This window comes from Hypanus sabinus, chromosome 21, assembly GCF_030144855.1.
Source record: "Hypanus sabinus isolate sHypSab1 chromosome 21, sHypSab1.hap1, whole genome shotgun sequence".
NCBI classification, from domain to species: Eukaryota; Metazoa; Chordata; class Chondrichthyes; order Myliobatiformes; family Dasyatidae; genus Hypanus; species Hypanus sabinus.
In genome coordinates, this window is record NC_082726.1 from 50,623,967 (window position 1) to 50,761,402 (window position 137,436).

The 137,436-nt window shown below is 41.5% G+C and overlaps 1 protein-coding gene across 5 annotated transcripts; it reads left to right on the forward strand.

Annotated features, from left to right (window-relative positions):
* The first annotated feature begins 21,337 nt into the window (after positions 1-21,337).
* Positions 21,338-92,914, forward strand: csgalnact2 (chondroitin sulfate N-acetylgalactosaminyltransferase 2). 5 transcript variants are annotated; one of them, XM_059946511.1, is made up of 10 exons: positions 21,360-21,455; positions 35,024-35,064; positions 51,623-51,791; positions 52,191-53,586; positions 74,042-74,258; positions 75,173-75,274; positions 77,317-77,495; positions 80,398-80,492; positions 81,692-81,773; positions 83,642-92,914. In XM_059946511.1, the coding sequence occupies exons 4-10, from the start codon at positions 52,917-52,919 to the stop codon at positions 83,932-83,934; spliced, it is 1,638 nt and encodes a 545-aa protein (XP_059802494.1). In that variant the 5' UTR covers positions 21,360-21,455; positions 35,024-35,064; positions 51,623-51,791; positions 52,191-52,916; the 3' UTR covers positions 83,935-92,914. The 5 variants fall into 5 exon arrangements, with proteins under 5 accessions (XP_059802493.1, XP_059802497.1, XP_059802495.1 ...); XM_059946510.1 differs by lacking the exon at positions 35,024-35,064 and having other exon boundaries at positions 21,338-21,455; XM_059946514.1 differs by lacking the exons at positions 35,024-35,064; positions 83,642-92,914 and adding an exon at positions 81,944-83,622 and having other exon boundaries at positions 21,338-21,455.
* Positions 92,915-137,436: the final 44,522 nt, after the last annotated feature.

Below are 137,436 nucleotides of genomic sequence, written 5' to 3' on the forward strand. Positions count from 1 at the left end.
TGATAATAAATGTAGTTTGAACTTTGAATTTTTGAAACATACAGAATGATCTACCTAAAGATAGTGATCATGGAATTATTATTCCATGTTAGGAAATAGCTGGCAGCTTTCAACATGTTCCAAAACACTTCAAGTTCAGGTTTGAGTTTATTGTCATTCAACCGTACAAGTGAATATAGCTAAATGAAACATCGTTCCTCTGGCGCCAAGGTGCAAAACATAGTACATATAGTCACAGACAACACATAGTTATGATCCAGCACATACCATCACAAAATATTATTAGCACAAGTCCCTGAGTAGCATGGCCTGAAGTTTGTTATGGTGGGAGATGCATGTTTATTTAAGACGGTATAATGTTTCTGGCACAGTTATAATAAAACAAACAGTTGTATAAATATGTAAAGCAGCAGCAATAAAAGATGAAGAGTGAGCAGAAGAGGATGATAGAGTGTCTGTGAGTTAGGAAGTGGTGGTGTGAGGGGCATTCAGTCAGGGTGTATGTGTGTGCTGCGTGGCTAACAGCTTGGGGTAAAAAAAAAGTCTGATGCTCTACCGACTGAACTATCTGGGCTCAGTATTCTCAATGTTCCTGGATTTCAGTGCTTTAAAAGGGATAGAAGGGGGGGGGGAAGGGGAGGAGGGGTGGCATTACTGGTCAGGGTTACTATTACAGCTACAGAAAGGGTGGGTAATGTAGCAGGATCCTCTTTTGAGTCAGGAACAGGAAGGGAGCAGTTACTCTATTGGGAGTATTCTATAGGCCCCCTGGTAGCAGCAGGGATACCAAGGAGCAGATTGGGAGGCAAATTTTGCAAAGATAACAGGGTTGTTATCATGGGTGACTTTAACTTCCCTAATATTGATTGGCACCCGATTAGTTCCAATGCTTCAGGTGGGGCAGAGTTTGTCAAGTGCATTCAGGACAGATTCCTGTCACAGTATGTTGACAGGCCAACTAGGGGAAATGCCATACTAGATCGAGTATTAGGTAACGAACCAGGTCAGGCCACAGATTCGTCAGTGGTTGAGCATCTGGGGGACAATGACCACCGCTCCCTGGCTTTAAAATTATCATGGAAAAAGATAGAATCTGAGAGGACAGGAACATTTTTAATTGGGGAAAGACAAATTATGAGGCTATAAGGCTAGAATTTGCGGGTGTGAATTGGGATGATGTTTTTGCAGGGAAATGTACTATGGACATGTGGTTGTTGTTTAGGGATCTCTTGCAGGATGTTAGGGACAAATTTGTCCCAGTGAGGACGATAAAGAGTGGTAGGGTGAAGGAACCATGGGTGACAAATGAGGTGGAGAATCTAATCAGATGGAAGAAGGCAGCATATGTAGGGTTTAGGAAGCAAGGATCAGATGAGTTTATTGAGGAATATAGAGTAGCAAGAAAGGAGCTTAAGAAGAGGCTGAGGAGAGCAAGAAGGGGGCATGAGAAGGCCTTGGCGAGTAGGGTAAAGGAAAACCCAGACATTTTTCAATTATGTGAAGAACAAAAGGTTGACAAGAGTGAAGATAGGACCAATTAGAGATAAGGGCGGGAAGATGTGCCTGGAGGCTGTGGAAGTAAGCGAGGTCCTCAATGAATACTTCTCTTCTGTATTCACTAATGAGAGGGAACTTGATGACGATGAGGACAATATGAGTGAGTTGATGTTCTGGAGCATGTTGATATTAAGGGAGAAGAGATTAAAATACATTTGGACATGTAGGTCCCTGGGGCCTGACGGAATATTCCCCAGGCTGCTCCACAAGGTGAGGGAAGAGATTGCTGAGCCTCTGGCTAGGATCTTTATGTCCTCATTGTCCACGGGAATGGTACCGGAGGATTGGAGGGAGGCGAATGTTGTCAAAAACCTTGTTCAAAAAAGGTAGTAGGGATAGTCCAGGTAATTATAGACCTGTGAAACGTATGTCTGTGGTGGGAAAGCTGTTGGAAAAGATTCTTAGAGATAGAATCTATGGGCATTTAGAGAATCATGGTCTGGTCAGGGACAGTCAGCATGGCTTTGTGAAGGGCAGTTCGTGGCTAACAAGCCTGATAGAGTTCTTTGAGGAAGTGACCAAGCATGTAGATGAGGGTAGTGCAGTGGATGTGATCTACATGGATTTTAGTAAGGCATTTGACAAGGTTCCACACGGTGGGCTTATTCAGAAAGTCAGAAGGCATGGGATCCAGGGAAGTTTGGCCAGATGGATTCAGAATTAGCTTGCCTGCAGAAAGCAGAGGGTCATGGTGGAGGGAGTACATTCAGATTGGAGGGTTGTGACTAGTGGTCCCACAAGGATCAGTTCTGGGACCTCTACTTTTTGTGATTTTTATTAACGACCTGGATGTGGGGGTAGAAGGGTGGGTTGGCAAGTTTGCAGATGACACAAAGGTTGGTGGTGCTGTGGATAGTGTTGAGGATTGTCAAAGAGACATTGATAGGATGAAGAAGTGGGCTGAGAAGCGGCAGATGGAGTTCAACCCGGAGAAGTGTGAGGTGGTACACTTTGGAAGGACAAACTCCAATGCAGAGTAAAAAGCAAATGGCAGGATACTTGGCAGTGTGGAGGAGCAGAGGGATCTGGGGGTACATGTCCACAGAGCCCTAAAAGTTGCCTCACAGGTAGATAGAATAGTTAAGAAAACTTAAGGAGTGTCCGCTTTCATAAGTCAAGGGACAGTGTTTAAGAGTCGTGGGGTAATGATGCAGCTCTATAAAACTCTGGTTAGGCCCCACTTGGAGTACTGTGTCCAGTTCTGGTTGCCTCACTGTAGGAAGGATATGGAAGCATTGGAAAGGGTACAGAGGAGATTTACCAGGATGCTGCCTGGTTTTGAGAGTATGCATTATGATCAGAGATTAAGGGAGGTAGGGCTTTACTCTCTGGAGAGAAGGAGGATGAGAGGAGACATAATAGAGGTACACAAGATATTAAGAGGAATAGACAGAGTGGACAGCCAGTGCCTCTTCCCCAGGGCACCACTGCTCAGTACAAGAGGACATGGCTTTAAGGTAAGGGGAGGAAAGTTCAAGGGGGATATTAGCAGAAGGTTTTTCACTCAGAGAGTGGTTGGTGCATGGAATGCACTGCCTGAGTCAGTGGTGGAGGCAGATACAGTAGTGAAATTTAAGGGACTACTAGACAGGTATATAGAGGAATTTAAGGTGGAGGGTTATATGGGGGGGGGCAGGGTTTAAGGATCAGCACAACATTGTGGGCCAAATGGCCTGTACTGTGCTGTATTGTTCGTTATTCTTTTGGGATAAGAAGCTGTTACCCAGCCTGGCAGTTCCAGTTCTTGTTCTGCAATACCTTCTGCCTAATGGCAGGAGGTCTAAGAGAATGTCAAAAGAGTGGGAGGGGTCTTTGACAATGATGGAGCCACTGCATATGCAGTGCCTCTGATGTATGTCTTGAATGCTGGTGCAGAGAGAAGAGAGACCCTGATGATTTTTCAGTGGTCTTTACTATCTGTTGCCGAGTCCCAGTGAAATGTGGTGAGGATGGGACAGGGGGTGGGGGGTGCAGAGCCTTGCTTACCTCCGTTTCCTCAGGAAGTGGAGGCACTGCTGTGATTTCTTAGCTATAGATGTGATGTTGAGAGACTAGGTGAGATCGTCCTTAATATGCATGCCAATAAACTTGGTATTCCTGACTCTGTCCATGGAGAAGCGATTGTTTTTCAGCCTGCACCTTCCTGAAGTTCTCAACCATCTCTTTAGTCTTGTCCATGTTGAGACTCAGTTTGTTGCGTTTACACCAGTCCTCATTGTGTTTCACCTTTTCCCTGAGTGCCGTTTCATCACTGTTGTTGATAAGGCCAACTGCTGTTGTGTCTTCAGCAAACTTAATGATGTGGTTAGAACTGAATCTGGCAGTCCAGTTGTGTATTAGCAGTGTGGACAGCAGCAGGTTGAACCTGTAGCCCTGGAAGGCAAAGCAGTGCATGTTGTTGATGTGAACTTCAGCAAGGAATTTGACAAGGTCCCTCATGGGAGTTTGGTCAAGCAGCTTCAATCGCTTGGCATTCAAGATGAAGTAGTAAATTAGATTAGACATTGGCTTTGTGGGAGAAGCAAGAGAGTGGTAGTAGATGGTTGCCTCTCTGACTGGAGACCTGTGACTTGTAGGGTGCCCTGGGGATCAGTGCTGGGTCCATTGTTATTTGTCATCTGTGTCAATGATCTGGATGATAAAATGGTTAACTGGATTGGCAAATTTGTGGGTGGCACCAAGATTGGGGGTGTAGTGGACAGTAAGGAAGGCTATGTTGCCTTGCAGAAGGATCTGCATTAGCCGGAAAAATGGGCTGAAAAATGGCAGATAAATTTAATGCAGACAAGTGCAATGTGTTGCAGTTTGGTAGGACCAACCAGGGTAGGTCTTACATAGTGAATGGTATGGCACTCCAGAGTCATGTAGGACAACGGGACCTGGGAATACAGGTCCATAATTCATTGAAAGTGGCATCACAGGTAGATAGGGTCATAAAGAAAGCTTTTAGCACATTGGCCTTCATAAATCAAAGTATTAAGTACAAAAGATAGTATGTTATGTTGAAGTTGTATAAGATATTTGGAGCATTGAGTGCAGTTTTGTTTACATATCAACAGGAAAGATGTAAATAAGATTGAAAGAGTACAGATAAAATTTACAAGGACGTTGCCAGGTCTGGAGCTCCTGATTTATTGGGTAAGACTGAATTGATTAGGACTTTATTCCTTGGAATGTAGAAAATTGAGAGGAGATTTGATAGAGGTATACAAAATTATGAGAGGTGTAGGTATTTGCATTTGCAGTTTGTTGACTTCTGCGTTCTGGTTGATCTTTCATTGACCCTCTTGTAGTTACTGTTCTATAGATTTACTGAGTGTGCCCACAAGAAAATGAATCTCAGGGTTGTATATGGTGACATATATGTAATTTGCTAATAAAATTTACTTTGAACTTTATATAGGAAATTGTTATACATCTTAGTGGTGTCTTACACATCGTGAAATTTGTTTTGTGAAATTTGTTGTTTTGAGAAATTTATTTCATGAAATTTGTTGTTTCATCATATTTATCATATTTGATAACATAGGAGTGGAATTAGGCCATTTCAGTTTGTTCCACCATTGGATCATGCTGAATTATCTTCCCTCTCAATCTTTCTTGTCAAAAAGGAATATCTCATTAAATGATGGCAGTGTACTGAAAACACGTGTTATTAAAAGGATTTAAAAAGGTCTATTCACCTGATGAAGCTTACACTTTCAGATATCTTGAGTGCAAAATCTCAATTTAGAGGAAAGGTGGTGTGAGTTTATGTCTGAGTGATGTCAACTCTACAAGATTCCACTGAAATTAAAAGTTGATGTCTTTTAGCAGATCCAGAGAAACTTGAGATTCACACACATTGTGAAAATTCAAGAAAAAGTGCAGAAAATGATCACAAGGTTGACTGACTGTGCATCTATATTACTGAAGCACAAGTTACACTACAGTATAGAAAACCCTGGCTTGACTGCACCTTGACCACTGTGAGCAGTTCTGGGGACCACAATTTTACATCTGCCTTGGATGCATTGCAGCAGGGATTTGCCAATATAATACCTTGATTAAATTATGACGGGAGAGGTGTGCAGATTATTTCCTGGAATTTTGCAAAATTAGGTGATTTTTTAAGATATTAAAAGGAGCCTTTTGTGATTACACGAGAAAAATTAAGTTTATTGTCGTTTAACTATATACATGTATACTGTACTGTCAAATGAGACATTTTTCTAAACACAGTAGTACACATAACACACAATAATTTAGGAAGGTAAGGGGAAAATCTACCTATGAATTACACATAAATAAATAAAGTGCATAACTTAAATATTGTAACATACAGAACAGATTAACTGTTGACATTCAGAATGCAATGCACAGGGAGTTCAGAAGCCTAATGGCCTGAGGGAAAAAACTGTTTTCCATCCTAACTGTTCTTGTTTTTGTGCATTGGAGTCTCCTGCCTGATGGTAGAATGTCAAAGAGGATGCTGGCTGGATGGGTGGGATCCGTGGTAATACTAAGGGCCCTGCGTATGCAGCGCTCCTGATAAATGTCCCTGACGGATGGTAGGGATTCTCACAGTCCTTTGTAGGGTCCGAGCTTGGCTGCTCCCATACCTGACGGAGATGCAGCTTGTCAGGACACTTCAATGGTGCTCCTATAAAATTCAGATAAGATGCGGGTTGGGGGAGTCTCACTTGCTTCAATCTACTTAGGAAATGGAGGCGCTGCTGAGCTTTCTTTTCCTGGGGTGGGGGTGATATTCTGGCCATCTGTGATGTTAACTCCCAGGAACTTGGTGCACAATGATTTTCCTTGGTCTTTAGCACGTTCAGATTTAGCCTCTTCTTTTCTCAGCTGCTTCACTTCCTCCCTGTATTCTGACTCATCATCGCTGTTGATGAGGCTAGCCACTGTTGCGTCATCCACAAACTTGATGGCACGGTTTGAGCTGGATCCTGTGACACAGTCATGAGTCAGCAGTGTGAACAGCAGCAGGCTGAGCACACAGCCTTGGGGAGGGTGAGGGACATCAGCGCTCAACATAATGGGACCAGAGACTGACAGCGGTCTTTCTGTTAGAAAGTCCAGGATCCATTTGCAGAGGGAGGAATTGAGACCCAGCAAGGACAGTTTCCCCACTAGTTTCTGGGTGTTAAAAGCTGAACTGAAGTCTATAAACAGCAGCCTGGCATATGAGAACCCATTTTCCAGGTGGGACTGGATAGAATGGAGGGCAGAGGCTATTGCACCACCAATGGATTGATTCAAGTGATAAGTGAACTGAAAAGGGTTGAATGTAGTGGGAGTAAGGCCTTAATGTGCTCCATGAGCAGCTGGTCAAAGCATTTCATAATGGTTGATGTTAATGCCAGCTGACGACAGTCATTTAGACAGGTTACTGTCACCTACTTTGGCACTGGAATGATGGTTGCAGCCTTGAAAACTGAGAGGGCAATGGACCACACAGTAGATCCATCAGCACCTCAGTTAGCTGGGCTACACAGTCTTTTAGAACCAGACCTGGTGTATTAACGGGCCCCGCAGCTTTGCATGGGTTGACCCTGGCCAGGGTCTTCCTCATCTCGTTCCAGCCAGTTGGAGTATCTCTTCCCATATGGAGAGGGGGGCCTTCCTCGCCAGGACTTTGTTCTGTGCATCAAACTGGTCGCAGAAGACATTCAGCCTCACGGAGAGTGAGGCATCCTGGTCACTGACAAACAGGGTAGACTTGTAGTCTGTGAATTTCCTGCCACATTTGCCCCGTGTCTCTGGTATCACAGAAGTGGCTGTATATTCTCTGAGAACGCTCCCATTTTGCCTTCCTGTTGGAGCCAGAAAACATAGTTTTTGCTTCCCTGAGAGCTGTCATGTCCCCTGATCTAAAGGCAGCATCACGAACCCTCAGCCATGCGTGGACCTCTGCAGCAAACCATGGCTTCAGATTTGCCCTCACCCGGATGTGTTTCATGATGGTAACATCCTTGGTACACATCTCTGTGTTGCTGGTAACAGAATCCACATATTCCTCAAGCCTGGGAGTTTTGGAGTTTAGTGCACAACTAAAAAAAGTAGAATTATGTTTTCCAGGAATAAAATTACATGTAGAGAGTAAGATAAATTTGAAAGACAATTAATGCTGCACCAGTTTTAATTTTATAAATGAAGTTTTAAACATGTTAAATGACAGGTTATAGGGAAAAGGCATTCATATAGAGTTACTGATCAATCATGATTTCACTGTGAACAGACTAAAGTGCTGAAAGGTTTTTGTCTGTTTTTATTGTCTTCCATTCTAATAACTGGACTAAAACCTGAATGTTTTTATATGTGATATTGGTTGTAAATAATAATAATTTTCTATTGTAAGGATTGTGACATGTGACCAACTACTCAGTTTGTAAAGAGCCGTTCAATTAACTTGATGCATTTTGTTTGAGCTCCTAATGCTTTGCATTATACACTTATTGGCCATTTTATTAGATACACCTACTTGTTAATGCAAAAATCTAAGCAGCCAATCATGCAGCAGCAAGTCAATACATAAAAGCATGCAGACATGGTCAAGAGGTTCAGTTGTTGTCCAAACCAAACATCAAAATGGGTAAGTATTGTGATCTAAGTGACTTTGACCATGGAATGATTGTTGGTGCCAGATGGGGTGGTTTGAGTATCACAGAAACTGTTGATCTCCTGGGATTTTCACAGATAACGGTTCCTAGAGATTACAGAGAATAGTGTGAAATACACACAAAAAGAATCAGTCAGTGGCAGTTCTGTGGGTGAAGAAATCTCATTAATGAAAGAGGTCAGAGGGGAATGGTCAGACAGGTTCAAGCTGAGAACAAGGTGACAGTAACTCAAATAATCACACACTACATCCGTGGTGAGCAGAAGAGCTTCTCTGAACACACATGTCAAGCCTTGAAATGGATGGGCTACAGCAGTAGAAGACCATGAGCATACTCTCAGTAGGCACTTTATTAGGTGCAGGATGTGCCAGTGAGGGTAGGAATATGATGCTCTGGAGGATGAACACGTGGCTGAGGAACTGGTGTAGGGGGCAGGGTTTCAGATTTCAGGATCACTGGGACCTTTTCTGGGGCAGGTGGGACCTGTACAAGCGAGACCGGCAGTACCTGAACTACAAGGGGACCAATTTCCTTGCAGGGAGGTTTGTTAGTGCTTTTAGATTTGCAGGGGGATGGGAACCAGAGTGCCAGAGCAGATAGTGGAGTGGGGGTGAAAATAAATGAAGTCACAAATGGAAGGGTTGAGTGTGGTTGTAATAATCTTCTGAGGTGTGTCTATTTCAACGCGAGAAGTATTGTGGGGAGGGCTGACGAGCTGAGGGCATGGATTGACACGTGGAACTATGACATTGTAGCCATTAGTGAAACTTGGCTACAGGAGGGGCAGGACTGGCAGCTCAATGTTCCAGGGTTCTGATGTTTCAGATGTGATAGAGGCAGAGGGATGAAAGGAGGGGGGTGGCATTGCTAGTCAGGGAGAATGTTACAGCAGTGCTCAGGCAGGACTGATTAAAGAGCTTGTCTACCGAGGCCATATGGGTGGAGCTGAGAAACAGGAAAGATATGACCACATTAATGAGGTTGTATTATAGACCACCCAACAGTCAGTGAGAATTGGAGCAAATCTGCAGAGAGATCGCAGATAACTGCAGGAAACATAAAGTTGTGATAGCAGGGGATTTTAATTTTCTACATATTGATTGGGACTCACATACTGTTAAAGGTCTCGTCAGGTTAGAGTTTGTAAAATGTGTTCAGGAAAGATTTCTAAATCAATATATAGAGAGGATGCAATATTAGATCTCCTATTAGGAAACATTAGGATAGGTAACGGAAGTGTGTGTAAGGGAACACTTTGGTTCCAGTGATCATAACACCATTAGTTTCAACTTGACCATGGATAAAGATAGATCTGGTCCTCTGGTTGAGGTTCTAAACTGGAAAAAGGCCAAGTTTGAAGAAATGAAAATGGATCTAAAAAGTATGGTTTGGGACAGGTTGTTCTCTGGCAAGGATGTGATTGGTAAGTGGGAGGCTTTCAAAGAAAAAAAATTGAGAGTGCAGAGTTTGTATGTTCCTGTCAGGATTAAAGGCAAAGTGAATAAGAATAAGGAACCTTGGTTTTCTAGCGATATTGGAACTCTGATAAAGAAGAAGAGAGAGATGTATGGCATGTATAGGAAACGGAGCAAATAAGGTGCTTGAGGAGTATAAAAAGTGCAAAAAATACTTAAGAAAGAAATTAGGAGGATGAAAAGAAGACATGAGGTTGCTTTGGCAGTCAAGGTGAAGGATAACCCAAAGAGCTTCTACAGGTATATTAAGAGCAAAAGGATAGTAAGGGATAAAATAAATCCTCTTGAAGATCAGTGTGGTCGGCAATGTATGGAACCAAAAGAAATGGAGGAGATCTTAAATGGGCTTTTTATGTTTGTATTTACTAAGGACACTGGCATGGAGTCAATGGAAATAAGGCAAACATGTAGTGAGGTAATGGAACCTATACAGTTTGAAGAGGAGGAGGTGCTTGCTATCTTGAGGCAAATCAGAGAAGATATATCCCCAGGACCTGACAGGTTAGTCCCTTGGACCTTGAAGGAGACTAATGTTGAAATTGCAGGGGCCCTGGCAGATATATGTAAAATGTTGGTATCTACAGGTGAGGTGCCAGAGGATTGGAGGATAGCTCATGTAGTTCCGATGTTTAAAAAAGGCTCTAAAAGTAATCCAGGAAATTATTGGCCGGTAAGTTTGATGTTGGTAGTAGGTAAATTATTGGAAAGAGTACTAAGATATAAGATCTACAAGTATTTGGATAGACAGGGACTTATTAGAGAGAGTCGACATGGCTTTGTGCATGGTAGGTCATGTTTAACAAATCTATTAGAGATTTTCGAGGAGGTTACCAGGAAACTGGATGAAGGGAAGGCAGTGGATGTTGTCTACATGGACTTCAGTAAGGCCTTTGACAAGGTCCCACATGGGAGGTTAGTCAGGAAGATTCAGTCGCTAGGTATACATGGTGAGGTAGTAAATTGGATTAGACATTGGCTCAATGGGAGAAGTCAGAGAGTGGTAGTGGAGGATGGCTTCTCTGAGTGGAGGCCTGTGATTAGTGATGTGCCACAGGGATCAGTGCTGGGTCCATTGTTACTTGTCATCTATATCAATGATCTGGATGATAATGTGGTAAATTGGATCAGCAAATTTACTGATGATACAAAGATTGGAGGTGTAGTGGACTGTGAGGAAGGTTTACAAAGCTTGCAGAGGGATCTGGACCAGCTGGAAAAATGGGCTAAAAAATGGCAGATGAAGTTTAATACAGACATGTGTGAGGTATTGCACTTTGGAAGGTCAAACCAAGGTAGAACATACAATGTAAATGGTCGGGCACTGAGGAGTGCAATAGAACAAAAGGATCTGGGAATACAAATACAAAATTCCCTAGAAGTGGCGTCACAGGTAGATAGGGTAGTAAAGAGAGCTTTTATAAATCAAAGTATTGAGTATGAGAGTTGGAATGTTATGGTGAGGTTGTATATGGCATTGGTGAGGCCGAATTTTGAGTATTGTGTACAGTTTTGGTCACTGAATTACAGGAAGGATATTAATAAGATTGAAAGAGTGCAGATAAAGGTTTACAAGGATGTTGCCGGGACTTGAGAAACTGAGTTACAGAGAAAGGTTGAAAAGGTTAGGACTTTATTCCCTGGAACATAGAAGAATGAGGGGAGACTTGATAGAGGTATATAAAATTATGATGGGTATAGATAGAGTGAATGCAAGCAGGTTTTTTCCACTGAGGCTCGGGGAGAAAAAAACCAGAGGACATGGGTTAAGGTGAAGGGGGAAAACTTTAAGGGGAACATTAGGGAAGGCTTCTTCACGCAGAGGGTGGTGGGAGTGTGGAATGAGCTGCCAGATGAAGTAGTAAATGTGGGCTCACTTTTAACATTACAGAAAAATTTGGACAGGTACATGGATGAGAGGGGTATGGAGGGATATATTCCAGGTGCAGGTCAGTGGGACTAGGCAGCAAAATGGTTCAACACAGCCAAGAAGGGCCAAAAGGCCTGTTTCTGTGCTGTAATGTTCTCTGGTTCTATGATAAAGTGGCCACTGAGTGTACAAGTGCATACTCAGCAATGAGTTTCATTAGGATTAAGGATTTACAAAGTACACACACATTACACTTCAGAATTAAATGAGTAAATAAATCCTTAAAGCATCTGGGTAATTTCTTCTGCACAATTCTTGAGCAGAGCCAAAAGCTTGTTTATTTTAAGTAAGTTAACAAAAGCATCTGTTAACATTGAGACCAATTTCTTTTCAATTTACAAACAATAATAAAATGACTGACCTGAAAGTTAACCTTTAACAAATACACAATTTCATTTGCTTTAATAACAGAATATTTAATCACTTTGTAAACTGTTTGAGTTTGTCTTTAAGCACTTTATTTTTTTTTGTATTTTGGTATTAATTACTATAACAACAAAATGCAATGCTTACATGGGAGTAATTGGTTAAAATCTGATTGATTGTGTACACTAAAAATTCTGACATCAGTCTGCACAGAGCCAGGAGGAATAAGTCTATAACCCTGAGAATATAACAATTTTAAAAATACGACTTTCTGACATTTTTTGATTTTTAACCCACTGCAGTTATTAAAGTCCAGGAGCAAATTCTGCAGTTCATGGAAATCTGAAGCAGAACAGAAAGTGCTGGAAAAACTCACCAGGCCAGAAAGCATTTAAGAACATAAGAAACAGGAGCAGGCATCAGCCATCTGGCCCATTGAGCCTGCTCCTCCATTCAATAAGATCATAGCAGATCTGGCCTTGGACTCATCTCCACCTACCTGTCTTTTGTCCATAACCCGTTATTCCCCTAATCTATCCAACCTTATCTTAAATATATTTACTGAGGTAGCCTCCATTGCTTTATTGGGCAGAGAATTCCACAGATTCATCACTCTCTGGGAAAGGCAGTTCCTCCTCATCTTCATCCTAAATCTACTCCCCCAAATCTTGAAGCTATGTCCCTTAGTTCTAGTCTCATCTACAAGTAGAAAAAATTTTCCTGCCTCCATCAGATCTATCCCTTTCATAATTTTATATGTTTCTATAAGATCTCTCATTCTTCTGAATTTCAGTGAGTACAGTCCCAGGCGACTCAATCTCTCCCCTTAGTCCAACACCCTCATCTCTGTAATCAACTTGGTGAAAGTCCTCTGCACTGGCTCCAACGCCAGTATATCCTTCCTCAAGTAAGGAGACCAGTACCCTGTACAGTTGCAGCATAACCTTTCTACTCATAAATTCAATCCCTCTAGCATTGAAGGCTAATATTCCATTTGCCTTCTTGACAGCCTGCTGGACCTGCAAACTTTTGTGATTCATGCGCAAGCACTCCCAAGTTCTTCTGCACAGCAGCATGCTGCAATTTTTTACCATTTAAATAATAATCTGATCTTCCATTTTTCTTTCCAAAGTGGATGACCTCGCATTTACCATCATTGTACTCCATCTGCCAGACCCTTGCCCACTCACTTAACCTTTCTTTACTCTCTGCAGACTCTCTGTATCTTCTGCACAATTTGCTTTTCCACTCAATTTAGTATCAGCAAACTTAGATACACTACACTTGGTCCCCTCTTCCAGATCGTTAATGTATATCGTGAACAGTTGCAGGCCCAGCACTGACCCCTGAGGCACATCGCTCACCACTGATTGCCAACCGGAGTAATACCCATATATCCCAACTCTTTGCTTTCTATTAGTTAACCAATCCTCTATACATGCTAATTCATCACCCCCAACTCTATGCATCCTTATAGATAAGTCTTTTATGCAGCACCTTATCGAACACCTTCTGGAAATCCGCAATTAACGTCCATCTGTTCCCCTCTATCCACTTTGCTCACTATATCCTCAAAGAACTCCAGTAAGTTTGTCAAGCAGGACTTGCCTTTGCTGAATTCATGCTGCATCTGACTGAAGGATCCATTTCGTTCCACATGTCTCACTATTTCTTCTTTAATGATAGCTTCAAACATTTTCCAAACTACAGATGTTAAGCTAACTAGCTTATAGTTACCTGCCTTTTGCCTACATCCTTTTTTGAACAGTGGTGTGAGATTCACTGTCTTCCAATCCACTGGGACCTGGCCAGTGTCCAGATGATTTTGGTAAATATCACCAAAGCCTCTACTATAACCTCTGCCGCTTCTTGCAGTACACTGGGATGCATGCCATCAGGACCAGGGGCTTGTCTATCTTCAGGCCCACAAGTTTGCTCAGCCTAATTCTTTAATGATAGCTATTGTATCATGGTCCTCACCTCCCATCGCATCCATAACATCACTCTTTGGCATCTTAGACGTGTCGTGTCCTTCACCATGAAGATTGACACAAAATAGTCATCCAAAGTCTTGGCCATTTCCTCATTACCCAATATCTATTTCCTTTTCTTGTCCTCCAAGGGACCTACATTCACTTTAGCCATCCTCTTCTGCTTTATATAATTTTAAAAACTTTTACTATCCATTTTTATATTTTGTGTTAGTTTATTTTCATTGTCTATCTTCCCTTTCTTGATTGTTTGCTTAGTGGTTCTTAGATGCTTTTTGAAGTTTTCCCAATCTTCCAGTATCCCACTACTCTTGGCAATTTTGTACACACGAGTTTTTAGTCTGATGCCTTCTTTTATTTCCTTATTCATCCAAAGCTGGCCCTCCTCACTCTTACTGTCCTTGCTTTTAACTGGGATATACTTTTGTTGTTCACCGTGAAAAATCTCTTTGAAAGTCCCACCATATAGCCTGTGTTCGCAGTCTACACTAGCCAAATCCTCCCTCATCCCATTGTAGTCTTCATTGTTTAGGTACAATACACCGGCTTTAGATTGAACTTTTGCACTCTCCATTTGTATGAAAAACTCAATCGTACTGTGATTACTCTTTCCAAGAGGATCCCTAACTACAAGATCACTTTTTTGTTCCCTTGTAGGTTCAGTAACATGCTGTTCAAAAAAGCTATCATGGATGCACTCCATGAAGTCCTCCTCAAGATTGCCTTGACCAAGTTGATTCACTCAATCTATGTGCAAGTTAAAGTCCCCCACAATACTGCTGTTCCATTCTTACATGTCTCAGATATTTCTCCATTTATTGCCTGTGCCACTATTATGTTATTTGTTGTTGGCCAATAGACAACTCCCACCAGTGATTGTTCCCCTTTACTATTCCTAATCTCTACCCAGTGTTACGTACCCTGTAACTGGGTCACTTACCAGCAAAGATAGAGAGGTCCGTTGAAGTCTGATGGTACTATTTTTAACAGTACTTATTGATAAAAATACACAAAAATAATATCAATGCAAACATACAGATAATATTCGTTGTCAATACTAAATCTAAAAGCGCGGGTATAATAATAATCAATAAGAAATAGCTCTACCATTGTCTAGGGGATACTGTATTGTCCGATGGAAATATAAAAGTCACTTTAGTTCATTCAAGCTGCAGCTTTTGGTTGGAGAGAGAGACAATGTTTTTAGCACTTGCCTGTTTCCATTTTATGATGTCGATCCTTCGAAATGGCGTCGGTGGTGATCTTTTCCTTAGCTAAGCTGCTTTCCATGGTAAGGCCTCAATCCCGGGCAACGGGAAAGGACACACGTGGGCCCTCCACCGGCTGTCGCTATTACGCTGTCATGGGACTTCTAGCGTTTCTCCTCGTGCGTGTGTTCAGGGGCCATTCCCCAGGCCCTCTTTTATCCCCACTCACGGGGTCTCAGATGTCAATCAGGGTGGGTTGATGCCATCCCCCAACCAGCCCACGTTGCCTGAGGGCTTCCACGAAGCACAGTACTCAATACACAATTCTGTCTCCAAGAGACAATGACCTGCTCCGTGGCTTTGTATCGCCGAGGGCCAGGACATTCCAAACGTCTCTCTCTCATTTCCTGGGTCTCCTGACCTCACTTAATAGTGATCTTGCGATTCTCAAAAAGGATGGGGGCACAGGTGTACCACCAGAAAGATTTAACATTCCGCTCCTTAGATTGTATATTGTCCCTCACTATCATGGAGGGCTATGGGTAACCCTAGTTAATTTCTAAGGTAAGGACATGTTCAACATGTTCAGCTCTGTGGGCCAAAGGGCCTGTATTGTGCTGTAGGTTTTTTATGCTCTATGTTCTATGTTCTATCACTCTGATCTCATCTTTAATTAAGAGCACTACCCGACCTACCTTAACTTCCTGCCTATCCTTCCATATTACCTGATATCCTTGGATATTTAATTCCTATCCTTTCCACTCTGTAACCACATTTCTGCAATGGCTACTAAATCATATCCCTTTGAACTGATTTGTGCCACAAGTTTACTGACCTTGTTTCAAATACTACAGGCATTCAGATAAAGTGCCCTTACGCTCACTGTGCTTTTAAAATCAAGCAATCTTTTCTGATTTACACTTGACTTTACTTCACTCTTACTTTTCTCTTTTTTATCTTTTGTTTTAACTTTAACCATACTTCTCCAATCTGTTGAACTGCCCCCCCCCCAAACTATTTAGTTTAAAGCCTGATCCACAGTCCTAGTTATGCAATCTGCTAGGATCCAGGACCCCTCGTGGTTCAGGTGGAGCCTGTTCATGTTGCATGTTTGTGGAGGGAGGAACAGGCAAAGTTAGGGAAAATAAGTATTATCATCTAGACAAAGGAGACATGCATAGGAGAGAACAAAGTAGAAGGTGTGTGATAAGTGAATGGCAGGAAAAATTAAATGCTAAGAGCAGTGATGGAGCCCAGTAAAGGTCAATTAATTAAAGTCGATCTGCAGGTCAAATAAATGAATCAGTTACAAAACAAACTAACTAATAGAAAAGATGAATAATGAGGTCAGGTTCATGGGTTCATGGACTATTCAGAAATCCGATGGCAGAGAGGAGGCAGCTATTCATCTTGTCATCCGCCCTGACAATAGTAATATGAAGTGGGCAGGTGTGAAAGTAAAGGAGAAAGAGAAATACAAACTCCATTGGAGTTCCTGTTGGGTAATGCCTGACAATGAGTCAATACTTGACTCCAAGTTGGAAATTCTGTTCATCAGTGAATGGAAGTTCCTGCCAGAACCATTTGGAAAAACTATGTTTAATTTAACCTCCAAATGCTCTGGAATTCTTTGCTGTTTTCTTGGTAGTTTCTTGGGGTGACAGTATAAAATAAAACAAAATTGGATTAGACTGAAGGTGTTCTTACAAACTCGATTGCCAAAACAAATGCATTGCATCATGGCTTCTGAAACAGCAGGTAACCAGGCAGCGGTAGCAATGGGAACTCCAGCAAAAGAAATATATCCCTTTACCCAATAAACATAGAAGTCACATAATGACAACTTCAAAGTTCTTAAAGATTAAAAAAAAAACTGTTTTCTTCATTCCTTCAGCTTTCCCCGATTCTTTTCCCTCACATCAGTGCCAGTTTTAGAATTGGCAATGGGTGAGCTTTTCCCAGAGGAATCAATTTCTCATGGTTCAGAGTTTGTGTGTGCTAAAGTGGAACAGCAAATTTTTTCTCATATATAATATATGATTCTATTTTTTCTCATCTCTCAAAGAGCTCCTGTCAATTTCAGAGTTTTTTTTATATACAAGAGGAATTATACATCGAGTCACGCACATAAAATCAGACAAGGGTGTGTCCCTTTGTATGAAAACTTGTTTGAATGGCTTCACAAAGAAGGGTTGACTATGACTAGAAAAATACTTCACCTTCTGGGCTTGGCAGCATAGCAGTTAATTAACATAATGTTTTACTGCATGAGCAGTTGGGGTTCAATTCCTAGCACTGTCTTGAAGGCGGTTGTATTGTGTCCCTGTGACTGTGTGGAGTGTGGGTTTTCTCCAGGTGCTGCAAGGGTGTATGGATTAGTAAGTTGTGAGCATGCTATGTTGGCACCAGAAGCTCGGAGACACTTGCTGGCTGTCCACCAGCATATCCGCAGACAGTGCAGGTTGTTGATTCGATGAACGCCTCTTACTGTGAGTTTTGATGTACATATAACAAATAAAGCTAAGCTCTAACCTCTTTTAATGGACTCTTGGGTTATGAGTGTAACTGTAAAGCCTGTTCTCTTCCTTAAGGTGAGATTGCAATGGTGGGAGGCAACTCTAAAGTCACGCAGCTAATGTCAATACTGTGATAGTGGGTGCAGGAAAAGGTTACAGGGAAGGACTGAAGAACAAGCAGAAGAGAAATTGTACATTGGAACATTGGTGAACTGGTGATACCAGCATTGTTCTCCTGACGCCAGGATGAAAACAGTCACTTGCTGAAACCTATTGCATCCAGCTGGAAATGGAATGGCAATTTAGTTTTCGGTGATGATGTGATTGTGTAACATGTGTTTGGTGAGATATAAATTTCAGAAAGAAGGCAATCATTTAAAAGCAGCAAGCAGCTACATGCAACACCAAGGATTTCTTAATAGATATTAAATAGAATGAAATCTGCACCATGTCAAACCCTACTTTTGTAGGTCTTTTACAAAAATATAGGTGGCGGGATGGAGATATATCTCTACCAAAGGAGGTGTAAGGCGCCCCTTCCCTCCGCTATAGCCTGCAGGTCACCACTGACCAAGGTGTAGCACCTACTTGCCCCTCACCCAACAGGGTCACGTGAAACCATGGGAGCAGGTGATGGATAGTCATAAGGGCAGCTTCTGCATATCACAAGCTCTAGTTATGTGACCACAAATGCTAAGCAGACAATCTCTGAATTGTATTGATAATGGCTGGGGTCATTTGTCTTGTAAAGACACTGCCCAGAAGGGCACTTCTGTAGAAAAATTTGCCAAGAATAATCATGGTCAAAGACCATGATATCCTAGGTAATATCACACAGCAAATAATAATGGTGATGCGAGGAGATACTTGCTTTAATGATGTCAGTTTTGGTTACATTAAAGACCATGAAGGATACATGAGGTTCGAGTGTGAAAAGGTTTGAGTGCACCTGTCTGAAAGCAACATACTGTATGTCCATATAGTGAAATGTCAGTGCAGAAGAGAGGGAGTGTTCAAGTAATATGAGCTATTGACTGAAACATAACTGACACCATTTTCCATTAATGTGCACCTGAACCATACCATGCACACATTCTCACAGGCAAAAGCAAAACTTGGAATTCTATTCTATCAAAACTTTCTACTGTCAAGATGAAGCCACACTCAGGTTGGAGAAACAACACCTTATATACTGGCTGGGTAGCCTCCAACCTGATGGCATGAACATTGACTTCTTTAACTTCCGTTAATGCCCCTCCTCCCCTTCTTACCTCATCCCTGACATATTCAGTTGTTTGTTTTTTTTTCTCTCTCTGCCCATCACTCTTCCTGTTATTCATCTCCCTCTGGTGCTCCCCCCTCCCCCTTTCTTTCTCCCGAGGCCTCCCGTCCCATGATCCTTTCCCTTCTCCAGCTCTGTATCACTTTCGCCAATCACCTTTCCAGCTCTTAGCTTTATCCCAACCCCTCCGGTCTTCTCATATCATTTCGCATTTCCCCCTCCTCCCACTACTTTCAAGTCTCTTAGTATCTTTCCTTTCAGTTAGTCCTGACGAAGGGTCTCGGCCCGAAACATTGACAGTGCTTCTTCCCATAGACGCTGCCTGGCCTGCTGTGTTCCACCAGCATTTTGTGTGTGTTCTTGGAATTCTATAATTCCTTTCATAGTCAATTAATACCTTTGTCTGAAACACAAGTCACTTCTATAATGTAGGAAATATGGCAGACAAATTACACAGCAAGCTCTTACAAACAGTATTAAGCAAAGGGTTGATTGCTTTACTGATGAGTCTAGATTATTGAAAGGTACAGCTGGCAATGGACATGCTTCCATTTACAAATTCCATATGAAGTCACATGCTGCTAAGGCTTGGAAATAAATCACCATTCTTTTAACACTAGTGGATTGTCATCATCACTGTGAGAGTGCTGTCAAAGGCAACTGCTTAAATTGATGACATATTAGCACCTTCTCAGGAATGGATAATGATAACTGGATTCTGTCAGTCTCATGGGTATTCCATGATAGAATAAAAGGATAAATAACAATCTGCTGGAAGAACTCAGTGGGTTAAGCAGCATCAATGGGAGGAAAACCCATATAACCATCACAGGAAAAGCCCTTCCCACCACTGAGCACTCTGCAAGGATCGCTGTCACAAGAAAGCAGCATCCATTATCAAAGACTCCCACCATCCAGGCCATGGTCTCTTCTCAATGCTGCCATCAGGAAAAAGGTGTAGGAGCCTTAGGTCCTGTACCACCAGGTTCAAGAACATTCATTACCCTTCTACCATCAGGTTTCTGAACCTATGTGGATAAGTTCACTCAACTCTGAACCGATTCCACAACTTATGTACACACTTTCAAGGACCCTACAACTCATGTTTTCACTATTATTTATTTATTTTTATTTGGGGTTTTTTTGTATTTGTACAAGTTTCTCTTATTTTGCACATTGGTTGTTTCAGTTTTTATTGATTCCATCATATTTCTTTCTTCTATTGTGAATGCCTGCAAGAAAATGAATCTTAAGAGTAGTGTATGGTGACATACAGTATACGTACTTCGATAAAGAATTTATGAGGGGTGATAAATTTGTAGCCTAAGGTAGAAGGAGTCAATTTTAGAAATCCTAGCACATTTGTTTTTCAACATAGTCCCCTCCTACATTTAAGAGATAAGTTATACAGCTCTTGTTACATGTACATGCACATGCAGGTCAACTCTTTGAGTGATTATGCATAAAGTTTGAAGTAAATAACTAATCTCCTTTTACCTTAGGCCACAAACTTATCAATCACCCCTTCTGCGGACACTTTCTGGAGGTCCAAGATCCGGATGCTCCACGACCGCTGGACTAAGTGTGTAAATGTAGGAGGGATTATGTTGAAAAATAAATGTGCTAGGTTTTCTAAAATTGACTCCTTCTACCTTAGGCCACGAACCTATCAATCACCCCTCGTACTTTGAAAGGAATTGTCCGCTTCTTTTCCTCCCACAGATGCTGCTCAACCCGTGTTCTTGCAGCAGGTTGTTTGATTCTCTGAATTTCAGCATCAACATTCTGTCTCAAAAGGATAAATAGCACTGGACTGGACACTGTGATGTTGCATAGGAGCTCTCTGTCCCAAAGACATCCTCTGGCAGCGTGCAGATACAAGAGAGACTGCACTTGCTGGTAATCTGGAGCAATTCACAAGCATTGCTGGAGGAACTCAGCAGGTCAGTGTGGTAGGGAGCTACTGTCCTGATGACCAGTTGACAAGGGAAGAGGCGGGGGTGAGGGCAGTTCGCAGAGCACAAACATTAGTATGCACTGAGGATCAAGGTTATGGGGCACTGGCTTTGCGATGATGACGTTGGGAGGTAATGGAGTAGAAGAATGAGAAATCGGAGGATCTAACGGGGATATCTCCCTCCTGACTTGCTGAGTTCCTCCAACATTTTGTGTGTGTTGCTCCCCGGGCAGTGAGGCGACTCCTCAGCACGGTTATTGGTGGATGTTGAAGCCACGGCTATTAGGGATGGTGCCCTAAAACAGTCGTCTTGCTGGTCTGGTCCAAACACCCTCCTGCCTGGAACGGAACTCTGGGGGGGGGGGGGGGAGCGGCTGCTGGACCCCGGTTGCTAGGCGACGGCGTGCGCTCAGTCTCTCTCCCCCCTCCTCTTGTTTCCGCATTAACTTCCGGTCTGCCGGACAAAAGCTTCCGCCCCTGTCAGCGCCCCGCGGGCTGTGCTCTGTTGTGCTGCGGCTGCACTTTAGTTCGGCGCTGTCCCGAGGAGGCATCGCGGCGGGTGAGTAAGAGGAGTCCGGGATTGCCTTTCCTCTTAGCAGCTGTTTAGGCAAGTGCGGGTTCTCCTTTTAAATTTTGCTCCCTTACACACAGACCCGCCACCATCTACTCCTCAGCCCCCCTTCCACAGCAGCTTCTGTCGTCCCTCGGTTACCCTCCAGTCACTTGTCCTGCTAGATCCTCTGATTTCTGATCACTTTACTCCACCATCTGCCAGCATCATCACCGCAAAGCTTATGCCTCATAGCAATGATCCTAATTCACCATCAGTCCATGAAAATATTTGCTCTCTGTGCACTGTTTCCCCCTCTCTTGTAAACTGGTCAATGTTTCCCCAGTTGCTTTCTTCCATGTGTTTCCCTGCATAAAGATTATTCCCTTTAAAATTTGCAGAGTTACACATTCTCATCATTCTTTGGGGGAAAAAAATCTTGTGAATTCTTTTCTTGAATTAATAGTGACGAGTAGTCCACACCTGACATGCAGTCAAGCTAGCCTTTTCAGAATGACCTAAAATGTAAATGGTACAAATCTTTTGAGATGTAATATAAGTTGCTCATGCTTCAATAACATCCCAATGGCAGTTGTACCATCTCCATTGACTAAAATTAAATATCGTGCTTGGTAATCTATGGGGGAAAATGGCAAAAATAACTGTGCAGAAGTGCATTTTATAATGGTTTAGAAGTTTATACTTGTTTCCCCATCATATTTTAGCTTTGCAAAACATAGAGTTGTAGATAACAGCAAAGTATACTGCCTCTTGAGGTCCTGTATGCTTTCTGCAATTGTCTTGAATTAACTGCCCTTAATCTGTAGTCCTGTGATTCTTTACTCTTGAACTCCATAAACTAATCTGCCACCACCACCACCTCATCAGACAACCTATTCCACATGGAGCAAACATTCCGCTGGAGGAAGTCAGTGGCCTGAGCAGAAAGGAATTTTGATGTTTTGGGCTGAGCAGGGTTTTGAGCCGAAACATCAGTATCTTCCCTCCTACAGATGCAGCTCAATCTGCTGAGTGCTGATTCTGAATCAGAATCAGAATCAGACTTTAATTGCCAAGTACATGTGCACATACAAGGAATTTACTTCTGGCAGATGTTGTCTCTCTGCTCATAACAATAATAATGATAAATATAAATGAAAATATAGATTATACATACAAGTAGTGCAATCCAAGTAATAGTTAGCCGACAGTTAACCGGCAGTTAACTGTTCAGCAAAGTGACCGCAGTAGGGAAAAAACTTCTCCAGTGCCTATTAGTCTTAGTCTGGAGGGATCTGAAGCGCCTACCAGATGGAAGCAGTTCAAACAGTCCATGCGCAGTATGGAAGGAGTCCTTTATGATGTTCCCCGCCCTCTTCTTCAACCTGGAAGAGTACAGGTCCACAATAGAAGGCAGGGAGGCTCCAATGATGCGCTCGGCAGTCCTCACTGTGCGCTGTAGTCTGGTTCTATCCTGCTTGGTGGCGGCTCCAAACCACACATTGATGGAGGTGCACAGGACAGACTCAATGACTGCAGTATAGAACTGCAGTAGCAATTCCTGAGGCAGACCAGACTTTTCAGTGGATTGTTTGTTGTTCCAGATTCCAACATCTGCAGTCCTTGATGCATTCCATATGCTAACTATGTGCTGTGGAAGAGGAGAGCTTTTGCTTGTGTCACTTTTGATTCTATTGCCAATTGCTTTATGATGTTGAGTTTTGGATCTTGACCATAGTAGGTGGTCTTGAGGTAGATAGTCTCTATCTAGATCGGTTCGATTCTACAGATGGGTCTCAGCCTGAGATGTCAACTGTTTATTCATTTCCATAGATCCTGCGTGACCTGCTGAGTTCTCCCAGCATTTTGTGTGTGGTACTTTTGATTCTTCATTAGTTTCAACACCTCTTTGAAACTTTGCGGCAACAAGGAATGGTGTGCGTATGAGAGAGAATGGGTAACAGATAAATAGGGGTAGTAGTACTGATAGGATTAATCTGAGTGCTGGCATAGTCTTTGAGCTAAATGGCCTCCTTTGCTGTTGTGAAAAAAATATGGAAAAGAAACCTAAAAATAATTCCAGTTTCTCCAGCTTTTTGCTGTACGTCAAAATCGTAAATGTTTCCTACACTTGCATTTAGCCTTTCAGTGACTGTGTACAAAGGTACATTGGTCTCTTTGAACCCATTATCCATTTTCTCATTTCATGCACCAAAACAGAGAGCTGCACAATTTTTCACATTAAGTGGCATGTGTGATATTGTTGCCCAATCTCACACCCGCCTCTTTGAAGACTCCTTACATCTTCCTCCCTCTTTGCAATCCCCACACACTTTGGTATCAAATCAAAAAGGGGATAACTTTACTTACCCGTCACTGAACTGTTCCCACTGAATTTGACTCACTTTCAAGTACTTTTCATCTCATGTTCTGGATAGTTTTTGCTTATTTATTTATTATTTTTATTTTTTCTCTTTTTTTTATTTGTATGGTTTGTTGTTTTTGTTTTGCACATTGTTTGTTGTCCATTCTGCTGGTGCAGTCTTTCATTGATTCTATTGTGTTTCTCGTATTTACTGTGATTGCCCACAAGAAAATGAATCCCAGTGTTGTAAATGGTGATATATAGGTACTTTGATAATAAATTTACATTGAACTTTGAAATCATTGATATGCACTCAGTTGCCACTTTATTAGGTACAGGAAAATAAATTGGCCACTGTGTGTATTTCTGTATGTTTGTGGTCTTCTGCTGCTGTAGGCCATCCACTTCAAGGTTCAATGAGTTGTGTGTTCAGAGATGCTTTTCTGCACACCACCATTGTAACACAAGGTTATTTGTGTTACTGTTCCCTTCCTGTCAGCTTGAATCAGTCTGGCCATTCTCCTGTGACCTCTCTCACTAACAAAGCGTTTTTGCCCACAGATCTGCCACTCACTGTGTTTTATTTTGTTGTTCTCAATATTCTCTGTAAACTTTAGAGACGGTTGTGTATGTGTATCCCAGGAGATCAGTTTCTGAGATACTCAAAGCATCCCATCTTAGAATTAGTCAGGTTTAATTTCACCAGCATATGTCATGAAATTTGTTACTTTTGCAGCAGCAGCAGTACAATGTAATACATAATAATGGAGGAAAAAATGTGAATCACAGTATGTAAATATACAATATAAAATAATTCAATAAGTAGTGCAAAATTTAAAATATGTAGTGAGGTAGTGTTCAATGTCCATTCAGAAATTGGATGGAGGAGGGGAAGAAGTACTGTACCAACAACCGTTCCACCGTCAAAGTCACTTGGGTCCCATTTCTTCCCCATTCTGATGATTGGCTGATTAGATATTTGCATTAATGAGCAGATAACCCTAATAAAGTGGCTACTCAATTTATATTGTGATTAACTCAGTCCCATCAGTTCATTAATCTCAGCCTGACAATCTGAGAAAATCTGCTTATTCCTACTTTTTGCTTTTTCTGCTTGGCAGGTTGTGACATGTATAAAGTTTGAAGGTTAATACTTGACAATGAAAAATATAGGAGAAGAGCACAGATGAATGTGCGGCTGAAGATCTGGTTTATGAGGGAGGTGCATGGATCATTAGGATTGCTTCTAGGGCAGATGGGATCTGTACATGACAAGACAGGTTATATGTGAACAGAATGGGAACTAATTGTCCTTGCAGGGAGTTTGCTCATAGTACCAGGGAGGGTTTAATCTAATTTGGCGGGGGTTGAGTATTTCAGCGGCAGTGTGGCAGGTGGATGTATGGATTTGAATGCAGAGGGTAATCATGCAAATCCAGTATGTAAAGCAAGCCGAGGCAGATTAGGAAGCATGATGTGTGGGAGGGTTGTTGTTAGTGTGCTCAACTGTATTTATCTAATACAAGAAGCCTTGAAAGTTAAATGAGCTTAGAGCATGAATTGACATGTAGAATTACAATATTGCAGTCATGGGAATATGATTGTGTGAAGAGCAGGACTTATCTGCTTATCTGCCAGGATATAGAATTTTAGAATGACAGATATTTAGGAGAGTTGGGGGAATCATATTGCTGGTTAGGGAGAACATCACAGCAAGAAGTAGAGAGGATATCTTGGAGGAACAGACAATCCATTGGGGGAGTTTAGTGGGTTGAACAGCAATGGGGGGGGGCAGGAAGGAATTTTCAATGTTTTGGGTCAAGACACTGCATCAGGATTGGGAGGGAAGTTGGCCAGTATAAAGAGGAGAAGCGGAGTAGTGACACAGGTGATTGATGGCAATGAGGAGTGGTGAAGGATGGTAGGCGGGTTGCACCAAGTAGGGGAAAGGTGAAGTTGGGAGACAGTGACAGGTGGATGTTGTAAGTGATTTTGCAGCTGCTCAAAATCCAGACCAACACACACAAAATGCTGGAGGTACTCAGCAGGTCCGGCAGCATCTGTGGAGTGAAGTGAACAGTTGATGATTTGGGCTGTGACACTTCATTAGAACTGAATGGAAAGAAAGTGGGCAAAAGCCAGAATAAGAAGGTGGGAGGAGGAGTACAGACTGCCAGTGATAGGTGAGTGCAGCTGAGGGGTAAATGAGTGGGGGAGGTGAATGAAAGGGATAGATCTTTTTTCCCATCTTCCCCCCCCCCACTTTGTTTCTCTCATTCTAATGGATCTCTCATTGTTCTCGTCCCTCTCCACCTTTCATTACTTTCCCATCACATCCCTCTGATTCCCTACTTCCTTCCCTCTATTCCATGGTCCACTGTCTTCTTGGAGGAAAGGATGGGAAGGGAGGAAACCTACTGGAGGGGAGATTATCTAAAACTGGAAAGTTCACTGTTCATGCCAATGAGTTGTGAACTATCCAGGTGGAATATGAGGAGTTGTTTGCATTGGGTCTCACCCTTGTGGCAATGGACAGGTCAGCGTGAGAATGGGAATTGCAGATAGAGCATAGGTACTCTGCAAAACAGTTGCTCCATCTGCGCTTGAACTAGCTAATGTGCAAGAGGCCATGTCAACAGCACTAAGTATTGTAGACCAGGTTAGAGGAGGGGCATTTGAATTTTTGCCTCACCTAGAAGGGCTGTTTAGGTCTCTGGATGGTGGTGAGGGAGAGGGTGCAAGGGCAAGTGTTATGTGTTCTGCGATGTAGGGATAAGTGTCAGAGGTCAGGGTGGGTGCTGAGGGATGAGTAGACCAGTGAGTCGCAGAGGGATATGTTTGACACTGGGATCTCATTGTAGCTGGTGGAAATGACAAAGGATGATATATTGGGTGTGATGTTTCATAGGGTGAAAGGAGTGGACTGAGGAAATTGAGGAATATTTTTGAAGGGGGTAGATTTTACAAGATCATAGGGCTAAAGTTTACGAATAAAGAGGTGCAGCCATGTTGCTGGGATTACACTACAGGCCTCCCATTAGTCAGAGGAAGAGAGATGTAAGCAACTTGCATAGAGGTGTAAAAAGAATGCTAGTGGGAAATTGCCTCGCGTAAATGAAGATCAGCTTTATTTGTCAAGTGTACATTGAAAGAATGAAACTACAGTGAAGAGCATTTGATTCAACGACTAACACAGTCCAAATAACTGCTGGGAGCAGCCCACAGATTTTGCCTGTATCCAGTATCAACATAGTATGCCCAAAACTTACTAACCTTAACCCGTACATTGTCTTTTTTTTGGAATGTGGGAGAAAACTGGAGTGCCTGGAAGTAGCCCATGCAGTCACAGGGAGAATGTACAAACTCTTTTCAGACCATGGCAGGAATTGAGCCCTAATTGCTGATGCTGTAATATTATTATGCTAACTGCTATGCACTGTAGGGAGTGAAGGGATGTGGTGAGGTACTATGCTTTTATCTGCGTTCACCAAGGAGAAGCATGTGGAGGATAGTCAGTTCAGGGAGGGATATGTTGGTTGTCTGGAGAAAGTAGGTTTTAAGAAGATTGAGTTGTTAGATGCCGTTAGATCCCTAGGGCTGGATAAGATCTATAACAGAATGCTTTGGAAAACAGAGGATCAAGCTGCTGGGGCACTGGCAGAGGGTTTTGCATCTCTATTAACCATTCCATTTGTAAGGCATAGAAGGATACAGCCTTATTGCAGGCAAGTGGGAGTATTATGAATGGGCAAAGTGGTTGGTGTAGATGTAGTGGGCTGAAGGGCAAGTTTCTGTGCTATAATTCTGTGACTTCTGAATCTGTAGCTAGGCTGGTGCAATAAATGAACAGACAAAATTTAAGTTAGAAAAAGTCTTCCATTTTGACTCAAAGAGCAATATCAATTAGAGTACAGGAATAGCTAAATCTAAAAATGGTTAGGAGCTTATCATTGAAAGTGGTAGGGCAAATTGTGAGAAAAATGTTTAATCTGAGTTTTATAAATGGAGTTAGAATGTATAGGAGCAAGGAAATTACAATGATCTTCTTTTGATAAAACATAATTGCAAGCAAATTGGAATATTGTATTCAGTTCATTAATTCTTGTTAAATTTTATAAAAGGTGCTTAGAAATTATAGTGTATGTAGATAGTTATTTCCCCTCAGAAAGGAAGCGTTCTGGAGGAGATGTGAATGCAGATATTTAACATCCTGAAGGTCATTGGAGTGAAACAGGGTCAAGAACCAGAGAACCTAGAATAATAACTGGCAAAGTAAGTAATGACATGATGCATACCTTGTTGTGCAATGTTTAGGATGTAGATGCTCTGCCAAATGAGTAGTGAAAAGAGATTTAATCAGGGCATTCATAAGGGAATCGGTTAAGTACTTGAAAGGAAAAGAATTGCAGGGCTGTGGTGAAATGGAACTAGCATGATTACTCACACATTGAGCTGGCTACTTGATGGGCTACGTGGCCTCCTTCTGTGGTAACTTTTCTGTGGTTCTTATCCTGAAATCGTCATCATTAATAAGCCTGAATGCTGAAGGTTCCTACCTTGCGTCTGTGTAACAGAACAACTGCACCGGTTCAAGAAGATGGCTCATCACTTGGGTGGGGGTGGGAGTTGGGAGGTTGGAATATATCACAAAGATGATTACATAGCAAAATGAGCGAATGATTATCCAACAAGCCCACAAGCAAGATGCAAACTTACAAACCATTCAACATACTCTCTTGATAATTCTTGAGGAATCTCTGCTAAGCTGTTTGGATGGTTTGAGGTTTCCTTTTCCCACATTTTCAGGGTGAGAATGCCAAGTTTCTTTAGCTTCCTTTGGTCCTTTTGAGAGTAAGGTTCCATTTTTGAGCCAAGCTGGAATGCTTTGTCTCATGGCCAGGACTTGACACAATATTCAAAGTACCATGAGACATGTTGGAGTGCTGCCTTCAAATTAGACTGATAGCAATTTTAACCAGCTTAAGCATTACTGAGTTAAAGTTGTATTGAAAGTTTTGACTCCCTAGTTCACAGAGTGATTGCAAAATGATGTCATCATGTTAAGCAACTCTGGAGGTGAGATGCTACGCCCTAATTATACAGTAAGTGTGGGAACAGCCCCAACTGAATTTCTCTGAGGTATTCCTTTTCTTGAAGTAATTTCCAAGAAGCTCATAAAGACTATAAAGGAAGTTTGCTTCCCGAATTGGTTAGAAACAACTGATCCTCACTTGGAACCCGACATGTCATACAGTTCCACTACATGTCAGTGCACCATTGATGCCAGGTTTGTTTAATTGAATTTGGTTTTTGCCTTTGATGTGGTAAGATAAACTCACTGCCCAGGAGTTTCAGTTGCCTGAAGCTAAGTTGTATAGAGTCAGCAGAAATGAGTAATTTGGTCCAGTCTGTGCCTACTTTATCCTCAGCCTTGCTTAGCTCATCCCTGTTTTAAAATCTTTGCCCCATATGTGTCTATGGAAGGAAAATCTCAGCCACACTCTGTGATAACAAGTGCCTCATTCTAAGCATCCTTTGGGAAAAAGCACTCCCTGCCTCTTTGACCCTGGGAGGCTTGGTAGCGTAGTGGTTAGTGCTAGCGATTGAGGTTCAATGCCCGTTGTTGTTTTTAAGGAGTTTGCATGTTCTCCCCGTGACTCTGTGGGTTTCTTCTGGGTACTCTGTTTTCTCCCACGCTCCAAAGACAGATAGGTTAGGGTTAGTAAGTTGTGGGCATGCTATGTTGGTGCTAGAAGCACAGCGACACTTGCAGGTTGCCTTCGGCTCATGTTCAGACTGTTGGTCATTGACACAAGACCATGCATTTCCCTGTATGTTTCTATGTATATATGACAAATAAAGCTAATCCTTTATTGATGCTCTGGTAGTGCATCTCATCTGGCGATCAGGCTACCTAATTGACAGCCAGACTGATTTGTACATACCTCCCCCTTTAAATCCCAAGACTTGAACAACATTTCTTGTCTTAATTTGAATGAGTTTCATGTTCAAGTACATGGTGCTGAACTTTTTTAAAAACAGAGTTCATGTTTTATCTCAGGAAGATTATTTTATTACATGATATAGCTTTGTTGAGATGAATGATGACAAAAATGTATATTTATTGACCCTTTTGGCAAGAATACTATAAAAATATAGGGTTGAGATCTGGAATGATTGAAAGTGAGATGAGGTGTCACAGGATTCTTTGGGGATATAATTGGTGTGTTGATGGGCGTTTCTCTTCTTCATCACGCCATTGGCTCCTGTGGTGACTTGGGTCTTTGATCTTGAATGGGGAACTTGCTTCAAACTGGAGAAATGATTTTGATAGCTGAAAGATTGTGAAATGTTTAACTGTAGTGACTAGTGCTACAGTTTTCATTGGGAATGCAATGCTTTTTCAGTTCATTTTTTGAACTCAGAGTCATTGAAGTTTTAATGTACTTCTGTGAGCCCCTTACCCACATTTCTGAAGAATTCACCAAGTAAATATTTTATAGATCAGCATGTATATAATAAATGTCTGATGACCAAGAGGTAATTTGCACCTTTCCCTTGTCTAGAACAACCTATTGATTGTTTCCGACATGGGTTGATTTACCCTAACTTGATAATCTGATTGGAACACACACAAAATGGTGGAGGAACTCAGCAGGTCAGTTAGCATCAATGGAAAGGAATAAACAGTCAATGTTTCGGGCTGAGACCCTGCATCAGGCTTCAGAGGAAGGGGACAGAAGCCAGAATAAGAAGGTGGGGGAGGAGAAGGAGTATAAGCTATTAGGTGATAGATGAGACCAGATGAGGTGGAAGGTGGTTGGGCAAAAAAAGCATCTGAATGGCTGAAGAACATATCTGATAAGAGAGACCAAGGGAGAAAGTGAAAGAGGAAGGGCAATAGAGGGAGGAGATGAGGATTTATCTCTTCCACATCACCTCCCAGCTTTTTCCTTCATTCCTTCCTCTCTCACCTACCCATTCCCCCCCCCTTACCTGCTTACACCTATCATCTAACAGTTTGTACTCCTTCCAGTCACTCCTACCCTCTTATTCTGGCTTCTTTCCTCTTCATTTATAGCCCTACTGGAGGGTCTTGGCACAAAATGTTGTTTGTTTATTCCTTTCTATAGATGTTGCCTGATTTGCTGAGTTCCTCCAGCACTTTGTGTGTATTCCTCAAGATTTCCAGGCATCTGCAGAATCTCTTGTGTTCTTGAAAGTCTGAATTGCTGTATTGTATAAGGTAGGGTTGCGCAATTCTGCTGTGTTGTTTGTCTTGGATATGCCATCAGATTCGTCATTTTTTTTAAAGCCACCTATGAATTGCTGGGATTAGTTCAGACTCATAGGTTACCTTTTCCAACTGTGAGCTAAAAATCATAATTTAAGGATTAACACCTCACTAGTTTGGACTGAGAGTTTTTTCTCCACCACAGACTTAAGAGCACTTACTGGAGCATGTTATTTAGCAAGTGAAATGGGATAACAAACATCTCTCAGTCCTGTCCTCTTTCTTGCTCTCATTTGCAACGTACCAATATTTTTCAAACCTTCCCATATTTTTCTGCTTTTGAGGGCTAACTCCAGATGTGTGACTCAATGAGTTCTTGTAGTCTCTGCCTAGAGTAGCAACAATCAGCGATCGGACGTAGCTTACGCAAGTTCACTGACTGAGTACATAACACATCGATTCGCAGCAGTTTGGTGTTTAGAGTGGCGACCAATGAGTGATTGAAATTGACTGGGAAGAGCAATTTAAATAAGACGGGAACAAGTGGAGTGGCCTTTGTTGGAGTGGCCAGTGCTGGAGTGGACAGTGTTAGACTGGAGATTATGAGCATTTAGCTCTTTGAAGCTTCAGCGAGGAGAGGCTTGAGTGTGAGAAGGTGAAAAAACTGTAGGTAAAATTATTTATTGCTGTTCTTTCTTTATATTTGCACAGTTAGAACAGTAGGGAGATCAGGCAGGATAATAGGATGCTTTTCTTGCAGGATGTAGAAAGGTAGGGAGACTTCTAGGGTCCCTGATGATTGCACTTGCAGGAAGTGCATCTAGCTGCAGTTTCAAACACTCCGTGTTAAGGAGTTGGAGGTGGAACGGGATGAACTCTGGATCATTTGCGATGCTGATGGGGCAATAGGACATATAGAGTGGTAGTTACACCTAAGGTGCAGGACACAAGAGACTGAGTAACAGTCAGGAAGTGGAAAGGGATTTAACAACCAGTGCACAGTTCCTCTGTGGCCAACCCCCTCAATAACAGGTATACCACTTTGGATACTGTTAGTGGGGGAGGGTGACGACAGCAGGGGAAAGTCACTGCATTTGAGCCTCTGGCACTGAGTCTGGCTCTGTGACTCAGAAGGGAAGTGGGGGGAGAAGAGGTGAGCTGTGGTGATAGGGGATTCATTAGTTAGGGAGCAGAAAGAAGGTTTTGTAGATGAATACAAATTCGTGGATGATATGTTGCCACCTGGAGGCCAAGGTCCAGGACATCTTGACTCAAGTCTTCAGTATTCTCAAATGGGAGGGTGAGCACCCAAAGGTCTTTGTCCAGGTAACATAGGTAGGAAGAGTGATGAGGTTTTGCAAAATGAGTTCAGGGACTTGGGTGCTAGAGTTGTGATCGAGGATTGCTACTCGTGTCATGTCCTAGTGAGGCCAAAACTAGGAAGATTGTGCAGCTTAACACGTGGCTAAGGGTTTGGTGTAGGAGGGAGGGCATAAGATTTTTGGATCAAAGGCCTCTCTTCCTGGGAAAGTGCATCCTGTACAAAAGAGACTGTTTGCACCTGAACTGGAGAGGGACTAGTATCGTAGCAGGAAGGTTTGCTAGTGCTGTATGGGATGGTGGGGTGGGGGGGAAGCACAGAAGTTAAATGGAGTTGCAGGGGGATGGGAGCCATAGTGTCAGAACAGATAGTAGAGTGGTTGTGGAGACATGTTGTTAAGACCTCATACAAAGTCAAGGGTCAAAATGTTGAGCATGGTGTGACTCCTGTCCTGAGCTGCCAGGAAGTATCGTAGAAAAGGCAGAAGAGCTCAGGGTATGGAATGGCAACTGGAATTATGATATTGTAGCTATTAGTGAGACTTGGTTGTAGGAGGGGTAGGACAGCTCAATATCCTGGAGATCCTTTGTTTTAGACATAACCGAGCGGGAGGGAATAAAGGGGAGGGATGGCATAACTAGTCAAGGAAAATGTCACGGCAGTGCTCAGTCAGGACAGATTGGAGAACTTGACTAGTGAGGCTATATGGGTGGAACAGAGGAATAAGAAATGCATAACCAGGCTGCTTTATAGACCACCCAACAGTTCACAGGAATTAGAGGAACAGATTTGTAGATTGCAAATTGTAGCAAGGAACATAAGGTTGTTAAAGTAGGTGATTTTAGCTTTCCTCATATTAACTAGGTCTCACATACTGTAAAAGAACTAGATGGGATAGAGTTTGTCATATATATTCAGGAAGGTTTCCTTAATCAGAACATGGAAGTCTCAGTGAGAGAATGCTTGATATTTGATCTGCTGTTTGGGAATGAGACAGGACAGGTGACAGAAGTTTTCGTTGGAGAACACTTTGTATCTAGTTGCCACATTGCCATTAGTTTTAAAGTAAATATGCAAATAGATAGGTTTGATACGTGGTCCCTATTATAGTATATGCGGTGTACTATTCTGTGTTCTAAGCCCTTCAAGGAGATTCAGATTTCATTGCAGTATTTTCCAGGTATCAAAGGCAAAGACAAAGAATTAATGCTGTGTTCTGTGTGCCCCCCACCCCATGTGCCCCTCACACATTTGAGCTGCCGGTCATATCACCTGTATTAATATAGCGAGTAAATGTGCTTCAATTATACAGATTTTACCTGTTTTAAATTATTTCATTCATTTGGAAGTATTACATTTGTAAGAACTTTGTTTTTCATTACTTATAGATGACAAGTCTTAGTAATAATCATTGTTGATATAACTTCAACAGTTATATCTTTTTAATATGATAATCTTTTTTGTAGTTTCTATTGATTTTCCTTTGCTCTGTAGTCAGAGTGCTGCCTGCCATAAGCTGGACTAACCTTGTGTCTCTTTAAAAATAAAGATTCCCTTTCAAAACTGAAATGACCAAGTGTAAAAAGCTTCTTTTCATAATTCATTCTTGGACACAACACAAGGGAAATGCTTGTGGGTTTCATCTTCTCGGATGCAATGTGTTTTTTTTCTGTTTGTATTGCTAGACTTAGCCTTTGTCCAGATGACCTGCACACAGTGCACAAGATGAATTGGGAAAGGACATTTGTGCCAAGGGTGGCGGCAGAGGTGTTGGATATCTTTATGGGGGAGTAGTGCCCTCTTTTCTGGTCAGTGCTTGGAACTGCTTTTTGGTTGGGAACCTCAGCAAAGATCTTAGTTAACTCACAGTTATGTTTGTAAAGTTGTCTGTTCTACCTGGGCATCAGTCCCCAACAGAAGTAATGAGTGAATCTGATGTCAGTTTGGAACACTAAACTGGTCATGAATGTGTTCATTCATTACCCTGGCACTGTATGGCTCAGAAGCTTATCCAAGCCACTTCATCCAATTCTGTTGCCAGGACTCAAAAGACTAGTCAAGAACGTTCAGTATACAGAAAGAGAGGGGGGAAGGATATTTTTCTAATTCCAATTCTCTGCATAGACTTGTATTTTTTTTAAAAGATTATTAATATTAATAGTCCTTGTCTGATGGGAGTAATAAGAAGAGAGCATATCTTGGATGACAAGGGCCTTTAATGATGCTGCCTTTTTTGAGGCATTTCCTTTTGAAGAAATTCTTCAAAGAAGTATCTTTTTCTCTCGCTAACTGAGATAATTCAGCAAGAAATTGGAAAGAAACCAGGTGGGATTTAGATAGATGAAAATTGTATTCTCTTAAGCAAAATTTTATTTTGTCAGAGGCTCAGCTGCCAATAAAGGAGTGGTTCTTACTTCCTTTTATGCCCCTCCTCCTATTAACTTCTCCTCCTCCAGATTCCCTGGAAAAAGTCTTCAGCTGTTTTACTGACATTGCTGCAGGTTCCAGCACCGGGACAACACTTACACTAAATACATGAAGCACTGATGGTCGGTGCTGCAGACATTTGCAGTAGGTGGAGGTAATGACAAACACATGGGCTGCTTTACTTTTGAGCAGCTGTAGTTAGACACTGAAGTGCCTTTCTTTCCTTCCAGACGGTATTGAACAAGCCAGGAGAGTGAGAGGATTGATATGGGTAAGTTGTTGCTCACAGAAGTAGATTTAGAGAATGAAAGCAGGCATAACTATTTGGTGAGTGATCTTATTTTAAAAAGTTTTTTAAAAAACTGAAGAAGTTCCATCTATGCTGACTGGCCCAGCCAAAACAATAAGTTTGCCTTTGTTGTTATAAATTATTCTATTAAACACAGATTTAAGATTGTAGTAGCTTTTCTTGTAAGCTTAATTATGACTTGGGGGCAGGGATGTAAAAAAAGTGGAAGCCAGATGTAAAGATTAAAGGAATGAGGCACTTGAAAGGGTTGATATAATCAAAAATTGAAAGATTATTATGGGACAATGGAAACCATTGCTGTTGGAAAGATAATAGAACCTTGTATTTCATTTTCAGGAAATTAACTTCCTGAGTCAAACTACAATAAATTGTGATTTTTAATGTTATGTGGGTTTATTATTGTTACTTACTTACAAAGTGTACTACTTCTGCTTAAATCCATCACTCCTACAGGGGCATAGGCCACCAATAACAGCTTGGTAGAGTCCTGAGAAGGAGCAGTCTTCCAAGTTGTCTCTAGGTGTAGCCCATCTTCAAAAATCCTTCCTGTCCCAGGGATGAGGTCTTTGGAGCTTCTGTTCGTATTTCTGTAGCTCTGCGTTTTTAGCAGGGTGGGGTTGCTAGCGCTGTGCCCAACCCTCCTTTCACGGCTGGGACCCAGTTTGGATAGCGGTCTGCTTTTATGCAATTCTGTTGATGATTGCATCCTCTAAATCTTCATTTTCATTGTAATATTCAAGAAGATTGTCAATACCTTCAAATTATTTGTAGTTTCTAACTTGTTGATGCAGTGAATTTGTTTCATTTTTACTTCTGACAGTTTTTGGCATTTCCAACCCTGAATGCATGAAACCATAGTGAGCAAAACTGTTCTGAGTTGTCTTGCTGCTTATTTTCACAACTATCAGTTACGAAAACCACAGGTTTTTTTTTTACATAAACACACAAAACTGACATTATTCAAAGACTTCACTTTAAGCATGGTGTAGTATCTTATGGCCACATAGGTGTCCATGATTAACACTAGTTAGAATCTATTTGGCAGTTCTGCCCCAATTAGTGTCCCAAATAAACCAAGGGAATCCTAGCAATTTTCTTGATTTGGTTTTGTTCTTTAAGATTTGTATCAAATTAGTGGCTGCCATGATTAAATGATGGCCCAATTAACCAGAATCCGCTGTATATTTAAAAAGTGAATGGGAGACAAGCCATCTTTCTCCTGAATAAGTAAAATTCAAACATTTATAAGTTAACCTTTTATTAATATTTCCCACATGGATAATGCTGAAAGTGCTGTAGTTTCTTTATTTTTTATGTTTGCTGGACTATTCCTCATCAAAGCTAAATGTGGGTTCTATTGCCTGGATGAAGATCATGACTGTGTTTATTTCATGGTCTTGCCTGCTTCCTGAGGGAAATATAAATTACCAGAGGTTATTGAAATGAATGGGCTTAGTGGCACTTTGTATTTGGAATACACCATGTACAGTAATCACTCCTTGGGTAGTTATTTTAAAATATCAAATTAAACCTCAGCTTACTGTGCGATTTTTATTTTATTTTATAACAATGCAAGTGTTTATTTTATTACTTACAATTGCAATAATTCTATTAATAAAAAGAGGTGGCAAATACTTGAGTTAAGTTAGATTGCAGTCTAAAGCAGGTTTATGTCTGATTTTCCGTCATTTCTACATGTAGCTTTCTTGCCTACAGTTCCTCAGCCATTACATGTGTGTGGCTTCATACATTTTTTAAAAACTGAATCCATTATTCTCAGTCTAGTTATGTTTAAATTCTATAGCCCTAATCCACAATCTTCTAATTCTGTATTCTTGGTAGTAGTCCTTCAGTTGCCTGGGTCCAAAACTCTGCAATCCCCTCCATAAATGTGTTAGTTTTTGCCCTCTCTGTAACCATTTTGATTTAATGTTGAATAAGCCTTTGGCCACTTGCTTACTATTTGTGGCAGTATGAAATTTTATTATAATGTGTTCCCAAGAATGTAATGGGACAATTTACTAAAAGGTAAAATTGTCATCTTTAATTGTTATTGTTCAAATCCTTGCTTTGAATTTTGATGAAGAATAAAGAGCTTCACTTCTAGTCCAGCTGTAATGCCTTTTTAAGATTTGGAATTACTTGGACTCGATCCAAAGATAATATCTGTCAGCTACCAAGTACCCTAGTTGTTTTCTTTAATTTAAAAATAAAACTCCATACAATGCTGCATTTTTCAAGGTGTCCTACTGAATTTCCCCTTTATTTGGTACAATTAGTTAATGCATTATTTACTTTAGTTGTAATGAGATCTTGTAGTGTAGAACAAATAAAGCTTACCCCTACCATTAAGTGAAGATTGATTGACACTGGATCTTGGGAGCAATGTAGTGCTAATTCTACTAAATAAACACAAAATGCCAGAAAATACTGAAAGGGTTAGTCAGCATCGATGGAGAGAGTGACACACACAAAATGCTGGAGGAACTCAGCAGGCCAGGCAGCATCTATGGAAAAGTAAACAGTCCTCATGAAGGATTATAAATAAATAAATCTTAGAAACCTGAAATAAAAACACAAAATACTGGAAACACTCAGGCAACATCTGAGGAAAGGGCAGAGTACCTGTACTGTGTTTACAGGAGTGATCCAGATTTTCAGGTTGCCTGTCACTTCAATTCACGTCCTATTTCCACACTGACGTTTCTGCCCTGTTACAGTGAGGCCCAATGCAAGTGTAAGGAGCAACAGTGGCACAACATGGATGTGTTTTTTTTAAACCATGTACAGTTTTGACAGAGCAATGAGCCTAGACATCAAAGGCTACAGGCCAAGGAAGATGGGATTATTATGGATCAGTGCCTCCTGGTTGGTGTAGATGTAGTGGGCTGAATGGCCTGTTTCCATGCTGTATGACTGATCTTGCCTTCCATCTGGGCATTTTGCAGCCTGCAGGATTTAATATTTTACTCAGTCCACACAATGTGCTGGAGGAGCTCAGCTGGTCAAGCATCATCTATGGTTTTGGCTGAGACCCTTCATTGCTCTAGATTTCCAGCACCTGCAGTACCTCTTGTGTCTTAATATTTAGTACTCCAGCTTCAGATAATTCTTTCCTTACGTTTCCTTAATGTATTGGAGCTGGCCATTTCTGCCTGTCATGACTTTGGTTTTGTTTTGTACAATCCATCTGGTTGCAGGTTATATCCCACAGTGGAAATTTAATCTGATTTTGGCAGCCGCATTAAGTCACTCAACTCACCCTGTCAGAGCTGTTTGTTTATTGTTTTACACATAGCCCACCTAAACCGACCCCATTCCCTCCCTTTCCCAGTACTAATTAATGCTCCAGACCTGAAATATATATGTTTTTTTCCTTAAATGCTTTCTGACTTGTGAGTACTTCCAGAATTTTGCCTTTTTATTATAAAATGGAAGGGAGAGAGAATTAAAAGTTGCAGCTTGGAAATGTGTGATACTGGGCGTGAATGGCTGAGTGGAGTCATGCTCTTCACATGGCCCTGTATATTTCTCTACTTCAGATGTTAAATCTCATCTTCTGATAAAGGTGGCTGTGTAGGCAAAGGAGTTAATGAGCCTGTTGCAGATCCATGGCATGGATGTTTTATTTTTGGTTTGCTGCCTCGACTTTTAGAGTAAGCACATTGAAAGCAAACATGTTAGGAAGAACTTCATGAAACAGTGTGTCTTTCTTGAATAATGGAAACTGTGAGCAATAGCTCCTGAGAGACCAGTGTTTGATGACAAGGAGCAGTGAGTTAGGATGATGAGTTCTAGAATAGTGCTACCAGATTAAACTATTTTGTATGTATAAAAAAAATCCAAATTTTAAAATTAGATGTTACATTCATATTTTCACAAACTTGTCATATATTTTATAGACAATAGACAGTAGGTGCAGGAGTAGGCCATTTGGCCCTTCTAGCCAGCACCGCCATTCACTGTGATCATGGCTGCTCATACACAGTCAGTACCCCGTTCCTGCCCTCTCCCCATATCCCTTGACCCCGCTATCTATAAGAGCTCTATCTAACTCTCTCTTGACTGCATTCAGAGACTTGGCCTCCACTGCCTTCTGGGGCAGAGCATTCCACACATCCACCACTCTCTGGGTGAAAACGTTTTTCTGCATCTCTGTTCTTAAACCCCTTATTCTTAAACTGTGGCCTCTAGTTCTGGACTCACCCATCAGCGGGAACATGCTTCATGCCTCCAGTGTGTCCAATCCCTTAATAATCTTATATGTTTCAATCAGATCACCTCTCATCCTCCTAAATTCCAGTGTATACAAGCCCAGTCGCTCCAACCTTTCATATGACAGTCCTGCCATTCCGGGAATTAACCTTGTGAACCTATGCTGCACTCCCTCAATAGCAAAAATGTCCTTCCTCAAATTTGGAGACCAAAACTGCACACAATGCTCCAGGAATCATTTTAAAATGATTTCATGACACTATAAGAATACTCCCTGCAAAAAATGAGTTGTAATTTTGTTGCAAGTCATCACCTTGCAGTATAATCTCAAAGATTGGTAGCCTTCTCTACTGACACAATTCTGAGACCCTCTGCAAAATTCTACCTGGTCCCTGTGACTGTGCTAATTTTATCTTCAGTTTTGAGGGATATGGTACGATTGTTATGGAAAATGTTTCTCTCACAGATCCTCTTAACTCTCCAAATGTTTCCTATCTCTACGAATCTACTCACCTTATTTTGCAGGCTCCAGATTTTAAACCCATAAGATGTGGTATCTTTTTGAGCACTTTCAGATACTCAGCACTTTCCATAAGTTAATGTCTTATCCAAGTGAAAAGCTTCCTTACTGAAGGGAAATTTTTAACCTTGTCTTTAGCCTGTACTGGAATGAGCCAGATCTGTGGATTTTCCAAAGAGCCAAAGGAAGCATATTATTTGGGATTGCTTTTTTTGTATCATTTATTCGTATATAAACCTGTTGATTGGATTGACTGGAGTTGTTCTAACATTAATGTTGCCTTCAGGAAAAAAATGAGGAAAATTTGGCTGGGATGAGGATAGGAAGATAAGTAGCTACAATGAGGCCTCATTTATGCTCTATCTATGCATTTAGATTCTGTCTCTTTCTCATCTCTCTAGCCAGAGGACAGATGAGGAAGAAGTTGGGCACCACTTCACTTTAAATTCCAAGGAATCAAAACTTTGAATAGATGGTGATATGTTTATCTCTTTGTGTGTACACATACACACACAGTAGATTCTGTTTAATCGGGATAGCCATTTATTTGGGACAACTCTTAAACAACGAAAATCTAAATCATTAAAATAGCCAGGATTCGCTTTGTTTATTTGGGACACTATGCCACTTAATTTGGGCAGAAGACTGTTGCCAAACAGTTTCTAAATAGCATCAATCGTGTGCACTTGCATGGCCCTTAGGCACTACACCGTACGTAGAGTGATCAGAATTTTAAGTAGAGTTAGTTGCCTGTGTTTGTGTTCAAAAAGCAGTGATTTTTGTCTCTGATAGTTGGCGAGAAGTTAGAACAATTCAGAACTGTTTTGCTCACTGTGGTTTCAAGCATTCAGACTTGAAGGTGCCAGAAATGGCTGTTAGACATTACAAAGCAAACTGTTTTTAAATAATGTCAGTTGTATACACTTGTGTTATGGGCCGACAGACTGCAGTTCAAAATGCAGTGATTATTGATCATTTTGGTTTTTATTTTGACTATGCAGTAAGGCAAGAAGATAATCCATTATCTGCACCAGGTGTCTGCTGATTTTGTTCATTTTACAGTCAATCAAAAGAACATAGCAGCGATGAATTATTCTGTCAATAACTATTAAAAATTAATGCTCAGTTTTATAATATTATAGTGATATTGGTAATGTTCTAATTTGTTCTGCATTTCATTTAAATGCATAATTTGTTACACAGTTAAATGGTAGTTTGCCTTTGCTATGCTTTTAGCTATTTCTATGAAACTTTGGCTAATTGGAGCAAGCACTTAACTGGGCCACAGTGTACTAGTTCCAATTTGTCCCAATTATCTGGAAAAGAGAGAGAGAGAGAGAGTACACATACACATGGACACTCTGGACACTCACTTGGTGGCCACTTTATTAGGTGTGGGATTCGAACACGGTGAGATCTTCTGCTGCTGTAACTTATCGACATGCTATGCATTCAGAGAGGCTCCGCTGTACACCACTATTGTATTGCATGCTTATGTGAGTTACTGCCACATATCGTTAGCTTGAACCACTTTGGCTATTCTCTGATCTCGCTCATTAACAAGATGTTTTGGGCCACAAAATTGCTGCTCACTGGATTCTTTCTGTTTTTTTGCACCATTCTCCATAAACTTTGGAGACCGTTGTGCATGAAAATCGCAGGAGATCAGCAGTTTCTGAGATTCTCAAACCACGCCGTCTGGCACCAAAAATCATTCCACAATCAAAGTTATTTTGATCAGATTTCTTCCCCATTCTGATGTTTGGTCTTAACAGCAACGTAACCTCTTGACCATGTCTGCATGATTTTATGCATTGAGTTGCTGCTAAATGATTGGCTGATTAGATATTTGCATTAATACCCTGGTATACAGTACCTAATAAAGTAGCCACTGAGTGGAAATGCTGACATCCATTTCCTCAGTGCTGGTCTCACAGTATCAGTTTTGATGTGGAATGGTCACATTCTGATCCACTTCCTTCCCTCCATAAAGATTAGTGATGAGGCCAGCAACTGTGCCATTCATGAGCTTGCTGCAATGTGATACAAATTAAGAAGAAACCTAGACATGCATTGATAATACCATGGCCTCAAGCACTTTGCTGCTATTTCTTTACCAGTCCTGATGCAGGGTCTCGACTTGATACATCAACTTTCCCCTTGCCTCCATAGACACTGACTCCCTCTGCAGGTAGTTTATAGATTCCACCATCCATAATCTCCAATGCCTCCATTATATTGCTTTGAAGTATTTTAAAACTATAGGTTGAGTAGCCTTTATCTGAAATTCCAAAATTTGAAAACCTCTGAAGTCCAAAATATTTTTGAGCGCTGATGTGACGTCACAAATGGAAAATTCCTCTAGGCATGGGAAGGTTCCCCAATGATGAGTACACCAGACAATGCTGAGAAGTGGCTTCACATATGTAATGAACAGAAGTAATAGAGAAGCACTGCATAAAGTGAAAAATGAAGATCTTGATCGTGTATTGAAAAAGTGGATTTACCAGCTTCATAGTGAACATATGCTGCTTAATGGTGTGCTGATCATGAAACGAGCAATGATCTACCACAATGAACTGAAAATTGAAGGTCATTGTGAATATTCAGCAGGCTGTTTGCACAAACTTAAGAAAAGGCACGACATTAATTTTTTTTAAAGATTTGTGGTGATAAAACGTCTACTGATCACAAAGTAGCAGAGAAATTAATTGAGTTTGCTAAGATCGTTGCTGATGAAAACGTAACATGCTGAATGGCTGTGTTAGTACATACTTGTGATGAACAAGTGTAAGACAAAAACTGCTTACCATTAGCACATATAAATTCAGAGCTGGAAATGATGACAATTCCTGACGAAGGGTCTCGGCCCAAAACAACGAAAGTGCTTCTCTCTATAGATGCTGCCTGACCTGCTGTGTTCCACCAGCATTTTGTGTGTGTTGCTACAATTTCAAGCTATATCATTATATACTTCGAAATCTCAAATTTGAAACTCTTCCAGTTCCAAGCATTTCGTATAAGGGGTACTCAACCTCTATTTGTAGTATTTCGTTATATGGGAGTCAGTTTGTGTATAGATAGCAATGGCTTTATTATCTTTTTTTGTTGATACTGGTAGAGGGATGACCACTAAACCGGATGTAGGTAAAGTGCCATCGACTTTTTTAATATCCACTTGATAAATCAGATTAGTTGACTGATTGTAAAAATTAATTTGAAATGTAGTCATTCTTAACCTTCATTGTATGTTCAAGTCTCTGATGTGGAAATTGAATACTATCACCTTATTCTGAAGTAGGTCTACAGGCCCACTGAGCCTTGGCTGACACTGGAAGATATTGGGTGGTGAGAAGTCACTTAGCTTGGGGTCACACCACATTGAGTGATCTTTGTGGGTGAAATGAACAAATGATTATGTTGATGAGGAATTCAAGGGGGAAATGTTGAAAATGCACAGCACGTCCCTCAGCAGCTGGAAAAAGAGCTTGAAAAGAACAGAAATGGTGAAAGAACTCAGCCAATCAACCAGGTTGCACATTGGTTTTTAGACTGTCCTATTAGTTGCAGCCTTTCATTGATCCTATTGTGTTTCTTGTATTGACTGTGAATGCATGCAAGAAAATGGGTTGTACAGTGCCCATAAGAAGTATTCATCCCCCCTTGGGTTTTCATGTTTTATTGTTTTACAACATTGAATCATAGTGGATTTAATTTGGCTTTTTTGACACTGATCAACAGAAAGAGACTCTTTTGTGTCAAAGTGAAAGTAGATCACTATAAAGAGATCTAAATTAATTACGAAGCTAAAACACAAAATAATTGATTGCGTAAGTATTCACCCTTTTCCAGTCAGTATTTAGTAGATGCTCCTTTGGCAGCTATTATAGCCTTGAGTCTCTGTCAGCTTTGCACTTCTGGACACTGCAATTTTTCCCCATTCTTTACAAAACTGCTCAAGCTCTGTCAGATTTCCTGGGGATCATGAATGGACTTCCCTTTTCAAGTCTAGCCACAAATTCTCAATTGGGTTGCGGTCTGGACTCTTGATGGCCACTCCAGGACATTAACCTTCCTTTTTTAAACAAAGGGGCTTCCCTTCTTCCACCATCAACTTTGCTCTCAAACGCATCTCTCCCATTTCTCACACATCTGCACTCACCCCATCCGCTCACCACCCCAGTCGAGATAGGGTTCCACTTGTCCTCATCTACCACCCCACAAGCCTTCCAGGTCCAATGTAAAATTCTCTGTAACTTACGCCACCTCCAATGGGATCCCACTACCAAGCACATTTTTCCCTCCCCTCCCTCTTTCTGCTTTTCATGGGGATCGCTCCCTACGTGACTCCCTTGTCCATTCGTTCCCCCCATCCCTTCCCACCAACCTCCCTCCTGGCACTTACCCTTGCAAGTGGAACAAGTGCTACACCTGCCCTTACACTTCCTCCCTCACCACCATTCAGGGCCCCAAACAGTCCGTCCAGGTGAGGCGACACTTCACCTGTGAGTTGGCTGGTATGGTATGCTGCGTCCGGTGCTCCCTGTGTGGCCTTTTATATATTGGTGAGACCCGACGCAGACTGGGAGACCATTTCACTGAACACCTGCGCTCTGTCCGCCAGAGAAAGCAGGATCTCCCAGTGGCCACACATTTTAATTCCACGTCCCATTCTCATTCTGATATGTCTATCCATGGCCTCCTCTACTGTCAAGATGAATCCACACTCAAGTTGGAGGAACAACACCTTATATACTGCCTGGGTAGCCTCCAACCTGATGGCATGAACATTGACTTCTCTAACTTCTGTTAATGCCCCCCCTTCCCTTCTTACCCCATCCCTAATATATTTAGTTTTCCCCCCACTATTTTTTCTCTCTCTCTTCCCATCACTCTGCCTGTTCTCCATCTCCCTCTGGTGCTCCCCTTCCCCTTTCTTTCTCCCTAAGCCTCTCGTCCCATGATCCTTTCTCTTCTCCAGCTCTGCAGCCAATCACCTTTCCGGCTCTCAACTTCACCCCACCCCCTCCGGTCTTCTCCTATCATTTCACATATCCCCCTCCCCCTCCTACTTCCAAATCTCTTACTATCTTTCAGTTAGTCCTGATGAAGGGTCTTGGCCCAAAATGTCGACAGTGCTTTTCCCTATAGATGCTGCCTGGCCTGCTGCATTCCACCAGCATTTTGTGTGTGTTGCTTGAATTTCCAGCATCTGCAGATTTCCTCGTGTTTAACCTTGTTATTTTTAGACTATTTCTGTATAGCTTTGGCTTTATGGTTGGGGTCATTGTCTGGCTGGAAAACAAATCTTCTGAGTTGCAGTTCTTTTGCAGACTGCATCAGCTTTTCCTCCAGGATTTCCCTGCATTTTGCTGCTTTCATTTTAACCTCTACCTCACAGGCCTTATGCCAAACATAGCATTTAGTGTGATGGCCAAAAAGCTCACTTTTGGTTTAATCAGACAATAGAACCTTTTTCCAGATGACTTCAGAGTCTCCCACATCCCTTCTGGCAAACTCTAGCAGCGATTTCATATGAGTTTTTTTTCAATAGCGGCTTTCTCTTTGCCACTCTTCGTTGTATGCGCAGTCTCTCCCATCTCAGCTTCTGAAGCTTGTAGCTCCTCCAGAGTTGTCATGGGTCTCTTGGTGGCCTCCCTCACTGGGCCCCTTCTTACACAGTCACTCAGGTTTTGAGGATGGCCTGCTCTAGGCAGATTTACAGCTGTGCCATATTCTTTCCATTTCTTGATGATTGACTTAACTGTACTCCAAGGGGTATTCAGTGACTGGGACTTGGAAATCTTCTTGTATCCATCTCCTGACTTCTGATTTTCAATAACTTTCACGGAATTGCTTGGTGTTCTTTTGTCTTCATGGTATAGTTTTTGCAGGATACTGACACACCAGCAGTGGAACCTTCCAGATACAGGTGTATTTTTACTATGATTAGTGAAACACTTTGTACACAGGTCTCCTAAAACAGATCTCCATTTAACTAATAATGTGACTTCCAAAACCAGTTGGGTCCACCAGTGATGATTTGGTGTGTCATATTAAGAGGGGTGGGGTGAATACTACTGCAATTAATTATTTTTTGTTTTATATTTGTAATTAATTTAGAACACTTTGTAGAGATCTGTTTTCACTTTGACAGGAAAATCTTTTTCTGTTGATCAGTGTCAAAAAAGCCAAATTAAATCCAGTGTGATTCAATGTTGTAAAACGATAAATAATAAAAACTTCCAAGGTGTGTGAATACTTTTTATAGGCACTGTATATGGTGACAAAAATGTATTTTGATAATAACTTTACTTTGAACTTGGAATTTTGAGCTTCTGTAGAAAGAGAAACCATTCAATACTTTTTGCCAGGGATTCTTCCTCAGAACAGGGCAAAGAGTGGAGGAGTGGTAATTTTGAAAGTAGAGCTGGATATGGGACTGAATTGTAAAACAAAAGACTATATGGACAACTGAACTGGGTGATAAGGAGCATGGATAGTGAGTGATTATAGAAATGGCTGAGAAAGAGACACAAATAGAAAAATAGTAATTAATGAGGGACAAGTTTTACCCAAAGTTGGAAGTGCAATGTTCCTTGTGGAATGTTATAAAATATCTGCATAAAATGTTGGAGGAGCTCAGCAGGTCAGGCAGCATCTATGGAGGGGAATAGACAGTTGAAGTTTCAGGCTGAAACCTTTTCATTAGGACTGGAAAGAAAAGTGAAGAAACCAAAGTAAAAAAAATGTTGGGGAGAGGGGAGGATGTACAAGCTAGCAGGTGATAGGTGCTAGGTGACTTACTGATTCCTCTAGTATTTGGTGTGTATTGCTCAAGATATACAGCATCTGTAGAATGTGTTTTTATAAGCTATCTGGACAGAAAATGTTATTCCTCTAAGTTTACATTGGACATCCCCAAAGAAGTGGAAGCTGCAGACAAGCTGGAATAGAAATGGAATTAAGAATTAAACTAGCATGCAAACTAACTGCAAGTGCTCCACAAAGTGATCACTCAATCTGCATTTGGTTTCTTCGTGCTAGAGGAGGCTAGACAATGAATGCCGAGTACCATAGACTACAAGTGCAAGTGTATCGCTTCTTCACCTGGATTTTGATTGTTTGGCCCCTGGATAGTGAGAGAGAAAGAGGTGAATGAATAGGTATTGCAACTTTGGTTTCGTGAGGAAGTGCTGTGAACTAAGGAGTAGTGCGTGAGGCATTTCATGGTGGAGAGGCTTGTCAGTTCCTGAGATCCTGGGAGTGCTACCTTCTGGAGATTCACTCCTGGTAGGTCACCCATGGCAGCAAGGTCCAGGGGGAGGTCCAGCCAAAGAGTGATCCATCCAAGATATCATTGGTGGAGCTGGCAGAAGATGAGGTCACATCACAATGGCAGTAATGAAGGGTCCCCAATTATCTTGGATGCCATGCCACTGGACCCTGACCCCGATCTGTCAAAGTTTGTGTGGTGGCTGCCTTTGCATCAGCTTCGCCACATTAAATAAAATCACGCACAGACATTCTCCATTAAGGGAATAACCCCTTTAGAGAACATTATACTCGATTCAAGTGATCACACTTCTTCTGGTGGGTGAGGATGTAAGAATAGCAGAACTGTGAGCACAATAGTTTTCAGATAGAGTATATGGGTATTAATTGTAGAGAGAAGTTAAGGGCCTGACATTGAGCATAGATCTCAGGTTACAGTTAGAGATCTACTGAAGTGATGGTGGGTAGTTTGAATATACCGCTGACTTTCGAGGGAAAAAAACTCAAACCATTTTTGTCTTTGGGTTTTCCTGTTGATGTCATTGATTTTGTTTATTTTTCTGTGCTTTCTTTATGTCCGGAAATATCTTTAATTATTTAATCCCACCAGATGTTATAGCTGCTAATTACCACCTAGAGTATATTTTTTAAAGATCTTGTAGAAAGTACCAGTACCCTGTTTTGTTCATGTATATAAAAAAATAATGAGTTGCAGATTTTCTCATTAAAACTTCATGAAGCAGAATCGTACTAGAAGAAGCAATCTGAAAGAGAAATGATGGACATTATGCAATGTGATATTTTACGGAGCTGCTGAGAAAGAACAAGATTGGCATACCAGATGAACACTAACAACACTCTGCATAGTGCAGTGTTTTTATGGTCATCTGCTTATGATTATTTTAATTCCTTCCCCCTACCCCCCCCCCCCCCCCTTGCTGGCCATGCCTTCAGGCTCTAGTTTGCACTCCCTCTCCCCATCCCAACTCTCCTTCAAACTTCTTTTATCCCATCCTATTATTAAAGTTTGTTGAATAATACTGCTAAGAGTTGCCTTCCAACGTTAAAGATACGACCTAACGTAAGATGTTTTTACAGAGCTTGTAATGCTAGCAGGCCTGGGGGTCACTGGGACTGTTTAATAGGATCAGTATCTCTTCAGGATAGAATCACTTAGAAGTACTCAAAGCAGGGTGGCTTGTAGAGTTATTGCTTAGACCTTTGTTATGCACTCAGTGGCTACTTTATTAGGTACTCCTGCTCATTAATGCAAATATTTAATCAGCCAGTCATGTGGCAGCAACTTAATGCATAAAAGTCTGCAGACCTGGTCAAGAGGTTCAGTTGTTGTTCAGAACAAACATCAGAATAGTGAAGAAATGTGATCTAAGTGACGTTTACAGTGGAATGATTTTTGGTGCCAGATGGGGTGATTTGAGTACCTCATCCTGGCATCTTTACTCACAACAATCTCTTGACTTTACAGAGAATGGTTTGAAAAACATTGTCTGTGGTAGTTCTATGGACGAAAGCACCTTGTTAATGAGATAGGTCAGAGGAGAATGGCCAGACTAGTTCAAGCTGACAGAACAGTGACATTAGCTCAAACATCCACACATTACAACAGTGCTGTGCAGAAGAGCACCTCTGAACTCAGAACACATTAAATCTTAATGTGGATGGGTTACAGGAGCAGATGACCGTGAACATACAGAAATACACTCAGTAAGCACTTTATTAGGTACCTCCTATATCTTTTCTACAGATTTTTTGCACATTCAGCAAGGCACAATGCTATATAAGCTCTTTTTATATAGTATTTTTTATCGCTGTATGTGCTTCTGGAATGAAATATCATGGCTGTTAGGTTGGAAAATATGACAGTTCTTTCTCAGTCACTTCCAAAAATATAAGCAGTAGATTTTATAAGGGAGTGGTGTGTTAGGACATAGCTTTTCTTTTAAATTGAAGATACCACAGGCAGTGGTTTATCTCCTATCTGAAATAAAGGCAGAGCACTCAGAAGAGATTCTCAGATGTTGGAAATCTTGTGCAACACACACTAAATGCTGGAGGAGCTCGGCAGGTAGGCACCACCTATGGAGAGAAATAAACAGTTGATATTTCGGGCTGAGACTCTCACTAAAGTTTTATCAGCATTTTGTGTGTGTTACCCATATTGTACTGTAAAAGTTTTTGTTTTGCTAATATGCTTAAGTCTAGTTAAAGCATAAATTCACAGAATTATTGCCTTATGAAATGTTATTTTGGAGTTTACAGTGGTATGTTTTTTTTAAAAATACGGATATTTAGTTATTGTATTCCACTTCAGTCCTTGCTGTTAATGTATAATGGAAGCCCTTGGATGCCAATCAGCTCTTTTTGTGCAAAAAAAGGAAGTAATTTTTTTTAAATTTCTGATCTTTGACAGGAAGGAAAATTCTTGTCAGTTGAAATAAACAGATTTGAATCACTTTCTATTTGCTACTACAAAGTGAAACTTAACTTCCAGTGATTAATATCCGCAAACTTTTTAAAAGATTGCAGGGAAAAAGTTGAACTATTTGTTGAGTCATTTTTTAAAATCTATATTCTTTATTGCCATAAATTTGCTTTCAGACTAGAATACATTCAGTTAACTCTGGTTCACAGAGTACTCCTTTTGTCTATACTTCATCCTTTTCCTGTGCCTGTTGATTTTCGAGTCTGCTTCTCGTCAATTAGTGATACTCAAAACTTTTGGGACATCTATTTGCACATGTGCCAGATCGAAAAGTTTCTTTGGAGGTCTGTACAACAAAATAGTTTAACCTTTATCATTGAAAGTTCATTTAGAAACTACACCTTCACACAAGGCTAATGGAAATATGAAAGAATGTAGGCCAAAGCTGAGTCTGGGATCAATTTAAAATTTTTGAATTTGATTGATTCTTGTTGGGCAAAAATATTAAAAGGTACAGACAAGTTGTATTGATGAAGTTAAGGTACAAGTCTATCTCCTCTCATCATATGGTGTAATAGGCTTAGAGTCATACTACAGAAAGAAGTCCTTTAGCCTATCTGGTTTGAGCCAAACTATTACTCTGCTGAGTCCAGTTACCCTGCACTTGGACCCATCTCCCATCTGGGTACTTATCCAAACTTACTTTAAATATTGAAATTTAACCCATATTCGCCACTTCCGCTGGTGGCTTGTTTCACTCTCTCACCTCCCTCTGAGTGAAACCGTTCCCCCTCATGTTCCCCATAATTATTTCACCTTTCACCCTGATCAACTCTAGTTCTAGTCTCACCCAACCTCAGTGGAGAAGACTTATCCCATGATTTTGTACAGCTCTATCAAATCTCCTCTCATTTTCATGTGCTTCAGGGAAGTCCTAACCTATTCAACCTTTTGCTATAACTCAGGTCCTCAAGTCCTAGTAACATCCTTTTAAATTTTCTCTGCATTCTTTCAATCTTATTAATATCTTTCCTATAGGTAGGTAAACCATATATGCACACAATCCACCAAATTAGGCCTCACTAGCATCTTGTACGACTTCAACTTAACATCCCAACTTGATGGGGTGAAGTTCTTCACTGTTCCTATCTTGAACTTGTTTCTCCTATTAATATGGGAATACTTTGTCCTGTCAGCCTTGGATTGCAAAACTTAAGGCATTTCTGGGTTAAAAAAAAATGAATGAATAGGCGGGAACATTGTTGTTCAAACTGCAAAATCACGATTGAGACTGAGATGTTGGAGTTCGTAGCTGTATTTCCTAAATGATTGCTGACCTTCACATGACGATAGTAGGAAGATGATATAAGCTTACCCTATGAGTCAGGCGTCAGTATGAAGGATGAGCTCCGGTCTTTTCAGATGTTTGTAGGTTTGGAGATACCTGGTGACTGGAGGAATTTGTTTGCTTAGAAGTAAACTTGAAGGAGAAAATCTAACTTGCCTCAGCAGATAAAGTCTTGTCAAAAATTTTGTTCAATACAGGATAAATGGTTAAAGTTGAAACCTCTTTTGAGTATATGTTTTTGCTTTGGATTCTGGCATTTAAACTTATCTTGTGTACAAACTGCAGTCCAAGAGGATATCCTGTGCAATCGGACAGTCCATTATATATCAGCCTGCTTAGATTTGTTCATAATGCAACAGTATTGTGCAAGTCTCTTACAAATCAGTATTCTACAAACTTTGTGTTTTATTGATGCTATTTCTGTTACTGTAGATATATTATGAAAATGTTTCATTCCAATAATGATTGTTTTTTTCTTGTAAATGATAATGTCTTCCAGAAGTTAGAACATGGATGCCTCAGTTCTTGGTTTTGAACCTGTGCTCAAACTTCTCCATAGCTTTGTCCTTCCTTATCTCTTTATCCTCCTGCATCTCACCAAGATATCTGTGATTCACCAATTCTGATCTATTGTGCATCCCTGATTTCCATTACTACACCATTAGGGTCATGCATTCAGTAGCCTAGCCTCTTAAACCTCTTCCTGTCTCCCCTCCAGGTGACTCCAAATTAGCAGAGGCATGGTAGTGTAGCAGATAATGCAATGCTATTACAGCATCAGCAACCAATCACCATTGCTGCCTGTAAGGAGTTTGTATGTTTTCTCCATGACCGTGTGCATTTCCTCCACCTGCTCCAATTTCTTCCCGTATTCCAAGGAAATGCAGGTTAGTCGGTTAATTGGTCACATGGTGTAATTGGGTGGCACAAGCTCATTGGGCTGGAAGGTCCTGTTACCGTGCGGTATCACTAAAATTTTAAAAATGACCACCAATCCTAATTTTTCTAAATGGCTCTGAGTCAAAATTTGTGTGATTACAATGAAGCGCTTTCTGATACTTTGCATAATAAGGGTATTAGGGTTGTATAAATGCTGATTATTCTTATCTTGCATCTATTTTGTCAAAGATTGCTACTGATCCTTAAATTTCTACCAGTCTCTAAGTGGAATTGTTTGTTAGTTAAGTGTTACTAAATCATTAAAGGTGGTCAAAGTGTGCATGTTATTTTCTCTTTCTCTTCCTAATTTATGCTTAAACTTATTTTTTTCTCTCTGTCCTTTTTAGGAGACAGGCAATGATTCATGTTGAGCCTTGAAACTAAATCCAGGGTAAAGACAGCCAGCAACACCCTACTGTGATACTGAGAATAATTAATGGATGAATCAATGTGGTTTGACAAACACTGTGAATTTTTTTTTAATCTTTTCGTCATAATGGCATCTGGTGAACTGAACCTATTAAGTGTTTTCAACAGGCTTTTGCTGCTTTACAAACCTTAGTTTGCTCGGACTTTTTAAATTGTTGCATTGAACTACTCAGTAGCCTGTTCTTGATCAACAGTTATCCTTTGAGGTTTGCCTTGCCTGCATGAAGCCTGATGGACACCCAGCTTCACTGGAAATTGCTGCCTTCAACTTCAAGCACATAGGCTATAAGTTAATGCCAATAAAACAGAACTGGCGTCAGCTTTTGAAAATTCATCAGCTTCCAAAAGGGACTTCACTGAGAATGGACTGGAACTCCAATTCAGAGCAGAGATAAACCACGACTAAGGTTCATTTGTACTGAAACACTGTCAAATCATCTGAGTTCTATTTGGCTCAAAACCCTTTTATTCATACTACCAGTGAGAACGGGCCTTAAATCTCCATTCGACTCATCTGCTTTTGTTAACTTGGAGGAAACAAAATTGGATCCACTGCATTTTGTACCTTAAATTCCTCCATGGATACCTTGAAACTAGATAGATTGGAATGATCTTTACAATAGTGCGCCATAATTCTTGAAGTAATGCCTCGCCGAGGCCTTCTGATCAAAGTTTGGACAAGGCGTGTGCTGCTTGTCCTCGCTCTATTCTTCAGTCTCATCTCCCTACTGTACCTGTTGGAATGCACCCCTCGGCCAGATAACGATGCCCTCCTCCTCGGTGTTCCGGGCAAACAATATGGTAAAGAGTACTATCAGGCTCTCCTTCAGGAACAGGAGGAACATTACCTGACTCGTGCTGCAAGCCTCAAACGGCAGATCACCCAGCTGAAGAAGGAGCTACAGGAAATGAGTGAGAAGCTGAAAAATGTACAAGAGAAAAAGGGTCCATCTCAAAACGTGGGAGGAGCACAGAGCAGCAAAGAGAACCTGCCCAACGATCTGCTGGAATTCCTGCACTCTCAGATTGACAAGGCTGAGGTTAGCATGGGCGCCCGGGTGCCCAGTGAGTATGCTGTGGTGCCTTTTGAAAGCTTTACTTTGAATAAAGTGTACCAGCTCGAGATGGGCCTGACCCGGCACCCTGAGGAGAAAGTGGTGAGGAAAGATCGCAGGGATGACTTTGCTGAGGCCATTGAAGCTGGCCTGGAGGTGCTAAATAACCCTGAGGAAGAGGAGGCTAATGATGATGATGATGATGAAGAAGATAGTCGAACACAGAAACATACCTACAGCGAGAATGATTTTGTAGAAGGTGTAGTATTCAATATTTTATACAGACTACACATCAGCATCATATATTATATAAAGCTTAATCTGATTTTAATTGCATTGTATCTGCTATTTTAAAGTATTTTCGGAGATAACTCCCCTTTCTTCTGTCCATTGCCCTGCCCACCTTTGTTGATACCTAGAGTAACATGTATCCCTCTTTCTGAGTTTTTATGAAGAGTTCTGGATCCAAAATGTTTGCTTATTTCTGTTTTTGGAGATGCTGCCTGAGCTGCTGAAGTTTTACTGCATTTTCTGTTTTTATTTTGGATTTTCACCATCTGCAATTTTGATTTCTCTTGTGTTTAACATGCAGTTAAGAAAGTCAAGGAGAAACTTGCATTTAAGAAGTTACATTTATGAACTGGATGGATGGTAGCTGTTCTCTGCCCTGAAACATACTTTATAACCATTTTCAGTATTTTGAAATGTGTCACTATTGTAGTGAATGAAAAATGGTTACCAATTTAGACATGCTTGTGATCTCAGTAAGTGCAGTTAAATAATAACCAGATAATCTATTTTCGGTGTTGTGGATTCAGAGGTAAATAATGAAGAACATTGGAGTTATTGAAAAAAATGCATTAGGATCTCTAATATTCACTCAAGAACAGGGATTCAGTTTAACATCACATCTCCACTGGCGCTGCAGCTCTCTATACTGGATAAATGTTCTGTTGAGATATTTGTGTTTGAGTTCCTGAAATGGGTTTTGAACCCACAATTTCCTGTGTAGTTCTCAACTTGCAACATGGCTTATGTTTTATCTAGGGAATTTACAAGGTCTGTTGCCTTCAGCTAAAAGATTAGAAATTGCTGTAAAAATTTTATATAAACAAAAAAAATCGCATACTGCCTTCACTTGACATCACTTTGCCTCCTTCTTAAGCCAAGGTATTACAGTATCCATGTAAAATTCAACCGTGCAAGTATGGGCTTTCTGAAGTAAAACTGAGTAGGCAGGTGGTGTTCTTTAGGTGAATAAACCGAAGTCCCTGTTCTTGTGGTTAGAACGAATGTCAAGAATCAAAGAATTTCAATGTGTTCTATCTGCTTAAAACATTCCTTTTGAAATCACCACAAAGAGATTAATTTCCCAATAAACTTTTTTACCTGGAAGATTTTGACATGTTCAACATACCACAGTTTTATTTTAAAGTATTATAATAGTGAATTGTGTGACTTCCGCATTTACTGCGTGCCTTCCGCATTTACTGCATGCCCTGGACCTTGCTTCTTAACTCATCTCAAACATGTTTGCAATGTGCAAGATCTGATTCTTTTAATTAGCCAGTTATGATGATTTACTTTGCCTATAAACTGCAGTTCGTATTATCTGTTATGGGGGTGAGGAGATATTTAAATAAACTTTAGTCAGATCAGACATTGAGTATTATATGCAGTTCTAGTTACCCTGTTAGAAGAAGTATGTGTGGGTTGTGGAAAGAGTGCAGAAGAGGCTTACGAGGATGCTGCCTGGATTTGAGGGTATAAGTTAAAAGGTTAGACAAACTTGGGGTTGTTCTCCCTAGAGAGTCGGAGGCTGAGGATTTTTAAAATTATGAGAGGCATAGTTAGGTCAGAATTTTCTTTTCCCAGGGAAGAAATGTCAGACACCAAGGGGACAAGCTTTTACAGTTAAGGGGTGGGGATGGATGGTTTAAAAGTGTTGTGAGAGGTAGTATTTTACACAGTGGTAGGTGCTAGGAATGCATTGCTAAGAGTAGCAGCGGAAGCAGGCAGTTTGATAGAATTTAATAAGCTTATTCAAGGATTCAAAGTAAATTTATTACCAGGATACAACTCTGAGATTAGACTTCCCCACAGAAAACCGCAAAACAAAGAAGAACCATGAAATCCGTTCAAAGAAAATAAACATTAAACCACACCCCCCCCCCCACATCCAAAAAAAAAACATGCAAACTGCACCAGGAAAACAAGTAAAACACAGGATGAAAAACGTGAAATCAAAAGGCAGAGTTTAGTTCAGCTCAGTGTTTATTATCTGTAGGACACCCCAATTCAAAATAGTCTAAACTAGCAACAAAAAAGAGCAACCAGAACAAATCATAAACGTGAATTAGAATCCACAAGCCATGTCGATGAAATCTTGCTCCAGCACCATCCTTAAAAATAGACACTCGAATATGAAGGGAATGGAGTGAAATGGATGAAACACAGGAGGAGTCCATTTTATATAAATTGGCATCAAGATTGGCACAACATCATGTGCTGAATAGTCTGTCCAATTTTGTACTGTAGTATGTCCTATAAAGCTACTGAACCCTCATACACTACAAAAATATGGGTTAAATGCTGACTATTCTGACATCTATCAGAACTTTCTCAAGGTTTGTCAAATGCAAATCTCTGTTGCCTTTCATGCATTTGCTGCTTGTTTGCTGACCGTATTTCTGCTGCATTTCTCCATTGGTACCAACTTTAGCTCTCTGTCCTACAACCCTTGTAAGGTTATGGCTTCCAAACCACCTGAAAACTGAGCAAATATTTTAGCACTTTGTCATCTTGATCTTTTTCAGTCTATGCCAGTCTCTTGCATATATTACCAGTACAGGCCTTGCATTGGTAATCTTACCTGCCATTATGTCAAGATTCTAACCAATGATTCCAGATCTCCAGCTTTGTTTTCCTACATGTTTAAGTATTTTAATTTGGATTCTTGTTGGTTCAGTGTGGTTTATTCATTCATGTAATTACACTAGCTAGGGGTGTCATGGTAGCGTAGCAGTTAGCATAATACTATTACAACAGCAGCTGTAAGACTGGGGTTCGATTCCCACTGCTGTCTGTAAGGAACCTGTATGTTCTCCCCGTGACTCTGTGGGTTTCCTCCAGGTGCTCTGATCTCCTCCCACATTCTGAAGATATATTGGTTAGAATTAGTGAGTTTTGGGCATGTTACGTTTGTGTTGGAAGCATGGCAATGCTTGTAAGCAGCCCAGCACAATGCTGATATGATTTGACACAAACAGCGAATTTCAATGTATGTGTGACAAATAAATCTTTATATTTAGGTCATTATTTATTACCCATTCTTGTAAACTATGCGGCTTGCCATTTTAGAAGGTAGAGTCAGCTATGTTGTAAAGTCTGTGTGAGTAGGGCAGATTTCCCTGAAAGGATATTAGTGAACATCACTGAAGTAGTTACATGGTCACTGCTACTGATAGTAATATGTTTTATTTCAGACTTAGTTAAATAGAATGTAAATTTGCTGGCTTGTGTAGTAATGATCAAGCTCTATTTCCCAGATCAGTAATCTGTGCCTTGGATACTAATCCAGTAGTGTAACCTCCAGGTTTCTATATCCCTCTCCTTGCTTTCCACTCTCTTGGTTATTTCTTGCTGGTACCACTCAAAATCTCTCTACCTTTCCACACACCTTTAACTTTCACAAATCTTGCAATTCTATTACAGTCTTCCTCACCCACCTGTCCCCAAACCAGCAATTACCTAAGGTTGCCACTTTCTTTTTGCATGACTATCCCATCCCACAGTCTCTGTTACAGTTTGGAATAAAATTAAAGATTAGCTTTACTTGTCATATGTACATTGAACATCGAAACATCCAATGAAATGTGTTGTTTACATCAATGACCAACACAGTCCAAGGATGTGCTGGGACAGTCTGCAAGTGTCACCATACTTCCATCGTCTACATAGCATGCCCACAGTTTACTAATATGGGAGGAATTTGGAGAAACCCTTGGGGAGAACATACAAAACACCTTACAGACAGTGGTTGAATCGGATCCCAATCTTGCAGCTGGTACTGTAAAGCATTGGGCTAACCCCTATGCTGTATTGCCGTCCATACCTTTCTTCATAAAATTTACTCATGGCTATTTTTAGATAGTTTTTGAAAGTATTTGTCTAAGAAAACATTTTCCTCCTACAGTAAGCATCTGGCTAAATGTTCGTTTCATCTGATCTAGCTAGGTTGGCTAACATGTGCCCTCAGTGACTAAGTTTAGTTTGATGGGTTTTTACTGTAGCTTTAGTCAAAAGTGCCTTCCTTTTCCTGAATCATGAAAACCCATGAGCAGTAATTTTTAATTTACTTTTTGGGGAATGAGGGATGTTGACCTGAGAAATCTTTACCCTTCATCCTAAAGCAGTATCCTAATTGATCATTTTAAAATTGGATATCCTGCTGCTGTTTCTAATGTCAGAGGTGCAGATTTTTATCTGAAGCTGTACTTGTGTCTCTTAATTGCTTGTTTTCTGACCACTATTGAAACTTGCAGAATTGAGCGAGTAGATGAATGTGAAAGAACAAATCCATGTACCTGGTGCATATTCTAGAGCATTATGGAGTGAGTGAAATATTTTACTTTTAAGTCTAGATGTATGGTCCTCCAGTTGTGCACGGTTGGATCCCGCGCAGGAATTATGTTAGTGATCACATCTGTTTTACTGATCTTGATTGAGGGAAATATTGGCCATAGAACTGGCGAATATTTTTTTCTCTGTGTGCTTTAGCTTTGAATGAGAAATGAATATAAGCACATAAAGGAAAAATGCACCCCTGCCCTTTAAAACCCCACTGCTCCCTGATTGTTGTAAATAAAAAGGTATTTCTAAAATACTGCATAGAAATTAATGGACAACCATTTATTCAAATATGTAGTTAAAGATCCTATTTGCTTAGCATTGACTTAATTGCCATCATGTTGAAAAGGAAAAAGAACCCATTAACAAGCGCCATTAGTACTGCTGATTTATGGCTACCTTTTATATCTGTAGGAGGCTGCTGGGATGGCAGTCAGAGCGGCTTGGTGCCTTTTGACATCAACTTGCCTTTTAGCTAACAGCACTCTTGCCTTGCAGCCAAAGCTCATAGCTTTGAGTTTTGATCATGTAATCCATCTCCTGTTCCTGCGCCATATCAAAGCAGGGTCCCATTGTCAGAGGCGCCATCCCTTGATTGATTTGTTAATCTGAGATCCTCTTCCGACCAATATTGATTTCTTTTCTGAGGGTATTTAGGGCAAAATGTTTTATTAGATAAAATGGTTAAAATCAAAAGACAAAATTAGATAAATATTTCATAAAGCTGTTTCTGCTGAGTAATTGAATGGGATCTTTCTGAACTGTAAGCATGTGTTTTTGTTAAACATCTCAGGGTACCTCTGCAATTAAAGAGAGTTTGCTCTATTTAAGTTTGCCTCTCTCTATTTAATTTTTTACTTGTTTTAACATGGCAGTTCCCTTGTTCTTAACTCAGAGGAATGTGCAGGTTATATTATTTGCAATCTTTTGAAAGGGCACACACATTTTCGTAACATTATGGGATAAATATGTGCTCATGCATCCATTAGCTCAAATTTTGATATAATTATTGGCGATTTGTACTTCTGAGGATGGCAATTTCCTTGCTTTAAAATACATTATAATCATGAGTTACTATTTACAGTATAGTAATAATTTGACCTTTGCAGTTCCCATGAATAGCTTTCTGTCTCATGAACTTCATTTCAATTTCTGCACTTCTTGGTCCAAACTCTCACTAAGTCTTCCTTGGCTTGCATAACCACAATGCTTGGGGATGAACAAGGAAGTGAGTTAAACACAGTAAACTGATATGAAGCTAACCACTCAAGTTGTGGATAAGCCTGCTTCTCCCAGATATAATACCAGTGAAAATCCACATTTCAGTGAGGTTCATCAAAGGCATTTAATATTGCTTAATGAAGGAACATGTGTCAACTTACAGCAACAAAGGAGGTAATTATTATACCCCAAAGAGCAAACAGCTATTTAGCCTAACCTAATCCCCAGGTTTTAGCCCATGGCTTAGTCAGTAACAACACATAAAACACTCATAAAAACACTTGTTAGATTCATTATGTGTTTCACCTTGATTTCTCTTTCAGTCAATAGAGTTTTGAATAATCCGTATTATACTGGGAGAAAAATAGCTGGCTGTGCTAAATAATTCTTTAAAATGTCTTGTGCTCTAGCCTTTCCCCCAATAAGGGGAACAGAAAATGTAAAATTGAGAATTTCCAATAGTAACACTGAGATGATTCATCTTCAATCTTCCCATCCCTGATTGATAATCATTGACACATCCAAGAGGCATGAGTACATGCTGTTAGGTTCTCAGTTATAAAAAAAACCATAACAACATAAGATATAGGAGCAGAATTAGGCCATTTGGCACATCGAGTCTGCTCCACCATTTTATCATGACTGATCCATTTTCCCTCTCAACCCCATTCTTCTGCCTTCTCCCCGTATCCCTTCATGCTCTGACTATTCAAGAATCTATTAACCTCTTCTTAAATATACCTAAATACTTGGCCTCCACTGCTGCCTTTAGCAACAAATTCCACTAATATACCTAAAGAATTCCCTCCTCATCTCCATTCTAAAAGAAAGCCCCTCTATTCTATTCTGAAGCTGTGTACTCTGGTCTTAGACTCTCCTGCCATAGGAAACATCCTTTCCACATTCAAAATTCATTATAATTCAAGAATTGGTCACTGCTATGTTGGAAGTTCACTTGGCCCCTTCAAAGGTGCCTGTACTTCATTACATATGATGCTGCTTTGAGGTATCCCAAAGATATAAAGCCAGCTCTATTTTATAGCAGTCTTGATGAAGGTCTTGACCCAAAATCCCGATTGTCCACTTTGCTCCATAGATGCTTCTAAACTTGCAAGTTCTTTTAGCATGTTGTTCCAGATTTCCAGCATCCACAGTCTCAAGCTCTATTTGTTCCTTTCCTGTAAGATTCCATAAAATCTTGACTTAAGATACACAAGATAATTAGGTATTTTGAGTGTGCAAGAATGAGAAACTGGTGCTCTATTCTGGTTAGCTTCTTTGATTTAAATAGTGAAGTGGCCCAAGATGGTGTAAGGTGCTACAATATGCTAAAACAATTAAAGTATGGAATAGAAAATGAAAATGCTAATTTACTCAGCAGATTAGGCAACATCTTAGAGAGAGAGAGAGAAAGAAAACAAAGTTAACATTGCTAATCATTGATTGTTTTCACCAGATTTGAAAAAGGGAGAGGGTAACATGAAGGAAAATGGAGGGAATAACAGAAGAAAAAGATAAAAATTAGCTTTATTTGTCACATGTACATCGAAACGTACCATAAAATTTGTTGTTTGCATCAATACCAACAGTCGGAAAATGTGTTGGGGGCAGCCTGCAAGTGTCACTATGCTTCTAGCGCCAGTGTATCATGCCCACTCTTACTAACTGTAACCCATATGTCTTTAGAATGTGGGAAGAAACTGGAGCTCCCTGAGAAAACCCAAGCATACCCTGGGAGAATGTGCAAACCTCTTTCAGGCAGTTGTAGGAATTGAACACCAATCTTTCGATTGCTGGCGCTGTAAAAGGTTAAGCTAACCACCATGCCCTCGTGTATAATATTAAACTTCGTAAAACGATGAATGTCTGTCAGGTCCAAAGACCACTTAACTTTTTCTGAACTCACAGCATGTGCAGTATACATGTTTGTTAGTGAGTGATGTCTTTCAGTGAATTAACATTGTTAATGCCTGTAGAATGTTTGTTGATCTTAGCTGGATTATTTCTTAGTCATAGGCTTTATTAAAATGTGAATGTCTGTCAAGTGGTTTGATAGTTGGCTTGATGGATTCTTTTTGGATTTGGGCTTCTCACTTATATGTCAACATTAATGCCCTTTTGTGAATCCAAGGGAATGTTGTGTGTCCAGATATGAACAAATGAGGATTAATTTAAGAGAGTTGTGTTAATGCACACAGGATATGTTTGGGAAGAAAACAGGCTGTGTTGAGAAAAAAGATCGAGGAGGTTGTCTGTCTCTTTGTGTCTCGGCACTTGAGAAAGTTGTATTCATTTGGGGGGTGGGGGGGGGCCTTCCCTGTCTTTGTTGGACTTCAGCTGGGACTGGAGATTGTGATCAATGCCTCACGAGCGAGTCGGAATTTGGATCTCATCAACATCAGCAACAATCAAGTGGTGACTAAGAATCATGAGCTCAGAAATCTTCGGGGAAATCTTTATTCTTTAAACTTTAATTTTATCTTTATTCGGGGAAATCTTTATTCTCTACATCGTATTCTGTGTGGTTTATTTATGCTTTCTATTTTATGACAATAAATTAGGCTTGTATGGTATTACCACATCTCCTGGACACTTGAATAATCTGGTTCTGATTAATTCAGCCCATGCCATGATAAAGTGAAAGGCAGGGAAGTAGGATGTGAAGGTCCTAAACTATTGTTCTTACAACCCATTATCCAGTGTGTTTACATTATACAACAGGTTGAAGAACAGCTACCTCATATCTCCTGTGACCTGGGTACAATCTTGGCTTCCAGTGCTGTTCATGCAGAATCTACGCATTCTTTCTGTGACCATGTGGATTTCTTACAGGTCCTCTGGTTTTCTCTCACATTCCAGACACGTGCGTTAGCTGTAATTTGTCTCCAGTATACAAGTTATGGTAGAATCTGGAGAGAATAAAATGGACCAGGGAATGGTTCATGTAATTGGGTATTTGATGGTTAGCATGGACTCACTGAGGAGAAGGACCTGTTTCAAAGCTTTGTAACCTTGTGATAATCCTGTTATGTTCCACACCTAACTATATAATGCGTGAAGAACGTAATACAATGAATTATATACTAATCCTACTGTCTGCCAAATCACAAACTCTACATAGAGGAATTCTTAATTTTAAAATCTAGGTACTGCAGAACGAGGATCAAAAACCCATGAATTAGCTGGGCAATTGTAAGTATTATCCTCTAATCTTCCAACATGTGCTAATGAAGAATCTAACAGGGATTACTAGACATGTGAAATCTCTCCTTTTTTAATCCAGGTACATCAATAATGATTATCTTAAGTCTCAGCTATTTAATTTTTTTACAATTCAAGTGGATTTGGGTGCAAAAATATATTTTCCTGAAAATCATTAAAGCAAAGGGTGTACAGAAATTATACTGTATAGGAGTCTGTTTTCTAACCCAGCAAGCTGACATACTAGCTGTATGCTGTACCTCGGTTAGCACCAGCAAAGGGGCTAGTGTTGAAGCTAGGTCAGTTTACTATGTGATTCTGCCTATACTGTCTGATTGTGATAATCTGAGTTTGTGAAAAATGAGATAAGTTATATATGTGGAGGTTTTGCAGTATGAAATTGCTCTTCATATTTGGGGATACAAATAAGGCAGGGATATATTAAATGGTTCTATGCTTCAGTCACTGTAGTTGTCAGTTTTCAATATTGGCAGCTTTTCATGATGTTTGATGGGAGATACTTGGCAATGTAACAGTTCTTAATTACAATTTTATTATACAGTTTATTTTACTGTATAACACAAAATTGTACTGTACTTTCAAAAGAAATGCCCAGAATTTTGGCTTGCAGTAAAGGAAGTATAACTGCTAATGTGTTTTTCAAGTACGGTATCAAACAAATTTCAGAACCATGTTGAAAACTGGCCAGGTATATCCGGGTCTCAAAATGTAGTGCAAATATAATTCAGCCAGTCACTGCTTAATTAGTCTACATTCAGCCAGCAGCAAATAATAGGTGGTGAGTTTCATATTGCTATTAAGTAGTACTTGCTTGACAGTTACCAGCTGATTGATGCCCAGCTTGGATTTCCGCAGAACAATTTGGTTCCAGAACTTGCTGCTGCCTAGGTTCAAATGTGGACCGAGGAATTGAATTCGTAAGCTGAGATCGACTGCCGTTGATATCAAGAAAGCACTTGGCTGAATATTGTGTCACAGATTCCCAGGAAATAATGTTTCATACTAGAGGGGTTGTGTGAGGGGGTAATTTTTGCACAAAGAATGGTGGGGTCCTGGGATGCATCTGCATGAGTGAAAAAGGAGGCAAATACGACAGAGGACTTTAAAAGGCTCTTAGATAGGCACATGAATGTGCAGATAATAGAAGGATAGGGACATTATATAGGTAAAAGGGATTAAGTTAGGTGCTTATTTACTAGTGCAATTAGTATTTCACAGCATTGTGGACTGAATTTTATATAAAAATGAAGTAAATAGGTTTCAGTGTTTATCCACTGTTGGAAAACGCAGTGCTGGAGTCATATCTTGCACAGAAGTATTTGTGCTTGTTCCAGCAATAAGACATCATAGCAGGAGTTGTCAGGACAATATTCTTGACTGAACTCATTTTGACTGTTTCATTAATTACCTTCCTTCCATCACAGAGAGAACTAGGATGTATACTGGTGATTGTACAATGATCAATTCCATGCACAACTCCCAAGCAAATGCAACCATGCACACCTGCATGCAGTGAGATTTAGATCATGTTCACAGGTGGGCTGATGAGCGGCATATATTTGGCACATGTTGAGTAATAAATATCTCCGATTATAAAGAAACCCAGAAAAGAACTCAAAGGAAATGAGGATAGCCAGGAGGGGGTCATGAAAAGTCCTTGGCAAGAAGAATTAAAGAGAATCCCAAGGCATCCTGTACATACATCAAGAGCAAGTGGATATCTTGCAAGAGGGTAGGACCACTCAAGGATAAAGGGGAGATTTGCTTGGATGCGGAGGATGTGGGTGAGGTTCTTTGTTAGTACTTTACATCAGTATTTACCAAGGAGAAGGACGTGGAAGATAGGGTGATCAGTGCTGAGCGTACTGATATGCTAGGGTATTTTGAGGAAAGGAGAAGGTAGTGTTTGGTCTCTTAAAAAGCATTAAGGTGGATAGGTCCCTAAGACCTGATGGGATATACCCCAGGTTATTGAGTAAGCCAAGAGAAAAACCTTGCAATAATTTTCAATATCAATGACCAATATCTTCTCCAGCCACAGGCAAGTTCCCGGAGTACTAGCAAGTAGCTAATGTTGTTCCATTGTTTGAGAAGGGAACCAGGGATAGTCTTGGGAGCTATAGACTGGTGAGTCTCACGTCAATGGTGGGGAAGTTACTAGAGAGATTTCTTAGGGAGGAGTGATTTGAGCATTTAGAAGATATGACCTAATTAGGGAGAGTCAGCATGGCATTGTGCGAGACAAGTCATGTCTTACTAATAGGAGTTTTTTGATGAGGTGGTGAGTGCCTGCAGTGCAGTGCCTGGGGTGGTGGTAGTTGGAGACGTATTAGAGGCTTTGGATAGGCACATGAATGTGAAGAAAATGTAAGGATATGGACATTGTGTAGACAGAAGAGACTAGTCAGCTTACTAATGTAATTGGTTTGGCACAACATTGTGGATGAAGGGCCTGTTTCTGTGATATACTACTCTATGTACTCTTCACATTCAGTGATGCTATCATTGATGAGACCCCACCATCAACATCCTAGGATCACCATTGACTAAAACCTCACATTGGTAAATAAATTGTTTTATTATTGTCGTATGTACTGAGGTGAAAAACTTGTCTTGCATGCCATTCATACAGATTGTTAATTACAACAATGCATTAAGCTAGTACAGTACAAGGTAAAACAATAGCAGTAACGCAGAAGAAAATGTTGCAGTGACAAAAGAAGTGTGATACAGGTAGACAATAAGGTGTAAGGTCATAATGAGGTAGATTGTGAGGTCAAGAGTTATACTAGAGAACAGTTCAGTAGTCTTACAACAGTGTGAAAAAAGCTATCCATGAAGTTGTATGTGCTTGCAGGATATTGTATCTTTTGCCCATTGGGAAGGGGAGAAGAAGAATGTCTGAGTATCAGGATCTTTGATTATGCTGGCTGGCTGCATTACCAAGGCAGTGAGAAATATGCGTCCAGTGTGTTAACATTGTTCAGTGGTCTGAATGACTGATTTTTGTTACTTTTTTAATGTTTGTTAGCCTTTCTGATACTTCCTCATAAGACAACAGCTAATTCCAAAAAATAGCTCTGATCAACGTTCAATTAACACATTTAAATAAGGTCGCTCAGTGTGGTCTGACCTTACCCACTATATCTGAAGCATTGCACGTCTACTTTTGTCCTTTTTGCCATCACAATGAACAACAGCGTTCTGTTTACTTGCTCTTTTTCCATAAAATGCATTTGTAGATCATGCAGCAGGACATCCCTATTCCTCTGTATCCCAGAGCTGTGACATCTGTCACTGTTTAGATATCTGTTTTTTTTAGTTTTCCTCTGAAATGGGTAATTTCACATTTACCATATTATATTCCATTTGTCAGTTTAACATATCTATCTCCCTTCATACCTCCTTTCAGTTTCTTTACAACTTAATTTCCTGTCTATCTTTAGTGTCATCAGCAACTTTAGCAAGCACGCCTTCAGAGCATTCACCTAAGTCACATAAAATATAAGTTGTAAAGGGAGAGGCTCCAGAACCAATCTTTGTGGCATGCCATTTGTTACATTTTTCTAGCCAGAAGTCCCATTTATGCTGTCTCTCTTCTCTGTTATCCAGCCAGTCTATCGGTGCTACATGTTCCCTCCGATACCATAACCTTCTATTTCCTACAGCAATCTTTGATGTACCGCCTGATCAAATACATCTGGAATTCTCTTTTTTTAAATATTTTTTAAATTTAATTTTAATCTATTACTTTTTATACATTCATAAGTACACATTGAGATAATATAAAAAGTAATAAGGCACTTAAATAGATAATTATATGCAGTTGTATTTCCACCCTATTAGACTAAGCAATGACAATAATTGTTAAGAAAAATAATAATAATAGGGGATTAATAATAATTTTCATGTATCTCTTCTGAACCATTACTTCTGGTCCAAAATATTATATGTAACCCTATGTAACTACCATTGTAGGATTTTATACCCTAACTCGTTCATGTTTGCTCCTGCTCCCAAACATAATTATCCAATCCCTATGTACTTATTTACTTAATTTTTTCATGTTTTTCCCCATTCCCTATTTTCAAAAAAAAAGAAACAATCGAACCAAGGATGCTTACATTAGCAATATTACTGTGTTGATGAGAATAGCAGTATAAATCATTAGGAGAGTCATCTAAAGTCTACTCGCTTTGGGGTTATAAATTCAATCCATTTATTCCAAATTTGATTAAATTTTTCTTTTTGAATTCTCAAAGAGTAGGTCATTTTTTCCATTTTAAATATTTCCAAAATAATTTCATGCCAATCTTCTAATGTAGGTGATATTGGATTTAGCCACTTTCCGATGATTGATTTCTTACTTGCCACTAAGAGGACCTGTAGCAACTTTATGTCTTTCTTCTGATCTAAAAACAGTACAATTCTCAATAAATGCACTAGTCCCAATGAAGAGTCTTGGTTTGAAACATTAACTGCCTGATCTGTTAATTTCCTCCAGCATCTTGTGGATGCTGCTTTGGATTTCCAGCAACTGCAGAATCTCTTGATTTTGTGAATGCATTCATTCCCCCTTGATCAATAACATATGTTACTTCTTCAAAGAATTTTAGTTAATTAGTCAAACACAATCCACCCTTCATAAAACCACGTTGTTTTTAACCAGTTACTTTAAATTGTTCTGTGTTCTTTATTGTTTTTTATAATAGTGTCTAACATCAAAAATCCAGGATCAGCTTTATTTGCTATATGCATTTATGTGTATTAGAAATCTTCTGTGGTGCATTGGTTAGAGCACAATGTGCAACAAAAAGGCAATAATTATCGAGAATAGAGACTTGTATATTAAAAATAAAGTTAGAATAAGTATGGATATGGAATGCAATGTGCATAAATACATAAATACCAGCATGTATTTACAATGTAAACAGCATTAGAAAAAGTGCAGTGAAGTGACAAGGGTAATAGAGGGGGGTGGGGTGTGAACTAAATGGTTGATCAGATTAACTGGCTGGGGGAGGGGGGAAGCAAAGAAACTTTTTTAAAGTGGCATGAAGTTTTTTGTTTTTAACAGTCCTATAACACTTTGCAGAAGTGAGCTCTCACATTTTCACTATAACAATTTTTTAAAAACACGTTTCTTGGTACTGGTTGGAACTATCTGGTCTGCCATACTGTGGTTCAGAAGCCCCATTGTCAGACATGTTTTGATTTCACTTTCAGTATGATGGCGATGCACTGGGATGCAGTGGCTTCTACAGGGCCAAACACAGGCGTTAGTGTCTTTTTAAAAAAATACTAAGATTGCAAAACCTTGGAGGACATTAAGAACTGAAAGTACTCTGGGTCTACTCCATTAGCGAGTTGGTCATTGGTGGAGAAACTGAAGGAGCTGGACTTGGAGCGGATCGCGCTACAGTCTGTTAGGAGAGGTGTCAGAGCGGGTGTAGGAAAGAGGCAAGCCTAACAGCAAGTGATTTTCATGTGATCATAAGACCCTGTTGGACATTGCTGTGGAATGGTGTAAGTCTGATTTTCTGGTTTATTAGTGAATGGTGGGGGAGCTGTGTGGCCCCCTTTGTAGCTAGGACTAAGCCTCAGGCTGCAGTTTGAAGCATTGGAGTTAGGTGCGCTCCACTGGAGTGCTGGAGGCAGTTTGGCATTGCTTACTGACCTCCAGTGTTTGCTTGCCAGAAGGCAAGATGTATTGTTCGACTGCTACAACATTTATAGACTCAGGGACTTGGACTATTTTTTTTGTGTGTGACTGTATTTTACTTCTGTTTTATATACTGTTTGCTATACATACCTTGTGCTGTATATTGTCTGTCAGTATTGTGTTTGCACTTGGCCTCAGAGAAATGCTGTTTTGTTCGGCTGTATTAATGAGTATTCATGTATTGTTGAATGGCCTTGTACTTTAATCTGATGCCATTTGCTTACAGAGTAGCCACCAGGGCAGCTGTGTTAGCATTTTGTATGAGCAAAATTTTTTTGTAATTAGTAAAATATGGTATAGAGGGAAAAAACACCCTTATGGATTTTATGTGAAAAACAAAATATACAGAAAATACAAGAGCTGAACTAGTTTACAAAGGAGGATCACAGGTTGCCATTTCACAGCGGGAGGCCACGGTGAAGGATGTGCAGAATGAACTGGCAAGCCTAGTGGTTAGGTGTATGATTATATCAGAGTTAGAGTCATAGAGCACTACAGCACAGAACCAGGCCTTTCAGTCCATTCAAGTTGTCATCAAAATCATTAATATAGATGCTGAACAACAATGGACCCAACACTGATCTCTGCTGCACACCACTAGTCACAAGCCCCCAGTCAGAGAGACAGTTATCTACTACGACTCTTGTTTCTCCTGCTAAGCCAACACTGAATTCAATTGACTATTTCATCATGAATGACAGGCAACTTAATCTTCTGTACCAGCTTCCTATGTGGGACTTTGTCAAAGGAATATAGACAATATCCACTATTTTCCTTCATCAAACTTCTTGGCAACCTTTTTTTTTTAAAAAACTGGGGGTTTAGGTTGGATATGATCTGCCATGCACACATCCATATTGACTATCCTTGATCTGACACTGTTTATCCAAACACTTAAATATCCTTTGCCTTTCAGTATTTTACCCTTGACTCATCAATCTATAATTTCCCGATTTATTCTTGGACCCTTCCTTAAGCAATGGGACAACATGGACTATCCTTAATCCTCCAGCACCTCACCCTGTGCTAAGGACACTTCAAATATCTCTACCAGTGCCTGTAATTTCTGCACTAGCTTCACGGCAGTTTCTGTGGTCCAGCACCTGTCAGTTCTCGAGTTCAGGGTCAGAAGGCTGTAACCTGCAGTGTAATAAATTTTCCAGTGAAACCTTTGAGTCTAAAGGAGCAGAAAACCAACCCCCAGTGTGTTACAGCTTGTGAATTTCTAAAACATTTCAAGGGCTCCAGCCACAAACACTGTCACTCTGAACCCCTGTCACGCACCACTGAATGAGCCAGATACTGAAACACTGGGATTTCTGAACAATTGAATACCAGATTATTGGGGTCTTACTGGGTACTTCATATTTTGAGATGTTTATTTATTATTTAGTGGTGTGATCATGATCTAGTGTATTTGCAGTCATTTGTTTGCAATTTCCAAATGCAAGGCATCTTTTATTGTCAATGACATTGGTCAGTATACAGTTTGTAGACAAGATTACACAATGAATGTCTGTCAGTTTAGTGCCCACATACCACCTATTTGTGGGTTTTCAATAATTATTTTTAAAAGCTTCTTGTGGAGCACTTGCCTTTAATCAAAGTGAAGTGTTCACTTCAACTATAGATATGTTGCTATAGTAGGTGGTCTGGGAAAGATTGATTGAGTGTTGGTTACAGTCTGTGTCGAGTCTACAATCTTTGCTCCCTGGTTGGCTGCTGTCCACTTTTGCAGTAAACACTGCATGTGTACAGTTAGAGAACACTGCTCTAATCTCACTGAAAATTGACTCTTTCTTTCCCCTGTTGGTTTAGCGTAAAATTCTGATATTAACAGTTGTTTAAACTTCCACACAGTTGGATAGATAGATAATTACAAGGCCATTTGCTAAAAAATGTGATTCTGCAGCCATGATTGTGTTGCATTAATAATGTACAGTGTTACTCTTGTAATAAGTTGCAATTTGAAAACACCGTGGTGCTGATACATCATAAAAGCTGTTACATTAATATAGTCTTGGTGATCTATGCTATAAGTTCTAAAGAAAGGAAGTATGGGATGAAAGTGAATATTTCTGAGTGACACACACAAAATGCAGGTGGAACACAGCAGGCCAGGCAGCATCTATAGGGAGAAGCACTGTTGACGTTTCGGGCCGAGATGAAGCATTTTGTGTGTGTTGTTGTTTGAATTTCCAGCATCTGCAGATTTCCTCGTGTTTGCTCTTTAATTTCTGAGTGAATTGGGATATAATACGTTACTGGTATTTAAAGAAGTGGGAAGAAAAGGATTAGAGGGATCTGGGCTGAAAGCAGGCAAATCTCTGAACTGATTCCACAACATACGGACTCACTTCAACAACTCTACAACTCATGTACTCAGTATTATTTATCACTCTATCTAGTTATCTACTTTTTGGTATTTTCATAGCTTGGCTTCTCTACACATTGTCAGTGTTTGTATGTAGTTTTTCATCAATTCCATTGTATTTATTTGTTTTACTGTGAATACCTGCCAGAAAATGAATCTCAGTAATATATGGTGACATATGTGTACTTTGAATTTTGAACATTGAACTTTGAAATGGGGTTAGTTTGTATAGACATCTTGGGCAACGTGGATGAGTTGGCTGGAGGGGTCTGTTTCCATGCTGTATAACTCTGTGTTTCTATATAAAAATGTGCATCCATTGAATGTTCTCAGTGCTTCTGCTTCCAGGGTGGCTAATATTTTGCACAACTTTCAGACTGTAACATATCTATGCTCTGACCAAGGATGCACAATTTGAATCCAAGGATTTCATGATAACCTTAAGGATTGTTGGAGCCTGTGTGTCTATAGTATCAGGTCCTGTGTGAGTATATGAAACGGTTGGGGAAGGGGTGTGGTGCAAAGCTGTACATCCGTTACTTGTGCAGCTTTGCAGCTCCAGGGACTGCGGTTCAGTTCCTAGCGTTGGCTGCTGTGTGTGTGGAATTTGAGCGTTTGCCCTGTGACTCCATGGGCTTTTCCCCCCGAGTGATCTGGTTTACAATATTCAAAGACATGCAGTCAGGCTAATCCTCTGCTTTGAATCGTCCCTAATGTAAATCTGTGGCAAAGGAATTTTAAAAAAAGGGTAAATTGATGGGTATGTGTGAGAGAGAATAAGTTGCAAGGCAACAGGAGAATGGGATTGATGGGATCACTGTGTTGGGAGCTGACAAGGGCTCAGTGGACTGAAAAACTTCTTCTTGAATCATAATAATGCATTGCAACCATAAAGCACAGCTGGCACTGCATTAACTAGCTACTAGGCATCTCTTGTTGGAATGAAGTACTTAAGCAGTAAGATGTCGCAAGAAAAGACCCACTTCAGAGTGGATCCAGTTGCACAGATACCGAGCTTCCACCTAAGATGACTTGCAGCAGGTGTTCTTGCAAGTAAGTTATGAGATGCAAACTTCAGATTTCATTTTATGTATCGTTCAGTTGTTTGGATGTGATCATTGACTATCTCGGCCATCTCTGTCTGGATCCTTTGAGGGAGTGGGAAATAGCTGGGCTTCCATCTCCGGAGTGAACTACCACTCCCTCACTCACTAACTGGGTGTGTGCAAACCAGGGAACTACTTCCTGGGGGATGGGTGGTTAGTTGCAATAGACTGAGGATATACCACTAAATTGGCAAGTAACTTAATATCCTTCTACTTCCTTATGCTATGCTTTTAGAAGTGCAGAATGTAATTCATATGATAAGGGCATATTTTACTTGATAAAAACAGATTTTTAAAATATTTTTGACAGTTAACTACGTTTCTGATGGAGGAAAGTTTGCATGGATTTGTCTGTCCAGATCTCCCTTGCATATTGTTTTGTTTCTGAGAGCTAATTTGTTATAATGTTTGTTTTGGGAAGAGGGATGGTGATGTTGGAGGTGGGGACTTCTGTTGGCAAAATAATTCATTGGATTCCTGGTGGGTGTGTGGGGGGTGGGGTGTTGGCAGCTCCAGTTGAGGTCATTGCCAAATGAGTTAGATACCTTGTACTGACGTGGCATCCAACCAATGCAATACACTTTCCATGGGCAAGGAATCAGTATTTTAATAGCTTCCTCTTTTTTTTTGGACAGGACTGAAACTGCTTAACTTGAGTGTTGCTTACAAATGAAATGTAATTCAGGGATGAGCCTCTATTCAAGGAGAGGGCATAGCGCTGTTATTTTTTGTTGTGTAGGTTGGGGGGGGGGGATTTCTGCTGAATTTGCCCTGTCACTGCTTGATCGTTGCTGTAAATATTAAATTTTGTTTGATTTACACTTTTTTCTTCTGTGAAAGCATAAGGCTGATAACTCTGCTCACTAACAATTTCTATCTTCTCAGTCGTCCAGATAGTTAGGGCTGTCAATTTTGAACTGTTGCTGTGCACTGCCCTCTGTAGACAATTTGGGAAATTTCTAGAATCAGAACCAGGTTTATTATCACTGAAACATGTCTGAAATATGTTGTTTTGCGGCAGCATTGTAGTACAATACGTAAAAGATAGCATAAATTCCAAAATCCATTGGATTTTGTATTTGTTTCTTGAATGAGATGTTAGAAGTGAATGTGTTACTGTTTTCCTCAGTTGATGTGCTTCAATGGGAAGAAATTTTTGGCGATGGTTTCAAAAGTTGGGTGGGTTAACTAATAGGTTAAATAGACAAAATGCTGGAGGAATTCAGTCAGGCATCATCTATAGAAGAAATGGACAGTCAAAGAGGCTAATACCCTGCAACAGGACTCCTACATTACCTGGTTCTCCTCCACAGAACCGTCAGTGCTGAAGTCTGCCCACAAGTACTGTAACAGAAACTAACACCTCTTCCACAATAATTAAATTTGGCCCTATAATGAAATGTACAACATCAGCATTCTTAATTTATCATGCACCAGCTTTTGTTCTCAAACTCTGCCATAATATCATGCTTTTTCACAAAAACAGCATAGTCTTTGGCTTCAGTGGAGGCAGACAGCTCAGTGTGATGTGGTTGGGACAGAATGAATGCCTCTCCTTTGACGGTTTCCTTTTTTTAAAAATTGAATTTTATGGTCTCGGTCAACTCTTTGTTGCCCTATCAAGTCTGTGATGACAACAAAGTAACCCATATGAAAGCCCACGTCTGTGAAGCATTGGTAAGATAACAGTATTGTCTCTGTTTCTCCGCCAGAAAACCAGGAGATGCAAGAGGCATCCACAAGACCATACTAGAACTTCCCTAGTACATACACCATGCTACATGATCTTTATAAGATTGGTTCATGTACTTTGTTTTAAAGAAGGTGCTAGCTAACTAACTGCTTGGTAAAGTTGGGTTTTAAAAGGCCTGCAAGGATTAAAAAATGTCAATTTTTTGACAATACAGTCAGGGTGTGATAGGTATAAAAGAAAAGGGAGACAAAGTCCAGTTAGTTGAATGCAGGACATCTCTTGGATCTTGAAAGCTGGAATTTGTCCACCATTTACAGTGCTGTATCTGTAAATAATAAAGTTTTGAGGAATTTTCCCAGCAGTTTGTTAACAAGCCTGATAGTTTGGTGATGTGTTATCTCAGTAGATTGTCTTTCTTTAACTAGAACAAGACTTGTCATGCTCTGAGGAATCTTGCTGTATAAAATTATTTCAGTAATGCTCACAATGGCAATATCACTTTGAAATGCTGCCCGATGCTGTAGTCTTTGCGGGGAAAGAGTGTTGTCAAAACCTCTGATTCTTCTACCTTTTAATAATGACCTCTTTGCTAAGGGTAACACATTTAGCTGGACCAAAAAGGAAGGACTTCTCAGCTTTACACATCCAGATTAAATCATTACTGCTGACTAGCTGCATCTCCGCACATAAAAGTTTAGAATGTTTTCTGTTACCTTTCTGCTTTCTCATTTTTTTTTCTTATTTCAGGCTACTATCGCACAGAAAGGGACAAGGGCACCTTGTATGAATTATTCTACAAAAAGGAATTCCTGGATGAGTTTCAACACGTCACACTCTTCCGGCCATTTGGCCCCCTTATGAAGGTCAAAAGTGAAGTGATTGACATCTCGCACCAGATCATCAATATAATTGTGCCGCTTTCAGGCCGCACCGAGGCTTTTGCTCAGTTCATGCAGAACTTCAGGTGGGAATGTGTGAATGCAAGCAAAATCCAACATGTTCTGAAGCTTTTATTAGATCCTGTGAAGTTTACTGTAGTTCTGAATGTACTGGAGTCCAGAGACTTTTTATCAGAACTTACCAGGAAGTCTGCAGCAGTCATTTAGAGATATGTATCTTTGCTGCATTGGTCAAAGTCATAGAACACTAAAGCAGAGAAACAAGCCCATCAGCCCATCTAGTACATGCCAAACTATCATTCGGCCTAGCTCCTCAACCTGCACCTGGACTATACCTCTCCACATCTCTCCCATCCATGTATCTGTCCAACTTTCTCTTAAAAGTTGAATTCAAACCCGCATCTACCACTCCTGCTAGCAGCTCATTCCACAGTCATACCACTCTCTGAGTAAAGAAGTTCTCCTTCATGTTCCCCTTCAACATTTCACCATTCACCCTTAACCAATGACCTCTAGTTCAAGTCTCACCCAGCCTCACTGGAAAAAGTCTGCTTGCATTTACCCTGTCTATACCCCTCATAATTTTGTATACCTCTATCCAATCTCCCCTCATTTGTCTACACTATAGGGAATAAAGTCCTAATCTATTCAATCTTTCCCTGTCAGGAGAGAGATGGTGCCTAGTATCCAAGTTGACTGCATGCAACACTCATGCAGAAAATTAGTCTGTTTGCAGAATCAGAAGTGGGATAACATTGCATCATGGTTCTTTGGACTATTCAGTTTAGTTCCCACTGGATTGATGCTGCCTGCAAAGTAGCAGAGGAATTTCAAGATAAACAGCAATACTAATGCAGCAAAGCTTCGAAGGCACAAGCATGAATAATTGGAGCATCTGCATTTACCATCACAGAACTGCTGACTTCAGTCCTTAGGTAATCATTTCATTCATGCATGAATTTCAAATTGTTTTACTCAGGGACGTGTGCATTCAGCAGGACAGACAGATTTACCTAACGGTCGTCTACTTTGGCCAGGAAGGATTAGAAGAAGTGAGGAGGATCCTGGAAGTGACGAGCAGGTGAGCTGCCTAGCATTCACTGCTCAAAAAATAGCTAAGAATGCGCGTAGAAGTTTTAGCTGCAGATTTATGGGCCATTTAGTGTATAAAGATTCCATGAGGTAATATTTCTTCTGATTGCTTTTATTAGGGAAACTGATTAACATCCCACTGAAATGGCCTCATAATGCTCCTGTATCTTATGATCTCATTCTTTTATTGAATAGGAATCAGGTTCAATATCACTGGCATATGTTATGAAACTTGTTGTTTTGTGGCAAAAATACTTTTCAATCTATAATAATAAAAACAATAGATAACAAAAAGAAGTATATATAAAAAAGAAAATTAAATAATTAGTGCAAAAAGAGAGGGAAAAATTACGGAGGTAGTGTTTGTAAGTTCATTGTCCTTTCAAAAATCTGGTGGCAGAGGGGAAGAAGCTGTTCCTGAAATGTTATGTGTATGGGTATGTCTTCCTTGATTAGTAGCAAGAGAAGAGGGCACGTCCTGGGAGATGGGGGTCTTTAATGATGGATGCCCCCTTGTTGAGGCATCTCCTTTGATGTGTCCTGGATGCTGAGGAGATGAGTGCCCATGATGAAGCTGGCTGACTTTACACCTTTCTGCAGCTTTTTCTGATCTTGTGCAGTGGCCCCTCCATACCAGATGGTGATGAAACCAATTAGAACGCTCTTCATGGTACATCTGTAGAAATTTGTGAATATTTTTGGTGATATACCTGTTCCTCTCAAACTCTGCAGTTGTGCCTTCTCTATATGTTGGGCCACCCTAGATCCTCAGAGATGTTGACACCTAGGACCTTGAAAATGCTCACCCTTTCCACTTCTAATCTCTCAATGAGGACTGGTGTATGTTCCCTCAACTTTCCCTTCCTGAAGTCCACAGCCAATTCCTTGGTGTTAATGATGTTGAATGTAAGATTGTTGCTGCAATACCACTTGACTGCTGATTTCACTCCTGTGTGCCTCCTGGTCACCACCTGAAATTCTCCTAGCCATAGTTGTGTCATCAGCAAACTTATTGGTGGAGTTTGAGCTGTGCCTAGCCACACAATTGTGGGATGTAGATAGAATAGAGCAGTGGGCTAAGCTTGAGGTGTGCCAATGTTGAACGTCAGTGAGGAGGAGACATTATTTCCAATCCAGACGGACTGTGTTCTCCTGGTGAGGAAGACAAGGATCCAGTTTCAGAGAGAGATACAGATGCCCAGGTTTTGGAGCTTGTTGATTAGAACTGAGGATATGATTGTGTTGAACACTGACCTGTAATCAATAAACAGCAAGTGATCCAAGGCTGAGTGGAGAGCCAATGAGATTGCATCCTCTGTAGACCTATAATGGCAGTGGTTCCAGGTCCTTGTGCATAAAAACTATAAGAAATAGTTGGTTAGAATCGCTCCCCTTGTTTAAAAAAAAAGGTGTATAATCTCTTCATAAAATATCATACCTGCTGGGGATCCCAAACCAGTCATTCTCTCTTTCCATCGGATAGAAGATACAGTAGCTTGAGAATATATACCACTGGGCTGAAGAACAGCTTCTGTCCCACTGTTATAAGACTACAGAACAGGTTTTTTTTATATCTCAATCTACCTCACTATGGCCCTTGTACTTTATATATTTCCTCAAATTGCTCTGTAAGTCAGCACTTCATTCTGCATTCTGTATCTTTTCCTCTTGTACTGCTGTGATATATTTATGAATGGAATGACCTGAATGGTGGCATGCACACAATAGCTTTTCACTGTATCTCAGTACATGGGACAATAATAAACCAATTAAAACAATTACTTGCTATGTAACAAACCCTGTGCAGCCTGTGACACTGAGAGGTTTGTAGTTATCAGGTAGCTCAGGCTGAGTTACATTAATTTCGTAATTGATATCTCAAGAACATCCAGCATGCTGCTTTTCCTTTATCATTGTAATGCTTTAGTAAAACACCTCATTATTTTAAAACTGCAGTATAAATTTCTTTGATATTGTCAATGTAGTCTGTATCGGTTAACACTGGAGTAAAAGGTTTCTGTATCTGTGCAGTGAAACTAATTTTCACAACTACACCCTGGTTTCATTGGCTGATGAATTTTCACGTGGCCGAGGCCTCGATATGGGAGCACGCACCTGGGACAAAGGCGAAGTGCTGATGTTTTTCTGCGACGTGGATATTTATATCTCTCCTGAGTTTCTTAATAGTTGCAGGATAAATACAGAGCCCGGTGAGTCACCGATGATTGGACTCTAATGAGAACTGTTGTATTTCTGTTCTTAAATGATGCTTTTAAAGAGAGTATAACACATGAGTCATCATAATCATTGAATACATTAGTGTTAAGGAAGGCATTTGACAGCTTGTTAGTAATCTCCAAGAAAGAAAATTGGGGGTTCCAGGATACGAACACAAACACTAGGTTGCTACTAAATATGGTCATTGGGGGTCGATGTGATTGCTATCCTTTTTATGTAAATAATAATAAAGAGATCTGAGCTAAAGATCCAGCACAATAAGTCCAAATCAGTCTAGGCAACTAGGCAATTTAAGTTCCAGTATTTAAATAATTTGGAATAAGAAACAGGTGGCAATAAAATTATTAATCAACTCAGTCTAGATGAAGATTCTCAACCTGAAACATGGTTAGATGCTGCCTGACCTGTTGAGTTTCGCCAGCTTTTACTGTGTTGCAGATTCCAGCATCAGCTGTCTCTTGTGGCTCCATAATTATAATAAAAACCTCATCTGATTCTGTAGTCTGTGTGCCTTGCCTTCACTGGCCTGTCTTGCAAGTGTGGTTGAGTATTAAGTGGGTCATCAAGCCAAGTATTTGTAAAATCTTAGCACTGTGGAAGGACTTTCATGACAAAGCCTCTAGTCATTTAAAATGGTAGGTCACCTTCTCAATGGGCAGTTTCAAATGGACAATGATGCTTGTCAGAGATATCAAGAGTAAATTTAAAAGAAAGACAGGGACCTGCTTATTGGTGCTGGTTAATGCTATGTCATATACTAGTGGTCACCAACCTGTCAATCGCAATCGACTAGTCAATCTTTGAGACTTTCCCAGTAGATCCCAAAAAAAATACCCAAATACAGTTGAGAGATTGTTTCCGGTTGCAGTAAGTGCTGTTGCTACTGGCCTGGAGCACGGACAGATGGGTGCCGCCTCGAAACCTGTTTAGCACACCGAATGTTTGTGGGGAACCCGATGGTAAAATATTCGCAGACGACCTAATTCGGGCTCAGCATTTCGTAAGTAGCAGAGCAGCTACCTCGTTGCGATCTACTGAAACAAACTTTTGTCTGCCGATAAATCCTACGGGGGGGGGGGCAGGTGTGCGCCCTGTTGCACTCCTTGCTCGGTCGGTCACTCTGTCTGGACTGCGATCGCTGCGGCCCCGCTACGGGAACCTCCCGCCTTGACCTTGTCTTCTCACCCCACCCATGAACAGCAGCACCCGGCCAAGGCGGCTGGTGGCGGGCGTGCGGGAGGCTGGAGTTCGGACCCGGAGGCTGTCTAATGAGGCAATGAAGCCCTCAAAACTGCTTTGGGACCTTGAGTCCAAGTACCCTGCACTTAAAGACAAACCCGTTGAGTTTTTTTCCGGCGGAAAAAATGTGAGCAAGCGGGACAGAAGCTAAGTGTTGAAAGCTGCGAAAACTAAATTGCAGAATAGACTGGACATATGGAACCCCCTTCATGTATCACTGTATACCTGTCGTGTTTAACACCACCCCCCCCCCCCCCCCCCCGTTGGCTGGTCCGCAAGATTATTGTCAATATTAACTGGCCCGCGGTGCAAAAAATGTTGGTGATCCCTGGTGTACATACATTATTTCTACTTCCAGGTTGTGGGGTTTTACTTCCTGTCTTTTCTGCCCTGGAGCGCATGCGTGTAACTAATCGATTTCGGGTTGATCTTGCCTTTCACTAAGGTCGAGGTAGGGGATCTTGGGCTTATAAAAAGGTTGGTGACCACTATCATATACATTACTTGGAGTATAGTGTTTGAGTTCTCAGTATTTTCCTGTTCCTTCTCAGACAAGGATCCCAGGCAAATGAGACAAAATGACCATGCACTTCTTTTGTGTTTGTGGAATCTTGTTCTGCACCACATATGAGTCTGCTGTTTTCCCTTGCACCATAAACTGCATTGTTTATTGTGTTATGTAAATATGAATTTGTTACTTTCATGCCTCCTATTGGAGTACTGAAGCCATTTGTCTTGTAGACCCTAGTCATTGAAACATAAAAAAGAAGCCCTTCAGCACTTTGTCTGCTCTGCTATTTAATATAAGCCTTTGTCTTGATAGCATATTTCCATCTGCCACTCCCTCATGTGTCCAGAAATTTCTTTGTCTTTTTTAAATGTAGTTGGTGACATTGTTTCCAGTCTTCTGTGGTAGAAAAATTCCATAAACTGAAGAAATTTCTCCTCATGTCAGTACGAAATGTCATCGCCATATCCTGAAATTGTGATCCTATGTTCTAACCATGACCCGGTAGAAGAATTGTCTTCCCATTATCCAGTCTGTTCGTTCCTATCAGAATTTTGTATCCTTATCTCTCTATTATACTCTCGTGAACAGAGGCATAATTGACCTAATCTCTCCTCTTACAACAGTCCAAGCATCTAAGAATCAGCCTGGTGAACCTTTGCTGCAATCCCTTGATGTCCAGTATTTCCTTTCTTTGGTAAGGAGGACTAAGCTGCCCATAATGCTCCACGTCTCGTCTCCTCAATACCTTGTATAACTAGTAAGACATCCTTTCCCAATATTCTTGCAATGAAGGTCACAAATCACTTGCCTTAACATCCCAAGTCCAATTAGTAGAATATTGGACACTATTCATCTACACAGCTGCTCCTACGTGAGCTACATCAGCATTTCTCCAGTGCTAGTCATTATTTGTACAACCCAAGCTGAAGTTTTTATCTATGTACTGTTTAATTTCACCTTCCTTATAGTCCTCTTCATTCATTCAGAGAGACTTATAAGAAGGGGAAAGTCATTGGGCAATTCTACTGTTAGTTAGAAGTACTTTGTAATTATTTTGTGTAGTATGAATCTTCCTTTCACCCATTGGTTATTTCCAGCATTTAATCAACTTAATCTTTCTACAGGCAAAAAGGTTTTCTACCCAGTCGTTTTCAGCTTGTACAACCCCGCCATTGTCTATGCCAACTTGGATGGTACTCCAACCATTGAACAGCAGCTCGTGAGTAGCTTTCTTTGAAATTAAGTTTATTTACTCAAATTTGAAAAAAACAAATTGGATTATAAAGCAGCAACTAATTCTGGTGGTTGTTAAAGATCCCATGGCACAAAATACTAACCATCCTTGGTTTCCATCCATAGAAAATCAGAATTGCCTGTTCATCTTATCCTATGTTATCATGTAGATATAACAAGTAGTGAGAAATGAAAATAGAATATTTCCAAAGCCTTACTGAAAGAGGATGGAGTACTAAAGCAGGAAAACTTCTTACAACATTATCGGGGTTGGTGAGAAGAATTATGTATAGTTTTAGCTTCTTAATGGAAAGTAGGATAGATTTGGATATATATGGAGCTTTCACTAGATGGATTCTCAATGAAAGAGATGTCTTTTGGAGAAACATATAGATTGGACCTATACTTTGCAGAGTTCAGAAGAATGACAGGTGATTGTATTGAAATATATACATCTCTGAATGATAAATCAAAAGCAAAATACTGTTGTTGCTAAAAATTTGAAATAAAATCAAAAAAATGTTGAAAGTACGCAAAGTCAGGTACCTGTGGACAGAGAATGAATTAACATTTCAGGTCAATAACTTTTCATCAAAAAGGATCTGATCTTGCCTGACCTTCTGAGTATCTCCAGCATTTTCTGTTTTTATGAGATTCCAAAGGCATTTGAAAAGGTTGGAATTGTGAGGATGTTTCTCATGGCATGAGAATCTGTGCCGAGAGTCTGAACCCAGATTGTGAGGATGTTTCTCTTGGCAGGATAATGTGAACCTAGAAGCCATGGTGTCTGGACAGGGGATTGTGGATTAAAGAATAAGATGGTATTTCCTTGAAGGCTGTGAATCCTTGGAATTTTGTATCCCTGAATAATTCCAAGGCTGACATGCATGAAGGTGATGATTGACTACTTCCAACAAGGTCTTTCCTGGTTGGGTCCATTCTTCCATTGAGATATAATGAGACTGGGAAAGAAGTGGGATTCAGTGATGCGTGCCCTAATTTTGGCTGTACCTTTCCCTTCCTGTCAGAACTCTCTGACGGCTGTTCTAGTAGATGCACACGGTTCAGTAATTCTCCTTCATGATACAAGATAAAGTTCTGTAATGTTAGTCCCAGATCTGTCAGAATTTCAGGAGAATGAGATCAGATCATTTTATGGAAGACTGTTTTATTTCTTTCACATAGGTACATAAGAAAGATTCTGGGTTCTGGCGAGATTTTGGATTTGGAATGACTTGTCAATATCGCTCTGATTTCCTCACAATTGGTGAGTTGTCAATAAAATGAAACTACAGACAATGTCCTGTTGAATGGTTACCTTGTATATATTTGCAGTCAGGGGAAGGTGACCTTGTGGAGAATAGACAGTGTGCCTGATGGCAGTTTAAGTTAGATGATATTCTGTCCATCATTCCACTCCAATTTTTTTATATACAGGCCAGGACTGATGCGACCATGTCAACCAGAAATAAGTGATTTGCTGTGTTTGGATGGAATCTACAGGTTCTAACTGTGGTTCACTGGATACTACGCCAACTCTTCTGAGCACATCTACAAGGTGCGATGCTGCAGGAAAGCAGCATCCATCAGTCATCATCCATCTGTTCTCACTGCTGCCATCTGGAGGGAAGAACAGGAGCCTCAGGTCCACACCATTGTGTTCAGGAACAGTTATTACCCCTCAACCATCAAGCTCTTGAACCAGAGGGGATAACTTCACTTAACTTCACTCACCCCAACACTGAACTGTTCCCACTACCTATGGACTTGTTTTCAAGGACTCTTCATCTCATGTTCTTGATATTTATTGTTTATTTATTCATTATTACTTTGTTTTTTTTTCTTTTTGTATTTGCACAGTTTGTTGTCTTTTGCACATTGGTTGTTTGTGTTGATTCTGCTGTATTTCTTTGTATTTACTGTGAATGCCCAAAAGAAAATGAATCTCCGGGGAGCATATGGTGACATATATAGTTTGATAATAAATTGACTTCGAGCTTTGAACTTTGAATCTGAAGATTGTAGATCTGAATGCACATAGCTGATGTTTGATGCAGCGGTCAGAAGGTACCAGTCTTCCAAAGTTGCCAAACCACAGATAAGTTGTTAAGCCAGAGTCCCATTTCCCCTCTTCAGGTAGATGCAAAATATCCCATCGATGAAAGCCAAATGATGTTGGTTATTTGCTGCAGTCTCCTACCAGCATTTGTAAAAGAGATTATCTGAATTGTTACCACATTGGTATCTGTGGGACTATGCTTTGTAGAAATTAGCTGCCATGTTACTTGCCTATAATTTAAGACAAAACTTGGTGAGGATAGTGGAAACAAATTTAATGAAGAGAAATCTGACCAACCAGTGCAAAAGAGCAGGATCATGGAACTAACTTTCACAGAGCCAACATATGCTTGATGGGCCAGATGGCCTTCTACTTTGCTAAATGATTCTGGGAAGTTGATCCTGGTGACTGTCATCCAGCCAATTCCCATATTCAACCAAATGAGAGGTGATCTGAGGACGGAGTCTCCAGGCCCTCCACCAGCGGCATAGGGTAGGAGTCTGTGGCTCTTCTTTCCGTGTACTGTTTCGACATTTTGCTGCAATGGTGAGGAAATTGGTGCTCCACCTTATACTGTTGAGTGTTCAAATTCCTTTCAGGCTCTGTATTAGTTTTCAGTGAACTTCAGTCTTAAATGGTCCAGGATTCATTAAGGGTGCAACAGAGGAATAGCTGGTTGCATGCAGTAGCACAAAAAGATAACACAGAAGCTCCGCCAGCAAAAAGACAATAGCAGCTAGAGAATACTTGAAGTTTTGGGTCAAGACTTTTCATCAGGACTGTCCTGATGAAGGGTCTTGTCCCAAAACATGAGCTCTTTATTCCTTTCCATAGATGCTGCCTTGACCTGCAGCATCTTGTGTGTGGTACTCTGGATTTCCAGCATCTGCAGAATCTCCTGTGTTTATGATACACAGTTCCAAGAAGCGTTGATCAACATCTGCCGCCTCATGATCTTGGGGCATGAAGTGGCTCCTACACAAGTTGCTCTATAAAAGAGTAACGCTGTATGGGACAGGTCTGATATCCTACACTTGACAATGCCACGTCAATACATATTTATTTTCTCATTGCAGGTGGTTTTGACCTGGATGTGAAAGGCTGGGGAGGAGAGGACGTCCACTTGTACAGAAGGTACCTTCACAGTGACTTGATCGTGGTGAGGACACCGGTCTCCAGCCTCTTCCACCTGTGGCATGAGAAGCACTGTGCAGATGAGCTGACTCCAGAGCAGTATCGGATGTGTATTCAGTCGAAAGCCATGAACGAGGCTTCACAGGCTCACTTGGGAATGCTGGTGTTCCACGAGGAGATCGAGGCCCATCTCCGCAAGCAAGCCTACAGGACAGATGGTGACATTCCTGATTGAACTCAAGCTCCAGTACCCTGCCTTTGAAAGCTCTGTAATTTGTGGTCTTTAGACCAGGACCAGTTATGTTTCCTAATGGGACCACTGGTGTCAAAATGACAGATCAATTTTGCACTGTTTTAGTGTTTGTTAAATGGCACCAACTGGGATGAACAGTTTACACATCTAATGGGGCTTAGCTCCAATGCATTGAGTCCGTGTCAGATACCCAGGAGTTTCTGCAATTGGGGAAAACAACTATGAACCCCTTCTATATGCCCTCTTGACAGCGTTAGACAATAGACAGTAGGTGCAGGAGTAGGCCATTCGGCCCTACTAGCCAGCACTGCCCTTCACTGTGATCATGGCTGATCATACACAGTCAGTACCCCGTTCCTGCCCTCTCCCCATATCCCTTAACCCCGCTATCTATAAGAGCTGTACACCTAGTCTGTAAGAGCTTTCACCTAGTCTGTCTCTAAGCAGCATGCTAGTACTGTAGTTCCAGAGCAAGAAGCTGCATGGGTACAAGAAAGATAATGTTTTAGTTGAATTACCAGAATAATAGCTAGCCATGGAACAGTATTATTCAGGACCATGAATCTACCCTTTTGAAGGTGCCTCTTTGTTTCTATAGGACAACATGCAAGGTCAGGTTAAAGGTTAGTCAGAATCCAGGAACTGTTGTTGAGTGTAACTACATGCAAGCTTGGCTCATTTAAATATAATTTTGATTTTGTGTCAGAAGGCACTGTATTCAAGTTCAGTTGGAGAGTAACCAGCCAAGATGGGATGTTCAACTGAGGATTCATCACACATTGAGGTAGATGTTATAGAAAAGATCCCATGGATCAGATGAGCAGAGACATTTTCTCATTGTTCTGTCCAGTGTCTCCTCTTCAACCATTACAACCAGCAAATCAGTCAAGACCCCTCCACTTATTGGAGATGTCTTTTCCAACAATGCTTTTTTTTCCCATATCAGGTAAAGAAAAATCAGTATAATCAATGGGTTGTCAGAATCAAAATAGAAGAAAATAGAATTATGAATAAGAGATTTTTTTTGTAGATACCTTAAATATTGAATGACATGCACTTTGAGTTGTCTTTTAGATACAAGGTGTTATTTGTTACATAATGGGTTTTTTTTCTCCCTGAATATTTTCTGTCCCATTAAGTTTTGGGATTGTACACCCCAACACATTTCAAAGCAAAGGAAATGCAGTAAACATAAAGTAAAGTGACCCAGAATTGTGTTATGTTGAATGTCTCAACAAGCAATCTGAGCGGTGGAATGTTGGAATATTAATTATAACCACTTTTCTAATTCATTTGAGGGTGTAGAGATGAGTGTCTGTTTAGATGTGGGAAGGTGCAACAGAAAATCATTCTGTCATTGCAGTTAACCAGATCTTGCAACCAGATCTTGCATTGCTTTTGTTTATTTCTAAGTTGAGGGATCTTCCATTTCAAGCCATCAAGAAAGCTACCAATGATATTTCTATAAGTATATATATATACATACACACACACACACGCACGCACGAAAGCTACCCCTTCAACAAGGCATTCACCAAAATCAAGCTAAAAGCTGCCGAGGGGCTTGTGTTCAGACCAGGGTTCACGTTGTAAGGCTTCCGTCCCATCAAAATTCAAGTTATTAGGCTACCTCTCCTTGATTAAATAAAGTACCACATCAGCTGGAAATCTGAGTAAAAATGAAATGCATGTTAATTCAGGCAATGTCTTGAAGAGAGAAAGTTAATGTTTCAGTTCAATAAAATAATTCCTTTTACCCCTGCAGATGCTACTTGATGTCTTGAGACAACCCTATTCAAATTTGCCTCATTGAACAAGGATTCCACTTTCCCTATGGCCATCATATGGGGCTGCCTCTGATTATTCTGTATTTGCTTGACTAGAAGTCCCTGCCTCTGATGCAGAAAGCAGCAGAAATTGATCCCAAATCAAAAGGGAGACTCACGGCTTAATAAATTCCAGGGAGGTAGATAGAACTGTAAATGAATACCAAGTGGTTTCATGTCCAGCATTGGGACAGGAATGAATGTCATTTAGCTTGGTCCTAATATTATCCAATTCAGTTTCAATTTGCATTAACTATGTCTAAATTAGGAGGCCCACACAATACTAATGATTGAATGAACAAACTCTTGTAAAAGATTAAATACCAAATATTTTATACTGAAATTTGCTCTTAAGGTAATCATTCTTATTTACATTAAAGTTATTAACTATCAGATGTTTATTTTAAAAAGTTCTAAGAAATTAAAGATACTCATAATACATAAAATTACTTAAATTGCACAAGGTATACAAGGTATTGAAGCAGCATTGTCAAATTATTGACTGAATTATATTTGAGGCATGATTTGCAAGAGAGAAATACTCCATGGATTAAATTATTAACTATTAATATTGTATTTAAAATCGGTAACTAAGATTAAATCAGTAAAGTTGTTTTTGGAGCAAACTCTGGGTTACAAATTACATCAGCCTATCTGTTAGTAAAGTTTCAGAGTTTATGATTTTATCCTTGGGAGCCATACGATTAATCTCATTCCTCCCTTCAGATTGTTCTGAAGTGTTGGGTTAACGAGCTTCTGGTATCTGTTCTACTTGGATCCTTGGCTTCACTAACTACTTTGTACATTATTAACAATATCTGAGCTGGCAAGTTCAACCTGGTCTTTGATGGTATGGGGTAATTGGTGCAGTTAAATAACATTTTATTTCTAATGCGCAACTGGATTGTTATAATCTTTTACTCTCTGTGTATCCAGTCTGCTAGTCACCATCACTTTCTGAGATTACTAGAGTCATAGAAAAGTAAAGCACAGAAACAGGCCCTTTGGCCCATCTAGTCTTTGCTGAAAAATTTAAACTGCCTACTCCCATCGACCTTACTTCTTTTAAACACATTCTCACTTTCACATCCCTCTTGAGTGAAGAAGTTTCCCCTCATGTTCCCCTTAAACTTTTCACCCTTAACCCATGACCTCTAGCAGTTCTACCTAATCTCAGTGGAAAACAGCCTGTTTGCATATACCCCCTCATAACTTTGTATTCTTCTATTAAAATTCTCCTCAATCTTCTACGTTCCAAGGAATGAAGTCCTAACTTGTTAAATCTTTCCTTATAACTCAGGTCCTCCAGTCCCGGCAACATCCTTGTAAATTTTCTCTGTACGATTTCAATCTTACTTGTATCATTGCTGTAGGTAGGTGACCAGAACTGCACACAATACTCCAAATCAGGCCTCACCAATATTTTATACAACTTCAACATAATATACTATCTCCTGTATTCAATAGTTTGGTTTATGAAGGCTAAAGCGCCAAAAGCTTTCTTTATGACCCTATCTACTTGCGAAGATTGCTACAGAAAATAAATTTACTTATTAACAATAATGACACTTACTAGCTGCAGTGTATACCAGAGCAAGACAAACACCTTCCTGTAATGTCTGAATTGAGAGATGACCTCCCTTCTGTTTAGAAGGGAATAAGAGTAACAGTAAGCAAAAACCTCCAACTCTTTCAGAGCTTCTAATGTGTTTTGAAAGATGTCAGCTCAGGTGTGCATCTGAGGCACAAACAGAAAACATTTTACTTCTCATCTAACAAAGGGGATTTCTGCAATTTATCTCCCTAACAAACTGGTTCTGAAATTTGCCCTCTATACAGCCTTGTAAGTAAGGAGTGCTCATGTTCTTAATTAAGAACAATTACGGTACATTTTCTTAATTAGTATTGATTTAGTACTTGTATAAACACTGACCCAGGACCACATTTTTACTGAAATATAAATTATAAGACACCAGTTTATAGGATATTGTCCTAGCACCCTTTATTTATATGGTGTAAGTAAAGGACAAAGAGGCGATAGTGTTAACATTGACATAAGGGTTCAAAGTGGCCACTGCCTTTGGATATTGATGCTGTCCAAGTAGGTATAATAACAGCCAATTCTTAGCTTTCAGCGGGGATCTGAACTATATGAATAAATGCTGACATTGTGCTCTGCATGTAAAGTTGAAAGGAGTTTTAAATACAGAATATGCAGCCTAGGTCTCTAGCGTGAGCCAGTTGACTTGATTAGGCTTTTTTTTTTACACGATATTCGTTCTGTAGAAAGAAACTTCCATTGCTACCTGAAGTGCACAAATGTTTACAGTGCACCATTAGTACACAGTGGAGACCCTTTTTGTGTGCACTGAGAGCAAGTCTTATGGCTGTCTGATACTGCAAACGAAACCTGGTGGTTGTTAACTTGTGCCTTTATATACTTTGCAGTATATTTTTTTTAAGTATTAAAATCATGGAAGCAAACAAATGCACCCAGCCAGTTAGTCATAAGACCATAAGATATAGGAGCAGAAGTAGGCCGTTTGGCCCATTGAATCTGGTTTGCCATTCAATCATGGGCTGATCCAATTCTTCCAGGCATTCACACTCCCCTGCCTTCTCCCCATACCCTTTGATGCCCTGGCTAATCAAGAACCTACCTATCTCTGCCTTAAATGCACCCAATGACTTGGCCTCCATAGCCGCTCATGGCAACAGTTGATATTAGTGCTGTTAACCGAATTTAATCCTGGCCATTTTGATATCTCAAATTGTCACTGAAGTGTGCATATATTTTTATGGTTGATTTTTGAAATTATAAATAACCTTGTGGAAGAGCAAAAGCTTGGGGGTGGGTGTGAACTGACCAGTTGGAATTTCTGGGAGAGGAGTATTAGCACAGAACATGACTTTTGCGTGATTTGGGGAGGGGTGGCATGAAATAAGCTGATGTATTCTCTGGGCAGCCTCTCTATGCCTCACCCTGCATTGCCCATAGTATCAGATATTTATCACCAGAACACTGCCTTCCAGCATAAGGAAGCTAAGATGAGGAAGTAGAGCTGGAGCATTTGTTGATGGCATGATGCCTTCATGTTCAAGTAAAGGCTTCAGTGGTTCTCACCTATAGAACTGGGAACAAGATGCCAGAGGAATTGGAATCGTTTGTTGTTGTCCACTGAAAAGCTTGTCTTGCAAACCGTTCATTCAGATCAAATTAATACATAGTGCATTGAGGTAGTATGAGGTAAAACAGTAAGAGAATGCAGAGTTAGTGGAGGGTAGGTAGTTAATGAGGAGCACAATCCATTTTATTGTACAAAAGGTCTACTCAAGAGTCGCAAACAGTGGAATAGAAGCTGTCCTTGACCCTGGTGGTATGTCATTTCAGGCATTTGTACCTCTTGCCTGATAGGAGAAGGAAGCAGACAGAATATCATTGATAATGCTGGCTGCTTAGAGACAGGAAGAAGGATAGAGAGTGTCCATGAAGGGGAGGTTGGTTTCTGTGACGTGCTGAGCTGTGACCACAGCTCTCTGCAGTTTCTTGCAGTCACAAGCAGAGCATCTACTAAGCAGTGATGCATCCAGATAGATGCTTTGTATAATGTATCATTTAAAAGCCATTTTGAACAGATATATGAGTAGAAAAGTTTTAAAAAGATATGAGCCAAATGCAGGCAAATGGGATTAGCTTAGGCCAACGTCTCAGTTGTCAAGGAGGGCCTGTTTCCCTGCTCTATGACTCTTAGAGCTTGAGAAAGAATTGTGAAACCACACATTCCTGCCCTCGTAACTTTTCCTGGACTACACTTGGGAGCTTTTCAAAACTTTGTGCAGTTAAAATGTCCTATTTATATGCAAAGGGTTTTAAAACTATTTGTGGTCCAAGTAGCATCTCACAGACATTCTGTCTTTTTCAGCCTTGCTTGTGTTAAATAGGGTGTTTACTGTCAGAATCTGTAAGAATTCTATCTCAATAAATGCTGAAGCACTGATTCTTGAGTTGTCTATTTGATCTTACCATACACAATACTAAAATGAAGAATGGACTTTGAATACCTCAGGAGTAACAGCATATGATGAGCGGATTAGCATAACTGACTCAAAGATTAATACATAGCCCCCAGACTTGCTAATAAAATGGCCACTGAGTGTATGTTCGTAGTCTTCTGCTGCTGTAGCCCAACCATTTCAAGGTTTGACTTGCTGTGCACTCAAAGATGCTCTTCTGCACACCACTGTTGTAATACATGGTTATTTGAGTTACTGTTGCCTTCTTATCAATTTAACTAGTCAATTACATTTCTTACTCCATTTTGATATTTGTCTGAATAACAAGTGGACCTCTCAACCATGTCTGCATGCCACATGATTGGTTGACTAGATATTTGCAGGTGTACCTAATAAAGTAGCCATTGAGTGTATAACGTATCTGAAAAAGTAACCATTAAAGCCACAAATGTTGCTGAGGGATAGATTGGCACAATGTAGTTTAATTGGAGAGTAAAGTGCAGCACTCCTAATGAGGAAGCTTGTGGGTTCGAAGCACCAATCTTCATCAGTTAGAAGCAACCTGTCTTAATGAGGCTTTTCCTCATTGTCCGCTTTGCTGGTCCAGAATCCAGTACCTGCAGTCTCTTGTGTCCATTGATGTGGGGTTAAACCCCAGGACACCAAAGAGATTGATGTTCTAGTGGCATACCGAAGAGGTACAATATGATGAAAGGTTCCATCCTTCTGAAGGTACATTAAAATCAAAGCCCTGTTGGCGCCCAAGAAGATGCTTTAGGGTTTATTAGTCTTGGGATTCCCCAATCAGTGCCACTAAAACACAACACCTGGTTATTGTTGTGTATTTTTTTTTGTTTTGTAGAAGTGTAACCCCCTGGGTCGCCTCAAGCTCGCTCAGCTCGTTCTCATCTAGGGGGAGCAGCCTTCGGCCCCACCAAACTGGGTAATCAGATGGTGTGGATGCTGTGTGATATCCCCGCCTCGCCAAAGAACAAACAGGACACCATATGCAATTAAATGATTATAATTTATAAAAATTACTATAACCAAGTGATTAATAACAATACAGTATACATAAAGGAAAAGGAAATAAAGAAAAGGCACCAAACTTATCAAAGTCCAAACCACTTCACGCACAACTGTTGAAGCTCAATTACTGAAGTCTTCTGGCCACCATTCGATACCTTCCGAACTCCTCAACTCGCAGCTCAGGACCACCCAAAGTGGTCAATCAAGCACATCTATCTTCGTCTCCTCTCCTTGGGGTACCTCCTGGCCTCGGGCCCCCGCTTGGGGTCCATTCCTCGCCTAGTTTACAGCATCGCGTCCTCTCTCTCTCACTCCCTCGGGCCAATCTCCCCAAAAGCCCGCCAACAATAGTTTACAGACTCAGAAGAAAGAACATTAATCCCAATTGGTTAACAAAGGAATACAATTCTCGTTATCAGTAAATTTTAACCCAAACAAGCCTCCAGCACTCTCTCGCAACAAAGAAGCATTCCTACTTTTAAAAAAATAAAGAAGCCATTTTGATTAACATACGCAGTAACAAAGAAAAAGAAAAAACCTCCTTCACAGAAGCTTGCTGAGTCAAAAGTAGTTGGGCATTTACAAAATTCCAATAGTGAATACAACATAAAACACTAATATAGGTGGGGTGGGGGAATGAAGTGAGAAGCTGGGGTGTGATAGATAAGAGGTAAAGGGCTGAAGAAGAGTGAATGTGATAGGAGTGAAGAGTGAACCATTGAAGAAAGGGAAGGAAGAGGGGCACCACGTTGGTGAGGAAAAGAGGGAAGCAGGGAGCCACCATGGGGAATGGAACAAGAGAGGGGGGAGGAATTACTGGAAATTAGAGAAATTAATTTTAATGTCATTAAGTTGGAAACTATCAAAACGGAATATGATGTGCTTATATTATGGAATATAATATTGTAGAATCACCCTTAGAAATGATTGTCTTCTATTAGGATGTATTATAAATCAGTGAGTATAAATTTTTGATTTTGAGTAGCAGTTGATAAAGGACACAACTTCTTGGAGGAAGGTAGCGTAGTGGTTAACACAACACTTTACAATGCGGGTGACCCAGGTCCAGTTCTCACCACTGCCTGTACGGAGTTTGTACATGTTCCCCATGACTGCGTAGGTTTCCTGCAGGTGCTCTGGATTCATCCCACAGTCCAAAGATGTACGGGTTGGTAAGGTAATTGGTCATTGTAAATTTCCTGTGATTAGACTAGGATTAAATCAGGGAATTGCTGGGTGGCGTGGCTCGAAAGCCTGGAAGGGCCTATTCTGTGCTGTTTCTCAATAAATAAGTAAATTAATTAATTACAGGCTGTAGCGGCAATGGCATTGCTGTGTGGGTTTACAGTGAGGAGCTTTCCTCCTTCAATGTCAACAAGACAAAGGAGTTGTGGTTATCTACTACAGGAGAACTCACACCACTCATATCTTCATTACGGCAGCAGCACAGCAGTGAAATCTGCGAGTGCACATCTCACACAACCTCTCATCATCCCAGAACACATCCTACTCAATCATCAATATTCACGTCCTTTACCGATACGTAGTAGAGAGCATCCTAGCAAGCTGAATCACTGCATGGTATAGAAGCAGCCAGGAAGGCTCTACAACAGGTAGGCAAAACTGCCCAAAACATAACCACACCAGCCCACCCTCCATCAAGAACTCATATACAGAATGGTGTCAGAAAAAGGCCAGTAATATCAAGAAGGATCCTACTCACCCTGCTCATAGACTGCTTGTCCCATTCCTGTTAGAAAGGTTATGTAGCTTCCACACCAGGACCACCAGACTCAAAAACAGCTACTTTCCCCGTGTATAAAGGCTGATCAACATCTCCACCCTTAAACCCATCCCTCCACACCCCCCCCCACCACCACTACTTTGTCCTTTCCTATTAATCACCCCTGTGCCTAGCATAACTTTATGAATGTCAATCAATTATGTATATAAGATATCTGATGTATTTATGGTGTTTTTTGCTATTGTGGGCCTTGTTTTTTCTGTGCTGCATTGTAACTGAAGTAACAATTACTGTTTTTTTCTTTACCCTTGTGTATTGGAAATGAAATAAAACAATCCTGAATCTTGAATCTTGATGACTGCAGCAAAGTCACTTGAGAAGAAATGAAATCTGTAGGAACAGCATCTGTGGAGAAAAAAAATATGTAGCTAATGTTCCAGGTCAATGGCCTCTCATCAGGTCTTGAGACTATTGACTAGAGATGCAGACTATTTTTTCTTTCTCCACAGATGTTGCTTGATCAATGACATTCTCAGTCTTTAATTTAGATGTTCACCATCAGTATTTTACCTTTGAAGTACAGTGAAGAATGAGAACCATAAATTGAAGGAAAAGTTTATGATATGACTGAGGAGAAATCACTTGGGACTGAATATAAAATGCAGTTAAACCAACAGCCCTTGAAGGGGCTGCTTGAGGCCTAATGAAACGTTTCAGGTGAATACATCAGGCATTTTTCTTGCAAAGTCAAAAGTTGCCTGCTAATGTCTGACATCACGAATCTTCAATCTGGTTGGCCTGCCCAGTTATTTCTTAATAAAACCAATGTTATTGTTGTAGCCAAGAAAGCTCTCCAGCACTCTAGTTCCTCAGAAGGCTAAGAAATTCAACATTTGCCCGTTTACTCTACAAATTTTGTATTGATGCACCGGAGAAAACATCCTGCCTGGCTGCATAACAGCTTGATACAGCAACCACTTTGTGCATGACTGCAAGAAACTGCATGAACATACTCCATGCATCACAGGAACCATCGTTCCCTCTATGGGCTATGTTCATTCTTCTCACTGCCTCAGTAAAGCAGCCAGCACAATTAAAGACCCCACCTGCCCTGGGTGTTCTCCCTTCTCTCTCCCATTAGGCAGAAGGTAGAAAACCTGAAAGCACATACCATTCGGCTTAGGGACAACTTCTATCCCAGCGTTATTAGGCTCTTGAACAGACCCCTTGTATGATCAAATGGACTCTAGAACTCACAATCTACCCTGTTATGATCTTGCACTTCAACTTTTACCAGCACTGCACTCTTTTGGTGGCTTTTATACTTTATTCTGCATTACCGTTTTACCTCATTCTAACTTGATGCACTGTGTGATGAAGCATAGAAACCCTACAGCACAATACAGGCCCTTCAGCCCACAAAGTTGTGCCGGACATGTCCCTACCTTACAAATTACTAGACTTACCTATAGCCCTCTATTTTACAAAGCTCCATGTACCTATCTGAAAGTCTCTTAAAAGATCCTATTGTATCCACCTCCACCACCGTTGCTGACAGCCCATTCCACACACTCACCACTCTCTGAATAAAAAGCTTGCCCCTGACATCTCCTCTGTACCTACTCCCCAGCACCTTAAACCTGTGTCCTCTTGTGGCAACCATTTCAGCCCTGGGAAAAAGCCTCTGACTATCCACACAATCAGTGCCTCTCATCATCTTATACTCCTCTATCAGGTCACCTCTGATGCTCCGTCACTCCGAGGAGAAAAGGCTGAGCTCACTGAACTTATTCTCATCAGGCATGCTCCCCAATCCAGGCAACATCCTTGTAAATCCCTTCTGCACCCTTTCTATGGCTTCCACATCCTTCCTGTAGTGAGGCGACCAGAACTGAGAACAGTACTCCAAGTGGGGTCTGACCAGGGTCCTATATAGCTGCAACATTACTTCTCGGCTCCTAAATTCAATTCTACAATTAATGAAGGCCAATACACCATATGCCTTTTTAACCACAGAGTCAACCTGCACAGCAGCTTTGAAAGTCCTATGGACTCGGACGCCATGGTCCCTCTGATCTTCCACACTGCCAAGAGTCTTACCATTAATACTATATTCTGCCATCATATTCGACCTACCAAAATAAACCACCTCACACTTATCTGGGTTGAACTCCATCTGCCATTTCTCAGCCCAGTTTTGCATCCTATCAATGTCCTGCTGTAATCTCTGACAGCCCTCCACACTATCCACAACACCTCCAACCTTTGTATCATCAGCAACCTTACTAACCCATCCCTCCACTTCCTCATCCAGGTCATTTATAAAAATTACGAAGAGTAAGGGTCCCAGAACAGATCCCTGAGGCACCCCACTGGTGACTGACCTCCATGCAGAATATGACCCATCTACAACCATTCTTTAGAACCATAGAACAATAGAGCATTACAGCACAGAAAGAGGCCTTTTGGCCCTTCTTGGCTATACCGAACCATTTTTCTGCCTGGTCCCACTGACCTGCACTTGGCCCAGATCCCTCCATACACCTCTCATCCATGTATCTGTCCAAGTTTTTCTTAAGTGTTAAAAGTGAGCCTGCATTTACCACTTCATCTGGCAGCTCATTCCACACTCCCACCACTCTTTGCCTTTTGTGGGCAAGCCAGTTCTGGATCCACAAAGCAATGTCCCCTTTGATTCCATGCCTCCTTACTTTCTCAATAAGTCTTGCATGGGGTACCTTATCAAATGCCTTGCTGAAATCCATATACGCTACATCTACCGCTCTTCCTTCATCAATGTGTTTAGCCACATCCTCAAAAAAATTTGATCAGGCTCGTAAGACACAACCTGCCCTTGACAAGGCTATGCTGACTACTCCTAATCATATTATCCCTCTCCAAATGTTCATAAATCCTGCCTCTCAGGATCTTCTCCATCAACTTACCAACCACTGAGGTAAGACTCATTAGTCTATAATTTCCTGGGCTATCTCTATTCCCTTTCTTGAATAAAGGAACAACATCCGCAACCCTCCAATGCTCTGAAACTTCTCCCGTCCCCATTGATGATGCAAATATCATCGCCAGAGGCTCAGCAATCTCCTCCCTCGCCTCCCACAGTAGCCTGGGGTATATTTCGTCCGGTCCCGGCGACTTATCCAACTTGATGCTTTCCAAAAGCTTCAGCACATCCTTTTTTTTAATATCTACATGCTCAAGCTTTTCAGTCTGCTGCAAATCATCACTACAATCACTAAGATTCTTTTCCATAGTCAATACTGAAGTAAAGTATTCATTAAGTACCTCTGCTACTTCCTCCGGTTCCATACACACTTACCCACTGTCACACTTGATAGGTCCTATTCTTTCATGTCCTATCCTCTTGCTCTTCACATGCTTGTAGAATGCCTTGGGGTTTTCCTTAATCCTGCCTGCCAAGGCCTTCTCATGGCCCCTTCTGGCTGTCCTAATTTCCTTCTTAAGCTCCTTCCCATTAGTCTTATAATCTTCTAGATCTCTAACATTACCTAGTTCTCTGAACCTTTTGTAAGCTTTTCTTTTCTTCTTGATTAGATTTATTACAGCCTTTGTACAACATGGTTCCTGTACCCTACCATAACTTCCCTGTTTCATTGGTACGTACCTATACAGAACTCCACACAAATATCCCCTGAATATTTGCCAGATTTCTTCTGTACTTTTCCCTGAGAACATCTGTTTCCAATTTAAGCCTCCAATTTCCTGCCTGATAGCCTCATAATTCCCCTTACTCTAATTAAACGCTTTTCTAACTTGTCTGTTCCTATCTCTCTCCAGTGCTATTGTAAAGGGGATAGAATTTTGATCACTATCTCCAAAATGCTCTCCCACTGAAAGATCTGACACCTGACTAGGTTCATTTCCCAATACCAAATCAAGTACAGCCTCTCCTATTGTAGGCTTGTCCACATATTGTGTCAAGAAACCTTCTGAACACATCTAACAAGCTCCACCCCATCTAACCCTCTTGCTCTAGGGAGATGCCAATCGATATTTGGGAAATTAAGATCTCCCATCATGACAACTCAGTTATTATTACACTTTTCCAGGATCTGTTTCCCTATCTGCTCCTCGATATCCCTGTTACTATTGGGCGGTCTATAAAAAACACCCAGTAAGGTTATTGACCCCTTCCTGTTCCTAACCTCCACCCACAGAGGTTCCATAGACAATCTCTCCATGGCATCCACCTTTTCTGTAGCTGTAACACTATCTCTGATCCACAGTGCCATGCCCCCACCTCTTTTGCCTCCCTCCCTGTCTTTTCTGAAACATTTAAAGCCTGGCAGTCTTAAGTAACCATTTCTGCCCCTGAGCCATCCAAGTCTCTGTAATGGCCATCACATCATATCTCCAAGTACTGATCCACGCTCTAAGCTCATCCACTTTGTTCACAACACACTGCGTTAAAATGGACACATCTCAAGCCTTCGCTTTGAACGTGTCCCTTCTCTATCACCTGCCTATCCTCCCTCTCACACTGTCTACAAGCTTTCTCTATTTGTGAGCCAACCTCCTCTTCCCCAGTCTCTTCAGTTCGGTTCTCACCCCCCAAAAATTCTGGTTTAAACTCTCCCCAGTAGCCTTAGCAAACCTCCCCACCAGCATATTGGTCCCCCTGGGATCCAAGTGCAACCCATCTTTTTTGTACAGGTCACACCCACCCCAAAAGAGGTCCCAATGATCCAGAAACCTGAATCCCTGCCCCCTGCTCCAATCCCTCAGCCACACAGTTATCCCCCACCCCATTCTATTCCTATTGTCACTGTCGCACGGCACAGGCAGTAATCCTGAGATTACTACCTTTGCAGTCCTGCTTCTCAACTTTCTTCCTTACTCCCTGTAGTCTGTTTTCAGGACCTCTCCCCTTTTCCCACCTATGTCATTGGTACCAATATGTACCACGACCTCTGGCTGTTCTCCCTCCCACTGCAGGATATCTTGGATGCGATCTGAAACATCCTGGACCCTGGCACCTGGGAGGCAAACTACCATCCGAGATGCATTGATCTGTATGAACAGAAAGCAAAACAAGCTTTTCACTCTATCATGGTACATGTAGCAATAATAAACCAATGTCATTACCCATAAAGGTGAGAACTGTTTGCAACATGGACCATTCGCAAGTCAGGAATGAGGCCACAAGTTGTGTTCCTGATGGCAGTAACTGGCTGTAACAGTCGATTAGTCCATCTCATGAGATTCACAAATGTTTGTTCCCATGTATAGGGTGTACGTAAGTCATGCCTTTTTTTGGGAAAGATCTGAGGTCTACTTCAACACTGCCCCGTTAGCTATGATCTCCTTATTTCTCAAAGCCCACCCCAGTAACCTCTTCTATTTTTTGCCTTTTATCTCTACACCACGACAAGGTTGATAAGCAACAGCCATTTTTAAAAAAACCATGTTTGTCTATCGAACATGGAGAGGGAGAGAAAATAATTACCTGGCATCCAAAAGGAGGTGGTGAGAAAGACCACAGGATCTGGGCAGAATGTTTTCACATGAAGCAGCCATTGCCAGCCTCCGATACTGAACAGTCAAGAATGCAGCCCTCAGACCCACATCTCCGTGCTGAGCTGATGCACCGCTTGTTCCAGTATCCCAACCCCAATGCTCATACACCCTGTGTTAGACAATGATAAGTTAATTGGCCTCCCTAAGATGCTGAGAATACTCAGGGCTGTGCACAGGACAATGTGTAAGCTGTTCTTCAACATGAAATGTAAGTAGGTAACCAAATAAGTAAAATTTATCATCAAAGTGCCATATACTACCCCGAGATACATTTTCTGCCAGGTATTTACAGAGAAAAAAAAGAAATACAATAGAGTTCATGAAAAACTAAACATAAACAAAGACTGAGAAGCAGTCAATGTGCTAAAGAAGACAATTTTGCAAATAAAACAATGCTAAGAACATTTCCTTGAAAGTGGTTATAGAAACACTTCAGAGTTGTGGTGTGTGAGCTGGTTCAGGAGCTGCAGCTTGCCCCAGTGTTTCTCCAACCCAGGACATCGTCCACGTGGTCCAAACGTGCCCTCTCGCCAAGATCTGCGACGGCTTTGCCGTGGTCCAGCAAAGTGACCACGAGCTGGAGGAGTGCGTTGACAAAAGCTAAATTGAAGTGTAAAGAGAAAAACACCCGCCATAGGAAACAGCAAATGAATCTGATGACTGCAGGGTACGAACTGTTCCTGAATCTGGTGATGTGGGACATAACCCTCCTGTACCTCTTGTCCAATGGTAGTGGCAGGAATCGAGCGTGGTTGGAGGGTGCAGTTCCTCTCTTGTGGCAGCACTCTATGTACTCAAATGGTGGAGAGGGTTCTGCTTGTGATGGTCTGGATTAATTCACCACCTTCTGTAGACTTTGTGCTGGGCATTGGTGTTTTCATATCAAACTATGAGGCAAATATGGTAGTAGTGTTTAAGAGTAGATTTTTACTGAAGATAGACAAATAAATATGTGGGGAATGGAGGTTTATGGATTATGTGCGGGTACAGACATTGTGGGTTGAAGGGCCTAATTATGCAAGCCTTTTTTCACCTTTAATGTCTCCTGTCAGTGGGTTTAGTGGTTCTTCAAGTGATTAATATCTCTGGCAAAGACTAGTGGACTGATAATTTCATCAATTGACGAAGACGGGTCGAATGAAGAAAATTATTAACACGTCCAGACAGATAAATTAAACATGATCCCCATTATAATAAACTATCTGAATTCAATAAAGTCAACCTTCAAGAATGTAATGTGCACGTGAAGAAGCTTAAGTGAAGTATGAGCAAAAATCAAAATACCTGAGATGCTGGAGACTCAGCAGGCAGCATCTGTGGAAGTACATGTAGTAACAGGGTTCGTGTTTTAAATTGAAGATCGGTTGTTGGAACTGTAGTTTGCGTATTCTGCCAGGAGAGGGGGATGTTGTACTTTAGCAATGAGTAATGCCAATTGTGCCAAGAGTCAATGATTTGATGGCATCAATGGGGATTATGAGGAGGCTGGATAATAACTAACTGTCCTTCCGGAGCATTTATTTTGAATGGTCAGTTATCCTGGGAGTTGGTCTATTGAGTAAACCCTTCCCCATTAATACTGCACTCCCTTTCCCCATCCTAAGTGCAAAAAATGCCTCGATTTACAAAGATTTGCACATTTTTACTGTAATACTATTGATTCTTTATGGTTCTCATTTTATGAATTTTTATGATGAAAAATGTGCTAGCCTCTCCTCATTATGCACTTTGCTTTTCCTCCCATATCATTTTATCTTCATTCTAAGGCTGTAATGCTCTGCTTGCTGTCAGGATTCATCATGGTTTATCATGCACAATCATCAGATGGCTTCAAGTTTCCCTGAGAATTGGGAGGGTTGAACCTTCTCTGAGAAGTCACAGCAAACTATAAGTGCTATTATCAAACTAGAGGTGATTAGTAGAACTGAAAAGGGTGAAGATTTCTTGGGCACCAGCTGATCTCCAAATCTTACAACATTGACAGCATAAACAACCCTTAGCAAATGTTGGCTTGGGCTAATCTCATTTTCCCACTAACTTTCCCTGGAACCTATCGTCCTTACATTCCCACTACCCTCTCTCAGATTCTTCCCCCCACCTGCGTACAAGGAGTAATTTACAGTGATCAGTTAACCCACCAACCTACACATCTTTGGGATGTAGGAGGAAACATACATGGTCACAGGGAGAACATGCAAACTACATAGAGATCAAGATGAACTGGGCTGCTGAGCTGTAAGGAAGTATTATAAAGAAGTGTTTGTTGCTCTTTCCTCTAGGAAAGAAATATAACTACTGTATTCATTTGTTTTGTAACTTAAAGTAATTTTATGTATTGCACTGTACTGATACCACAAAACAACAAATTTCACAGCATATCAGTGATATTAAACCTGCTTTAGATTCTGAAACAGTTCTTATCCATGTACCTCTGCAAGTGCCGTTTCAATGCTGTCAATGTACCTATCTGAACAAAACCACATGCTCCAATGTACAGACAGTCCCAGGCTGCCTCAATAACCTGTGGCTGACCTGCCATTTTGTCCTAATGCCCATTAAAAATGTTCAGTGGTTGCTGTTCGCCTGCATTACTGAAAACCAGGCTCTGTTATTACAGACATACATGATTCAATCTTGTCCATAAATCAGAAAATACGCAAAATCAGTCAATATGTGCCTCATCAGTACTGTAATGAATGGTGTTGATGAAGGCCAATTAATATACACATTTACTTATTGTGTTTCCTTACCTGGTTGCAGAGGTGCACAATCAGGATGCACCATGTTCAAAGATGGTTTCCATGGGCTTGAATAATCAGTGTATGTTTCATTGTTTAAGAGAGAATAGAAGCAATTGCTTGTCAGTTTCCAAAGCAATTCTCTTAAGTGGCCTCCCACTGTGAAACTGGCAGCCTGTGTTCTTAAAAGACAATGGTGTCTGATTCTGCAGGGAGGTCACATGGAAGCAGTTTTTTTTAAAGTCAAGATTGGTTCTGGTATTTATGGCAGCTCATTCATATTCAGTGGATGTCATTAGTTTAGGTGTTTGTGGACCTGAAAGGGAGAGCACAGGGTGGAGCTTAAGCAGGCCTGAAAGAGTGAACCGCGTAGGGTGAACCAGCAGTTGGGATGGACGGGGGTGGGGGGGGGGTACTAATCAGGGAATGTGTAACAGTAACAGGGTTGACTGGGATTGGAAGACATGCAAGGCAATGACCTAGCACACCCCAGGCGGGGTGAACCATGGAAAAGCTGGGAAGGCTTAGTGATCCACAGCAGCTCAGGCCACGGGGCAAAGGGAAGAGGGGGCAAGGTGATTTGGGGTGCATCTGGAAAGCTGCGTGTGGCAAGCCGGTGTTCAGGTGGACCTGAAACGGTGGAGGCTGAGCCCAGCTCAAGTGGACCCGAATGCAGCCGTCAAGAAAGGTGCAGACGTGAAAGGGTGAAGGCCTGGTGAACCTTGCAGGGCAAGCAGATGGACAGAGCGATGGGACATCTATCTGAGGAATGTGCGACTGTAATGCACCATAGGTTGAAGCAGGGTGAGCAGAATGATAGAAAGCTTACTGTAAAATGCACAGAGGTACAGGGTGATGATCCAGCCCTTCTGTTCGGGTAAGACACGAACCAACTTAGGTTGAGGTGAAGTGAGGGTGAATCACGAGGGCACGGAGGTAGCGGGTGGCACACTGAAACACAGAAGGAGCAGAAAGGCTTAGGAGGGATCTAGCAGACTAGGTGTGTACGCGGCAGGGTGGAGCTGAAGAAGAGACCTGAAGCCAAGTTGGGTGTGGTTCAAGCCGAACTTTAAAGGAAACGGCAGAATGGTGGAGTTTGAGTGGACTGTGCGGGATGGAGCGTAAGCAGACCAGCAAGGGTGATGTACTAGCGGACTTCATAGAGTGGACCTTAAGATGAAGGAGCAGAATTGGGTCATTCAGCCCATTAAGTCCATTCTGCTATCCCATCATGGGTGATTAATTTTCCCTCTCAAAACCACTCTCCTGCTTTCTTCCCATAACCTTTGACATCCTTACTAATCAAGAATCAATCACTTCCACTAAATATACCAATGACTTGACCTCCACAGCCATCAATACCAATGAATTCAACATATTCACCACTCTGGGTGAAGAAAATCCTCCTCACCTCTGTTTTAACTGGACACCCTTCCATTCTGAGGCTGTGTCTCTTGTCCTAGACTCTCCCACTATAGGAAACAGCTCCTCCGTATCCACTCTGTCTAGGCCTTTCAATATTCAATAGGTTTCAATGAATTCCATTCCTCCCCCATTCTTCTAAATTCCAGAACAGTTTAGACACCTTTTCAGAATCGCTTGAGCACACCCAGGTGCACCCAGTAGTGTCTGGCAGGAAGAAGGGGGCAACTAGCTAGGGAAGGCACAACAGTTACAAGGCTGATTGGGAGTGGGCCAGGTTTTTAAAGGTGTGCAGGCAATGAGCCAGCACACTGTAGGTAGTGTGAAATATGGAAAAACTGACAAAGCATAGTGAAGTGAGAGTGAACCATGAAGGCGCAGCAGAGGTGGGCGGCAGCAAGAAACGCAAAGGGAGCAAAGTGATCTGGAGTGGATCTGCAGCAGGGTGGTGCTCAGGCAGATCTGTAAGGATGAAGACAGGACACAGCTCAGGCAGATCTGTAAGGATGAAGACAAGACACCGCTCAGGCAGATCTGTAAGGATGAAGACAGGACACAGCTCAGGCAGATCTGTAAGGATGAAGACAGGACACAACTCAGGCAGATCTGTAAGGATGAAGACAGGACACAGCTCAGGCAGATCTGTAAGGATGAAGACAAGACACCGCTCAGGCAGATCTGTAAGGATGAAGACAGGACACAGCTCAGGCAGATCTGTAAGGATGAAGACAGGACACAGCTCAGGCAGATCTGTAAGGATGAAGACAAGACACCGCTCAGGCAGATCTGTAAGGATGAAGACAGGACACAGCTCAGGCAGATCTGTAAGGATGAAGACAGGACACAGCTCAGGCAGATCTGTAAGGATGAAGACAAGACACCGCTCAGGCAGATCTGTAAGGATGAAGACAGGACACAGCTCAGGCAGATCTGTAAGGATGAAGACAAGACACCGCTCAGGCAGATCTGTAAGGATGAAGACAGGACACAGCTCAGGCAGATCTGAAAGGATGAAGACAGAACACAACTCAGGCAGATCTGTAAGGATGAAGACAAGACACAGCTCAGGCAGATCTGTAAGGATGAAGACAGGACACAGCTCAGGCAGATCTGTAAGGATGAAGACAAGACACCGCTCAGGCAGATCTGTAAGGATGAAGACAGGACACAGCTCAGGCAGATCTGTAAGGATGAAGACAGGACACAGCTCAGGCAGATCTGTAAGGATGAAGACAGGACACAACTCAGGCAGATCTGAAAGGATGAAGACAGGACACAGCTCAGGCAGATCTGAAAGGATGAAGACAGGACACAACTCAGGCAGATCTGTAAGGATGAAGACAGGACACAGCTCAGGCAGATCTGTAAGGATGAAGACAGGACACAGCTCAGGCAGATCTGTAAGGATGAAAACAGGACACAGCTGAGGCAGATCTGTAAGGAAAACGTCAAGGTAGATGCAGATCTGAAAGGCTGATGGCCTCATGGACCATGCAGGGTGAACCAAGAACAGGAATGAACTGAGTGAGCAAAGAGAAGACTAGCCAAGGAATGCCCAGCAGTCATCTGCCATAAATTAAGGCAGGGTGAAGGAGATGGATGGAAGCGGACAGGCAATTTGAAGACAATGCCGACACAGCAGTGTGAAGCAGAAATGAAATATCTAACTAAGTACAAGGCTAAAGGGCCTGTTTCTGTACTGTTATGGCACTGAGACTGACTACAACCATCCATTCACTCCTAGGATACTTCTGGTTCAATGGTGAGACTGGGGACAGAAGAAGAGGCCAGTTACACAAGTATCCAGCTCCTGTTGCTGCGGGGCTGAGAGTTCAGAATGTGCTGACACTGACTAACACTTGCAGTAAGTTCTTTGCAGAAGCACCAACTGGATTTCATCATGGTCTGTCCACCATCTCTGACCTAATGATTCTTATCGCAGCAGAAGTAGAGTGCTGTGCGTTATCTGTAATATTGAAGAGTTTTGTATCAACACATCAATGTTTGAGGCTTTTAATAGAAACATTGCTGATCTGATACAATGTAGAACTTAGCAGCAGCTTTGAACCAACTTATTAACACTTTCATTACTAGGACAATCTTTGTAATTTATCCGAGCTGAGAGCTTCACAAGAGGTAGCGAGTTGGCAATGGTTTATGAAGGAATGAAAGCTTAAATGGCACCTTAGGTAATCATATAGGACTGAAGATGATTTGTATACACTCTATTTATCTGGGCTCTGAAGTGGTTGATGAGACCAAATCTGAACTGATTGAATGGCTCATAGATGCTGCCACATTTGGGGTAGGAGATGCTTGAAGTGATGGGCAGGTGAGTAGTTTGGGAGGTGCTACACTTCTTCCACCACTTATATTTGGGCCTTTAGTCCTCTTCCAATGAATGAGCTCAAGGTTCTGACTTCTAACTTGAAAGCTTCTTCTCCATTTTGAGGCTCGATGGGTCGAGGATTCCCACAAGGGTGGGCCAATGTGAATTGGTGATTTGGATTCAGATTCATTTATTACATGTACTGTAAATCGAAACATAAGGATATCCTCAGGGCAGCCCACTAATGTTATCACACATTTTGGCGCCAACATCTTGTGGATGTTGCAGTAAGGCAAGGGTTAATGAAAACATCCGGTCAAGGATGACTGCAGCGGTGTGTAGTCAAACTCAGACAAGTGAGACCACCGCAGCCAAATTTACTTACTGCACACAGTTAGCAGAGAGTGACTGTGGCAGTGTATGATCGACCTACAAAGTTTATAGAAGAACATAACTTCTCTTCACACAATATCCTGGTAGGGATGTTTGCTAATGCTGTTGTGGAGGGTTTAAACTAGTTTCGCAGGGGGGTGGGAACCAAAGTGAAGAGGCAGAGGGTGGGAAAGTTGGAGCACAAGTAGAGACAGCTTTGCAAGGAAGGACAGGCAGATGTTAGAGCAAAGATGTACTCACTCTGATGGTTTGAGATGTGTCTATTTTAGTGCAAGGAGTATCATAAACAAGGCGGATGAACTTAGAACGTGGATCAATGCGTGGAACTATAACATTGTGGCCATTGCAGAGACTTGGATGCAAAAGGTGCGGCATTGCTAATTAGGGAATGTGTCAAGGCTGCAGAAAAGGAGGAAGTCATGGAGGGATTATCTACTGAGTCAGTGTGGTAGAAATCAGAAACAGGAAAGGGCAATAACTTTACTGGGGGTTTTTATAGACCCCCCCCCCCCCGCCCGGTAGTAACAAGGAGCAGACAGGGAGGCAGATTCTGCAAAGGTGCAATAATAATAGGGTTGTTGTGATGGGAGATTTTAACTTTCCTAATATTGACTGGCATCTCCTTAGAGCAGGGGGTTTAAATGGGGTGGATTTTGTTAGGTGTGTTCAGGAAGGTTTCCTGACACAATATGCAGATAAGCCAACTAGAGGAGAGGCTGTACTTTGATCTGGAATTCTGAAATGAGCCTGGCCAGGTGTCAGAACTCTCAGTGGAAGAGCATTTTGGAGATAGTGACCACAACTCTATCTCCTTCACCATAGCGCTGGAGAGGGATAGGAACAGACAATTTGGGAAAGCATTTAATTGGGGTAGGGGGAAATATGATGCTATTAGGTAGGAACTTGCAAGCAGATGTTCTCAGGAAAATGCACTGCAGAAATGTAACAAATGTCCAGGGAACTGTTGCATGGACTTCTGCATAGGTATGTTCCATTGAGGCAGAGAACGGATGGTAGGGTTAAAGAACCACAGTGTACAAAGAATGTAGAAAATCTAGTTAAGAAGAAAATAAAAGCTTACGAAAGGTTCAAGAAACTAGGTGCTGTTAGAGCTCTAGAAAAGTACAAGGTTGCTAGGAATGAGCTTAAGAATAGAATTAGGAGAGCCAGAAGGGGCCATGAGAAGGCCTTGGTGACCAGGATTAAGGAAAACTCCAAGGCATTCTACAAGTATGTGAAGAGCAAGCAGTTGAGCCACGTGAGAATAGGACCAATCGGGTGTGATAGTGAAAACATGTGCATAGAGCCAGAGAAGGTAGTGGAGGTACTTAATGAATACTTTGCTACAGTATTCACCAGGGGGAAAAAAATCCTTGACAATCATGGGGATGACTCAGGCGGACTGAAATGCTTGAGAGTATAGACATTAAGGAAGAGGACATGGAGGACACAACGGGATATACTCCAGGCTACTGTGAGGGAGGAGATTGCTGAGCCTCTTGCAAAGACCTTTGCATTGTCAATAGGAACGGGAGAAGTACCAGAGGATTGGAGGGTTGCAAATGTTGATCCTTTGTTCAAGAAAGGAAGTAGAGATAGCCCTGGAAACTATAGACCAGTGAGTCTGACTTCAGTGGTGGGCAAGTTGTTGGAGAAGATCCTGTTAGGCAGGATCTATGAGCATTTCCAAGCACCTTAAAACTGGACAGTGAGGATGAGAGCTGGTGGTCTCCCAGATCAGTGGGTCCCAAGATTGGAAATCTGAGTAGACAAGACTCACAAGGATATGTGAACTGCAAAATTGGAAATTAGCAAGTCTGGATTTTGTGGCCTTGAGTTAGGGGTCCCTTCATAATTGACTCAAGCTGGTTAACCTTTAGGGTATCTTGCACCAGGGCTCTCAAGTCTTGTTGCATCTCTGCATTTTGAATTCTCTCCCCATCTGCCCGTTATTGTGAAGTTGGAGGATTGGAAAGTTTTTAGAAACCAACAGAAAGCAACTAAAAAGCCATAAAGAGAGAAAAGATGAAATATGAAGGGGAGCTAACCAACAATATAAAAGAGGATAGAGAACGATTTTTCAGATATATAAAGAGTAAAAGAGAAATGACAGTGGATATTGGACCACGGGAAAATGACACTGAAGAGGTAGTAATGGGGGAGAAAGAACCAACAGATGAACTGAATATGAAGTTTGCATTAGATTTCACTGTGGAATGCCAGAAATGTGAGGAAGTCAGGCAGCAAAGTGAGTGTGATTGCTATTATTGCAGAGAAGGTGCTTGGGAAGCGGAGAAGTCTGAAGGTAGCTATGTCACCTGGACCAGATGGACTACACTATACAGTTCCGAAAGGGGTAGTTGAAGAGATTGTGGGGTATTAGTAATTATCTTTCAAGAATCATCAGCTTCTGGAATGATTCCTGTGGATGGAAATTATGAATATCATTCCAACTTTTAATTGAGGGAGGCAGAAGAAAGAAAATTGCTGGCAGTTAGCTGACTTCACTGGATGGAAAGATGTTGGAGTCCATTATTAAGGGTGAGGTTTTGGAGTACTTGGAGGCACATGATGAACTAGGCCAATGTCAGCAAGGGGAAATCTTGCCTGACAAATTTGTTGGAATTCTTTGAGGAAATACCAGGCAGGATAGACCAAGGAGAAGTGGTGAATGTTGTGTCCTTTGATTTTCAGAAAGCCTTTGACAAGGTGCCGCACATGAGGTTGCTTAACAAAGTAAGAGTCCATGTTATTACAGGAAAGGTGCTAGCATGGAGAGAGGGTTGGCTGTCTAGCTGAAAGCAAAGTGGGAATAAAGGGGGCAGTTTCTGGATACCTACCGGTGATGAGTGGTGTGCCGCAGTGGTTGATGTTGGGACCGCTTCTTTCCATGCTATATGGAAGAAGAAATTGATTGCTTTTTGGCTGTTTGTAGATGATATGAAGATGGGTGCAAGGGTAGGTAGTGTTGAGGAAGCAGGGTGACTACAGAAAGACTTAGATGGATTGGGGAAGGGCAAGGAAGTGGCAGATGGAACACAGTGCAGGGAAGTGCATGGCCATGCACTTTGGCAGCAGGAATAAAGGAGTGGACTATTTTCTAAGTGGAGCAAAATTTCAAAAATCAGATATACAAAGGAACCTGGGGAACTTCATGCAGGATTCCCTAAAATTTAACTTGCTGGTGGAGTAGGTGTTAAGGAACATAAATGCAATGTTAGCATCCATATCGAGAGAACTACAATACAAGAGCAAGGATGTAATGTTGAGGTTTTATAAGGCATTGGTCAGACTGCACTTAAAGTATTGTAGGCAGTTTGGGGGCCCTTGTCTAAGAAAGGATGTGCTGGTATTGGAGAGGGTCCAGAGGAGGTTCAAGAGAATAATTCTGTGAATGAAAGGGTTAATATATGAGGAGCATTTGATAGCTCTGGGCCTCTATTCACTGAAGTTTAGACGAATGGTGGCATCTCATTGAAACCTATTGAATACTGAAAGGCCTAAAAAGAGTGGATGTGGAGAGGATGTACCTATAGTGGGGGAGTCTAGGACCAGAGGGCACAGCCTCAGAATAGAGGGACATCCAGTTAGAACAGAGATGAGAGATTTCTTTAACCAGAGGGTGGTGAATCTGTGAAATTCACTACCACAGAAGGCTGCACAGGTCAAGTCATTGAGTATATTTAAAGTGAAGTTGATAGGTTATTGATTAATCAGGGCATCAAAGGTTTCAGGAAGGGATCAGGAGAATGGGGTTGAGAGGCATAATAAATCGGCCATGATGGAATGGTAGACCAGACTCAATGGGCTGAATGGCCTAATTCTGCTTCTATGTCTTATTGTTTTATGGTATTATGACTAGGTCCACCTCCTTGTTGAGCATAGTGCAGGACTCCTGCTGATAACTGAGGTGCTGATGACCTGGTCAGGGCCTCAGAGAACTACCACCAACAGAGGCACTGGAGCTGAGTACTGGGGCTTCTCACACACAGAGTAACTGGTCTCCAGGGTGTGGCATGAGTGGCCCAGTCTGATGGTCAGGGAGGGGCAAAACCTCTTCTCTGCCACAACAATGGCCAAGCTCAGCGGGTGGAAGTAAGGGAGCTGATAGTGATACAAGGATGTTCTGGGACTTGGGGTAGCCCCTGTCATTGGGCATCTGATCGAGCAGAGAACAGAGAGCAGAACCCCATTGGGTGAGTGCAGTTTGCACAGAGTCTGGGGCAGGGGGTCTGTCCAATTCAGTCTGGGCAAGGGCGCAATCAGTCAGACAGTGCAGCAGTGTCAATCCGGGGACAAGAGGTCAGTCAGCATGAAGGATTAGTCTGGGCTTGAGGGGCTGGGTTGGGCATTGTGGAAATCAGCCTGTGTGTCAGTGTGAATAGGACAATCAGTCAAATAGGCCACATTATTTAATTAATTTATTTCGAGGTGGCCCTTCCATCTCAGGGAGATGCACTACCCAGCAACCAATTTTAACTCTAGTCTAATCGCAGGACCATTTGCAATGGCCAATTAGCCTACTAAGCAGTAAGTCTTTGGACTGTGGGAGGAAACCAGAGCAACCGGAGGAGACCTACGCGGTTCACAGGGAGGACATACAAACTCCTTACGGACGGAGTTGGAATGGATCTGCGAACTTTGGAATTCCCAGAGGCGCAACGGCATTGTGCTAACCATTACATCACCATGGGGTTGACAGATTCTTCTAAGAGTTTTAGGTTGTAGGCTCTAAATGTAAGATCAGGACCTCAAGGGGAATAACCTCTGGATTACAGGTCTTCCCTGGGTTATTAATGAGATCTGCTTTTACAGTTGTCCATAAGTTGATTTTGTCCAAAAGTCAGAAAAATACACAAAATCAGATTCAGATATTTATCACGTATATTGAGAAATGCTTGAAATACATTGTTTGCATTAGCATCCAACCTACCTAAGGATTGTTGGGGGCAGCCTGAAAGTGCCACCAAACATTCCAGCACCAACGTAACATGCCCACAATGTTCAGCAGAGCAACTCAAACAAAAACAACAACCCATTTCCCATCCTATTACCCACTCACTCACACAGATCAGCCTCCAGATCCAGAATCTCTTCTTCCATCGGGCAGAAGATACAAATGCCTGAAAACAAGTGCCACCAGGCTCAAGGAAAGCTCTGACCCACTGTTATCAGACACTTGAACGGACCTATTGTAAAATTTTGTAGGATACTTGTCCTGATGAAGGGTTTCACCCCAAAACATTGACTGTTTACCCTTTCCCCTAGATGCTGCCTGGCCTGCTGAGCTCCTCCAGCATTTTGTGTGTGTTCTTTGGATTTCCAGCATCTGCAGATTTTATCTTGTTTGTGATTGGACTATTGTACGATAGGATGGACATTTAGCCTTGCAAGGTAAGGCAAGTGTGATATTGCACTTTATTGTTTAGCTGCATTGCACTTTTACGGTGGCTTGTACACTTTATCCTTTGTTATCATTTTACCTATTCCAGCTCAGTGTGCACTGTGCAAGGACTTGATCTGTGTGAACAGTATTTAAGACAAGCTTTACTCTGTATCTTGGTACATGTGACAATATTAAACCAATACATATTACACAGTCAATGACTGGTTTCCAGGGGTTTGAACAATCAGTGAATGTTACATTGTTTAATAGAAGATCATTGTGCCCATATCAATAGAAGTGATTGCTTGCCACTTTGCAAAGCAACTCTCTTAAATGGCCTCCCACAGTGAGGTTGGCAGCCTGTGTTCTTAAGAGACAATGGTGTCTGATTACTGCAGGACGGCTACGTAGATAGGAGGTTTTCATTTTCAATACAAGTTCTCGAATAAGTGTCCATTTGTAGCTGAGGACCGTCTGTAATATCCCAGCCACAGGAAAATTGCTGTGGAAATTGAGTAGTAGCAGATGAGACATTCTAACCATAACAATATTCAGCAGGCAGCAAGAGCTGCAGAACATGGGTGTGTCCTCCTTTACAACTAATTTCAGTTACTTGTAAGACATCACGACGTTACACAACCATGTGACAGTTACATATTTAACAAGAATAAACCGTGCTGCCTGCCTTCTCTAGAAAAAGCAGAAACTGGAACTTCATTCGGTCTGATTTTGCCACATGTTTTATCTTTATTAACCATAGCTCTGTTTCACTGTAACTATTTCTGATCTGCAGAATGTACAACATCCTGTTGCAACACACTTGACTTGCTGATTGACTCTTCAGTTAGTTTTGTGTCCAGTTATGAAATATTTCCATCCCCATAAAACTCGGTCAGTATTTCCAGCTCTGTCTCTTGTTGCAGTGTGACTAATGTTGATCCTCCTGGCCTTCCAATTTATGGCAGATAGATACCATCTCAGACATGTGAGTGGCATGGTAAGCACAGCGCTTTGCAGTACCAGTGCCCTGGGTTCAATTCCCGCTGCAGTCTGTAAGGAGTTTGTATGTTCTCCCTGTGACAATACTGCATGGGTTTCCTCTGGGTGCTCTGGTTTCCTCCTATAGTCCAAAAACGTACCAGCTAGTAGGTTAATTGGTCATTATAAATTCTCCTGTGATTAGGCTAGGGCTAAATATGTCTCAAAGGGCTAGAAGAGCCAGGAAGGCCTATTCTGCAATAAGTAAATAATCAATTTCTCATCGATGTGTCATTTCTCTGGTTCTGTTGCACTTGCCATTGTTCTCAACTTTTGTTCTCACTTTTTTATTTTGCTGGGATCTCTTTGCCTCTTCCAATCACCATCTCTCTAGTCTCTCTTTCAGTCTAAGCTGTACCAGTCTCAAGTAGATTCAAACTTTACATTGGATGAGCTACTGTACATCTGCGGTAGAATGGTGAATTTTTTTTCTTAAGCCCATCCTACTGTTGACAGCAGCTTGTCAGAGTCCTCTGTCCGGGGCCAGTCATTCGAGCTGTCCCCATCTGAGCGAAGATCCTTCCTCTCGCAGGGATGGGGTCCTTGGAGCTTCTGGTGGCATTTCTGTAGCTCTGGGCTTTTACAGGATGGATTTGCTGGGCCCATGTCCAACCCTCCTCCTTTTGCAGCCAGGCTTGGGACTGTGGAGTTGGAATGGTAAATGGTGTTTCATTCAAACAGGAGTTTAGCATTCAGTGATATGTTGTCAACCTGGAACAACCTTGGACAACTTGTTATTTATTGATTGACTGAATGAGATGGCATGGTAACAGGCCCTCCTGGGCCCAAAGACATATAGATTAGTAGGTTAATTGAAGTGATCAATTAACCCGTACGTCTTTGGAATGTGGGAGAAATCCGGAGCACCCAGAAGAAACTTGTGCAGTCGTGCGGAGACCTCATAGAAACTCCTTAGAGGCAGCAGTGGGATTTGAACCTGGATCATCAGTGTTACAGTACTGTGCCACCCTAAGGCTAGTTTTTCAAGGCTTCCTTCAAAATGCTTACAGACTCCTCAGCTGGAGAGATGATGAAGAACGAATCATCATGAATTATTACATCTCATGGAAGTCAAATAGATATTTTGTTTATTCATTAAAGTGATTTAGGCTTTGCAAGTTGAGCCAGCCTAAATTGCTGGTTCAACTTGTCTAAATTGTCCTAAGTTGTCTAAATCAGCCTAAATTGTCCATCCTAAATTGCCCTTGAGGAGGTGGTGGTGACCTGCCTACCTGAACTATTCCAGTCCTTCACTCTGCACTGGAGGGTAGAGAATCTAACTGCATTGATGATAAAGAATTGGGAGTAGACCATCACATCAAAAAAAAAAACCTCAATGGCCTTTAGAATCAATCCCAGGAGTGAAAAGAAATTGATGTTACTGCTGGCTTAAGATGACTAGGCATGAAATCCTCAGAATAGCAGTCCGAGTCCCACACTGCCCGGAGTCAGTGTGCAGGGAATATTCCATAAGGATTGCATAGAAGTGGGGCCCAACATCACAGCAAGTGGCCAACATGATCCCGATAAATCAAACACACAAGTGTGTGTGTGTGTGTGTGTGTGTGTGTGCGTGTGTGTGTGAGAAAGATCCTGGTCAGGGATCTATTGAAAAGACAGCCGGATAGATACATGGACAAGGAAGTCTGAGAAAGTTATGCACAAAACACTGGCAAATGGGACTCACTTGGTTAGGACATGTTGGTCAGCATGGATTGGCTCTGCCAAAGGGCCTGTTTCCATGCTGTATATCTTTATGACTATGATATCAAGCTTGAATATTTTTGTCCTGGAATGAAAAATATTCATTTTATACTGGCTAAAACTAGTCAATACTGGTAAAAACTGGATAACTGGTAAAACTGGTAAAAACTGGATAACTGATAAAATCTGGTTTTATACGGGTTAAAACTGGTTAAAACCGGTTTATACTGGTAAAAAAAACGGTTAAAACTGGTTTATACATTTAAACCGGTGAAAACCAATTAAACCGGTTTAAACTGGATTAAACTGGTAAATACCGTATAAACCAGTATCAACCAGTTTAAACCAGTTTTAACCGGGTTTTAGCAGTTTAAACAGGTTTTAACCAGTATCAACCAGCTTAAACCGGTTTAAACCAGATTTTACCAGTATCAACCAGTTTAAACCGGTTTAAACCAGTTTTTACCAGTTTAAACCGTTTAAACCACTATCGACCAGTTTAAACCAGTTTTAACTGGTTTTCACCAGTTTTAGCCAGTATAAACCAGTTTTAACCTCTATCGACCAGTTTAAACCGGTTTTACCAGTTTTTACCAAACAGGTTTAAAACAGTTTTTACCAGTTTAAACCGGTATTAACCAGCTTAAACCAGTTTTTACCAGTTTAAACTGGTTTTAAGCATTTTAAACTGGTTTTCACCAGTTTTAGCCAGTATAAACCAGTTTTAACCAATTTTTACGTTTAAACCAGTTTGAACCAGTTTTAACCCGTATAAACCAGATTTTATCAGTTATCTAGTTTTTAACTGGATAACTGGTTAAAACCGGTTTATATTGATTAAAAACTGGTTAAAACTGGTTTCATACTGGTTAAAACTGGTAAAAACTGGATAACATTGGTATTGGGACCACAGCTGTTTACGATTTACTTCAACGATTTAGATGAAGGCATTGAGAATAACATCAACAAGTTTGCTGATGATACTAAGCTGGGTGGCAGTGTGACATGTGATGAGGATGTTATGAGAATTCAGGGTGACTTGGATAGGGTGGGTGAGTGGGCAGATACTTGGCAGATGATGTTTAATGTGAGTAAGTGTGAGGTTGTCCACTTTGGGAGTAAGAACAGGAAGGCAGATTATTATCTGAACGGTGTAGAGTTAGGTAAGGGAGAAATACAAAGAGATCTAAGAGTACTTGTTCATCAGTCACTGAAGGTGAATGAGCAAGTGCAGCAGGCAGTGAAGAAGGCTAATGGAATGTTGGCCTTTATTACAAAGGGAATTGAGTACAAGAGCAAGGAAATCCTCTTGTATTTGTACAGGGCCCTGGTGAGTATTGTGTACAGTTTTGGTCTCCAGGCTTAAGGAAGGACATCCTGGCTGTAGAGGAAGTGCAGCGTAGATTCACAAGGTTAATTCCTGTCTTACGCAGAGAGGTTAGAGAGACTGGGCTTGTACATGCTGGAATTAAGGAGATTGAGAGGGGATCTGATTGCAACATATAAGATTATTAAGGGATTGGACAAGATAGAGGCAGGAAATATGTTCTAGATGCTGGGAGAGTCCAGTACCAGAGGGCATGGTTTGAGAATAAGGGGTAGGTCATTTAGGACAGAGTTAAGGAAAAACTTCTTCTCTCAGAGAGTTGTGGGGGTCTGGAATGCACTGCCTCGGAAGTCAGTGGAGGCCAATTCTCTGGATGCTTTCAAGAAGGAGCTGGATAGGTATCTTATGGATAGGGGAATCAAGGGACATGGGGACAAGGCAGGAACTGGGTAGATGACCAGCCATGATCTCAAAATGGCAGTGCAGGCACGAAGGGCTGAATGGTCTACTTCTGCACCTATTGTCTATTGTCTAACTAGTAAAAACTGGATAACTGATAAAATCTGGTTTATACGGGTTAAATAGTTAAAACTAGTAAAAACTGGTTTAAACCAGATAGATAGCTAGATAGATACTTTATTCATCCCCAAGGGGAAATTCAACATTTTTCCAGTGTCCCATACACTTATTGTAGCAAAACTAATTACATACGGTATTTAACTCAGTATAAATATAATATGCATCTAAAATCACCCTCCCAAAAAGCTTTAATAAATAGCTTTTAAAAAGTTCTTAAATAGTTTACTAAAGTGCATTGAGTGGTAACTTAAGCTCAGTCCTAACCCCAGCACTTAACATGTCTTGCCCCTGGTGGTTGAATTGTAGAGCCGAATGGCGTAGGGGAGTAATGATCTCTTCATCCTGTCTGAGGAGCATTGCATTGACAGCAACCTGCCGCTGAAGCTGCTTCTCCATCTCTGGATGGTGCTGTGCAGAGGATGTTCAGGGTTTTCCATGATTGACCGTAGCCTACTCAGCGCCCTCTGCTCTGCCACCGATGTCATACTCTCCAGTTCTGTGCCCACAACAGAGCCCACCTTCCTTACCAGCTTATTAAGACGTGAGGCGTCCCTCTTCTTAATGCTGCCTCCCCAGCACGCCACCACAAAGAAGAGGGCGCTCTCCACAACTGACCGATAGAACATCTTCAGCATCTCACTACAAACATTGAATGATGCCAGCCTTCTGAGGAAGTACAGTCGACTCTGTGCTTTCCTGCACAGGGCATCTGTGGTGGCAGTCCAGTCTAGCTTCTCGTCTAACTGCACTCCCAGACACTTGTAGGTCTTAACCTGCTCCACACGTTCTCCATTAATGATCACTGGCTCCATATGAGGCCTAGGTCTCCTAAAGTCCACCAACATCTCCTTGGTCTTGGTGATATTGAGACGCAGGTAGTTTGAGTTGCACCATATCACAAAGTCCTGTATCAGTTTCCTATACTCTTCCTCCTGACCATTCCTGACACACCCCACTATGGCCGTGTCATCAGCGAACTTCTGCACATGGCAGGACTCCGAGTTATATTGGAAGTCTGATGTGTACAGGGTGAACAGGACCGGATTCCCCTGCGGCACTCCTGTGCTGCTGACCACCGTGTCAGACCTACAGTCTCCCAACCGTACATACTGAGGTCTGTCTGTCAAGTAGTCCGTTATCCGTGCCACCATGTGTGAGTCTACTCCCATCTCTATTAGTTTGTGCCTTAAGATCCTGGGCTGGATGGTGTTAAAGGCACTAGAGAAGTCCAGGAATGTAATCCTCACAGCACCACTGACCCTGTCCAGGTGAGAGAGGGATTTGTGCAGCAAGTACGTGATAGCATCCTCCACTCCCACCTTCTCCTGATACGCAAACTGAAGAGGATCCTGGGCGGGCCTGGTTTGTGGCCTCAGATTCTGTATTATCAGCCGCTCCATGGTCTTCATCACGTGCGACGTCAAAGCAACAGGTCTGAAGTCATTCATCTCCCTTGGTTGTGGTTTCTTCGGTACCGGGACAATACAGGATGTTTTCCACTGTCTGGGTACCCTTCTCTGCTCCAGGCTCATGTTGAAGATGCGCTGAAGGGGTTCTCCCAGCTCAGACGCACAGGCCTTCAGTAATCATGGGGATACTCCATCCGGTCCAGCCGCCTTGCTGGTACAGATCTTCCTCAGTTGACCGTTCACCTGTGCAGCCATAATCTTGGGCGTGGGTAAGGTCTCCTGTGAGTGGCTATTTTCCTGAGAGGGAAGTGAGAGGGAGGACGAGTAGAGAGACAAGCCTGGTGTGGAGTTCTGCGGTGAGGATGAGATTGTGCTATCGAACCTATTGAAGAAGTTATTCAGCTGGTTCGCTTTCTCCACATCTCCACTTATGTTTGCCCCCCGCTTTGCACCGCATCCGGTGATGATCTTCATCCCGTCCCACACCTCCTTCATGCTTTTGTTCTGCAGCTTTTGTTCTAGCTTCCTCCTATACTGCTCCTTCTCCCCCCTAAGCTGTACTCTGATTTCCTTCTGAACTCTTTTAAGCTCCAACTGATCGCCATCTTTAAAGGCCCTCTTCTTCTGGTTAAAACTGGTTTATATTGATAAAAACTGGTTTCATACTGGTTAAAACTGGTAAAAACTGGATAACATTGGTATTGGGACCACAGCTGTTTACGATTTACTTCAACGATTTAGATGAAGGCATTGAGAATAACATCAACAAGTTTGCTGATGATACTAAGCTGGGTGGCAGTGTGACATGTGATGAGGATGTTATGAGAATTCAGGGTGACTTGGATAGGGTGGGTGAGTGGGCAGATACTTGGCAGATGATGTTTAATGTGAGTAAGTGTGAGGTTGTCCACTTTGGGAGTAAGAACAGGAAGGCAGATTATTATCTGAATGGTGTAGAGTTAGGTAAGGGAGAAATACAAAGAGATCTAAGAGTCCTTGTTCATCAGTCACTGAAGGTGAATGAGCAAGTGCAGCAGGCAGTGAAGAAGGCTAATGGAATGTTGGCCTTTATTACAAAGGGAATTGAGTACAAGAGCAAGGAAATCCTCTTGTATTTGTACAGGGCCCTGGTGAGTATTGTGTACAGTTTTGGTCTCCAGGCTTAAGGAAGGACATCCTGGCTGTAGAGGAAGTGCAGCGTAGATTCACAAGGTTAATTCCTGTCTTACGCAAAGAGGTTAGAGAGACTGGGCTTGTACATGCTGGAATTAAGGAGATTGAGAGGGGATCTGATTGCAACATATAAGATTATTAAGGGATTGGACAAGATAGAGGCAGGAAATATGTTCTAGATGCTGGGAGAGTCCAGTACCAGAGGGCATGGTTTGAGAATAAGGGGTAGGTCATTTAGGACAGAGTTAAGGAAAAACTTCTTCTCTCAGAGAGTTGTGGGGGTCTGGAATGCACTGCCTCGGAAGTCAGTGGAGGCCAATTCTCTGGATGCTTTCAAGAAGGAGCTGGATAGGTATCTTATGGATAGGGGAATCAAGGGACATGGGGACAAGGCAGGAACTGGGTAGATGACCAGCCATGATCTCAAAATGGCGGTGCAGGCACGAAGGGCTGAATGGTCTACTTCTGCACCTATTGTCTATTGTCTATTGTCTAACTAGTAAAAACTGGATAACTGATAAAATCTGGTTTATACGGGTTAAAACTGGTTAAAACTAGTAAAAACTGGTTTAAACCAGATAGATAGCTAGATAGATACTTTATTCATCCCCAAGGGGAAATTCAACATTTTTCCAGTGTCCCATACACTTATTGTAGCAAAACTAATTACATACAGTATTTAACTCAGTATAAATATAATATGCATCTAAAATCACCCTCCCAAAAAGCTTTAATAAATAGCTTTTAAAAAGTTCTTAAATAGTTTACTAAAGTGCATTGAGTGGTAACTTAAGCTCAGTCCTAACCCCGGCACTTAACATGTCTTGCCCCTGGTGGTTGAATTGTAGAGCCGAATGGCGTAGGGGAGTAATGATCTCTTCATCCTGTCTGAGGAGCATTGCATTGACAGCAACCTGCCGCTGAAGCTGCTTCTCCATCTCTGGATGGTGCTGTGCAGAGGATGTTCAGGGTTTTCCATGATTGACCGTAGCCTACTCAGCGCCCTCTGCTCTGCCACCGATGTCATACTCTCCAGTTCTGTGCCCACAACAGAGCCCACCTTCCTTACCAGCTTATTAAGACGTGAGGCGTCCCTCTTCTTAATGCTGCCTCCCCAGCACGCCACCACAAAGAAGAGGGCGCTCTCCACAACTGACCGATAGCACATCTTCAGCATCTCACTACAAACATCGAATGACGCCAGCCTTCTGAGGAAGTACAGTCGACTCTGTGCTTTCCTGCACAGGGCATCTGTGGTGGCAGTCCAGTCTAGCTTCTCGTCTAACTGCACTCCCAGATACTTGTAGGTCTTAACCTGCTCCACACATTCTCCATTAATGATCACTGGCTCCATATGAGGCCTAGGTCTCCTAAAGTCCACCAACATCTCCTTGGTCTTGGTGATATTGAGACGCAGGTAGTTTGAGTTGCACCATATCACAAAGTCCTGTACCAGTTTCCTATACTCTTCCTCCTGACCATTCCTGACACACCCCACTATGGCCGTGTCATCAGCGAACTTCTGCACATGGCAGGACTCCGAGTTATATTGGAAGTCTGATGTGTACAGGGTGAACAGGACCGGATTCCCCTGCGGCACTCCTGTGCTGCTGACCACCGTGTCAGACCTACAGTCTCCCAACCGTACATACTGAGGTCTGTCTGTCAAGTAGTCCGTTATCCAAGCCACCATGTGTGAGTCTACTCCCATCTCCGTTAGTTTGTGCCTTAAGATCCTGGGCTGGATGGTGTTAAAGGCATTAGAGAAGTCCAGGAATGTAATCCTCACAGCACCACTGACCCTGTCCAGGTGAGAGAGGGATTTGTGCAGCAAGTACATGATAGCATCCTCCACTCCCACCTTCTCCTGATACGCAAACTGAAGAGGATCCTGGGCGGGCCTGGTTTGTGGCCTCAGATTCTGTATTATCAGCCGCTCCATGGTCTTCATCACGTGCGACGTCAAAGCAACAGGTCTGAAGTCATTCATCTCTCTTGGTTGTGGTTTCTTCGGTACCAGGACAATACAGGATGTTTTCCACTGTCTGGGTACCCTTCTCTGCTCCAGGCTCATGTTGAAGATGCGCTGAAGGGGTTCTCCCAGCTCAGACGCACAGGCCCTCAGTAATCGTGGGGATACTCCATCCGGTCCAGCCGCCTTGCTGGTACAGATCTTCCTCAGTTGACCGTTCACCTGTGCAGCCATAATCTTGGGCGTGGGTAAGGTCTCCTGTGAGTGGCTATTTTCCTGAGAGGGAAGTGAGAGGGAGGACGAGTAGAGAGACAAGCCTGGTGTGGAGTTCTGCGGTGAGGATGAGATTGTGCTATCGAACCTATTGAAGAAGTTTTTCAGCTGGTTCGCTTTCTCCACATCTCCACTTATGTTTGCCCCCCGCTTTGCACCGCATCCGGTGATGATCTTCATCCCGTCCCCCACCTCCTTCATGCTTTTGCTCTGCAGCTTTTGTTCTAGCTTCCTCCTATACTGCTCCTTCTCCCCCCTAAGCTGTACTCTGATTTCCTTCTGAACTCTTTTAAGCTCCAACTGATCGCCATCTTTAAAGGCCCTCTTCTTCTGGTTAAAACTGGTTTATATTGATAAAAACTGGTTTTATACTGGTTAAAACTGGTTTAAACTGGTTTATACTGGTTAAAACTGGTAAAAACTGGATAACTGGTTAAAAACTGGATAACTAATAAAATCTGGTTTATACAGGTTAAAACTTAAAACTGGTTAAAACTGATTTATATTGATTAAAAACTGGTTAAAACTGGTTTTATACTGGTTAAAACTATTAAAAACTGGTTTCTACTGGTAAAAACAGGTTAAACCCGGTTTAAACTGGTTAAAACTTAAAACTGGTTAAATCTGTTTTATACTAGTAAAAACTGGTTAAAATGGTTTGAACCGGTTGAGATTGGTTAAAACTGGTTAGAACTGGTTAAAACTGGTTTATATTGATAAAAACTGGTTAAAACTAGTTTTATACTGGTTAAAACTAGTAAAAACTGGTTTCTACTGGTAAAAACAGGTTAAACCCGGTTTAAACTGGTTAAAACTTAAAACTGGTTAAATCTGTTTTATACTAGTAAAAACTGGTTAAAATGGTTTGAACCGGTTGAGATTGGTTAAAACTGGTTAGAACTGGTTAAAACTGGTTTATATTGATAAAAACTGGTTAAAACTAGTTTTATACTGGTTAAAACTAGTAAAAACTGGTTTCTACTGGTAAAAACAGGTTAAACCCGGTTTAAACTGGTTAAAACTTAAAACTGGTTAAATCTGTTTTATACTAGTAAAAACTGGTTAAAATGGTTTGAACCGGTTGAGATTGGTTAAAACTGGTTAGAACTGGTTAAAACTGGTTTATATTGATAAAAACTGGTTAAAACTAGTTTTATACTGGTTAAAACTAGTAAAAACTGGTTTCTACTGGTAAAAATTGGTTTTTACATGAGGAAATCTGCAGATGCTGGAAATTCAAACAACAACACACACAAAATGCTGGTGGAACACAGCAGGCCAGGCAGCATCTATAGGGAGAAGCACTGTCGACTTTTTGGGCTGAGATGCTTCTACATGGAATTTCTCTGATGAGTGCCTTCCTCTCCATTCTAACCTTGCAGTTCACCTCAGCTGCTCTTTGTGATGGTAAATTATTCACTCCCATTCTAAATGACATCAGCCCTTCTTCAGGACCCCTTCCTGAACATCCAAAGACTTAACGTCAGTGTTAGGTTGTACTGGGAAAAGTTTCATAAACTGGCACTTTAAACATCTGTGTATTTGTTAGACAGCCAGGATGGCATTCAGTCAACGGCACCAACGCCAAAAAGTCATGGCAGTTGGGTGCTTCTGATGAAGCTTTGTACTGAAAACATATTCCATAAAAATATACATGTGTTTAAATAGCTTCAAACATTGTTATTACAGTCATTGTGGTCACAGATTTTATATTCTCAAACAAGAGAAAATCTGCAGATGCTGGAAATCTAAGCTACACACACAAAATGCTGGAGGAATTCAGCAGGCCAGGCAGCGTCTATGGAAAAGAGTACAGTCAGCACTTTAGGCCGAGAAGGTGAGAACAGGGATATTTTAGTATTTCCTTGGGAGCTGCCTCCAAAGTGTTGTATCTCTCTGTTGTCACTTCTTCACTCTTGCCCTGATGTCGTTAGTTTTTATTTTGCTGTTTATTTGGCACCTGTGTAAGTTTTGTATAATTTATGCTAACTTATGGAATCAGAATCAGGTTTATTCATTGATTTATTTTATTTATTTAGAGATATGACTCTGAACAAGCCCTTCCAACTCAACAAGCCATACCACCCAGCACTAACACACCAATTTAACAATGACCAATTAACCTACTGGCTGGTATGGCTTTAGATTGTGGGAGGAAATCCAGTCAGCCAGAGGAAACTCAGGTTGTCCATGGGGGGATCCTTACAAGATGGTGCTGGGATTGAACCGCAGACTCTGGATTGCCCCGAGATGTGATAATGTCACCCTAACTGCTTTGCCACCATGCTGCCCACAATCAGTGACACACATCATGAAACGTGTTGTTTCTCAGCGGTAGTACTGAAATTATACTTTAAATTATAATAGGAAATTATATATATAGAAAGTTGGGTGGTGAGGTGGAGATACCAAAGGAGGTGTAAGGCGCTCCTTCCCTCCACTAGCCTGCAGGTCAACCTTGGGCAAGGTGTAGAACCTGCTTAACCCCTCTGATCAGGGTCATGTGTCGCCATGGGAGCAGATAGTGGATGGTCATACGAGCATCTGGTGTACTGTATTTCACAAGTCCTGGTTATGCAACCATTAACCCCAGACAGATAATCTCTGAAGAGTATTGATAGCGGCTGGGGTCACCCATCTTGTAAGGACACTGCCCAGAAGAAGGCAATAGGAAGCCAAATTTGTAGAAAAACTTGCCAAGAATATCCATGACCATAATCGCCCACGTATGCGACATGACACATAATAATAATATATAAAGTTAAATAACTCAAACTTTTATATTTTATATTATATATTGCTATATTTCTACACTATTCATGGTTGGTGTGACTGTAACGAAACCCAGTTTCCCTCGGGATCAATAAAGTATGTCTGTCTGTCAAACGCGGACAAAAATAGTGAAAGAGCATTCATGGGTATATTGGCCATTCAGAAACCTGGTGGCAAAGGGGTAGAAGCTGTTCCTAAAATGTTGAGTGTGCACTTTCGGGCCCCTGTGCCTCTTCCCCCAATGGTAATAATGAGATGAAGGCATGTGGTGGGGGTTCTTAATGATGGAAGCTGCTCTTTTGAAACGTGAACTGTTTGAAACTGCACTTGATGGTGGGGGAGACACAAGGGAGCTGGCTGAGTTTAGAACTCACTGCAGATTTTTCCAATTGTGCGCAGTGCCCTCTCCATACCAGATACAGATGCAACCAGCTGGAATGATTATGTTAAATATGTTTCTCCTCATCTTGTGCTGCTGCTGCAAAAAGCTAATTTCCATGACACTTATACCCTGGGTACGCTTGCGTATAAGAATAAACTTGAATTTGAACTTGATATATAAACATGATTTGGCAACTACTGGGTTTTGAGTGCAATATCAAACGAAGCGAAGTGAGGTTGGCTCTCTGCAGGTAATTATCAATATAAACTAACTCCAGGCTTGTTTTGTTCATGAGCTATGGGAAACATTTGATTAAATTAATTATTTACATAATATCGTCAACTACAGGATATTTCTATGGAAGGATAACTTGGTAAAAAAGCCAGAGACCAATTATGTCGTCTTCAAACTTCACACAAAGAGGGTAGTTGCTCTGTTCACTCAGGTGAAAATCATCTCCCTGCTAAAGCTAGGTAATTGGTGCCATCCTGTATTTGGATCACGGTAATTTGCTCAACCAAAATCTCCAAAGACGATGTCCACTGTAAACATTCATTGTCAGCCCTTGCCTCTCTTTGTCTTTCACTTCTTTCATTAGGTAATGCAGGGACGATATCCTGCAAGCTAACATTTGAAAAGTGAATTTCAGTAAAAGGAGCATCATAGTTCAGGTCAGTGGCTACTTGGAAACAAAACCCTGGTAAGACCTCACTTGGAATACTGTTAGGTTCTGGTCACCTCATTATAGAAGGGAAGTGCTGCTCCTCCACAATCTCTATCAACACAGGTGCACCTCAGGGCTGTGAACTTAGTCCCCTGCTCTGCTCGCTTTGCACCTATGACTGTGTGGCTACACACAGCTCCAATGCCATATTCAAGTTTACTGATGACACACACCACTGTTGTGGCTCGAATTAAAGGTGGTGATAAATCAGCATGCAGGAGGGAGATTAAAAGTTTGGCTAAGTGGTGTCATAATAGCAACCTCTCACTCAATGTCAGCAATACCAAGGAAACGATTACTGACTTCAGAAGAAGGAAACCAGAGGACCATCAGCCAGTCCTCATTGGAGGATTAGAGTTGGAGACGATTAGCAACTTTAAATTCCTGAGTGTTACTGTTTAGAGGATCTATCCTGGATGTAAGTGCAATTGCAAAAAAAAAGCAATTGCGCTTCCTTAGGAGTCTGTGGAGATTTGGCATGACACCTACAATTTTGACAAACTTCTACAGATGTGTAGTGGAACAGAAAATCCTACAAAAGTTGGTGGACTGGGCACATCTACATGAGATGCTGTCTGAAGAAAGCAGTGTCCATCATCAGAGATCCCCACCACCCAGGCCATGCTCTCTTCTTGCTGCTGCTATCAGGTAGAAGGTACAAGAGCCTCAGAACCCGCACCACCAGGTTCAAGAACCCCTCAACCATCAGGCTCTTGAATAAAGGGAGGTAACTACACTCAGTTGCCCCATCGTTGAAATGTTACCACAACTAATGATTTCATTTGAAGGACTCTTCATCCCTTTATCTCATGTTCTTGTTATTTATTGCTACTTATTTATATTTGCATTTGCAAAGTTGGTTGTCTTCTGTGTAACTCTCACTTTGACTAGCAGCTTAATACAGGGGGTGATAGCCCCCGGCCTGGCCAAACTTAAGAGATCTCTTTTGGGTGGATGCTGTGCAATGTGTCCCCTGTTACAAATCAGTACCCCGAAATAACTAACAGTACACAATATGCAATTAAACGATTGAGCTTTTTAATTCTTACTTTGACTATATGGTTAGTAAAGAAAACAAAAAAAAACAAAAAAAAAGAAAAAGGGCCAGTCTCATGAAACAGTCTTTTGTGCAATGTTGGAGCTCACTGATAAGCCGATCGTCCACCATCGACCTCCTCCTATCGTTGCTGCCCTTCGGACCCTCACTCCAAGTCCACTCGATCCGGCGGTCTACCAAATCTCTCCATTCGCGTCTTCTCTCCTATCTCTCCTCAGCAAAAGACCGTGAAAATCTCTCTTCCAGACTCACAAGAAAGAACATTGGATAGCCCCCGCATTCCAAACCCTGGTATCTCTAGTTATAACCCAAACATTGCTGCTACAGAGAAACCATTACTTTAGCAGTGAAACCTTACAGCGTGTTACATCTGCACTCTGATTGATCTTTCATTGTTATGGTTACTACTTTATAGATTTGCTGAGAATGCCCACAAGAAAATGAATCTCAGGGTTGTATAAGGTGACACATGTGTACTTTAATAATAAAACGTACTTTGAAGTTTGAACTTTATTTGGAAGATTCTTAATGGTTTTGAACAGAAAATCCTTCTTGCGAAATTTGATCTGTGTTATTTATTGCTTCATCATATTTGGTAAACTTTTAGACCATAAGAGTAGAATTAGGCCATTTCAGACTGTTCCACCATTTGATAATGCCAAGATATTTTCCCTCTCAACCTTTCTTGGAAAAAAGGAAAATCTCACTAAAATTTAATTCAAACATTGAACTTTGAAGTGGAAACTTTAAAGAGGGCGTAAAGGAGATTAACCAGGATGCTTCTTGGACTAGAGGGCATGTCTTATGAGGATAGATTGAGTGAGCAGGGCTTTTTTTTTAGAGCGAAGGAGGATGAGAGGTAAATGGATGGGATGCACAAGATGCTAAGAGGCATAGATCAGGTCAACAGCCAGAGACCTTTTCCAAGGGTGGAAATGACTAATACTAAATTTAAGATGATTGGAGGAACGTATAGGGGGATATCAGAGGTAATTTCTTCACACAGGGAGTGGTGGGTGCATGGAGTGCATCATTGTGGTAGTGGTAGACTCGGGTACATTAGGGGATTTAAGAATACATAGGCATGTGAATGATAGAAAAATGGAGGGCTCTGTAGGAGGGAAGGCTTAGATTGATCTTAGAGTAGATTAAAAGGTCAGCACAACATTGTGGTCCAAAGGGCCTGTAGTGTGCTGTAATGTTCTACACTCTACGTTACAAAGCCTAGCTAAGGCCATGTATACGCACTGGTGATAAGAGGCTGACATGGTGGACAGAACAATTAATGAGATAAATTCTGAATGTCACCTTGTTAAAGAGCAAAGGTTTGCTAAGAGGAGTAAAATGTACTTAATGGTGCTTTGCCTACTCTTGCCTCATTAACTGCGACATCTTTCAAAACTCTCTAGAAGTGACCACATTTGAAAGTTATTGCCAACTCTTAGACTGATTGCTGATTGAATGGATCATCTGATTGCTGATCATCTTTAGTCCAAAAGGTTTCTGGGATTGGGAGATTTATCAACTGGTAACTTGTGTCTTTGTCAGCTGATGATATTCCTAGCCAGTGAGCAGATTGCCGGTGCAGCAAACTTTGCCAAGTAAGTGCAGAGAGTGATGCTGACTGGTACGCTGAAGGTGCAGAGCAAGAGATGATAAAGGTAGGGGTGCATGGTCTAATGCATGCAGAGCTGCAGGAGCTATATCACTTAAGTGCACGAGACGTCCTGTGTCATGGAAGGTGAGGGTTGAAGTGGGCAGCTGAAATATTGATAGCTGTATACAAGAAGAATTGTGGATCAGGGATCCCAGAGGAATAGATGAAGGAGGTCATCATCTCAACAATTCAGCACTCGTCTCTCTGCCACTCCTGAATAACTTTCATTCCAGCCTCACTGGTCTTAACCAGGTACTGTTTCTAATGCGTCTAGCCACTGAGCTGATCTGTGACACTCCTTTTACTGAAAAACAATTTTTAGATACTCGTTTGCTGGATATAATCCATGCATTGTTTATGGTTAAAAATAGAAAGTCAAAGAGGGGCAAGGGCTGACACTGAATGTCCACTGTGGCCAGGTAAGTGTGATTCAAATACAAGGTAGCACTAAATACAGCCTCAGCAGGAGCCTGAATTCTATGTGATTAAATATAGCAGAGTGGTAAAAACAGCCCAGTCCATCACAGGCTCATTCATCACTTCCTTCCATTTTCACGGTGCATTACCACAGGAAGATGAATCAACGCCTGCCACCTTGGCCATTCCCTTTCTCTCTTCTACCTTCTGGGAGAAGATACGGAATTTGAAAGCCTAGGTAATCAGACTAAGGAGCAGCCTTTTCACCATTGCTTCTGAATCAATCATCTCTTTCACATCCCCTTCCTGGTGGGGCTGCCACATTCTCAGACACTACCTCTCCCACTTACTCTGCTATTGTCACTTTACTATTTCTTTTTACATTACTACTTTGATCTACACTGCTATCTTTGCACCATTCTGCTGTTTCATGCTTGTTGTGGCATTTATTATCATGATGTGCACTGTTTACTCTGTGACCTTTGGAATTTCATTGCACCCTGGAGTACGTATGTGACATTGAACTGACCTGAGATACAGATCACAAAGAAGTGATATGTATAGAGTTATAGTAACAGATTAAAAAGATTATTTATTTTCTTTTGGAGAATATCCTGACTGTTTGCATCATGGCCCTGTATAGTTACAACAACGCCCATAAACAGAAAAGCGTACAAGAAGTGGTGGACACAGCCAAGTCTCAATATAGGCAAAGCCCCCCCCCCCCCCATGATCAAGCATATCAACAGGTAGCACTGGCACAAGAAAGCAGCATCCATCATCGAGAACCCCTATCATCCAGGCCAAGCCCTCTACTCACAGACAAGAGAAAATCTGCAGATGCTGGAAATCTGAGCAACACACACGAAATGCTGGAGGAACTCAGCAGGCCAGCTTGACCTGCTGTGTTCCTCCAGCATTTCGTGTGTCAGTCTCTCTTCTCACTGCTGCCATTGGGAAGGAGATACAGGAGCCTAAGGCCCTTCACCTCCAGGTTCAGGAACAGTTATTACCCACCAACCATTAGGCTCCTGAACCAGCATGGATAACTTCACTCACCTCATCTTTGAACTGGTTTTCACAACCTATGAACTCACTTTCAAGGACTCTACATTACAGCTCATATTCTCAATATAATTTATTTACTTTTTTTTCCACAGTTTGACTTCATTTGCACATTGGTTGTTCAGCAGTCCTTGTGTGTAGTTTTTCATTGATTCTATTGTATTAATCTGTCCTACTGTGAGAAAATGAATCTCAAACTAGGATATAGCAACATATACGTACTCGGATAACACATTTTCTTTAGACTTTGAGGTGGAGAAACCGTTTAGAAAGTGGAAGAGAAAGAAGTCTGAAAACAAAGGTGAGTAAATGGAGAGTTACTGAAGAGAACTAGAATAGTGACTCATAACTACAAGAGATTCTGAGGATGCTGGAAATCCAAAGCAAAATACACAAAATGCTGGAGGAACTCTGCAAGTCAGGCAGCATCCATGGAAATGAATGAACAGTCAGTGTATCAGGTGAAACCCTTCAGAAGAATTGGAAGGCAAAGGGGAAGACGCCAGAATAAGAAGGTGGGAGGAGGGGAAGGAGTACGAGCTAGAAGGTGATAGGTGAAGCCACGTGGGTGGAGGAGGGTGATGAAGTAAGAAGTTGAGAGGTGATAGGTGGAAAAGGTAAAGGGCTGGAGAAATCTGATAGGAGAGGAGAGTGGATCATGGGAGAAAGGAAAGGAGGAGAGGCACCAAGAGAAGGTGATAGGCAGGTGGAGAGGAGAGGAAAGGTGAGAAGGGAGCCAGAGTGGGGAATGGAAGAAGGGGGAAGGGGGTGGAGGAGAAATGATCAGAAGTTAGAGAAATCAATGTTCATGCCATCATGTTAAAGGCTACCCTGATGGAATATAAAGGATTGTTCCTCTAACTTGAGAGCGGCTTCATCATGACAGTTGAGGAGACCATGGACTGCCATGTTGGAATGGGAATGGGAATTGGAATTAAGATTGTTGATCACCGGGAAATCCTGTTTTTCAAAATACAAGATTGTTTAATGTAATTTCCTGTACACAAGTGTAAGGAGAACTGAATTATTGTTACTCCAGATCCGATGCAGCATTAAAAACCCACAAAAGATAAATAACACAATAACAATACACACAATAAATATAAATACATAAGATAATTTGCCTGTAAATCTATAAAGTGGCTGACGGGAAATAATGACGTAGTGGTGGAGTTAGAGGGTGAGGTGGAGGTTTTGAACAGTATTACTGTTTGGGGAAAGCAACAGTTTTTGCGTCTGGTTGTCTTGGCACGGATGCTATGTAGCCTCCTCCCTGAAGGGAGTGGGACAAAACGATCGACGAGCAGGATGTGTGGGGTCCTTCGTTATGTTACTGGCTCTTTCCCAGAACCTTTCTGTATATATGTCCTTGACGACGGGTAGGCCGGTGCCAGTGGGGCATTGCTCGGTGTTGAGTACTGCTGGAGAGCTTTCCGATCCGCCGCAGTGCAGTTTCCATACCAAGCAGCCATGCAGCTTGTCAGAATGCTCTCTACTGCGACTCTGCAGAATTACATGCATGGATGTGAAAAGTCCAGCTCTCTTCAGCCTCCTTCGAAAGTAGAGCACCAGTGAGCTCTCTTGACTGTCTTGGCTGTAGGATGTGTTTTTGGTACCATGACGTGCACTCCCAGGAGTGTGAATCTACTTGCGGTTTCCACTGCTGTACCGCTGGGGTACATAAATGGAGAGTGTGAGTGGTGCAGCTTCCCCTGAAGTCTGCGGACAGAGCGAAGCGGCCCTCCCCAGTTTAAGTCAGGTCTCCTCAATGTAGAGGAGGGCACATCTGGAGCGCCAGATGCAGCAGACAACCTCAACAGGTTCGCTGGTGAAGTTTCGCCTCACCTGGAAGGACTATTTGGGGCCCTGATGGAAGTGAAGGAGGAGGTGAACAGGCAGGTGCAGCACTTCATCTACTTGCAGGGAGGAGTGCTGGGAGGGAGGTTAACGGGGTATGAACAAGGGAATCACAGAGGGAGCAATCCCTGCAGAGAGTGGGTGGGGGGACAGGTGGTATGTGCTTGGTGGTAGGGTCCCATAACGACGGCAGAAATTGCAGAGATTGCTGGAGGATGCTCTAGAAAGGAAAGCCTCATCCCGGGAACAGATGCGGCAGAGACAAAGGAACTGACAAGAAGTGACTGTTAGTGTTGCATTCATGATGTTCAGTGGTGCACTGCAATTGTACTTGTGTAGTCTTAATTAGAATTATTTGGTGTTCGTGTTAAGGTTTATGCAAATTGTGTAGTATTTTCATAATTATGTTAATATAGCATTATGGTAGAGCAAACGTGAATGTGCCCTACATGGTGAGATATTTTACTACAGGCACTGATGCCTGAAGGAATTTCTCCAGAGCTGTTACATCGTGCAGAGTCTCAAAGTGAAGATTTTGCTATGTATTGTAAAGAATTGGTTAGTTGTATAATTTTGCATATTGACAATTGATGGCTTAAATAGGCTCATGGCTTCCCTCTATAGGGAAAGCACAATTGGATATCTGATTGTAAATGTATCTTCAAAATTGAACTTTATTCACTGCTGTTTAATTTGCAGGACAGCTCTCTTCAGTGAAGGAAGTTCTGACTACTACTCTGAGTGCTGGTACTTGGAGCAACAGCAAATATATCTACAAGCCCTACATTTACAGTTTTTAACTGGAATGGTTGCAGCTTAAAGTAATCTTTTAATTTCTGCACATCTACAGCATGGTATATTATATGTTGTGTGAGTGTTACTGCACCAAGTGATTGACCCTCACTTGGAAAGAGCTACTGATGTGAAGTTTGAATAGATTTGTATTATAAATCAGTAATTCTGAGTGTATCTCTCTGCAGTTCATATAGCTTTCCATCTAAATTAGCTATTGTATATTAGTTTGTTTTGGGCATATTCTCTAATTTCTATATTTTTCCACCATAATGAACTCGCCCATTTGCTCAACTTTTGGGCTGAATTGTTATTAAGTCCTGTCATACATGAGAAAGGTCCCAACGTAGCCACTTAGACACCTATGAAATCTCCCTCCTGGTCATCTTGGAGGGTATACATTCCAACGATAAGTTAGGATCAGAATCAGGTTCATTATCACTGGCATGTATCATGAAATTTGTTAACTTAGCAGCAGCAGTTCAATGCAATACATAATATAGAAGAAATCAATCAATCAATTGCAGTATATGTATATTGAATAGATTAAAATCATGCAAAAACATAAATAATATATAATTTAAAAAGTGAGGTTGTGCTCATGGGTTCAACGTCCATTTAGGAATCAGTTGGCAGAGGGGAAGATGCTGTTCCTGAATCGTTGAGTGTGTGCCTTCAGGCTTCTGTACCTCCTACCAGATGATAGCAGTGAGAAAATGGCATGCCCTGGGTGCTGGAGGTCCTTAATAATAGACTCTGCCTTTCTGAGACACCCCTCCTTGAAGATGTCTTCGGTACTTTGTAGGTGAGTACCCATGATGGAGCTGACTAAATTTATGACCCTTTGCAGGATCTTTCGGTCCTGTGTAGTAGCCCCTCCGTACCAGGCAGTGAGCAGCCTGTCAGAATGCTTTCCATGGTACATCTAAAGAAGGTTTTGAATGTTTTTGTTGAGATACCAAATCTCTTCAAACTCCTAATGAAGTATAATTGCTGCCTTGCCTTCTTTATAGCTGCATTGATATGTTGGGTCCAGGTTAGGTCCTCAGAGATTTTGACACCCAGGAACTTAAAATTGCTCAATTTCTCCACTTCTGATCCCTCTATGAGAATTGGTATGTGTTCCTTTGCCTCACCCTTCCTGAAGTCCACAAACAGCTCTTTCGTCTTCCTGACATTGAGTGCAAGGGTGTTGCTGTGACACCACTCCACTAGTTAGTATATCTCTCTCCTGTACACCTTCTCACCTCCGTCTGACATTTTGCCTACAATGGCTATATCATTAGGCTATTTATAGATGCCTATTGCCTAGCCACACAGTCAACACTACTGACCCTTATCATTGTGGCTGCTGTACTCTGAAGTCTCAAGTATACACACAGAGACCACAGACAAGCAAGATTTCATGTGACTGGTCAGAAGAAAACATAATTTTAACAGTACAACTTCCTCTAAAATTAGCCAACTGTCAACAGTCTTAAGAAGAAAATCACCTGGAATACCATTTTAAATTGAACGCCAGTTTGTAAAAAGCCTTCATAAGTCTGATAAATGCATCAAAAAAGCTAGTGGTTTAAAGCAACACACACAAAATGTTGCTGGAGGATCTCTGCAGGTCAGGCAGCATCCATGGAAATTATTAGATAATTGAAGTTTTGGACTGAGACACTTCTTCAGGTCAGGAAAGGGAGGGAGAAGATGCCAGAATAAAAAGGTAGGAGGAGGGGAAGGAGGATAACTAGATGGTGATAAGTGAATCCAGGTGGGTGGGAAAGGTCAAGGGCTGGAGAAGGAAGAATCTGATAAAAGGGGAGAGTGGACCACAGGAGATGGGATTAGAGAGAATAATAATTTGGAATGGACTAGATGGGCCAAAGGGTCTGTTTCTGTGCTCACGTGCTCTATGGTTTGGAGCAGGCATAGGTCTTGGAATGGACTTTGAAAGGATGGGAGGAGTTTGAAATGTGGTAGAAAATAAGAACCAAAGTATTCTAAGTTGTTGTATTGTCACGTGAACAGAGATGCATTAAAACATGTTATGGAAACACCAATGCCTTGAATGGAAAATCCTACTAAAAGTAACGCATTCAGCCCAGTACATCACAGGTAAAACCCTCCCAACCATCAAACACATCTACATGAAACGCTGTCATAGAAAAGCAGCAACCATCATCAGAGATCCCCACTACCGAGTTCATTCTCCCTTCTCTCTGCTGCCATCAGGTAGAAGGTACAGGTGCCTCAAGACTCACACCACCAGGTTCAGAAACAATTACCACCCCTCAACCATAAGTCCTTGAATAAAGGGGGATAACTTACACTTAACTTCACCTGCCCCATCATTGAAATGTTCCAACAACAAATGATCTCACTTTCATGGATCTTTCACCTCATCATCTCATGTTCTTGTTATTTATTGCTACTTATTTATATTTGCATTTGCAGTTTGTTGCCTTTTGTACTCTGGGTGTTCTTTCACTGTTACTTTGCTACAGATTTGCCGAGTATGCCCACATGAAAATGAATCTCAGGGTTGTATATGGTGACATATATATGTACTTTGTTAATAAAATTTACTTTGAACTTTGAATTAAGTATGCTCAGAGTTAAAAATTCTGTAATGTTGAGGGAAAACATTTTAGCCAAACTCCATACTGAATCATAGGAATAGCCAGTATTGAATACAATATAGTAGAAGTTTTGCAGATTGCTAAGGTTTGGAAATGAACTGTGAATAATTAGTATGAGAATGGCTAAATGATAAGAGAAGATCACCACAATCTCCTTTGCATTCATGTCATGACCTTCTGGAGATTTTCCTGTTACTGCTGTGACAGTAGAGGCAGATGCATTGACGAAGGGAAGGGTTAGATTAATCTTAGAGTAGATGAAATGTTGTCACAACATTGAGGACTGAAGAGCCTGTACTGTGCTTTGGTGTTTTATGTTCGACGCTGACAGTTACTCAAAGTAGATGGAAATGGAGCAAGTGTGATGAAGAGATGATGGTTTTACAGCTGAGTTGTGGTTGCCCCATTTCAGGCAATGGCCTCCAGCTTTGGTCTAGTCTGCATGCAAGCTTCAAGAACTGGAAAGACACACTTGTTCCTTCTCATCCAGCCACAAGGCCAGTCAGGGTAGTTTAGGGAATGCTGAAGGAACAAGTATTGCAATCTTTCTAAATCTGACCATGAAATATTATTTGATCAATATCTTGCTGATGTACAGAGCAACTGTGTACGCACTACAGGCTGTTACATGCAGAGTTCTTGATGAAGAAAAGATTGAGATCGTACTTGACTACATCTGCCTTCTAGGGTTGAAAAAGTCACTTTCATGCTCAGCAGCAGGAATGCAATTCCAAAACAACAATGGTGTTTGTGTTCTTGAACTCCTCTCATGCCGTCCACAAGATGAATTGATCTAAGAAGGAAGAATCCAGAGGAAACATTTGTGCAATCAAGAGGTACTAATTTGAAATTGGTGGCAAAATGCAAAATAGATCACATATCAACACTACTATTGAACCGATCAGAATTAGATTTACTATCAGTGACATGGAATAGCGTATACAGCAATAGCGTAGTGCAGAGACATAACATTACAATAAATTACAAAATAAACAATGCAGAGGAATTATGAGGTAGTGTTTATGTGAGAAATCTGATGGTGGGCTGGGTGAGAAGCTGTTCCTGAATCACTGAGTGTGAGTGTTCATGCTCCTGGGACTCCTCCCTGACGCTAACAATGAGAAGAGGTCATGTCCCAAAAGGTGGGGTCCTTCATGATGAATGCCCCCTTGTCGAGGCTCTGTCTGCTAAAGATATCCCTGACGGCGTCCGCAGCCTTTGCAATCATGTGCATTGGAGCCTCCGTGCCAGGCTGTGAAGTAACCTGTCAGAACGCGCTCCGCCATAAATCAGTAGAATTATTTCACAGTTTTGAGGTCGCACTAAATCTCTTCAAACTTAGCGTGAAGTAGAGCTGCTGGCGTGCCTTCTTTGTGCTTGCATTGGGACCAGGATGCCTACTCCCACCTTTCCACCATTGAGCCCTTGATGAATACTGGTACTTGTTCTCGTGACTGCCCTTTCCTTAAGACCATGTTCAATTCCTTAATTTCCATTCAGTTAGAAACAAGGTCCAAACCGAATTCAGTGTAAATTTTGGTACATGTGCAGACTTCGGAGGTGAATGCAGTTAAGACTGCTCAGAATGTAATCCTTGATTGACATTTGAAGGTGTAATGTGCAAGTTTGTTTCAGTCAAATAAAACTTAACATTGTGATCAACGTGTGTAACCTGCAGTAGGTGTATTTCACCAGGAGAGGGGGCGAATGTGCTTTGTGAAAAATACTGCAACGACACAGCAGGTGAGTGAGACCATATCTTTGAGAGTGGAAATTGGTTATTATTATTATTATTATTATTATTATATGGATGCGTGAATCTCCTTCTTCACCCAATGAACCACCCATTCATAAATCCTACATTCTCATCCATTCTCTGAAGATCAAGGGCAATTTACAGTGGCCAATTAACCTACCGGCCTGTATATCATTGGGATGTGGGGGAAAACAGGAACACCCAGAGGGAACCTTAATAGTCAAACGGAGATCATGCAATCTCCACACGGGCAGCAACCACATTTAGAGAGGAAGGAAGGAAGAAAGAAAGAAAATAAGGAAGGAAGAAGGAAAGGAGGAAGAAAAAGCTTCATTTATCACATGTACTTTGAAACATGCAGTGAAAAGCTTTGTTTGTGTCAATGAGAGCAACACATCCAATGAGGAGCAGGTTTTTGGGGGCAAGTGTTGCCATGCTTCTGGTGCAACATAGCATGCCCGCCACTTCCTAACGCTAACCATATGCCCCAGTATGGGGGGAGTCTGGGGAAACCACATGGTCGGGGGAAGAATGTATGATTTCCTTACACGCAGCGGGGCAATTAAACCCAGGTGGCTGGTGTTGTAAAGCGTCATGCCAATTACTACGCTACTGTGCTGCCATCTACTCTACAGTGCTACTCTGTGCATCGAGGCTGTGATCTAACAACTGCTTCGCTGTACCTCTCCAATCACGTGTGACCTGCATGCACACTTAACCACTAACCATTTACCATCTCAGCCATGGTCTCTGTCACATGCACACCCACTTCCTCTCATTTACAAGCTCACAGAGAGAAGCAGCATAGAACCAGGCCATTCGGCCAACTAAATCTGTGCAGACCCTCACCCACCTATTTTACAGTAGTCCTATCCGAACCTATTTGGTTTTTCCAACATTCGCATCACCTGCCTCCTAGATTTTACTGCATATCTATAGACTGAGGGCAATTTATTGCTGCCAATTAACCTGCCAAACAACAAGCCTTCAGGATGCGGGAGGAAAGGGAGCAATGTTCCCTTTAATTTGTAATGACAAGTCCGTGCAAAAATCTTGCGCTGTGCAGTTTTTTACCCCCTGACAGCAACATGTGCACGCTAAAAGTGGAAGCAAACTTGAAGCTATTTTAAGGAGAATAAGCCATTCCACTTTGAACGAACTAGCAATTCTTTTGTACTTCGCGCCCTTTGCTTCTTTGGAACTCAACACAGTGAATCAATCATTTCTTCAATAAAAACAATATAAATAAGCCAGTTCTAAAATCTGCAGACAAATCATCACAAACTCCACGTTGTCAGCACCGTCCGCATCAGAAACCTGAAAAGGAAATGTGATTGTGTATGATCGTGAAACATACTTAACATGCCAATGAGGTAGAAGGTGACGACTTTTCATGCGCAGCTTAAATTCCTTTGTGAGCTGATAGCAAAAGATGTGAGCATGCGCACACACGCACTCCTTAGAGGGAACGTTGGTGAGAAGGTCACAGGGAGAACGTGCAAACTCCACACAGACAGCACGTGAGGTTGGAATTGAACCTGGATCACTGGAGCTGTGGGGCGGCAGCTCTACCAGCTGCAACACGAGACACTAGCATACACACGTCCTTCTCCAAGGCTGGGCCCCAACATCTGTGTTTTTCTGCTGTAATTTCCTCCTGTACTGTGTTGGGCTTGGCTTGCTGCTCAGTGGATTTAATGGCGTTTTATCTTTTGCCAGCAGTAAAATCATTTTCCTTTTGCACTTGGAATTGTCTCTAACAGCCGTTGAGCCTTTTGACGTGTTGAAAACTTCCCAGTTCCTTATGATAAACTTTGCTTAGTTTCTTGTCCTAGAGTGGTTCGTATTGAACTCTTGGCTGACTTCTGCATTTTTTGACTCTAAGCCCTTACCACATTCTATGAAAAATACTATGGTTCAGAGGGAAAACAATAATTATTTCTGCTACATTTCCTGTTACCCGTTGTGAGGAGAGCATGTCGGTGATAACTCTGAAGGAAAAGACTTGCCCCTCTCTCACACCCTCGAGGCATTCCAGAGAGCATGAAGTGCTTTTAATATACACTTAGAGGCCACTTTATTTGGTACAGGAGTGAAACCTGGTGTGGCCTTCTGCTGCTGTAGCCCATCCACTTCAAGGTCCGACAGGCTGTGCATTCAGAGATGCTCTCTGCAGCCACTGTTGCAACGTGTGGCTACCATTTGGCTTGAACCAGTTTGGCCATTCTCCTCTGACCTCCTTTTAGCCCACAGAACTGCTGCTCACTGAATGATTTTATATTTTACACCATTCTCTGCAAACTCTAGAGACTGTTACGGGTGAAAATCCTTGTAGGTTGGCAGTTTCTGAGATACTGAAACTACCCCGTCTGGCACCAGTGATCATTCCGTAACCAAAGTCACATCACTCCCCCATTCTAATGTTTGGTTTGAACAACTGAACCTCTTGACCATGTCTGCATG

Bases quoted from the DNA above. Each gene is read 5' to 3' on its own strand.
- csgalnact2 (XM_059946510.1), top strand. From the start codon at position 52,917: ATGCCTCGCCGAGGCCTTCTGATCAAAGTTTGGACAAGGCGTGTGCTG. The intron at 75,275-77,316 runs GTGAGCTGCCTA...GTATCTGTGCAG, and splicing joins ATCCTGGAAGTGACGAGCAG to TGAAACTAATTTTCACAACT. The intron at 80,493-81,691 runs GTGAGTAGCTTT...TCTTTCACATAG, and splicing joins CAACCATTGAACAGCAGCTC to GTACATAAGAAAGATTCTGG.